This window comes from Kogia breviceps, chromosome 9, assembly GCF_026419965.1.
Source record: "Kogia breviceps isolate mKogBre1 chromosome 9, mKogBre1 haplotype 1, whole genome shotgun sequence".
In the NCBI taxonomy this organism is placed as follows: domain Eukaryota; kingdom Metazoa; phylum Chordata; class Mammalia; order Artiodactyla; family Physeteridae; genus Kogia; species Kogia breviceps.
In genome coordinates this window covers 23705294-23846330 of record NC_081318.1, presented here as the reverse complement: position 1 = coordinate 23846330, position 141037 = coordinate 23705294, and the positions used below count along the sequence as shown (strand labels likewise).

At 49.5% G+C, this 141037-nt stretch overlaps 4 protein-coding genes and 2 pseudogenes across 13 annotated transcripts; 2 read left to right on the top strand and 4 right to left on the bottom strand.

Moving 5' to 3' along the window:
* Window positions 1-6865: 6865 nt before the first annotated feature.
* LEP (leptin) lies at window positions 6866-8857 on the top strand. The gene is made up of 2 exons (XM_059074226.2): window positions 6866-7009; window positions 8498-8857. Exons 1-2 carry the CDS (start codon window positions 6866-6868, stop codon window positions 8855-8857), a joined length of 504 nt encoding a protein of 167 aa, XP_058930209.1.
* Window positions 8858-42333: 33476 nt separating this feature from the next.
* Window positions 42334-44259, bottom strand: LOC131762579 (ADP-ribosylation factor 1 pseudogene; annotated as a pseudogene).
* A 1329-nt stretch (window positions 44260-45588) lies between these two features.
* On the bottom strand, window positions 45589-79781 carry RBM28 (RNA binding motif protein 28). 4 transcript variants are annotated; one of them, XM_067042250.1, is made up of 20 exons: window positions 79556-79768; window positions 76058-76216; window positions 75662-75756; window positions 75153-75228; window positions 74630-74722; window positions 73481-73552; window positions 72654-72840; window positions 72342-72481; window positions 69001-69067; window positions 66358-66467; window positions 63665-63738; window positions 62509-62644; window positions 61476-61540; window positions 59542-59700; window positions 57294-57443; window positions 56912-56986; window positions 53797-54056; window positions 53121-53220; window positions 50877-51028; window positions 47156-47233 (listed from the first exon to the last, which is right to left on the bottom strand). In XM_067042250.1, the coding sequence occupies exons 1-19, from the start codon at window positions 79671-79673 to the stop codon at window positions 50894-50896; spliced, it is 2271 nt and encodes a 756-aa protein (XP_066898351.1). In that variant the 5' UTR covers window positions 79674-79768; the 3' UTR covers window positions 47156-47233; window positions 50877-50893. The 4 variants fall into 4 exon arrangements, with proteins under 4 accessions (XP_066898352.1, XP_066898351.1, XP_066898350.1 ...); XM_067042249.1 differs by lacking the exon at window positions 47156-47233 and adding an exon at window positions 48841-50200; XM_067042251.1 differs by lacking the exon at window positions 50877-51028 and having other exon boundaries at window positions 45589-47233; window positions 79556-79780.
* A 773-nt stretch (window positions 79782-80554) lies between these two features.
* On the top strand, window positions 80555-81162 carry LOC131762575 (chromobox protein homolog 1 pseudogene; annotated as a pseudogene).
* Window positions 81163-87434: 6272 nt separating this feature from the next.
* PRRT4 (proline rich transmembrane protein 4) lies at window positions 87435-97384 on the bottom strand. 3 transcript variants are annotated; one of them, XM_067041656.1, is made up of 6 exons: window positions 97163-97384; window positions 95188-95911; window positions 94998-95102; window positions 94553-94672; window positions 89535-89761; window positions 87435-89012 (listed from the first exon to the last, which is right to left on the bottom strand). In XM_067041656.1, exons 2-6 carry the CDS (start codon window positions 95837-95839, stop codon window positions 87936-87938), a joined length of 2181 nt encoding a protein of 726 aa, XP_066897757.1. In that variant the 5' UTR covers window positions 95840-95911; window positions 97163-97384; the 3' UTR covers window positions 87435-87935. The 3 variants fall into 3 exon arrangements, with proteins under 3 accessions (XP_066897757.1, XP_058930187.1, XP_066897758.1); XM_067041657.1 differs by having other exon boundaries at window positions 88019-88500; XM_059074204.2 differs by having other exon boundaries at window positions 87435-89761.
* An 18353-nt stretch (window positions 97385-115737) lies between these two features.
* On the bottom strand, window positions 115738-133143 carry IMPDH1 (inosine monophosphate dehydrogenase 1). Of its 5 annotated transcripts, none has more exons than XM_059074213.2 (17): window positions 132850-133086; window positions 128427-128525; window positions 126274-126322; window positions 123267-123368; window positions 123049-123123; window positions 122529-122735; window positions 122290-122377; window positions 121238-121437; window positions 120129-120219; window positions 119807-119902; window positions 118686-118829; window positions 118449-118593; window positions 117989-118132; window positions 117752-117835; window positions 117165-117181; window positions 116685-116786; window positions 115738-116484 (listed from the first exon to the last, which is right to left on the bottom strand). In XM_059074213.2, the coding sequence occupies exons 1-17, from the start codon at window positions 133017-133019 to the stop codon at window positions 116384-116386; spliced, it is 1914 nt and encodes a 637-aa protein (XP_058930196.1). In that variant the 5' UTR covers window positions 133020-133086; the 3' UTR covers window positions 115738-116383. The 5 variants fall into 5 exon arrangements, with proteins under 5 accessions (XP_058930196.1, XP_058930197.2, XP_058930198.1 ...); XM_059074214.2 differs by having other exon boundaries at window positions 123064-123123; window positions 132850-132997; XM_059074215.2 differs by lacking the exon at window positions 117165-117181.
* Between the last annotated feature and the right edge of the window lie 7894 nt (window positions 133144-141037).

Here is a 141037-nt window from a genome sequence, read left to right as displayed (position 1 = left end):
CTCAGGAAGCTGAAGGAAATAGGGGCCTATGTGGTGCTAGAGGACATCTATGGGATGCAGGAAGCCGACCAAAGTCCCCATGAAAAGGAGACCAGGACGCTGAAGCATTTTCCATCTTCATTAAGAAAGTTTCTTAGGAATTCCTGCTGGGCAAAAGTGAATTCTAGATCGTGACTTTAAAATGGGAGCAGGTAAACCATTGTAGAGGTAGGTTAACCTTGTTAGACAATGAAGATCAAGGATGGGAAATATTTCATTCATTCATTCAACAAAAACTTAATGAGCACCTGCTCTGTGCCAGGCCCTTGGGAGATGCCGAACAAGTGGCATATCCACCACTCCTGCACCCGGCAGACATCACTAATTGATCTCGGCACCTTCTCCCTCTGAGACTGGATGGAGCTTCAGATTCGTCTCCACTCAGCACTCCAAGGAACCGCTAAAAATTGATCAGAGTTGACACGGGAATTGAAACCTATTTGTTATCCCTGATGAGATCAAATCTAAGGGTAGTTTCTGATGAACGGGAAGAATATAACCCCTCGCACCCACATTGTGGCTACCAGTTAAGGATGTTAACGTGATTTCTCAACCAGGCTTCCGGTTGCAAATAAGAGAACACCACTCATGTTAGCTCAGTGTTTTCAACTGTATATTGCAGCCAACATTTAAAAAACAGAATGGAGACTCTCAAGAATGCATCCCCCATAGTAAAGGTGAATTTTTTTTCCTGACACTTGTTTCTCTTACATGTGTGTATCTATATGTCTCCTGGATGAAAAAATGTATTCAGAAAGTTGAAAGCTACTCAAGTGAGTAGTATGTGTGGAAGAGTATCTCACACTGGAGGCTAAGGACAGGGAGAGCCTAGAACCAGCAAGGTCAGGAGCCAGGAAGAAGGTCAAGAAAGAGTCCAGGCATTGACCATAATCCACCTCTCAGCAGCTGGATGGACCCTGGTCTCTCGTAGCTATTCCATGCATGTGATGCCAACCATGGTTACCCTTGATCTTCTGAGTCCTCATCAGAGACAAACTGGACTCCTCGGAGCACTACTTTAAATTACCAGGAGAGACGCTAATTGACCCAATCAGGAGCTGGAGGAGGAAGGGACACGGAAAGGGAAGAGAAGAGTATCCTGGTTCTCTTGCCCACTATTGCTCATGCAAACATGGCCTCCAGGATTCATGTGTGTGTGTGTTTGTGTGTGTGTGTGTGCTCTGAGCAGGGCAGATTCCCCGAAAGGTCCTGACTACACATAGAATCAAGCCCAGGACATTCTAGCTCTCCAGCCTCACATAGTCTACCCTTTTACCATATTGAATTCTCCCAAACCCACCATGGTTTCCCCCAACTCCACACTGTCCCCTTGGCCTGGAAGGCCCTGCTTGCTCTCTTCCCCCTGGGGAACTCCTGTCCTTCAGTTCTCAGTGCAAAGCTCTCCTCACCTCCCCAGAGTCACCCCCTTTCCCCATGACCCCCCACTTCCACGTTCCTTCTCTTATAATCTTCACCACATTGCGTTAAAATGAGTTGTTTAAGTTTCTGTCTGTTCCACTGGATTCTGAGTAACTCGAAGGATCAGGATCCAGCCTCCTCAGTCTCTGTTCATCCTTTGTCCTTTCCCCATCCTCAAGTCCCTTCCAACTTGGAGTTAGGGAGAAAGGAAGGAAGGAAGGCTGAGAGGGAAGAATGCGAGGGAGCCCACAGGAAGGATTTCTACAGGGAGAGAGAGGGTGTAGACTGTCCAAAGCTTTTTCCTTAAAATTAACAGTAAATACCACATCACCTGAATTTAATTCACACTAGCATACCAAAGATTACAGGAGAGAGAGGTATAAAAACCTGATGGCTGGAGAAGAGAAGAAGGAAGAGAGAAGGGTGTGCCCTTACTAACCTCTGATACTTTCTATTGGGAGAAGACAGGAGTTTGGATAGCTCAAAGCTGGCAGCCTCCACCAGCAAATGCCTCTGTGACCCAGAGCTCTCCCCACCTCCCCTCTGACTGCTGGAATCCAAAGGCAGTGGCAGGCCTGCCCTGGGGCCAGCCAACCTTCTAGCCTGAATCTAGAGAAGTGCCCCCCAACCTTGACACAGAGGCCCCCACTTCATCGGCTGCATCCCCCAGGACGAGAGGGGAGGTGAGGGAGCCCACGTCTGGAGGCGGTCAGCTTCTTGGGGAAGGCGGAGGCAAGCTGGTCTGTGGAGAAGTGGGTGGGTGGCCTTTCCCAATTTCCATCTCCGTCCTTTTTGTCACCTGTGCTGAAAGCATTAGCCTGGGCGTGATCAGAGTTCCTCACTTCCACAGAAATAGCTTGGCCTCCCTGCACAGCCAAGGTGGCACAGCCCCACCCCTCCCTGTCCCCCCATCGCACCTCCTGTGCCAGCTGAGAGCCACCATCTTCTGAGAGCTCTGCTGGGGGTCCCCCTCTCTTCCACCTTCACAAACCCATTCCCCCGCATTCTCAGGGCCCTTATTAAATGCCACCTCCTCCAAGATGCTTCCTGGATTCCCTAGCTGGAAATAATGGTGACAACAGCTAACATGTATTGGGATTGGCCATGTGCCAGGCACAGAGCAAGCATTTTACATACATTATCTCGTTTCAGCCACGTAACAGCCACAGATGGGAATTATGATTTGTTTCATCCCCATTTTACAGCTAAGAAAACTGAGTCTGCCAGAGGTTGGCAAACTTTCCCAAGGTCCTATGCTCCAGCTGAAACATAGCTCGGCTTTAGAGCTCATAAGTTTACACACGACTTCCTCCCCTGAGTTATCCAAGGCATTTTATCTCTTTAAACATTATTCCTTGCATTGTAGTTAATTAGGTAAATTCTTAAACCAGTTGTTTAAGAGCACAGTTTGGTTCTTTACTTTTATTTTTAACAAATAATCTATGTAAGTAGTTGACAACGCCAAATACTGTGGTGTACTTACTACCTGGGCTTCCTGGGAAAACCACCAGTCTTCAGCCCCGACTGTCCCCACTCCTGATCCCACTTATCTGCGATTGTATGTCTCTTTATCTCTGTCCCTGGCCCCCAGTGGGCGGTCAATAAATGTTAGCTGTCAATCATCAAACAGATATTGAGTAACTAGTATGTGTCAGGTGCTATGCTCAGTGAAGCTGTAGTTGCTGTCTTGGATTATCCCTCCCCTCCCCAGTCCCCAAACCCTGCTCTTACCAGCTCTTCCCCCCAAACCCAAAATCTCGGGCCACAGCCAGGCCCCACCCAGGTACTGACGTTCAGGTGAACCAAGAAAAACTTGATGTCTGCCCGTGTCTGGGTGTATAAATTAATTAGCATTAAGTTTGGCTGCACTTAGCAGAGACCCAGAATAACAGTGTCTTAACCAAGACAGAGATTATGTCTCTCACACACCCAGTACAAGTTCAGAGGTAGGTGGTCCATGCATGTCATCTCGCCTCCAGCAAGTCCTCAGGGACCTGGCCCCCTCCAGCTCCCCACTCCAGTGTGCATACGGTAAGGCCCTCGTCCTCATGACCCAAGAAGCACCAGAACGCCAGCTACCACATCCACAATTCAGGCATCAGGATGGAGGAGGGGATGGAGAAGGGAGGGCCCAAAGCACACAGCACAAGAACTGCCACATCGCATTTCTGCTTATACTCAGTTGGCCAGAATTTAGTCGCATCGCCACAGCAGCTGGGAAATATAGTATTTATCCTGAATGGCCACATCTCTATCTCAACCTGGATGTTCTACTAATTGCGAAGAGGCAATAGGTACTGGAGACAGTCACCAGCCTTTACTAAAAGGGTTAATGTGTTGATATGTGTGTGTATGCATATGATGTGTTATATGTGTGAGCATGTGTGTTTCACGCTGTGTGTGCTTGTTGACCAGGCTCTCCCCATCACTTTGATCTCAGATGGGCCTGTTACGAGTTCTCTCTGCAGCTCCCCCAGGGAGCTCCCCTAACCCTGGCCTCTCCTCTTAGGCAGACTTACTCAGCAGCAGTTCCTCAACTCCACGTTTCAAGGAACTATGATTTATTTTCAGCGCCCGCTGAAGCATATTATCCATGGTGATAGAGGGGGCTAGTAAAACTGTTTTTCCACTCAGGTATTAAAGAGTGGCCGTTATGGGAGAGTGACTATGACTAGAGTTAATCTGGTAATAAATTCTCTTGGGAAGGAGGGTGTCATTAACACATGAATCCTAGAAAAGTTTACCACTCTATCTTGTGCTCCAGAGGGACGACCCAGAAATACCAGGCACCCTCTTTTTCTTTTTTTTTTTGCGGTACACGGGCCTCTCACTGTTGCGGCCTCTCCCGTTGCGGAGCACAGGCTCCGGACGCGCAGGCTCAGCGGCCATGGCTCACGGGCCCAGCCGCTCCGCGGCATGTGGGATCTTCCCGGACCGGGGCACGAACCCGTGTCTCCTGCATCGGCAGGCGGATTCCCAACCACTGCGCCACCAGGGAAGCCCCAGGCACCCTCTTGAGATGGCCCAGGCGAGGCACACACACACAATGGGCAGGGGCTTTACAGATTCATTTCAATTAACCTTTGAGCCAGGTGGTGTGATTCATTCCATTTTACTGATGGGAACCGATGCTTTAGGGAATTAAATATCTTGCCCAGATACACATAGCTAATAAGCTTCACTGATGAAGCTTTGGGGCCTAACCACTGTGCTTCCACCTTTGCTAGGGTTTCATGGAATCACACTGAGGGGTTAGCACTATTTAACTCCATTCCTCAAACATTTGGTGGACATGTTTACTCAGGGAATAAGGAGTTAATAGAAGCGGTATTAACTTTTTAGGAGAGAGAACAAGCACAAAAACATTTGACGTGCCCCCTCCCAAATTACTTAGTATTTTTCATACATGAGGTTTATACGGGGGTACAATCTCATAGCTTCATCCTAGAATAGAGCAGGGTATTTTTTTCCAAATGCCATGGTCCCAGGAGCTGCCCTTGGTGGGTCATTGGTGTGTCTTGTAATTTGGGCTTTCCCTTAAAGCCTGGAGAAACCGGTGGGGTAGGGTAGAAAGCGCCCCAGCCTTTCTGAGTGAAGCAGCTTTGGCTGTGAATCCTGGCTTTGCCGCTTACTTGTTTGACTTTGGACAAGTTAGCGCGTCTTCTTGAGTCTCATTTTTCCCCTTTGGTAAAATTCAGATTAAAAAAACAGGGCTTCTCTCGTGGCACAGTGGTTGAGAATCTGCCTGCCAATGCAGGAGACACGGGTTCGATCCCTGCTCTGGGAAGATTCCACATGCCGTGGAGCAACTAAGCCTGTGCGCCACAACTACTGAAGCCTGCGCACCTAGAGCCCAAGCTCCACGACAAAAGAAAGCCCGCGCACAGCAACGAAGACCCAACGCAGCCAAAAAACAAATTAATTAATTTTAAAAAATACCTTTGATCAAGCATTATAATATAGAAACAGACTTTTTTTTTTTTTTTTTTTGCCTCACTGTGCAGCCTGTGGGATCTTTGTTCCCCAACCAGGGATTGAACCTGGGCCACCACAGTGAAAGCACCAAGTCCTAACCACTGGACCACCAGGGAATTCCCAAGACTGCTTATTTCTATTATATTGCCAGAATATGAATTATACTAAGATTGCCACCAATGGACAGAAAATGTGTTACCTGTTTTTATCAAGACCCAGATGAGGCAGAACACAAATAGCAAAGATGAACTTCTTTGCCATCTCCAGGACGTTCATGCTAACATTTACTTACTCTTGATCATTATTTCAGGCTCATCCACACATACTTAGCACGGATCATTGGCTACAGACTCACATACCTTTAACTTAATTAGCTTTTGCCTCATGTATCTCATTAAAACTTTGCTGCTTAATCAAGGATCTGCATGCATATTATTAATGTTAGAATTCATGGTTCCGTGACTTTGAAAGTTTCAGACATTCTGGGTGAACGTGTTGTATACTTTCTCCTGCCTTCTTGCCTTTGCACCGGCTGTTTTCTTGGCCACTTATGGCAACCAGTTTATACTCTTCCTGATCCCTCCTTGGCCTTCAATACCCAGCTCAGGTGACACCTCTTCCAGGGAGCCCCCCTTTGTATTCTCACAATATCTTGTCCTTCTTGCAGAGCTCTTTCTTCCTGTATTGGAATGGCCTGTTTACCTGTTTATCTCTCCTGTTCAACTGTACTCACATTGAGAGTAGAGAACATCGTTGTCCACTGTGGCATCCTGGGTACCCAGTACTGCATCTGACGTATTATCAGACCTTCCATAAGTGTCGGTTGGATTCAGGCTCCCAGTGGGAGAGAAAGGTGGTAATAAAGCCAGTGATAAATGCCATCATGGAAATATCAGTGGGCTTCTGTGAGAGAGTTAATGGAGAGGACAGTAACACAATCTCTAATAATAGGGTAGTAATAGAGTACACTTCACAACACCTTTAAAGCTCTTTCACACATGTTATCTAATTTGATCCTCATAAAAGCCTGGAGATAGGTATATTGCAGGGGATGCAGGCAGGAGTTTTTCGAGGTTATAGGATATGCCTGAAGTCATGAAGCTAGTAAATGGCTGGATTCAAACCATACCTTAAAAGCCCGTCCATTTACTCATGCCCTGTCTTCCTGCTCTGTGGTCTACAGCACACCTCACCGTGGTTTTCTGGATGTGGCCATGCCTTTCCCCAAGGGAATGTATTTCATTCCTGTATTTCTAGATAATGAATTGTCTTTGAGGAAATGATAACCACAGCAGAAAGCAAATCTCGTTTTTATCCTCATCGGAGAATGTGGTTGGTAACGTGACATGTGGGTGTTCTCTGAGATCCCAGCGACATGCCACGTGTGGTTCCTTCTGTTTTCAGGCCCCAGAAGCACATCCCAGGAAGAAAAATGCGTTGTGGACCCCTGTGCCAATTCCTGTGGCTTTGGCCCTATCTGTCCTACGTTGAAGCTGTGCCCATCCGAAAAGTCCAGGATGACACCAAAACCCTCATCAAGACGATTGTCACCAGGATCAATGACATATCACACACGGTAGGGAGGACCTGGGAGATGAGGTAGAACTGTGGCTGGCCCGTGGGGAAACCGGACCTCAGAGGTTGGCCGAGGCTGTGTAGCCTCGCGCAAGGGGCCTGGCGGCCTGGCCGCCTCCCTACCGCGTGGACAGCTGCCTCTGCTTTCCTGCTCTCCTTGCCTCCCACCTCCTCACTCCCCTTCCTCCCAGACTGGGATCCTAGTGCCCAGGACCAGAGCATAACGGTCCAGTGTCCCCTTGGCAGGTGACCAGAGCCCCAGCAGCACCCTCTCTGGGCCTCCAAGACATCTCTAGAACGTTCTAATCATTAGGCATTCTTCCTGGCTGGTAGCTGAACTCTGACCCTGTGAAACTTCTCCTCATTACCGCTGGTCCTGCCTGTCAAGCCCTCTTTCACATACAACCCTCTACGTATTTGCAAACAGCTCTCAATGTCCCCTGGGTCTTTTCTCTGCGGTCCACAAGCCTATGCCTTCAGCCACTTTCCAGATGAGGTCGGTATTTAGAATCAGGAAGGCTACCTGTGAACCCTTCTGTTCTCTATCTGTGAAATCTTAAGCTAGTTAAGCTCCTCAATGTCTTTAAACCCTGGTTTCCTCATCTAGATAATAGGAGTATCTTAATAGTCTTCACAAGGTCCTTTCAACACACACACACACACACACCTGCAGAACCAGAACAGAGCATGCCCTCTTCAAAGGTTTTCAGTGGCTTTTGATGGCCCCCTGCCTTAAAAGCCAACTTGCTCACCTTCATGGAGCAATCTGGAGACTTCCACATCTCCTGGCCACTCTGGATTTCTAACAGTAGCCTTGGGCAGCCAGGGAGCCGTTAGGTGGCCGGAAGCAGGGACAGCTCAGAACTAGATAGCGTCTTGAGCATTTCATAGGGAAAAACGCTTAAGTCTCCTTGCTTTCAAAATAGTCATTCAACAAGCTGCACGTGATAGACCCAGAGTATCCCAACCGGTGTGGTGCAGGAAGTGAGCGCTGTGGGCAGCGGGGAACGGGGAGAGCCCTTCCTGGTAACCAGAGTTATTGGAGTGGAGGAGTGAGACGGGGCCTTGATCCCTAAGGGGGTGAGGCTTTGTGGAGAACCTGTCTGGGAGGAAGGCATCCGCTGGGGGTGGAAGGGTTGGGGAGGGCCATGTAGGGAAGACCTCAATGCCTGGGGAAGAGACTTAAGTCGGTAAGTAAGAAATAGGGAGTCATGGCTGGTTCTATAGCAGAGGCATCTGGAAGAGGAAACAGCCTGCTAAAGCTGGTCTGGAAGTGGAGGGCAGGGTGGTTTGGGAAGGGCAGGAAGACAGAAGCCCAGGAGACCAGCTTGGAGGCTTGGCAGCCATGTGGGCACAAGAAATAAGGGCCTAGGCAGGATGGTTTGGAAGGGGGAAAGGAGGCACCTCCACGCTCGCGGGAAGGGCCAGGGGCTTTGCGCAACTGACTTCTCTCCCCCTGAGCTCTTGCTCTCCCCTTCCTCCTGCATAGCAGTCTGTCTCCTCCAAACAGAGGGTCACTGGTTTGGACTTCATCCCTGGGCTCCTCCCTGTCCTGAGTTTGTCCAAGATGGACCAGACATTGGCAATCTACCAACAGATCCTCACCAGTCTGCCTTCCAGAAATGTGATCCAAATATCTAATGACCTGGAGAACCTCCGGGACCTTCTCCACCTGCTGGCCTCCTCCAAGAGCTGCCCCTTGCCCCAGGCCAGAGCCCCGGAGACCTTGGAGAGCCTGGGCGGCGTCCTGGAAGCCTCCCTCTACTCCACGGAGGTGGTGGCCCTGAGCAGGCTGCAGGGGTCTCTGCAGGACATGCTGCGGCAGCTGGACCTCAGCCCTGGGTGCTGAAGCCTTGAAAGCCTCTCTTCCCAAAGCTAAGGGAAGAAACCTGAGCTTCCAGGTGTCTGCAGGAGAAGAGAGCCTGTGTGAACATCCTTTATGCAGGCCTGCGGGTCATTTCTCTGTCATTCCTCTAAGCCGCTCTTCTTCCAAAGGCAGAAAACTCCAAGGCAGGAAACCAGAGATATAAATACATGGTTCCATGCCCACCGGGAAGGAGGGCCCATCCAGCAAACAGTGGACTAGATCTGGGATTTTCACAGAAGTCTTCCTGTTCCATCTCCCTCTCACTGCTTGCTTCACCGTGACCCAGGGTGATTTCAGACCCTTTGGACAATCAAGCAAGATTCCCTCTGAAAATCCGGGGAGCATCGTAAAGGCTACAGGCACACACAGCTGGATACTCCCACGCAACACAAGTTGGAAGCATTTATTTATTTATTATGCATTTTATTCTGGATGGATTTGAAGCAAAACGCCAGCTTTTCCAGGCTCTTTGGGGTCAGCCAGGGCTTGGGATGCTGCTGGGGTGCTGTTTCTAATCCCATCAATGGGCCTGACCAAGGCAAACCCATTTTGACTGACTTGAGGGCCCTCAAGTTGGTTTTTCTAGAGACTGGCTTTGTTTCTACTGTGATTGACTTTATTTTTTATTTTTTATTTTTTTTAGGCTGCATTGGGTCTTCGTTGCTGCACGGGGGCTTTCTCTAGTTGTGGTGAGAGAGGGCTACTCTTCATTGCGGTGCACAGGCTTCTCATTGCGGTGGCTTCTCGTGTTGCGGAGCACGGGCTCTAGAGCGCAGGCTCAGTAGTTGTGGCGCACAGGCTTAGTTGCTCCACGGCAAGTGGGATCTTCCCAGACCAGGGCTTGAACCCGTGTACCCCACATTGGCAGGTGGATTCTTAACCACTGTACCACCAGGGAAGTCCTACTGTGACTGACTTTAAATTACAGTGTTTGCAATGGCATTGCCCTGAATGGATCTCGAAGTGCCAGGTTAGTTTTGAAAAGAAGAAGATGAATTTTGTCAAGTGTAACATATAGCCGTGTGCAGCGGGAGGTAGGGAAGGTGTTGGTGGGAGGGGGAAGAATCCAGAATGTATTTTCTGAATAACATTTGAGTGATGGGCTCTCTGGGTGGGGTGAGGTCTCTCATCTTCGTGGTTTTCATGAAGAGGAGATGACTCCTTCAGGAAGGTTGTGGTGTTTTGCCAGACACCCATGGTCGGAGTGGTGAGGGGGCTGAAGCTGGAGATTGTTGGGGCAGTGGTGGGCTCTGGCCTTCTCTGACTGCTAGAGAGTGGTCTTGCTCATCAGGGAGTGAGGACCCCACATTGGAGACAGTGATCCCCAGAGCACGGGTTCTTGGTGTGGCCCTTTGAATGGTCTGGGTTGATCCCACACTGGGTTTATAACATGGTAGTGTCCCTCTTTGGGTTTTGCATGCTCACTCAAAGCAAGACCATGTTTCCCATCCATTTGGGAAAGATTTGGGAGGGTGAAATCTATAGGGGGTCTGTGGGCTTTAGCAGATGGTCCCAAGACCTGGGTCAACACTGGGTCAGTGAGTCCCAGGACCCCAGGACCAGCCTCCAGCAGAGCCCTTCTCCCTAGAGGTCATGTCCAGTAGACCAAACGAGGAGGCTTGGGTCTCCCACCATCCTGTCCTGTGATGCAGTCATCACATCTGTCCAAGGAAATTGGAATCTAAGCAACCAATTTTAAGACTGTGCACCTGCTGTACTCAGCCCCAACTGGTGCCATGGGCTGAGAACCTCACCAAATAAATATTAAAATCCAGTCCTACCCTCAGGGACCTTGCATTCCAGATGGTAAAATCCCACTCAACAGCATGCAAAGGCTGTCGTTTCACCATGGCAACTGAGCAGCTGAGACACAGCGCGGTCCTCAGCAGGTGGGAAATGCTGAGCTGAGGGGGCCAGTGCCCGGGACCCACAGGCTAATTCTGCTTGCACTTGTTAGGTAGCCTTTTTACTTTTCAGGGCACATCAGCATCTATTACTGTGATGCCACATCCCTTTGAAGCGGGATAGCTGAGAATTTAAAAGTAAGAAAATACCTAAGACCATAACAGCAGACAGGTGGCAGGACCAGGACTAGAACCCAAGTCCTCTGACCCCCCCCCCCCCAGAGTGTCCCTTGAGCCAGGTAATGGTCTCTGGAGATACGAACAGGGTTGGTCAGAGAGAACTGGAGTGCTTGCTCTGGAAGAGAGGAATTCTGAGGCCGATTTTGCAGGAGGTGAGAGAAGTGAATTGCCTGGAGGGAGGAGGCTGTTTTATTGAAGCTTTGGTGCTGAGACACCAAGGTAACGGGGTAAGTAGTCAGTTACAAAGGAAGGCAGAAAATGGAAAGATGAGAGGGAAAGGGTCATGTTGAAAAGGACTTCAGGGGCAAAGATGTTTGCTATTGAAAGAGTCAAAAGTTCTAGAGTGAGACTCATGTGATGGACAGAGTCTGACCTGCTCTGGAAAGCAAGTCCAGATAATCCCAGCCATCCAAGTCAGGCTGGGATGTTTTAAGTCTTTTGCTCACAAAACCTGGCACTAGGGCTCATTCCCAGAGTGTGAAGCTTCCAAAATGTAAATGATTGTGTTTTTCTGTAACATAAAACAATTTTTTGTTCCAAAATGTCCAAATAAATTTCCTTTGCCCCTCGATCTTTGTTTGCTGTCGCCTGTCTTGGAGGGGCTTCGGAAGGGCTTCTTGTGTGTGACAGGGCACCGCCTGGCTGGCCCCCGTCCATCCCTGGGGTCAGCTCTGCCCCGGCTTGGCCATAGCCGGCCGCCAGTTATTCAGGCTAAAGGATTCCCCAAAAGCTCAGAGTGCACTCTGCACCAGTCTACAAATCAGCCTTGAGAAAAACCAAGCACCACATTATTTTAAAAACTAGAACTAAAAAAGACCAACCACAACAAAACCACAAACAAAAAATATGCAACCCAATAACAGACCAGGTGCACAGACTCAAAAAGACAGGACTTTTCTGGTCGAGGGCACAGAGCGCAGCCCCTCACCTCTGTGGTGCAGTTTGGACCTGAGAGTTTCAACCCAAGCCCCAGAGAAGACCCAGGGGGCTGGCCCATCGAAGGCAGTCACTTCCATGGGTGATTTCAAGGGCCCTCTTCCCCACCCCCCGCAAAAAATTGCTCATGGATCTGGAGAGTTTAATGAAATAATGACCTAGCAGTGTCTGGCTTAGAGTAGATTTAAGTGAATCTCCTTCTTGTCACATCACAATTAGCAACAGGCTTTAAATGTCAGTGATCTGGGACCAGAGAGCGAACGGGTGCAAATTCACCTCCAGTGAAGAGGACAGCTGCCCATCCTTTCCTGGGTGGGGAGGGTCAGGGAGATCAAGCTCCTGACAGAGGGGAGACTGCAGAAGGGGGGCAGTCAGATGTGGCCAGAGCAGCCTAAGTGGGTCACTTGGCAGCTTTGGGGGGAAGTGTCTGGCCTCTTCAGGCCAGAAACCCAAGGCCAACCAACTTAAATGGAAAAGAGAGAATTTTTTGGCCCATGTTTCTGAGAAGTCCAGGCCACGGTCCATCTCTTACAACACTTTCCTCTCAGTCGTCCCCAGGGACCTGGAAGGTGCTGGTGCCATGATCCACCCCAATCTCTGCCCGCCTGAGGTGCAGAACTGGGCTGGGATTGTCTGAGCCCTCTCATTTCTGAGTAGACACAGCCCGAGAAGCCCCCGCCCACCTCCACCTGCCGGCTCGGGAAAGCAGTCCCCAGTAGCAAGGTCTCGGGCAGAGATGCCATTTGCTCCTCTGTGAGGTGACTCCCAGGGTCAGAGTGGAACGGTGTGTTTTTCAAGCTGTACTTCCAGATCCTTTTCCCTCCTCAGGCATTCTGTCGTGCTCCCCTGAGGCAGCAGCTCACATCTGCCGAGCAACTGGAAGAGTCTTGGGGCAGCATCTGGTCACGTTCAACCTCCAAAGGCAAGCCTTCGGCTGAGTCTAGTGAGAAAAACCTCAGATCAACCCAGGAGGACGTTTCTGAAGACCCCATCCCAGCAGCTTTCTGCACAACAGCACACAACCAAAATATTACACCCTATTTTTCCAAAAGGAATTTAGAGCGATTTATTGCAGGCTTTTAACAGCAGGATCTGAGTCTGGTGATGCCTGACCACACAAATCCACCTGGGTTAAGTTCACCAGTGGGGTGCTTAACTATTAAGGTTAAGGTTAAGCAACTTAACCTCTCTTAGCCTCAGTTAATTATCTGTACAATAAGAGTATAATAGCACTGTCCGGATAGGTTTTTTTAGAAGATTAGCTGGTAAAACGGTTGGGAAGCTATAAACCAGTGACTGATACACAAAAAGCACTCAATAAATTATGTTGTCATTGTTAGTATTAACGAGTCAGAGAAGCAAAAGGAATGAGGATTGATGTAGCAGACGTGTTTGATGCCCTCGGCCCACCTCTGAGTTCAGTGCAGCTGAGCCCTACACGACACTCCTGCATCACTCCACGTTGAAGCCTGAGGGAGCGCTCTCAGCCCATACGTGTCAGCCCCAAAGTGAGGGAGAGTGAAGACCCCAGAGAAGCAAGTCCCAACCAGTGGAGGTGGGGGCCAGCCTCCCACCCTCCACAGAGGCAATTCTGAGGTGCCTTCTACCCCGACTGAGCCCCAGGTACCCACACCAGTCACCCCATCACTAAAGTGCTCTCGGTGGCTTTTCCTCCTTCCGTGTCTCTCTCTCCCCGCTCCTCACTCTTGCCTCCCCAGGTCACCTCCCAAATCTACCTCCTGCACCAGAACCCTTGTCTCAGGTCCTGCTTTTGGAGGAACTCCAAGGAAGACAACTGCAGAGCAAATAGAGTGGATTTGGATGCTGGGAGAACTGTGAAGCAAGGTTCCAGAGAGGCGCAGGAACCACACATCCACACTCAGGGAACGCTGGGCCATCCCGGGGGACGAGGCTAAGAGAGGGGTCCTCAGGAAGAAAGGAATCCACTTCAGGAAAGCTTGACTTGGGAAAGAGGTCAAGGACAGGAAGGGGATTCGACTAATATGGAAGAATTACAAGATAGGAAAGAAGGAAGAGGGGAGGGAGGGAAGAAGGAAGGAAAGATGGAAGGAAGGAAGGAAAAGAATGAGGGAGGGAGGCAGGGAGGGGGAAAGGGGGCAGGAGGAAAAAGGAGATGAATGAAAAGAGGAGAAATAAAGAATTCCCTGGTGGTCCAGTGGTTAGGGCTCTGTGCTTCCACCAGAGGAGGCACGGGTTCAATCCCTAGCTGGGGAAATAAGACTCCACATGCCGAGCTGGGTGACCAAAAAAAAAAAAAGAAGAGAAATATATATAAGGTTAAACATCACCTGTCTTAGTGAGTCTGGGATACTATAACTAAATACCATAGTCTGGGTGGCTTAAAAATAACAGAAATTTATTTCTCACAGTTCTGGAGGCTGGAAGTCCAAGATCAAAGTGCCAACAGATTTTGTTGTTGTGGACAAAATTTGTTTATTTGGTGAGGACCCACTTTCTGGTTCATAGACCGTATCTTTCACTGTGTCCTCACATGGCGGAAGGGGCTAGGGGGTTCTCTGGGCTCTCTCTTTTTTTTTTTTTTTTTTTTTCGGTATGCGGGCCTCTCACTGTTACGGCCCCTCCCATTGCGGAGCACAGGCTCCGGACACGCAGGCCCAGTGGCCCTGGCTCACGGGCCCAGCCGCTCCGCGGCATGTGGGATCTTCCCGGACCGGGCCACGAACCCATGTCCCCTGCATCGGCAGGTGGGCTCTCAACCACTGTGCCACCAGGGAAGCCCTGGGGTCTCTTTTATAAGGGCACTGATCCCATTTATGAGGGCTCCACCGTCATGACCTAATCACCCGCCAAACGCCCCAGCTTTTAACACCATCACATTGGTTGTTAGGATTTAACCTATGAATTTGGGGGGAACACAAACATTCAATCTGTGGCGTCACCTTACGATAAATGACTGGAGGAAAGATCAGGCCAAATCAAAGGAGTCTGAATTACTGAATATTTTCTGCATGAAAAGTCTTTTTACAAAAATGGGACCTAATGTTGGCATTTCTTCCTTTCACTGAACTCCCACAGCCTCTCTTTGCTCCTGTGCACTAGCTCACAGGGAATCATTCTCGCACAGGTTTCACCTCCACATCCCTCCTGCTCTGGGCTGTGAGCCTCTGTGGGCGGGTCACCTCGCTCGTTGCCTGGCTATAGTGTCTGTCACGATGCAGACCCTCCATTCTTACTTGGTGACCAAAGGAATTGAGACTCTTGTACAACAAGTCTACTATTTACATGTAAACCAATTCTGCAAAACACTTGAAAACAGTCCTGGCCCTTAAAGGTTAAACTTCTTATTAGAATCCTGCTCACTCTTAATTTGCTCAGCAAACTTTTTTTTGAGTTCAAAGATATAGATCCAAACCAACTGTGAAAGACAGCTTTGAGGCAATGACAGAAATTTGAATACGGCTTCTGTTGTAGATTACGACAAGGAATTATTGTTCATTTTCTTAGCTTTGATTATGGCATGGTGATTATTTTTAAAAGCTTTCTTATTCATTAGAGAGTCAAACTGAAGTAGTTTAGGGTGAAATACAATGATATCTGGGATTTAGTTTAAAATACTTCAGGAAGAAATATATTCTTTTATATATTATGTGTATGTATATATATATATACGTGTGCATATATATATATATGAAGTTAAATTTAAAAGATCAGCAAAATGTTGATCATTGTTAAAGCTGGGCGGTGAGTACCTAAGTGTTCTTTATACCAGGACCTCTACTTTGGGATAAAATTTCCAGAATAAATATTTGGGGGGAAGGGTCACTCAGCTCAGCCCCTCCACTGCCTGGGCATCTGCATTCTTGGAAGGAAGGAGGTGGTGGAGGGAGGACAAAGAGTCAGGATGCGATGTGGAGCCGAGCTGCCTTTAACTTCACGTTTGATGTCACTGCCTGGCAGATGTCCTAGGGTCTGGGGGGGGGACGGTAGACTGTCAGCGCGGGTGTGAAGCACCGAACTAAAACAGACATTTAGCAAATCAAACAAGGAGAAAGTGATAAGAGCCAACTGAAGATGCTGGGAAGGCAAGTCCTGATGCTGGTTAAAAAAAAAAAAAGCAAAAGAGCGGAAATCAGGGCCGAGAGCTCTGCCTCATCCCTGCTGGGCCCCAGGGTGACCTGTGGAAGCCATGGACCTTCCCTTCCCCTTCCCAAGGGAAATCGAGGTGCTCCCTCCATGCAGTTTCTCCTCCATATTAAACATACTGCTATATAGAGAGAAGTCCTCAACCTGTTTGTGAAGGAAAATGGGATTCTTGTCTCTTTTTCCCACTTAAGTTATCATTAAAAAAAAAAGATAATTCATGCCTACCTTCAAAACCTTGTCCCTGGGACTCCAGATCAGGCCACAGCCAGGGGCAGGCTCATCCCTTTGCCCTCAGACCCCTCCCTGTGCAGGGACACTATTCACCCCACCACATCCCACATAGCCACACCCTCCATATGAGCTTCAGGAGGTTCAAGGAGTGCAGAACTGGGCAGGCTGAGAGCCCTGTTTGGAAGGTGCGTGAGGCTGAGTGGGCACTGAGTGCTGCTGAACCTCGGACAGGGCCTTCCTGTCTCAGGCCAGCATTTCATCCCGGGCAGATGTCCCCCAGAAATATCACAGGTCAGAAAACCAAGCCTGAAGTTGCCCTGACTTCCCCACCCTTTCTTGGCCATGAGTCCTGAGGAAATGCCAACCCTCACAGCTTCACCTTTTCTGTTCATAAAATGTGTGTGTTTGTGTGCGGGAGACCCAGCAGGTGCAGCACCAGTCACAGGAAGCAGAGCCTTCCCACCCCTAGTCGGGAGAGAGTCACGGAAAGGGAAGCCCCCTCCCTTCCTCACATGGGCTCGGACCTTGCGTCTCACACAAAATCTGGAATTGGTCTTCACAACATGGTCATTATTTGGAGATCATGGACACAGCCCAGGAAACGCGCTCCATACTTGAGGAAGGAGGAATAGATGGACCTCCTACCCTAGGGAGAACGTGGCAGGGTGTTCATTATTTATTCCATGTATTGAATGATGCAACCAAGGCTCAGAGGTCTCACAAGACTTGCCCAAAGGCTCCCATCTGAAGATTAGAACCTGAACCTTCAGACTTGCAACACCCAGGCTGGATATACATACAGCATTCCCCGCTTAGCCACAGTTTCCCGAGGTTTCAGTTACTTTCAGTCAACTGGGGTCTGAAAATACTACATGGAAAATTCCAGAAATAAACAATTCATGAGTTTCAAATTGCTCATCATTCTGAGTAGTGGGATGAAATCTCTCGCCCAGGATGTGAATCCCCTTTGTCCAGTGTATCCCACCAATTACCTAGTAGCCATCGCAGTTATCAGATCCACTGTCTCAGTATCTCTGTGATTGTGTTCAAGTAACCCTTGTTTTACTTAATAAAGGCCCCAAATCACAAGAGTAGTGATGCTGGTAATTCAGTTATGCCAAAGAGAAGCCATACGGTGCCTTTAGGTGCAAAGGTGAAAGTTCTCGACTTAATAAGGAAAAGAAAAAAATCGTACGCTGAGGTTGCTAAGATCCACAGGAAGAACGAACCTTCTGCCCATGAAATTGAGAAGAAGGAAAAAGAAACTTGTTATAGGTTTGCTGGCGTACCTAAAACTGCAAAAGTTACGGCCACAGTGAGTGGCCACTGCTGAGATAACATGGAAAAGGCATTAAATTTGTACAATAAGATATTTTGATGGTGGGAGAGACCACATTCACATAACTTTTATTACACTATATTGTTAAGATTGTTTTATTTTATTATAATCATTGTTGTTAATCTCTTACTATGCCTAATTTATAAATTAAATTTTGCCATAGGTATGTATGTATAGCAAAAAGCATAGTGTATACAGGGTCCTGTACTGTCTGTGGTTCCTGTGGGCTGTGGAACGTATTTCCCCCGACCCTGCCTTGCCTTGCCTTTCCTGTGCGGCTAAACCAGTGCTCACACCATGTCAACAGGAATCATTCTCTACCTCTCAGCTCTACTTTCTTCAACACTGGCACCATTCTTAGATGGTAGCAAAGGTGACCACAACAACTCCAGGCTTCTACCTTCCAGCCTGGCAACTACTCAGGAAAGAGAACATCTCCTTCCTAATTGTTCTAACAAAAGTCCCAGGACTGACTCTCCTGGGACCTGGCTTGGATCACATGCCTGTTGCTGAACTAATTACTGTGGCCAGGGGGATGCAGTATTCTGATTGGTCAAATTTGAGTCTTTCCAGAAACTGGGGAAGAAAGCAATCCTACTTGGAATGAGAATGGAGAAGGGGTAGTCTCCCCCCCGAAACAGAGGGTTCTAGTACCAAAAAGAGAGACAGGAATGGACTTTAGGAAGACAGAAAGAATAGCTGATCCCCTCCAAGAATGCTCTGAGCATCTCTGTCCTGGCTCCTCTGATTCCTGACAGCCTTCCGGAGCATTATTCCAGTTCGGGTTTCTTTCTCAGAAAGGGAAGAGAAGAAACTCACTTTGACCCCTTACTTTTTTGTACAAAGATCTAAAACCAGCTCTGACTGGCTCTTAACTTCAACTACACAGCATCAAATTTAAAAATAGCCTTTGACCCTAAGGGGAAAAAAATGTCATGAAGAGATTAGTGGTAGGATGAGAATAAAACACAGACTTACTAGAGCATGGACTTGAGGATATGGGGAGGGGGAAGGGTAAGCTGTGACGAAGTGAGAAAGTGGCATGGACATATATACACTATCAAATGTAAGTTAGATAGCTAGTGGGAAAAAAAAAACCTTACAGTCTTATCCTGTAGATAACATATACAATCAGCAGATTATGCATTAATTATTTTCTAATAATTAATTAGAAACTGCAGCTTAAAAATAAATAAATTAATTAATTAAAAAAATAAAAATAGCCTTTGACCCTGGACTTAGAAAAGGGTGGAATGATTGTCCTGGGTGCTAAGAACTTCTCCTGATGAGAATGGGGAGCATTTTGTTATTGGTTATCCTGGGCCTTGAGATGAAGTCATCCAAGTTGTCATTGCTCTTATTTGGGTTATATTATTGGTCTCTCTGCTTTGTCTGGGGTCACGCTTTTTTCCACTGGGAAAATTGCTTCCTTTTTTCCTCCCTTATAATGGAATACCTGCTGCTGACTCTTTATATTGTAAGGCACGGTGGTTCTGGGCACATTACCATAAGCACGATGATCTTAATGACCCCTTACGGGAGAATAGCACCTTGACATCTAGAAAAGACCTTCATTTTTTTTTTTTTTCTTTTTTTTTTAACATCTTTATTTGAGTATAACTGTTTTACAATAGTGTGTTAGTTTCTCTTTTACAACAAAGTGAATCAGTTATACATATACATATGTTCCCATAACTCTTCCCTCTTTTGTCACCCTCCCTCCCACCCTCCCTATCCCACCCCTCTAGGTGGTCACTAAGTACAGAGGTGAACTCCCTGTGCTATGCTGTAGCTTCCCACTAGCTATCTAATTTACATTTGGTAGTGTGTATATGTCCCTGCCACTCTCTCACATCGTCACAGCTTACCCTTCCCCCTCCCCATATCCTCAAGTCCATGCTCTAGTAGGTCTGTGTTTTATTCCCATCCTACCACTAATCTCTTCATGACATTTTTTTTTTTTTTTTTAGATTCCATATATATGTGTTAGCATACGGTATTTGTTTTTGTCCTTCTGACTTACTTCACTCTGTATGACAGATTCCAGGTCTATCCACCTCATTACAAATAACTCAGTTTCATTTCTTTTTATGGCTGAGTAATATACCTTCACACACATTATTACATTTGATCCCCACAATAACCAGGGCAAAGGGGTCTAGTCTTACACTCATTTTGTTTAGATACAGAAATAGACTCAGAGAGGTTAAGTGACTGGCTGAAGGTCACAGAGCTACTGTTGCCTTGAGCAGCAGGAAAATATGGGCAGGAATAAGCAGGCCTTTATTCAAGGGTTCATTTATTTAACAAGATTAGACTTTATTGCTGCAGAGTTAATCAGAGCTAACTCCCCAGTGGAATTAGTTTGCGGTATGCAAACTGCAGGAGCTCAGAAGGACCAAAGTACAAACACTGGGCCATGGTGCCCCCAGCAGCAACGACTAGAGTCCTGCCCAGCCTGTCGGCACTTGGGGGTCACCCACAAGCAGGTTCAGCCCTGCTATGGAACTCCTCCCCGCCTATCCAGCTCCTTCTCTCCTCACGGGGGACAGTAGCTGGTCCAGGGATGGGACTGGGGCTTTGGTCACAGAGAGGTAGGGGACAATTCTAGCTAGGCCCGGAGTGCTGGGGAAGTCTCAGGTTGAGTGGAAACTCCAGCCTGATATGCTGGGGGCTTCCAGTCCAAGGCCTCTCTTCTCGCGCACCCACCTCTCTGCCTTCTCCCCAGTGCTCGTCCTCCTCGCTGACAAGCCCCGTCAGAGACACAGCTGGCGGCCCTCCTTGGCCTCCTCACAACTCACAGATTCTGCTTATCACCAAAGAAAGGAAGGGGGCAGGGCGGCCAGAGGAGAGAGTGCCTCCTGTCATGGGAGGAGGAGCCTCTGGGGAACTGGTGACACCCCCCCCCATTCTTTTCTCCTACCCCTAGAAACCTCCAGGGATCCTCTCACCCAGACCCTCTGCCTGCATCCTGAGCAAAGCATAGGTGGCTGAGGTAAATGGCGCCCCCTGCAGAAGTGGGCCCTGACCCCACCCTTCCAGCCCTGTCACTGGGACTCATTGTCAAAGTCCTGGGCTGGCTGGCAGGAGAGGAAGTGACCTGGCCTCAGAAGCATCCAGAAAACCCACTCTGTGTTGGCCCCAGACCTCACAGTGGGGCTCAGTAGATCAGAGAGCTTTCCCAGCGCTGTTTGAGGTGAACGGGACAGGGCTTTTCAAAGTCTGTGCGGGCCAGAAGAGAAAGGATCCAGTCAGCTCACCCTGCCCTCCCTGGCTTGAGCGAAGGTTTCCCTGGGCCATCAGGCTGCATGCTGCTGGGAGGCTTCTATTCTAGAAGGTTCGCCAAGCGTCAGAGAAAAACAGCGGATGCCAGAAAATTATCCATGTGAAAAGATTTGTTTTCCCCCATAGGAGAAAAATCCAATCACACCTTCTCCCAGCTGGAATATCTGCAATTACCTCCCCCCTGACAATAAGTGGGAAAAGAGTGTCAGGATTAATCAAATGACATCACTCGGGGAACCCAGTGTATCCCAGCACCAATCTTTTTGAAAGGCCCCATATGGGAAGACAAATTCAATTTGTCTTGTCTAGGGGGAAAATGAGTTTTAAATATGTTGAATCAAAAGTGATATCTTATATACCAGACATTAGTGATCGAGAACAACATTACCTGGGGGAAACATTACCCTGAAAATTGCAAGTAGTCAGGTTGCTGAAGAACTGGGAATTTATGCTGCAGTCCAAGCATGGAAAGTCCACTCGGGACACCCTCATGTCCTGGGCTGGGCCCTGGAGGACTGGGTGCCTCAGACAGAGCCCTGGTTCCCAAGGGCCGGCCTGGGCAGCTTCCCTCAGGGACACCTCCCGCTCACATCCCAGAGACCTGCAGCCTCAATGTCTTCCAGCTGGGCTGCGATGCCATGGTCTGAAGAACCCTAGAGAGCCAGCCTGGCCAGAGCAAGGTGGTGAGGGAAGGCTGGGGAGAGAGAGAAAATGTCCGGTTTCCACTGTTTTCCCAAGCCTAGTGGACACTGATGCTATTAAAAATCTTGTTTACAAACCCTGGAGGCTACTGGTTGTTCTCTTCCAAGACAAGCTGGTGGAGTAGAAAGCTCCAGTCAGGAGATCTGGGTTCTAATCCTGGCTCTGCCAATAGCTGGTTAGTGCAAGTCTCTTCTGCTTTGTAATCCTTAACTGATAAAACAAAGAGCTTGGTTTAAATGATATCCAGAATCTCTTTCAATTCCCTAAGATATTTTTCTTTCTTTTTGCTCTCCTTTTAAGAGTGTAGAGCATGGTGAGTATGAGCAGTCTTTCAAATCAGTCTGCTTGGCTCTGAATCCCAACTCTGCTGCTTTTTAACTGTGTGACCTTGAGCAAGTAACTCAACCTCTCTGTGCTTCCATCTTCTCTTCTGTAAAATGAGGATTACAGTAGCCATCTCATGACCTTGTGAAAGGATAAGGTGAATTTACATGTGCAAAAGACTTTGTGTAGCTCCTAGCACACAGCTATTATTTACTGAGCAACTACTGTATGCCAGGCTCTGTACTAGGCATTGTAGATGCAGAAGTGAGCCAGAGAGACATGGTCCCTGCCCTCCAGGATGTTACTGGCTCCTATCAAATGCTGCCCAGGAAGCCCCTCTGTCACAGGCACCTGTGTGTATCCCTAAGGGTGGGGTGACTCCTGGCATTCTGCTTTTGGCGTGGGGTTGGGCATGGAGCAAGCCCCCCTATTGGTCCCCAAAGCACACATCAGCTATCTGACCTCTCAACTTTTCCCTTCCCTGCTTCTTTCTTGCTTTTGCACTCCTGATTCCATTTGAAGTCTAACTTCAAAGATAATAGAAATAAATAAAATCTGCAAGAGGGGACTTCCCTGGTGGCACAGTGGTGAAGAATCCGCCTGCCAATGCAGGAGACACGGGTTTGAGCCCTGGTCCGGGAAGATCCCACACGCCGCATAGCAACCAAGCTTGCGTGCCACAACTACTGAACCTGCGCTCCAGAGCCCGCGAGCCACAACTACTGAGCCTGTGTGCCACAACTACTGAAGCCTGCATGCCTAGAGCCCATGCTCTGCAGCAAGAGAAGCCAGCGCAATGAGACGTCCACGCACCGCAACGAAGAGTAGCCCCTGCTCGCCCCAACTAGAGAAAGCCTGCGCGCAGCAACGAAGACCCAACGCAGCCAAAAATAAACAAATAAAAAATAAATTTATTTTAAAAAAAATCTACAAGAGACTTTCCTCCTCCTCCCCACCCCTTTCTCTCTCTAATTTTCCTCTTGTTCATGTTGTATCACTTGGTCTCACAGCCTCGCTCCACTTGCCCCATTTGGGGAGCTTCGAGATTCCTTGGTGACTTCCTGCCCTCCTAAGAACGCACTCTGGCCTCGCTCTTCCTAGAAGCGGACACGGCCATAATCTCCCTGGTTAGTGAGGACACTGGCTGCGGGAACATCCAGCTCTGTTTTCCCAGGGGACAGGGGTGGAGGCTGGAGAAAATGCTCTGCTCCTGCCCAGTCAGCAGGGCGGGTAATGGGGATCAATCTGGCCACTGTCAGCTGCAGATGTGTCCCCAGCCCAGCAGGGAGGACGAGCCGCTGCTGTCTCAGGGCCCAGCTGTGGCCTACAGGAGGGCCCAGGGAGAGGGCGGCGCTGGCCCAGAACGGGCAGCCCCAAGGGGTTCTGTACAGCAGCCTGGAGGTCTGGAGCTCCCTGCCCAGCCCGGCCAGGAGGACTGCTTGATGGATGCCTTTAATAGACATGTTGGGGAGCTGGCAGGCCAAGCGTTTATGCCCAAATGCACACTGGCTGTTGAAGGAATTCCCAAATCCCTCGCTGGAGCCTAGCTTATGAAAAACATTTCTAGAGGAATCCTGTGGCCTCTCTTGCCACTATGCTCATCCTTGGGCTGCCAGGGGGTGGGAGGGTTGGGGGAGAAGTGTGAAGGGCAGCCCTTTGGCCAATGCTGGCAGGTTCTGTGTCAGGCCAATTAAATTATGGCGAGTGAGGAGCTGGGGTACAGAAAGTTGTCTGGCAAACATTTCCTGAGTGCCTACTATGTGCCATGCACTGTACAGGCTCAGGAGAAACAAGAGCAAATAATAGGAAATAGAGGCGCTCGTACTCCAGCTGGGCAGACAGCTGCACAGAGGGCAGAAGAGGCTGCCAAAGTTGTGAGAAACACATGAAGGTGATCTTTGGGGTCCCAGTGTCCCTGCCATACCTCCCCCACTCCCTCACTTCTGCAGGTGCCAGAATCCTTTTACAAGTAATAGTGACCAATGAAGTGTTCTTTCCAGCGTGATTTGTTTAGAGAGGAAATTCTCAAAACCCCCAAACCCTCCAGCAGTAAAGAGTTAGGGGCCTATAACAACAAGGTTTTAGGAATCTTGACACATCTGGGGAGGGGAGGAATTTGGGGATGGCCCTCAATAAACCACATGCTGGCCTGAGTCGGGAGATCTGGGGTCTGGTTCTTGGCGTCCTGTCACTTTAGCTGGGTGAGCTGGGACAAGTCACAGCAGCTCTCCAGCCTGCCTCTCTGGTTGTCTGTGCTGTTTAGATGAAAGAAAGAGGAAGAAAGCACAGGACCTGGGGCACCACTGGTGAGTCCCACCTGTGGGAGCCTTCCTGTCCTCACCCCATAGCGGTGATGCACCCCGTCCTCACATAGCCAGGTGTGTGTGTTCTGCTGAGTTTTATGCAGATTACTGTTCATGTTTCTTTATATGTAAATAGGTGTTGAAATAATCCAATATTTAATGAGGATAAACAGCAGAGAAAGGGCCTTTATGCAGAAGTGTGTGTGGAGGGGATGGATGTCTGTGACAACCACATTTTGTAATCCTGTGTCAAGCGTCTGAAAAGGCAGCTTCAGGGCCGTCTAACACTGGCTAGACGGCAACCAGGTTGCCCTGGGACCTGGGCTGGGGACGCGGTGGTTGCCAATCCTTTAAGCTGATTTAACCCTGATTTTTGCTTAGCGCCTAGTGGCTGCCCAACAAGCGCTGGCCCACCCTCCCCTCCCAGACATGCCACGCTGGGTCCCCGCAAGGCCTCGCGCCCTCTCCCGGCTTCCACCGCCAGGCGGCGTTTGGCCCGGGAGGCCCAGTCTGGTCCTGCACGCCCAGGGCTTGGGATCGCGAACTTCTCCACCGCCTCCGCCGCCTGCCTGTGCCCCGCCCAGAAACCGCTCCGCCTCGGGACAGAGGCCGTGGGTTCCAGCTCTGCCTGTGGACTCCCAAACGCCTCTGAAAGGGGCAGGCCGGACGCGAGGTCTGCGCTCCCAGGAGAGCAGTGCAGCCATGGGGAGGGTTAACAAGCGCCCCCCCCCACTCCCCACTGGGATGCCAGATGCCGGATTCTACCCTGATGCTGGGTGGCCCTGGGCAAGCGTGTTCACTTCTCTGGACCTCAGCTTCCTCATCTGAAAAACCCACATGCTGGACTCCATTTTTAAGGTCTGTTCTAGATTAATTATTCTATGATTCCACACATAAACGTATCAGGTGGGAGGTGAGGCCCTTCTACAGCCCCAGCCAAATCATCCAGCAGCCGCAATCGTTTGCATCTGAGCCAACACACCAATATAACACGTTTGGAAAACAGTTTTATTCCTTGTGCCAACTTAGGTCTGTGGGTGGTGTCCATCCCCAGTTCTGTGTTGAGAAGGAATCTAAGCCTTATCTGGGTCCAGCAGGAAACAGGATGGTTCAGGGTTAAAAGCTGGGCTCAGAGGCAACCACCTTTACCAGCTGTGTGATTTGGGCGAGTTACTCAATCTCTCCCAGCCCAGGGGATGGTAATGTGCCTGCCTCCCGGGTTGGTTGTGATGATGAATGAGATAATGCACGTAAAACTGCTCACACGGGGTCTGGTGCGTAATCAACGCTCCACTAGGAAGAGCCAGGGCTGCCTGTGGTGGGCGTGGAAGGGTCGGGGGAGCATGACAGCACAGGGGTGCTTTACCGGCCACATTATCTTTTCCCCCTCTTCCCAGGGCTCATTTCTGGCTGATCAGGGGCGCTGTTTCTCTTAGAGGGCGATTAGGCCTCCCACAGTGTGAGAGTGGAGTCGGAGGAGACAGCCCACCCCCAAATCCTCATGAAACCTCTGAGTTGCTCCTTTCCTTTCCCTTTTGTCCTGGACGAGATTTATTTCCAGAAACGCCTTTGCGACCCCGCACCCTGCTCTTCAGGGAGCCCACCCTGTGCCACTTTCTCGGGCCGAAGGAGCGGGGGAGCCGGGTCGCAGTCGCCCCTCCTGCGACCCGGTCCCGGAGGGTCTCAGGCTTGCCTCCGGTAGGAGTCTTCCTCCTAGATTCCTGCCGCCGGCCTCGGGAGGCCCGGGAACGGCCAGGTTTACCGCGCATCCCGGGCAGGGGCGCAAAACGCGCTGCCGCTGGCCCCGCTGGAGCCCAGTCGCGTGCGCAACTTGCTGGGTCTCCGGAGAGAATTCCACTCGATCAGCAAAGTTCCTTTTATTGTTGGTTTTGCCTGCTGGCTTTTCCCCAGTTTCTCTTTTTCCTTCTTCCCTTGAGTCAGCAATGCTTAGCCCAGCGACGCAGATGGGGCAAAGAGGAAGCGACAGGCCCGGGGTGCCCCCAGGTCCCTTTGCAGCGTCCCCCAGGCCAGCCTGGCGCTGCGGCGACCTGCACTTCTGGCCCGTTTTTCCGCTCGCACAACTGAACTCTGCCCCACCGCCCGGGGCTGGTGCAAGGGCACTGGCCGGGGAGGGCAGCGCCGGTCACCTGTGGTCTCGTGGGTGCCCCGCCTGCCGGCCTGCCTGCTCTGCAGCTCCCTTCTCTGAAGCTCTTTCCCAGTTCTTTGGACTCGGCTGACTTCGGACCCTTTAACACAATGCTTTATATTTAATGCGCTTGTTCTCAGTGAAACTCTAAGTGTCAGCAGCCAAACTGAGCAATAGCAATATAATCATCGTGGGAGTATAGCAAATCAGTAATTTTCCATCTGAGCTTTAAGATCTGAAGGGACATTTGAAAGGATCCCTCCCAAAAATATTGGGTTGGCCAAAAAAGTTCGTTCGGGTTTTCCCTGTAACGGCTTACAAAAACCCGAACGAACTTTTTGGCCAACCCAATATTACCCTACATTCAGGGCTAAAAGTCTATCAGTAAATATATTTAGTATAAGTATGCCCCATGCAATATATGGGACACATTCATACTAAAAATGTATCTGTTGTTTATCTGGGGTACACTTATACTAAAAAATGATCCACTGGGTTTTTTTAAAAAATAAATTTATTTATTTAATTTATTTATTTTTGGCTGCGTTGGGTCTTCGTTGCGGTGTGCGGGCTTCTCATTGCGGTGGCCTCTCTTGCTGCAGAGCAAAGGCTCTAGGCACGCGGGCTTCAGTAGTTGTGGTTCATGGGCTCAGTAGTTGTGACTCGTGGCTCCAGAGTGCAGGCTCAGCGGCCATGGCCCACGGACCCAGCCGCTCCGCGGCATGTGGGATCTTCCCGGACCATGGCTTGAAACCATGTCCCTTGCATTGGCAGGTGGACTCTTAACCAGTGCGCCACCAGGGAAGCCCTGATCCACTGTTTATCTGAAATTCACATTTAACTGGGTGCCCTGGTTTTTTATTTGCTATATTTGGTATATAATCCTAGCCCCATGGGCCCTGAACTGATGCTGTAGAAAGACCTCACCTACCAAGAAATCCCCACTCCAGGCACAACCAGAAAACCCCTAGCTGTGGGGGACCTGACCTCCCCCCACCACCAGGTGGCCTTTGTTTCTCCCCCATTTTACTGAGTGTGATCACCCAAGATCGCTCCTTCCTCCTCCTCCAATGCTGCAGCCTCTTCCTAGGCTCACCAAACCCCAGCCCACCCGTGCCCAGGTGAGCAACTTGCCCCCCAGCAGGCAATCCAGGATGCTGCAAAGGCCAGGAGTAGGAGGCTCTGCTGAGTGAGGCAATCCCGCCTGCTGGGACTTACGCAGCTCGGGCTTCTTCCCAAGGCCCCCACCAGAGACAAGGGGGTCCCCCCCTCATAGCAACATTGGGTTGGGGGTGCTAGAGAGCAGTGAAAAGGACTTGGAGTCTAGAGACTTTGATTCCACCCCAGCTGAATACTGCTCCCAGCGTTCTCAAACAATTCCAGACATTTGGAGCCTCCATTGCCTCATCTGCAACAGGGCTAATAATACCTAGCTCACCCCACCGGAGTGAGAGTGAGAGGATGTAAAAGCCTCAAGAATGAATAATGGACCAAACGTGCAGATCTTCAACATTCCTGCTCCCTCACTCCCACCCTCCAATTCAGGCACTGCTTGGGCAGCATTTAAACTTTTTTCTTTTTTTAAAATTTATTTTTGGGTCTTCATTGCTGCGCGTGGCCTTCCTCTAGTTGCGGAGACCAGGGGCTACTCTTTGTTGCAGTGCATGGGCTTCTCTTGTTGCAGAGCACGGGCTCTAGCTGTGCAGGCTTCAGTAGTTGTGGCTCGTGGGCTCTAGAGCACAGGCTCAGTAGTTGTGGCACAAGGGGTTAGTTGCTCTGCAGCGTGTGGGATCTTCCCGGACTAGGGCTTGAAGCTGTGTGCCCTGCATTGGCAGGCGGATTCTTAACCTCTGTGCCACCAGGGAAGTCCCAGCATTTGCACCTTTTTAAGAAATATCCCCCAGTGATTATTTGACAGAGCCCTAAATGACAATGATCAAGGTCCAAATGGGCCACAGAACTGAACCTTCTGGAAACAAGGCCCCCAGCACTTTTTTTTTTGGCTGCGTTTGGTCTTCTTTGCTGCATGCAGGCTTTCTCTAGTTGGCACGAGCACAGGCTACTCTTTGTTGCGGTGCACGGGCTTCTCATTGCGGTGGCTTCTCTTGTTGTAGAGCACAGGCTCTATGCACGCGGGTCTTCAGTAGTTGTGGCTCGCGTGCTCTAGAGCACAGGATCAGTAGTTGTGGCGCACGGTCTTAGTTGCTCGGCAACATGTGGGATATTCCCGGACCAGGGCTCGAACCCGTGTCCCATACATTGGCATGCGATTCTTAACCACTGCACCACCAGGGATGCCCCCGGGTCCCCAGCTTTGCTTTCTGACCTACTGCTGACTCGGATGACAGATGCCCAGCCTGTAGGGGAGCTCTTGGCGTTGACGCATCCTGCAAACCTCCCCAAGGTGACAGCTGCCTTTTTGGCAGAGGACCGGGGAGTCCCTAGCCTCTAGGATTCCATGCTCTCCTCCTTGGGCCCCAGCACGACTCTCGGGGCACAGCTCCCTCATGGGGCACAGTCCCCTCCCACAGCCATGAGGCCCCACGGTGCCAGCATGGACAGGAAGGGCAGAAACTGTGCAATATGCCAGGCTCAGGGGAGAACCTCATCCTGGCTCTGCAGAAACACAGCAGGCGTCGGGGTGCTCTGAGCTGCAAACTCCAAAGCTGAGACCTGTCTGTCTCCATTAACTCCTTCAGCAGACACATTTGGGGCACATCCTTCTCCCCCAGCACTGCGGATGGGGAGGCAAAGACAAACACAGGAGCTTAGAGCCTGGTCCCTCATGCTTTGTCTCTCCTGAACATCTCTCCACAAAACCTCCACCACAGCTCTGGGCTGGCAGCTCTCCCTCCTAATGTGTCAGTTTCTCTGAGATACAGGGTCTTGTCCAAAGCCCTTCCCTGCACACCTCTAATTCCATCCAGCTGTCAGAGAGGAGAAAGACAGGGAAAGAATAAGTGGCTGCACAGTGAAGCTGACTTACCTGTGGACTCTGACAAAGGCCCAAGAGACCTGGATTGACTTTTTACGTGTAGCATATGTCTATTGAGGGCTTTTAGGCGCCAAACCCTAGGGATACAGGCATGAACAGGACAACGGGTCCCTGCCCTGATGGAGCTTATGGTCCAGCAGGAGAACAAATTAGATAAGTCCTAACAATCTGATAATAAATTAGTAATAATAACAATATAGGTCATAACAATGAGATAAATAATAACAGCGTGATGAGGGTTAGGCTGAGAGAAGTGAAAGTGCTGTGGCATGAAGCAAGGGTCTCAGCCAAACCTAGGGGTCAGGAGTCTGGATCAGAAAAGGGCTCCCCAAAGAAGAGGAGAGTGAGAACTGAAGCCTGAGCAGGGGATCTCCCGGTAGAGAAGGAGACAGAGTAACAGTGTTTTTGAAATTCCCAGGGCGAGAGAGAGGCTCTGGAACCTTGGAAATGTTATGCTTGTATGATTCCATTTATATAAAATGTTCAGAATTGACAAATCCATGGAGAAAGAAGGTATATTCATGGTTGAGGGTGAGGGGGTTATAAAGAGACTGCCAACGGATTCAGGTTTCTTTCCGGGGCGATAAAAATGTTGCAAAATTGGGGGACTTCCCTGGTAGCGCAGTGGTTAAGAATCCGCCTGCCAATGCAGGGGACATGGGTTCGAGTCCTGGTCCAGGAAGTTCCCACATGCCGCGGAGCAACTAAGCCCGTGTGCCACAACTACTGAACCTGCGCTCCAGAGCTCGCGAGCCACAACTACTGAGCCCGTGTGCCACAGCTACGGAAGCCCGCATGCCTAGAGCCTGTGCTCTGCAGCAAGAGAAGCCACCACAATGAGAGACCTGAGCCCCGCAACAAAGAGTAGCCCCCGCTCACTGCAACTAGAGAAAGCCCGTGTGCAGCAGCGAAGACCCAATGCAGCCAAAAATTAAATAAATGAATAAATAAATAAATTTATTTTTTAAAAAAAGAGTAGGGGGAGTATCTTACAAACCACCCAGTAATTGCACTCTTGGGCATTTATCCCAAAGAAAATAAACTAATGTTCAAAAACCTGTACAGGAATGTTCATAGCAGCTTTATTCCTAACAGTCAAAAACTTGAAACAACCCAGACGTCCTTTGATGGGTGAATGGATGAACAAACCACTGTACATGCACACTATAGAATGCTACTGAGCAATACAAAGGAACAAACTATTGACACAGGCAGAGACTCGCATAAATCTCCAGGGCATTATGCTGAGTGACAAAAATTCAATCCCAAGAGATCACCTACTGTATGATTCCATTTATATAATATTCTCAATATGACAAAACTCATAGAAACGGAGAACAGATTAGTGGTTGCCAGGTGTTGGGGATGGAAAGAGGGAAGAAAGTGGGTGTGGCTTTGAAAGGGCAGCAGGAGTGATCCTTGCGGTGACGGAAATGTTTCATATCTTGACTGTATCATCAGCAGCATCCTGGTTGTGATACCGACTATGGTTTGTAAGATGTTACCATTGGGGGAAACTGGGTAAAGGTACAGAAAACTTTCTGTATCATCTCTTACAACTCCATGTGAATCTACAATCATCTAAGAACAAAAAGTTTACTTTAAAACATACATTTTTAAAAGGTGACATACTGTATGATTCCATTTATATAGCACAGCTGAAATGACAAAATTATAAAGATGAACAGATTGCCAGGTGCCAGGCGTTGGAGGGTGGGTGGAGGAAGGGCTATAGCTTTTAAAGTTTAGCAGAAAGGATCCTTGTGATGGAGCTGTTCTCTATTTTGAGTGTGGTGATCCCACGAATCTACACATGTAATAAAACTACTTAGAATTAATATACACACACATGCACAAATTAGTACGTGTAAAACTGGTGAAATCTGAGCAGGACCAATGGATTGCATGAATGTCAATTTCCCTGTGATCTGGTACCATAAGATGTTATCATTGGGTATAAGGGGTCTCTCTGTATTATTTCCTACAGCTGTATGTGAATGTACAGTTATCGCAAAATAAAATTATATTATATAAATTACAATCAAATAAATTATATTTTAAAAGACAAACATGGACTTCCCTGGTGGCACAGCAGTTAAGAATCTGCCTGCCAATGCAGGGGACATGGGTTTGATCCCTGGTCCGGGAAGATCCCACATGCCGCGGAGCAACTAAGCCCGTGAGCCACAACTACTGAGCCTGCGCTCTAGAGCACGCGAGCCACAACTACTGAGCCCACGTGCTGCAACTACTGAAGCCCGTGCGCCTAGAGCCCATGTTCTGCGATGAAGAGTAGTCCCCGCTCACCGCAACTAGAGAAAGCCCGTGCAGCAACGAAGACTCAACGCAGCAAACAAATTAATTAATTAATTAATTAATTAATTAAGATAAACACTAAAACCCCATCACTTCCTAATGATTTCACTCCATCTCACTACGACTCTGATCTTAAGGATATTACATCTGTGGTATCTATGTGGTGGCTAACTGATGTCTTGGTAGCTTGAAATGGGCCACAATGGGAGTATTTGTACCATGAGGATCAGCAAACACTACAAATCGGGGCTTTCCCCATCCCCTGTTGGAGCCTGTTGTAAAACATCTCCCAGCACACCGCTGGGCTGGCCGGCTTGTCAGAGTCTGAGGGCGTGGAGTCGTTTTTGTGGAGGACAGAAGCAGGGGCTGACTGGAGACACAGGCTAGTGAGACTTGTGGGCGCCGTTGTGGGTCCAGCTGCAGGTAGAGAGCGGGACTTCACGGGGCCCCAGCCTGCCCAGCATTATGGAAAGTCGTTGGGTGCGCTTGTTGGGGGTTGGATTTTTGCCGGTTGCTTTCAAGGGAAGGGCAAGGGAGAGAAGGATTTTAAGATATAGACAGTTAGTGCTTGGAGCTGGAGCATGGAATCTGAGCTGGGAAGGGAGGCCTGTGAAGGCAGCGGGGACTGGGGGATGGGGACAGTGTGGAGGCATCCTGGGCCGGCGGTCCCGAAGGCCCTGAGGGGCAGGGTGTTACGGGTGACCAAGCAGGTGAGCCGAAAGGGTGGGGCTGAAGTCAGGGGGCGCGATGACTGCAGGCGTTATCTCAGGGGGCAGGGTCCTGGGCACAACAAAAGTCCACAGCATGGGCTGCAACGGAGGAGAGGGCCCTGAGGATGAGGCGCCGAGGGTGTGAGAGGCCGGCTGGACAGGTCATTTCCATGGAGGCTGGTGTCTCCAGGGATTATGGCAGGACTTGGCGCAGAGGAAACAGCAGAAGGGGAAAAGTGAAAATGCAGAGGGAGGGAGGGAGAAAAAGACCCAAGAGAAAAAAAAACCTATTCTTCAGGGAGGCAAGAAAGGGAGACTAATGCGTAAAGCTGGGGGATGTTTTGAGGCATCAGTTAATGATATTAAATGTCTCTATTTTAATCAAAAAGGCTAAAAGGCTTGATTGAGAATCTAAATTACCCCAGGGACCAAACTAAATTCCTGTCTTTGCACTTCTTAAATTGTCATAAAAGTCTGAAATTATCAGATGCTTCAGAGTGCATCCCAAATTACAGGACAAAGGGTAACCAAGAAAATGGAGAGTGGCAGGGACTGTTCTCCTATTGACCAGCCCTGCCAGCGGCTGACCACAGCTCCCAGACATGAGTGTCTGCTCGCTGGGCTAGTCTGAGGGAGAGGCTTCAAAGGGGGCATCAACCAGAAGGCGGGAGCTGGGGCCAGATCTCAACTAGACAAGTCTGACTTCTCCAAGGACCCAAATGGGGACCCAGGAAGAGCTCCGCTCAAGCTCCGGGAGAGAAAGCAGGGTGGGAAGTTCTGTCAAGTTGCAGAAACCATATCTTTCTTACTCATGCTTATAGTGCCCGGCCCAGTGTCTTGCATATAGTATGTCAGCAGGTGCTCAGTCAGTGTTTATAGAATTAAGCAAATGTTATTGAAAAAGAGAGAGAGAGAGTTTCAGTCAACGGATTGGGGATGTGATGTGTTTCCCTTCCAGCCAGACTTTAAACTTAAGATGGGTAAAGGAAGGAGATAGTAGCATAACTAACTCTTCACTAGTGGACTTCCAGCTCTCCGTGAAAGGTTTTCTTGTTGGTGGAGAAAAGGTGGGAAGAGCCTTTCCTTTCTTCTCGAATTACCCCAGGGGGCACCGATCGAGCCCTGCTTGTGTCCACTCTCAGTTAGCCCCGCAGCTAGGTGTGCAGGGCACTGAACTGAGCACTTTCCGAGGACCCAAGCCCGTTTCAACCTCAGCACAGCCCTTGGAGGGAGGGATGCTGTTACGTCCACTGTATCAATCAGGACCTTCAGGTTCAGAGAGGCCCCTGGATGATGCCACTGGCCAGGGGTGGGCCTGGGACACCAACCCACCTTCTGCCCTCAAAGCCTGAACCCATCACCCCACACCTGCGCCCCCCCACCACACACACACACCTGCCCCCCCCCATGGACCCTGAGACTGAAGTCACAGCAAGTGGCCCTCTTCTCACTGACTCAGAGCTCGCTCCCTGTGACCCCTTTGGACAAACACCTGCCCCATCTTGTCCCAAAACGTGTGCCAAATCACGTTCTTGTTCTACAGGTAGAGGCAGGAGATGGAAAAATCTGGATTCCACCGCCAAAAGAACTTCAATCTGGGGGCAAGGGAGGGGTGGAAGGAGGAGAGAAGTAGAGGAAATGACTCAAAAAGAGCTGAACTTGGAAAAGTGGCAGAAATATCTCTCGGGTGCCGCAGAGAAGTAGATTTTTTAAAGAAGCTGTGCTAAAGGACTGAAAAATTGCTTATGAGTAGAGGGCAGCGGCCCAGGGAGCAGTTTGACCTGACAGGGCAGACAGAAGGACTGCCGGGAAGGCAGTGAGAGCGCAGCGTGGACATATACACACTCCCAAACGTAAAACAGACAGCTAGTGGGGAGCAGCCCCACCGCACAGGGAGGGCAGCTCGGTGCTTGGCGACCACCTGGAGTGCTGGGATAGGGAGGGAGGGAGGGAGACGCAAGAGGGAGGGGATATGGGGATATATGTATACGTATAGCTGAGTCACTTTGTTATACAGCAGAAACTAACACACCATTGTAAAGCAATTATACTCCAATAAAGATGTTAAAAAAAAAAAAAAAGAATAACAGTCTTGGGGCTCCTGAATTCACCTGTTGGCCCCATTGTCTGGGGAGCCAGAGTAGAATGACAACAGCCTGATGGCAGTTCGGGACGGAGGGAGGGGAAGGGGGGGAAGGCATTCATTCATTTGTATATGAGTCCAGAAGCCTCCCTCTCTTTCCTGGGAGGAAGTGATCCTTCTTTCCCATTTGGCTGTCCCTTTGGCACACAAAGCCATCTCTACACTTACTCACTCGTCTGGGACTGGGGACCAGGTAACTCCATGCATTCGTTTTGTCGAGGTGGATGTTTGTCGCCGAGAAGTGTTTGCTTTTTAATTGAGTTTGGGGATTTAGAAAGGAGTGGGTATGGGGTTCTATTTCATTTGGGTTTTACCTGTGGCCTTGCTCCTGGGCAGCCAGGGAGTCCTGCGGCCTGTGGTTTTCCCCGGCCATCAGAGGGGCTGCAGGAGGCAGAGGAAGCCTGGCCTTGACGTGGCGGCCACAGGAACCCACCACAGGCAAGGGCCTCCCCTGCTGCACGGGCTCCCCTGCGGAGTCAGCCTCCTCCACGCACCCCAGCCTCCATGCCTCTCTCTGCTTCTCCCTCAGCTTGCACAGGAGCACAGGATGGGGCCGTGTCCCCAGGTGCGCTCACAGAAGGGCCCCGGCAGCTCCTGGCATCCGCCTCGGCTGTGCGGAGAGACGGAGGGTCAAGGGGCGGTGACACAGAGGGAGCCCAGGCCCCGTTCTCATGTGCCTGTCCTTTCCCCCCCTGCTGCCTCCTTTTTGTCTCGCCCAGGGCCCTACGGTGGGGGACGCACCCCGACTGGCCCCGCAGCAGTTTGACTCTCCCGTTTGCAGGGCCTGCTCCACACTGAGGAGGAGAAGGCGGCCGCTTGCCCAGCTGAGGGTCAAGCAGGTGATTGCGGCTCGAGCTTGAGGCGCCCTACACTGACTTTTCTGGGAGCCAGGAGATTCCAGTACTGTCTGAGCCCTCATGGTTTGCTTTCTCAAGTCTTTCCCTTATCACAATGACACATGCTCATTGTAGAAAATATGAAAAATGCAGAAAACTATAAAGATGTTGCAAAACGATTACTAAGCGTCCATTACCTTGGAAGCAACCACTAGTAAAACGTCAGCGTATCGTCTTCCAATCTTGTCTGCTGTTTCTTTTCCTGCACGTGGTGGAGCTCATACTGTACTCTTAATTTTGTGCTGTGCTTGTTTCTCTTAACAGTAGGTGATAAGCCATTCTCGATGACATTAACATTTCATAATGTTATTTTAAAGGCCAGCTGTGATGGTTCATTTACTTTCATGTGTCAGCTTGACCGGCCGTGGGCGCCCAGGTTAGACGTTATGTCTGTGTGTGTCTGTGAAGGTGTTTCGGGATGAGGTTAGCGTTCGAATCAGCGGACTCAGTAAAGGACATGAACAGAACAAAAAGTGGAAGAAAGAGGAATTTGACCCTTTTTTCTGCCTTACTACTTGAGCTGGAGCGTCTCATTTCATCTTCTCCTGCCCTCAGACTGGGATTTACACCAATGGCTTCCCTGGGTCTCAGGCCTTCGGACTCGGACTAAATTACACCACTAGCTTTCCTGGGTCTCCACCTTGCAGACTACAGATTGTGGGGCTTCTCAGGCTTCATAATCACATGAGCCAATTCTCCAAAATATATCTTGATGACAGATAGATAGATAGATCCATCTCTCCTCTGAAGAACCCTGACTAATACAAAAGCTGTCACTGAGCCACCTCATATATAAGAAAGGAGAAATACTTTCCACCTCTCAATGGATGGATTAGCAAAGAATTTGCAGCCACCTTTAATCCACCACCACACATATATGAATGCTATGGTGCGCCACTGGGGTTCACCAGAGAAACAGAACCAATAGGAGATACAGATACAGATACAGTTATATTATCTCATTTACAATTACTATAAGGAATTGACTCATACAATTATGGGAGTGAGAAGTCCATATCTGAAGTTAGCAAGCTGGAGACCCAGTGGTGTAAGTTCCAGTCCTGGTCTGAGTCCGAAGGCAGGAGAAGTCTGATGCCCCAGCTCAAAGACAGTCAGGCAGAGAGAAAGAATCCTTTACTACTCAACCTTTTGTTTTATTCCCACTTTCAACAGATTGCATGAGGTCCACCCGCACTGGGGAGGGCAATCTGCTTTACTCAGCCTACTTGGATTGAAATGTTAATCTCATCCAGAAACACCACCCTCACAGACACACCCAGAATAATAGATAAACGAATAAATATCCGGGCACCCGCGACTGAGTCAAGTTGACACGTGACATGAAGCATCACAGTCATCCAGCGCCTCCTTCCAGATGAAGGCGTTTGTTTCCCTGCTGGCAGTGTTGGCTGCTCTCAGCTGGGTGTCTCCCCAGAAACTGTCCTCTCCCAAAGTTCCACCCTCCTCAAAGCACAGCTCCCTCCCAGTGACTGGTCATGTGAGGGATTCCAGAGCCCAGCCCCCTTACCTCTATTTGGGACAGCTCTGAAGGGCCATGCCAGCTTTAGATGTCCTCATGGGATCAGCTGGTGACCCTGTTGTGACTATATCACAGTTCAACTCTCCTGCTGCCCAATCTTCTTCCCTGACTCCCTGACAGATGCTGCTCCCGAAGTCCTCCCTAATAACCAGATGCAGATCTCTGCCTCAGAGTGTTTCCCACCAACCTGACCTAGTCAGAGGAAGAGGAGGCTGAGCTCTGACTGGGGCAAGTAGCCATACAGGCAGACTCTAAAATAAAATCAGAGCCCTCTGCAGCAGTGGGATTTGTGAGGCTGCAGTCTGAGGGAGAAGTCGAGGCCTGGGGTGGAGTGGGTAGAATGAGAGGATCAGGAGACAGGTGAAAACAGAGTAAACATTGCCCTAACCAATCCGCTAATGTGAATCATTTAGGCTGTCTCCAATGTTCACTGTTATAAATAAAAAGCATTGCAATACATGTCTTGATTCCTAAGTTCTTTTGTTCACAGTTCTGATCACTTTTTTAGGACAGATTCTGAGCAATGAAATTATGAATGAAAGACTCTAAGTTTTTTTGGAGGCTACCAGAACTTTCCAAGACCCCTATTCACACTGCATTTACACAGCATTCTCCTTCAGCCAAACTCCTAAATTTATAAAAGACCTGATTTAGGGAAGGTCATTGACTCAGCTGGAGAATTAATTATTCATCTGAACTGCTCTGTGCAAAAGGCTCCAGAGAGCCTACAGGAATAAATTGAAATGCTATTAGAACTAACAGGCGAATTTAATAAAGTGACTGCATGCAAAATTCAATAGCTTCCTCATCAACTACCAATAACCAATTAGAAAATACATCGAGGGTGGGTGGATGGGAGGGTGGAGAACATAGTCAAAAAACAATTAACCATAACACAAATACCCAGGATTGATTTTACCAACAAGTGTGGGAAACAGGAAAACTAGATCTTAAAAATGTACAGACTTTTCTAACACACATGAAATAATTAATTAGACGGAAAGGCATGGCATATTCCTGAGAGGGAAAAGTGAATATACTGTAGGGTTAAACTATAGATTAAACACAGTCCAGTCAAAAGTCCAAAGAGGTTCGTCATTTTCTTGTTAAACATGCCACAGTGGTACTAAAGTTTACTCAGAAGAAATACATACGCAAGAGTAGCTAAGAAAAAACTTGAAGAGGAATGAAAAGGAATTTTGCTCCAAAATAATCAAATGCTATGCAGCCATGAAAAAGAATGGAATATCTCCAAGAGATGTCATAAAAAGGAAAACCCCTGGTGCAAAACACCTAGTGCAATATTCTCCACTGTACATACCTAGGTGCCTGTAAGTGCAGCGTCTCTCTAGAAGGACCCACGAGAAACCCTAACATGGAACATCCCTGGTGGTCCAGTGGTTAGGACACGGCTTTCACTGCCAAGGGCCCAGGTTCAATTCCTGGTTGGAGTGCAAGCCAAGCGGTGTGGCCAAAAAAGAAAAAAAAAAAGAAACCCTAACATGGTGCCTCCAGGGAAGGGAACTCGGTGTCTGAGGACCTAGGTTAGGAGGGACAGAGGAACAGTATCTTTTATTTTATTTTTTGGTAAAATTGCCTTTTTTAAAAAAAATTATTTTAAAAATATATTTATTGGAGTATAATTGCTTTACAATGGTGTGTTAGTTTCTGCTTTATAACAAAGTGAATCAGCTGTACATACACATACATCCCCATATCTCCTCCCTCTTGCGTCTCCCTCCCACCCCCCCCATCCCACCCCTCTAGGTGGTCTCCAAGCACGAACAGTATCTTTTAAACTGGGGCTTGGTCGATAGAATGTGAGCTCCAAGGTGGCAGGAACTCAATTCAGTTCAGTGCCCTCTGCCACGCCTAGAGATGATCAATTAATACTTGCGGAATGAATGAAGGTGCGACCTCCCTCATGCCTCATTAGATCATTAAATAAGCACGCTAACAGCATCTGCCTCCTGACCTTGTGAGGACTGAAGATTCTCATGCTCATGAAACACGACATGATGCCTGGAGTGAAACAAGAGCCCAATAAGAGACAGTTATTAATATTGGGTTACTTTCTGGCAAAGAAGGATGCTCCCTTAGAGCAAAATTGTCAAGTAGGTTTCACCTCACATGCCAACTCCAATTGTCTGTATGGTTGCCGGTACTTTTTTGTTGAAAAAGATGCTGAGGTCAAGGCTGGGCTGGATGATAGGAGTGAAGTGATGAGTTAGCAATGATTGCCACAGGCAGAGGAGGAAGTAGGGTGGCCTGGGTGTCCCTTCTTTGCTGTCTCCTCACAGCACTCAACCCCAAGGACCTCCTCAGATGGCATTAGCCAGATCCTTACAGAGGTAAAACGTCAAGATGAGACAGACTTGTTCTCCCTGCAGTTTGCGGGGGAGGACAGTCTCCGAGGAGGGCAGGTTGCCCTGGGAGCAGAGCCTCGCCCACGTGTCTGGATCTCCCTGCAGAGGCCGAGGTGGGGTCACTGCTCTCTTGAGGACAGGATGGGCTCCCTAAACCCAGGCAGGAGAGAGGTGGAAATTAGCCAGTCATCTGGAGGTGGGCAAAACCCTTCTAGGACAACCATCCTTTCTCCTGTTTCCTGTGAATTCATTCAGGTCATTGAGGGCAAAAGGCATCCCAGAGACACTTCTCCCCCCATGTCCCAGAAGCTGTGAGCCTCACCATCAATTTCCACACTCCCCTCCAACAGTTCTTTCATTTAGTGCTAATAACTCTACAAAGTTGCTTTATCGCCTCTACTTTACAGATGAGAAAAGAGAAGACTGGAGGGTCTGAGTGATTTGTCCAAGGTCACCCCCTTGTCTCTTTGCCTTTATCCTGGGGAACTGGGCTGTGAAGGTGGACAGAGGGTGAGTTTCCTCATGCTTCCTGTCCTCCAGAACTTGGAATCTCTTGGGAGGAGCCCTGGCCTTTTGCTTTTCCCCCTTTGTCACTCACTCGCCCACCTGAAGCAGCTCAGATCCTTCACTGCTTCCCTGGGAAAGAAGAACGTGGGTCCCTTGTTAAGACCCTAAATTGCCTAAAATCTCACCAAGGAGCTCAAAACCCAGAGGCCCAGCAGCAGGTCCCTGGGAGCTATGTGGACCCTCCCCGGAACCCTCACCCCAGCCCCAGAACATTCATGCTTCCTGGAAAGACTGGGGTACTGCTGGGGCCTGCCTCTGGAGATCACCCTCAATGCATTCTCTTAAGCACCTGCTGGCTACCAAGCATGGCTGGGGGCTGGGCAGACGGAAGGAAAGACAGCCCGTCCCACTCACCCTCCTGCAGCTCACACCCTAGCAAGGAGGGCACACCCAGTAATAGACTTTCAAGGGCACCACTGAAGGATAGGTGCTCTGGGTGCTCAGATAATTAGCCAAGTGTGGACATGTGTTTCAAGCTGTGTGAAAATGTATAGCGTGCTTGGGGCAGGTGGTGAGCTTCCTGTCCCAGAAGGTATGCAAGCAGAGGGAAAGGAACCTCTAGCCTTCTTACAGAGAGAGACTTAAGTCCCTTCTGTCCTCTTCATCTGGCCTCTGGCCGTGGGGATAAGGATGGGATATGCATTTTACTCAGTGGCATAATCCTTAGCACATGCCTGCCACACAGAGTAAGTGCTCAGCAATTGTCAGCTGCTGTTAGGAACTATTCTATTTGAGTTTAGGGCACCCATCCTCTTGCAGAGAGAAAGGGAGGCAAAGGGTTCTTCTCCTTCGCCAGCTGCACCCGTGCACAGCTGGCTGTGGACAGGAGAGCCCGGCTGGCAGCTGTCCCCACAGATAGGAGCAAGGATATGTGATTTCCTGAGCAGTCACTTCAATCTTGATGTCCCTTCAATAGTCCTTGTCAAATTGCCATGGCTCTCCCCAGAGGTTTTCATGACTATGGAAAATAAATAGCCGTTATCTGACCTCCAGGGGAATAGAGATGTCTGCAGAAATCCAGGAAAGACAGTTATAAAACCGAGTAGAGCCAATCCACACTTTCGATATTTGCAAACTCCAATGCAAAACTAAGGTATGGAGTCCTGGCTACTGCCAAAGAAATCACAAAATAAATGTAGTCACCACTCAAAGTCTTTCTTCACCTATTTTGATGTGCATGAGTACATCTGGCTTCTGGTAGCCAAGGAAACAGAGAGAGAGAGAGAGAGAGAGAGAGAGAGGGAGGGAGGGAGGAAAACAACTACAAAAATATGTGAAGACTGGTGTCTTTTGCCCTGGGGTAGGGGAGAAAGGAGCTGGTCAAGCAAAGGACTTAATTTTTAAGTTAACACTTTATCATAAAAACTTGGCATTATTGATTACAAGAAGTTTTTTTTAATAGTTGAGATTTCATTCTAATAGCTGTAAGTACAGTGCTTGTTTGTCAAAATGAAAACTGAAAACAAGTATACAAACCAGTTGCTTACTAATTGTGTATTGAAAGCAGTAAGAGGTTCCACGACACCAAATAAACCAGTTCTGAGGTTTTCCCCAAGATAAAGTTTAACAGCTCCAGCTTCTTCAGTGTTTATCAAAATACAAAAGAAAACAGTAGAGCTTATCATTTTTCGATGGCAAATGTGACCCTTGTAGGCTGAGGGAGTGAAAGCACATGTAGACAGGGGCTCCTAGGGGCTGGGGCTCAAGGATGACCACCGGCGCTCCTGCTGGTGAGAACCCAGAGAGCCCGGAGCAGGCAAGCAAGGGGACTGCAGGGCTCCCGCTCAAACCAGAGTATCCCAACCAAAGTGCCCATGCTGACCCCAGAAAAGGCTGGGGTTCCTCCAAGGGGTCTGAGAACAGTGGCTGCAGCCTCCAACCCATCTCCTGGGCAGCCATGTAAGCACAGAAACAAACACTGTCGCTATGGGGTGTGGGATGACTCAAGACAGAGCAAATCACAGGGACCCTACTGTGACCATGCAGAATGGATCATGGCTGGTTCTATCCTGTTTCACGTTCCCAACAGGAAACAAACCACTGGTGGACCGGACTCAGGCCATTATTGCAGAACCTACACTAGGCACATTTCTCCCTTCTGTGTGTTCAGGTGTTCTCCTTATTTTGTATTTGTAACTATTTTTTTAAAATGCACTGAGTTTGGGTTAAAAAACAACCACCAAAATGGATTTCAACACAGATCTAAAGCCCAGGGGAGAAGCATCGGGCTTGTCTGACACAGTGACTCCTGGATGACCCGTGTGCCTAAAATCCCTTCCCAGTACTAAACAGTGGGTCGATTTTCTTTTTCTTTTTTTTTTTTTTTTGCGGTACGCGGGCCTCTCACTGTTGTGGCCTCTCTCGCTGCGGAGCACAGGCTCCGGACACGCAAGTCCAGCGGCCATGGCTCACGGGCCCGGCCGCTCCGCGGCATGTGGGATCTTCCCGGACCGGGGCACGAACCCACGTCCCCTGCATCGGCAGGCGGATTCCCAACCACTGCGCCACCAGGGAAGCCCTCGATTTTCTTTTGACAATAAAAAACGCTGAATAATATTGCATAGGAGTACCAGAAACTGCCTCATTGGAAACAAAAACTATTTACATCAGATAAAAACCCAGTTGCAGGCTGCGTCTGCACATTTACAGCATGGTGATGCACACTGTGACCGGCCACGGAGACAGCTTCTGGCACTCACACCCCAGGGGCACGTTCGCCACATGAGAGTAAAGAGGTGGTAGAAGGAGGGAGTGAGAGGGGAGGAGAGAAGAGTATCACTCACTTCTGGTTCCGGAGCTGATCGGACAGACAGTCCAGTCCCTCGTAGAGCCCGTCCCTGCTGGTGGCACAAGTGGCCTGAATGTACCAGTTCCTGGGGTGCAGAGAGTTGCAGACCCAGCTTGCCCGTGATCTAGGCTACATTCATGGCATCGGGGAGGTCCTGTTTGTTAGCAAACACGAGCGGAACGGCGCCCCTGAGCTCGTCTTCCGCCAGCATCCTCATAAGCCCCTCTCGGGCCTCATTCACACGCTCTCTGTCATTGCTGTCAACCACGAAGATGAGAGCTTGTGTGTTCTGGAAGTAATGGGGCCACAGAGGCCGGATCTTGTCCTGGCCGCCCACACAGTGAAGCTGATGTTCTTATATTCCACAGTCTCCACATGGGAGCCTGTAGTGGGGATGGTGGTCACGATTTCACCCAGCTTCAGTTTGTACGGGATGGTGGTCTTTCCCGCAGCATCTAGGCCCACCGTGAGAACGCTCATTTCTTTTTTGCTAAACAGGCCCTTGAAGAGGTTTGCAAAGATATGCCCCACGCTGTAGACCCGTGGGAGCAACACTGGCCAGAGAAACCCTGGGCGGCCGCAGCACAGCTGCTGCTCAGAGGCAGGTGCTGATTTCTCTCTACGAGAAGTTTTAAAATGTTTCACCGCCATCCAAATGAGGATGAAAATGTCCTTCCTTTTCTTTCGTAATGTGAAAAAGAGAAAGCTTTCTTTACCCTAAAAACAGTTGGTGTACCTGGCAAAAAGCGTTTTCAAATAAAAGTTCCATAAAAGACCCCAGAGATAGAGCCCTGGGCCAGGTCGGAGCCCTGCCCTGGTCCTAGCTCAGCGGCCAAGGGATCCTAGGAGTGCCATCCTGTTTCCATCAGCTGTGAGACTAGGGTGGGAACAACTGCCCCTCAATGTTCTAAGCCAGGATTGTTGTGAAGATCACCTGAGATGATAGGAAAGCCCTGCCCAGCCAGTCTTCATGAGAAAGGAGCAATGTCCAAACCCAGCGGCCCCCAAGGGGGCACCATGATCACAAAACTGGATTGAAAACCTGTCACAGCCAGACCACCTTCCCTCAGGTAAGCTTCATTCTCTACTCAAATGACCAGGCTGTCGTCACCCTGCCTGGGAAGGATCAGGAAGGGAAATGAGAAGGGGAGAGATGTTTTTCTTCATTCTGTCTCTCCCATCCTGAGAAAAGCTTCAAGCCAGGAGGGGATGGAGGAGCCCACCATCCCTCCCCCTACTCACCCCCATGGGCCTTGGCTCCCGTTTCCCATGGGGTGGACGACCCCAGGAATCCCAGGCTGAAGTTGATTGGCAGCCCCTCAGCCCTGCCTTTGCCCACACTCCGCTATTTTGATCCAGAGGCCATGGCTGTGGCTCTGCCTCTCTCGACAGCCATGGGTTCTTCTAGGCCACAACATCACGGAGCTGGTGACAGGCAGGGCAAAGGAAGCCCACACTCCTTCAGGGAACTGTCTTTTGTGCAAAGGGGGAAACAGAGGCCCTGAGGGGGGCAGGCCAGGTGGCAGCGGAGATCAGGTGAGGACAGAGCACTGGCCCAGGTGTCAAAAGACCTGGGCTTGGGGCTTCCCTGGTGGTGCAGCGGTTGAGAGTCCGCCTGCCGATGCGGGGGACGGCGGTTCGTGCCCCGGTCCGGGAGGATCCCACGTGCCGCGGAGCGGCTGGGCCCGTGAGCCATGGCCGCTGAGCCTGCGCATCCGGAGCCTGTGCTCCGCAACGGGAGAGGCCACAACAGTGAGAGGCCCGCGTACCGCAAAAAAAATAAAAAATAAAAAAATAAAAGACCTGGGCTTGTATCCCAGCCTCATCCCGTGCCATCTTCCTTGTCTGGGCCTCAATTTGCCACGTCTCTGAAAGAGATCGTGGTCTCTGACCTGCGTAACACATAAGGTGGGTCTGGGGTCTGATCTGACGAGCGAGGTTGCTTTCGGACTTCCGGCGGACCCCACTGGCTTGGAAGGAGCCAGAGCACTCTGCCTCTAAGTTGCTGTTCCTTTCATTCGAGGAGTTACCCACCTCTGAAGTAACACAGGCCTACTTTGCTCCCTAGGGCCCTGCGGTGGAGCTGGTGGCAGCGCCATGAGGGCTGGACAAATTCACATACTCTGGCAACTGATGGCCAACACACTACTGGAGGAAGGATGTTTGTTGGGGTGCTTTTAAAAGAATATTATCTATAATTCTGACACCAATTACAATGTTGTATCCAACCCCAATGTGTGTGGTTTTTCCCCACACTAGGCAATTCTCCAACTGGGTGTCCTACATTCCAACTCAATGCTGACACTATCTACTTGGAGATAGTGTCAGATTCCACAGGTTAAGGGCTGGGTCCCCCATGACTGACCCCCACCCCCCAAATTCAGAAGCCAACCACAAGTTCAGGTTGTTACCTGACCAATCAGAGGTTCCAGTGACCCCCTCCTAATTTGCTAGAGCAGCTCACAGAACCCAGAGGAACATTTTACTTACTAGACTACCAGTTAACTATAAAAGGATATAACTCAGGAACAGCCAGATGGAAGAGATGTACAGGGCAAAGTATGGAGAAACGGCAGGGAGCTTCCATGTTCTCTCCAAGTGAGCTACTCTCCCCAGATCTCCTTCCACGTGCTCACCAACCCGGAAGCTCTCGGAACCCTGTTCTTTCGGGGTTTTGTGGAGGTTTCCTCAAATAGGTGTGATTGATTAAATCATTGGCCACTGATGACTGAACTCAATCTCTAGCCCCTTTCCCTGCATGGGAGATGAGGTGGGGGGCTGGGAGAGCCATAAGTTCCAACCCTCTAATCACTGGGTTGGCTCCAATGGCATCCTTAGGGGCTTTCCAAAAGTCACCTTATTTAACATAACAAAAGAGACCTCTATTACTCTCTGCACAGAAAATTCCAAGGGCTTTAGGAGCTCTGTTCCAGGAACAGGGACAAAGACCATATATATATATTTCTTATTGTAAATCACAATATTACATTAGCTTACAAGAAGGGTGCATCTAAATCCCATCCTTTCATTGCAAGTAGAATAGGAACAATGTTCTGGACTTCCCGCTCCATCTGAGGTGCCAACTGCCATGATAGGGTCTTCCCCAGTGCGGGCTAGAATACAAAGCATCTTTCCTGCAGTAGCTTCCAAAGGGAAAACCTCACCAAAAGCCCAGTATCTGAGTATCTTTGGGTTGAAAAGTGCATGCAGACAATGGAGTGTCAGACCCAGGAGAGAGGAGAGGGAAAAATGGAGAGAAGTTGAGAGTGAGAAGGCAACACTTGAGAATCAGCTCCTTACTAGGGTTTTTGCACATACAGCCCTTAATATCCAGCCCTGTGCATAAGGGCTGGGAGTCCCTCGGGCAGAGGGGGACAGGAATGCGATGGGTTCTGGCCAAAGGCAGATTAAGCAATATATGAGGGGAGTTGCTGATAGACTGAGGCCCAGACAGTAGTGCAGGGAAGATGAAAAGAAAAGGAGTAACAGGAACTGACGTTAACTGAGCACCTACTATGAGGAACAAGGCTGAATTAGAAAGAAAAAAGAAAATACATTAAATGATAGGCTGGGGAGAGTTCACTGCAGCAGGTGACTGTCTGCTACACCCCTCATCTTCATCATCCTCAACAGCCAATCACTAAGGACACCATTGGCCACACCCTGGGGCTGGGATTGCCATCACGGGGCTCCATCTACTTGGGGAAGTAAGATCTAAAGAAACGACAAGTGAGCCACAGTCGCATATGCTGTCAAGTGAGTATCCGTCAACCAGAAAGTGTCAGGGACCAAGGGAGGGAGCACAATGCCCTGGGTTGGATGAAGTTCCCAGGGAGAAATGCTGGATAGCACGTGAGTGGAGAAGGACAAATTGGTGTGGACAAGGCACAGCAAAAAGAACACAGGTGGCGTGCTCAAGGGACTGTTACCGGCAGTTCGTTATTCTTTTTCTATCACTTTGTATCATGGGGCCCTTTCACGTACATCACCTCAGAAAATGACTCTGTTGTCCTTCACAAACGCAGCTCCCTGGACCAGATGGCCCTCTGTTCCAGTGAGTTCAGTGGAATTAAACGAATTCCTACTATGTGTAAATCATTGTTAGGTATTGCAGGGTACATAGAAAAGTGTAAAATATAGTCCCTGCCCTCAAGGACAGAAAGGATTTTCCTTCCATCAGATGGCCAGGGGAGGAGACTCTGGGATGACTCTGCAGCAGTGAAGTATTCGTCTGACCAAAGGCAGCAGGCTCTGGGCAGCGTGGACGAGCCTAAGGAAAACTGGATTTGCCATCGATCAAGATGCTCCATTTGGGGGTTGTCCAAAAGGTATTCTGGTGACTCTGCAGTTTCCTTCTCAGAATTGGTTACCAGGCTCAATCAGTCTGTGTCCTTCACATTCTTCCCACTATATTACTTCATAAGCACAGAAGCCTGTCTGCAGCCAAACACCAGTTCAGAATCAAAAGCTAAAGTAACTGCAGATGTACCTATAACTCATCCACGTCTAGACCACTGAATAACACCCCAATCAATGAGCAGTCTCAGACTCTGCAATTAATCCTGGAAAGGACGAGACATCAGGACAAGAGAGAAAGAACCAAAATAAGACAATGCATGCATGTAACTTCTAAATCAGTCAACCTTGGGCAAAGGGAGGTCTGGAAATTTTCACTCTGCCTGAGAGAAACAAAGCAACCTCATCCTGGCCCTTTAAGCGCCAGTTAGGACTGAGTGAGAAAGCACAGTTGAGCAACATCTGAGACAAACTGAAATACAAACTTATCTTGGGCATCCTCAGTCTGATGACGTGGCTACCATCATGATGGAGCAGTCCATGGAGAAGTTTCAGGAACTTTCCAAGTTGGGTGGGCAGAGTTGCCACTTATATGACAGGATTGGCAGATGCCTGTCAGTCACTTCTCAAAGAGTGAGTGGGAGGGATATTAGGCAAAGAACTAGCTACGTGGATCAGCCAGAGGGCCTGTGACTGATGGTTCTGGGTGGCCAGCACTCACAGAGGCATACTTGACCTCCTGCTTCCTCAGATGACTGAAGATTAAATACATGGTGAGAAGGGGATCTCTGGAACCTTGAGGTTCTGCACTCTGAATTTTTAGCTGGAGAACCTCTTTTCAAGGCAAAAACATAGCAAAGGGCATTTGGAAGTATTTCGAAGAACGAATTCACATGCACTAACTTTGTAACAGAGGAAGCTGCAGATCTCACTTCAAGACAGCTGAAGCAGAATCCTCGCTTCAGACGAAGTCTAGAGCAAGGGACTATACACCCTGGATCAAAGCAGAGTCTTCAAAACTGCCAAGTCTCCCATCTACCCCACTCCACACACCCCCACCAAAAAAGCAAAGAAACAGCCAGCACACAATCTTAAGACTCTTTATTTACAATAAGTATCTCTGAGGCTGCTGTATAACCAAGGAGGAAAATCTACTGAAACTTGACAGTTTTGATCAATGGCCTTCAGTCTTGGATGTTAATGAAATGTTTGTTATTGTTGTTGTTTTTTAACCAAGTGGTCTGTAACTCCACTTTCATGTTTAATTCAGAGAACTCCATTTCATGAAACATCAGGCTCTGAAGTGAAGAATGAGCATGATTCTCCTTGCAATAATACTCCCGAGACAAGTGTTAAGAAGCTGCCCAGATAACCCATGGTGAGGTGTCCCAGAGGAGGACACCATACAAGCAATCTGGTTGTTGAGAAAGTGGATGAGTCATCTTATTACTTTTTTAAAGAACTGTGCAGTGTGTGTACTTTTAAACTGTATTGTAAATCACACGTTAGTTTGTTCCACATAGGAGCGTCTACACTGAGAATCATTACTTTTTCAGATCAACACTCCTTAAACATTATTTTAGCTTATTTTATGTTATTAACTAGTTAATTATTATTATTGCAAATGACCTTATATTCTCTTCCTTAAAGGTATGAAGTGAGCGGATACTGGCCAAATAATTTATACACATAGGTATTTTTGGCTATGTTTGTATCAATTAATATAAAAACCATAAAATATACCCATTTTAAAATCATATCTTGTAAACCTTTAGAAATAAATGTTACATAAAAAATAATTTTCTCCTGTGCCTACCTTCTTTATAGGTAAGAAGACAGACCAAATTTATATTTTCTTTGTCCTTTTTCTTTAAAAGTATATATTTATTTATTACATTGCCTGCAGAATTACATTTTCTCTTGTCTCTTTTCACTGACAAAACTGATAGGGGTTCTGGCACACTATCCAGCTCAGAAATATTCTTGAGTAATAAAGTGAAGACAATATTGAATACGAATTCACCAAAACTGCCTCTGTGATTTAGTTCAATGCAAATCCTTTATGTATGCAGATTACATAATCCGATTTGCTATTTTTCTTTTGCATCTTTAAGCTTTCTAAATAGTTTCAAAAGTAAACTATCAGAAGACATAAGATAATTTTTTGCAAAATTATATTCACAAATAACCATATGCTGAAAGTTATATATTAAAGAGCGACTTTTTAAATGAAAATGATACTAGTATGTGGATTTTTAAATATGCATTAAAAAAAGGAGTTTTAATGGGCAAAAATTAGCAGCTTAAATAGTAATGGGATGAACAATAATTTTGAGGTTTAAGTTTTGTTTTCCTTGGGATTCTTATTATATAGTTGTATCTTAAATACAGATTTAAGAAATTTAGAAAACATATGACATCATTATATGATAAAGTATATGGAGAAATGCAAAATTGTCATTGTAAACATTCAGCAATATATTTTTTTTAATTTAGTGATTCAAACATCAGTTAATAAAATAAAATAAAGGCAAAAAAAAGGAAAAGAACTGTGCAGTAACTTTTCGAGCAGTTGAATGATGTTTTAAATATACTGGGCTGCTATAACTGTCAGAAGAAAAATCTGGATCTAAGAAAATCTGGCAAAGCTATCTGAAATGAACCCCAATTTTTATCTATCCTAAATGTTAAGATTATTTTTAAATGTTAATTTATAGATATTTGTACACTATGGGAAAAACTGTCTGGTGAGCAGACAGCTGGCCAAGGGAAAACAGATCAGAGGCCAGGCAGGCTGCGGATCTTCTATTTACACCTTTAATAAAGTGTCTGACTCCCTCACAGAGTAAAGGCCATCCTAGGGATGATGGGTTGCCAAACTGCTGCCAGAACATTTCAAACTCCCCAAGTCGCACCGTCTCAAGGTAACTCTGGAGATACAGCCTCTGTCCTTTAGTTCTCTCCAAAAGCTTTCAGTATTTTCATGGTCTCTCTTTTACCCATCTTTAAACCAATTAAGGGCATTTCTGAGCATTCACTGGTTTCCCAAGATACTGCAATGAAATAGCCATATCCCTAGGTCAGCAATGGTTCTGAAGAAAGCATCACTTATGATGGCACCAGACTGGACTGGGGAATTAAGAGCTTTGTGCTGTATTTCCAACTCTTTCTCTGGCCATGCTCACTGCTCTCTCCACCACCCACCACCTCTCTTGAGTCCTCAGGAGGAGGTGCTGGAAGAGAGGAAATGCAGGTTAGCACCACCCAGGCTACTGTCTGTGGGCCACTGCCAACTGATTTCTAGTTAACTACCAACAATTACCCACTCATTTGGCAAACTATTATCAGATGTTGCTCCTGGCCAGGCCCCATGTCCTCAATTACTTTCCAAGTCTCTCCCACCCTCAAAGATTAGGTTGGAAATCATGTTTCTCTGCTCTTTCTTAATCGATTCCTGGAGTATGTAGGACTACATGCCTGAATTAGAGTTAGGAATATCAAAAACGTTTATAAATAATAAAGGATTCCCATATATTAGAAAAGAGAGTCTGTTATTCAAAAAGCCACAAAATATCTCATTTAGAGAAGACACTTAACAAAATATACATCTTAAAAATTCAGCAGTCAAGAATGCTTTTTATAATTGTTTCCATTTGAGCAACAAAGAATTAAAATGGATAAGAATTATAAACACAACTTCACACAAAATATGCAAGAAGCAACACCATGTTTTTCTGAGATTCCTCTCTGTGGTTGTCTAACCACACACCAGGGAGGGACCAAAGTTCAGATGTGCCCCAGCCACAGTGCCCCAAAGTGGCAGTGCACTCAAGGAGTTTCCTTCCCTCAGTAAATGACATGGAGGAGGCGGGGAGGCTTTACCAAGAAGCACACAATCCAGCTTCTTACCCAGTCTGCTACCATCATCAACTGTCAAACCATTTGCTCCTCTTTGCAAGAGGAGCTCCTTTAGAAGGTCCTAATAACTTCTGCTTATATTGTTCAACCAGCTGGTTGAAGCGAATTTCTGTCTTGTTTCCCTTAGCTTTCTTCCTAGGTACCTACAAATGAAAGGTAAGGAAACATAAGATAATCAGTTTCAAGCATTAAGTATTACCTTACCCTTAGGCCAGCCAAGGGAGAAAGTAGGTTCAGAGATCTTGTCCACCACAGGAGGGACTTCCAGACAGTGACCCCGCAAGAATCATCCACTGGTAAGAAATCAGACCAGGAGTGCCTAAGAGAAGGGCCCCACTAAAATGCCGTGTTTCAAAGGCCTCTCCCCCTTCGATTCCCAAATGTTCACACGAATCTCCTCCAAGATGAGTCAGCCTCAAGTCTGGATGGTCTTGCTTGTTGCCCTTTCGCTCACCAAGAATTACAGGGTTTCAAAGAGAGCTCTATAAGATAGTCTGATGGGTCAGAGGCTTCCCAGAGACACAGATTTCTTGAGTAGGATAAGAAGCTAATGCTCTTGTTCCCTTTAAAGAAAGGAACTAGGCAAGGAAAAAAAGAAAATTTGACTTCAAATGATCAAGAATGCAGGACCACCACTTTCTATTAAGAACTAGGACTCCTTGGAAGCTAATGCCAGGGTTGATGAAGAAATAGATAAGTTGGGACATCCGGTTGTACTAGAAAGTAAGGACACTATCAAAGATAGTGTCATGTCAGAAGGACTCAGGCAGGAGTCAACCTGAAGGGGCTTCTCCTGGCCTCAGATGGGACAAGGATAATGACTGCATCTGACTGAAACATATCAAGTACATAAAACCTCAGGAATTCACAATTCTAAAAAAAAATCTTACTGGTCATCAGGGGAGGTTGGTAGGGCAACAACTCATTACTCTGGAAACTGATAAAAGGAAAAAAACAAAATCAAGCATTTACCCTGCCTTTCCTACACAAATGATATTTCATGGGAACCAAACAGTTGACGAGGGAAGATTCTTTTTTTCTAGAATTTTTCTTAAAAAACACAAAAGCGTTGATAAAATTAGAAAATTACCATTCTGCAACTCGTATTGAAATACGGATCTAGATAGCAATCATCAGTGGGTGCTAAGACCCTTAAGTGGGAGGCTGATGGGGGACTTTACAAATGGAGGGATAAGGTAGACAATTCCTAAACTTACTGACGAATCACAGCATCACTAAAAATGGGGCAACCAGACACTATGCACCTTATGGTGCAATGCAACAGAAAGCACACAGCACCACCTATGAAATACTCTCGCCAAGAAAACTGAACCTGAATCTAATCTAGCCTCTGGATCTAACAACTAGTTTGTAGGCAACATGGGGTGTTAGAGGAACAAGTTAAATGACAGCACAAGGAAGAAAGCAACTAAATTCAAAATGTAATACATTCTAAGGCTAAGGACCTGGCTTATCCAACAGATTAACTGCATGGAAAAAAGCCGGGGTGGATGTAAGGAAGACTGGATATTATAGCGGAAAAAAAAAGATTTAAAAGATCTAAAAACGAAGTATAAGGAATTTCCTGACAGTCCAGTGGTTAGGACTCTACGCTTTCATTGCCGTGGCCCAGGTTCAATACCTGGTTGGGGAACTAAGATCCCACAAGCTGCAAGGCATGGCCAAAAAAAAATTCCGAGTATAACATGTGGACTTTGTTTGGAACCTGATTCATACTAACCAACTTAAAAAATGTATTTTTGAGGGAGCTGGGAACGTTTTAATATGGGTTACATATTAGCTATTAAGAGCTTATTAATTTCATTAGATGTGATGATGGCATAACATGTGTTTGTGTATATGTGTGTTTAAGGCCTGATCAGCTCGAGATGAATTCTGAGATATTTTTCTGAGCAATATACCTCATTTCCACATGAGCCACATTTACAAGTGAAGTAGAATTCGCTTTAATATATTCACAGGGTGGGGTGGGGTGGGGTGGGGGGTAGGTAAAACAAGATAATTGTTGAAGCAGAGTAACCAATACATGGGGTTCGTTTTATTATTCTCCCCACTTTTAGGACCGTGTACCGCCACATCCTCTAAAAAGCTGCAATCCTGTACATAAGTGCAATCTAGAAGCCCTTTCCTTTTGCACAACTAATCACGGCACAAGCAGCCACCGACCCCGGCAGAGCTGTGCCATGCCAAAGCCTCAGGGCCTACAGAACTTACCTGATTGGAAGATAATTTCTGCTTCTCTTGCTTCCGGTGGTTTATCTGGGGGTTTGGCTTCTTGGGAGGGAGAGGCTTCATTTTGCCCTTGTCCCGTAACCTGAAACAATATGGTCAAGTGTCACCCTGAGTTCCTCCTCTAATTGGGACCCCTGAGATTTTCCTCAACCCAAAAGATAAAATGCCTTTTCTTACACTGGCTCTTTCTAAGCCCATGAGAAATATGCTAAAAAGGGATACTGCAACAGAATGTCCTATGGTTCAACATCTGTATACTTGTCTTTTTGTTTTAGCTTAAAACCTCAAGGGTATCTCAAAAACCTTCGTATACTTAACAAAAATTTTGTCAAGATCGACTTCTGTTGACAGCACTAATCTGTTGCCCCAAACAGAAACCTCAAGTAGATGGGCCTCAGCTGACAGAGACCACCATCAGGACAGGAGGAAGCTCTTCAGAAGAGAAGAATCGCATGAAAGCCCGCACTGGAAGGCTCCTCTGAGGCCCCTCTACCAGTCCTGTTCCGGCCTCCATTTGGTCCAAGAGTGACTCTGCTGGTGTAGAGACACTTCAGGCGGGACTGGCGCACGCTAATCACCCCTTTCATCCAAACAAAGCCATAAAGAGGAAAAAGGGCGAAGCAAAACAAACCCTCTGAGCCGCCATCCTGCATCTCACCTGATTTTGGGGCCTCGGTGTGAGGGGAGCACCAGGACCTGTCTTCTCTTCTTCCCATTAGACAGCTCCACGTGCCCCACTTCGGCCTTGGTCTGGAACCCTGTCCACGGGACAGGTCCTGCCTTCTCCTTCTGCACCATGGGGGCCCTGCTTTGTTGATGCATGTGGTTCTGAGCTGTCTTCTGTTGCTGTTTTTTTCCAAGCTCTGGTTGTTCTTGCTGGGGCTGCTCACCAGTTGCCGACCTGGATTTCACTTTTTGCTGTATAAGACAAGAGAATGCCATTTAGTTACTGGGTGAGGTTTATTTGCTGGAAATACTCAGAAGAGGAATGAGCTGGTGAGAGATGGGGAATTCTTCCCCCAAATAGTTAGAGACTATAGGAAAGTGAATGCAAGTAGTTCACAGGCCCTGAAATAGTAATAGATGGTTACTGGGTGGGGGACACAAAACAACCATTTCCCTTTCCACATGCAGAAATAGGGGAAAGTACAGGTATGTCCAAAACGCAAAAGCCAGTAGAAAATAGGCCAGTAGCATGGGACAATTACCAAAGGTGTAACAAATGTATAATGGGAATGAGAAGAAAGAAGAGAAATATATGAAGTAATAAGAGCTAAGGATTTCCAAACTTAAGGACAGACACTAAACCACAGATCCAGGAAGCTCAGCCAAAACCCAAACAGGATATTTTTAAAAAAGAAAAAGAAAAAAGCATACCTAGGCATATCATATCAAACAGCAGAAAATCAAAGAGAAAAATCTTGAAAGAAGCCAGAGGTAGGGAAAATACATTACCTACAGAGGAACAAAGTTAAGATTACATTGGATTTCCCTTCAGAAACCATATAAGCAAGAAGAGAATAGAATGAAATATTTAAAGTTTGGGGGCAAAAAATCACCAACTTAGAATTCTCTATCCGTGTAATTATCCTTCAAAAGTGAAGGAAAAACAAAAACTTTCTCAGACAAACAAAAATTAAAGGAATCTGGGAATTCCCTGGCAGTCCATGGTTAGGCCTCAGTGCTCTCACTGCCAGGGGCCCGGGTTCGAGTCTTCATTGGGGAACTAGGATCCCACAATACACACAGTGAGGCCAAAAAAAAAAAAAAAACTTTAAAGAAATTTATCACTGGTAGACCTGTCTTGCAAGAAATACTAAATGAATTAAGGGAGGGGAAATGACAGGTCAGAAACTCGAATCCATATAGAGAAAGGAAAAACATTAGAGAAAAGATAAATGAAATGAAGATAAGGAAAAGATGACATGAGAAGGAAGACATAAAGTATGTTACAGATTATTTTGCACTGAATTGGGGGAAGAAAAAGAAGATTCATGTGAAATTAATGTAGTAATAATAATGTTATTTTGTCCTTTTCACCTCAGAAATCTAGATAGGCACGCTGACACAACAAAGGTCTATTATATGCCTCTTATGTGCCAGTCTCTAAGTGGTAAGGGTACAGATGGACAGAATCAAGTGTCTACCTTTTAGCACTCACAGCCCAGTGGAGAAAACAGACACCCACAAAGTAAAAAACTAAAAAAATCTTTAAGGAACTTCATGAAATACAAGTAATAAAGTCTTATCTCTTTTGAGAGAGGTGGGGAAATGCTACTTGTGGAATATGAGTATGGAAACTGAGTAGAAGTATCCTTGAGTCAGGGGAGAGGAACACTTTTACACAGAAAGATCAGTATGTCCATAAGTGGAGGCAACAAATAAGGCCACCTGAATTTTTTAAGCCAGTAGCTACAGAATCACCTCTGACTTAGGCGGTAAATAATTCTATAACTACAATAATAAAGCTGCCTTGAATAATAACCAGAACTCAGGTTTTTCCAACCCAGGGCCATTGTATTAACCACTGATACTGCTCCTCTGAAAGTCAGGCTCAGGGTTTCCCTGGTGGCGCAGTGGTTAGGAATCTGCCTGCCAATGCAGGGGACACGGGTTCGGGCCCTGGTCTGGGAAGATCCCACATGCCGTGGACCAACTAAGCCCGTGCGCCACAACTACTGAGCCTGCACTCTAGAGCCCGCGAGCCACAACCACTGAGACCACGTGCCACAACTACTGAAGCCCACGCACCTAGAGCCTGTACTCCGCAACATAAGAAGCCACTGCAATGAGAAGCCCACGCACTGCAACGAAGAGTAGCCCCTGCTCGGCACAATTAGAGAAAGCCCGTGTGCAGCAACGAAGACCCAATGTGGCAAAATTAAATAAATAAATAAATTTATAAAAGTCATGCTCATGATATACACCATAAAGACACCAAAGCACTGCAAATGTTTGGTATATACACAAGTTAAGGTATAATATCAGTGAGATCTGTAAGAGTTATGGTGTCAAAAATAACCTGGCCTTCTACGTCCTGCGGCAAAATGGGTTAAGAGAATGAGTACTGACTGTGTGCTGACTGTGTAGTAACTGAGACAATTTACACGCGTTACCTCATTTAATCCTCATCAACCATGTAACATAGATGATGTTAATCCTATTTTTACAAACTAGAAACTGAAGCTGAGAGAGGTAATAACTTGCCGAGGAACTCAGAAAGGGGCAGAGCCTGAGTTTGAACATGAATATTCTTGTTCCCAAAGTCCCTGTTCTTTCCTCTATACTACACTAGATTAAAAACAGTACTAAAACTATCAGGCATCACACTTCTGGAGCCATCTAAGAAGAAAAGAGAATTATGGAAGAGATAGCTGAAATCTACAGGTAATGTAAAACTTAACCTTGGCTATTAATTTTGACATGTACCATCACCAAACACTGCAGTACAAGCGCTACTGATTGGTAATAACATCAGTCTGATTCTCCTCTCTCCTTCCTCCCCGTTCTGTGGAGCTATCACAAGCCAGGCCAGCAGAGGAGAGGTGGCCTGCAGAGTTCTAGGGAACTAAGAGTAAAGGGTAACAAAGAACCTAACGAGGAAGAGACCTACTTTAAGGGAGCAGAACCAGAAACTGAACAAAACAGGAGTTTAAATATGGCCCGAAAAAAAAACTGTTTTAACTGAACTGTACACTTAAAAATAGTAAAGTTTATGTGTATACTACTGCAATTGAAAAAACAAAGACAGAAAAAACATTTCAGTTCTGTACCAGGCTGCACTGGATCCTCATTTCCTTTATTTTAAGTTTCCTTCGATCTTCCAAAGAGAACTCCACTATTGGTCTCTGTGGCAGAAGGGGACAGAAAGTCATTCATTAGATTTCTTAATCTCTGCATGCAATGAGCTATCGTCCCACCACTACCCTCTTTCTTGCAAGTCAGAGGATGCTGCTCGCTTCACTCTACTTAAATGCAAGGGGCCAGTTCTGCAAGCAGTCCGTCCAGTCAAGTGTTCCTTCTAATCACCTTATCACCTGAATCACTGATCACTCCTCCAACGCCTTGCCACTCTTACCCAGCATACAAACGTCAGAGGGTTTTCCACAAATGGCCCTCAGAGGAACACGTTCCCCCCCACAGGACGAGGCTCACCTTCTGAGGCCCGAAGATTTCTGGATTGTTGTTGATGTGGCGTAGGGCTGCCAGGGCGTGCTCGTGCTCCTGGAACTCTGCAAAGGCATAGCCCAAGGACTGGCCGTTAATTTTCCCATGAGCTCCTTTAAGGTCTCGCATTACCCGACACTGCAAGTAGAACAAGAAAAGGAATGAGTAATTAGAGGATAAAGATCCTTAACAGCTTCAACAAGAAATCAGGTTATTGGAACAGTTTTCATATATATCACCATCACAAGAGTTTTACTGGAATAGCACTTATGAATGTCTGTTTTATTAGAATACACCTACGGAGAGCACAAAACGAGTTAAACAGATGTTTTCTTGCTTTCTAAGAGCTTACAGACATCAACACAGACCTACAAATAAACATGTAAATAAAATAAACTTCCCAAGGAAAAATTATAATAGCTAACTGTTGACACGACAATACACACAAGCTGAGAGGTACATGGTACTTGAGGTTGTGTAAGTTAGCACTGAGGCTAAAAAGCCATCTGTGGATCTCCTCACTGAAGAAACCACTCAGAAAGGAAACTACTGAAGAAGGGAAGGATAAGCGCCTGATGGCTTTAGATAAGAAAGACAATTCAGGTATGGGGAAGATCCTGCCCAACATAGAGCCTCAGAAATACAGGAAGGAGCTTCAGCTGTCTTTGCTCAGAGCTCAGATCCTCTCTGGCATGATTTTTCCCTAAATCCTTAAGCTATAATGGGCATCCTGGGGCACCAAGGAACAGTAGGATATTTTGGGAAAACTGATTGCTTACATGCTTTTACTCCTGGAAGCTGTAGTTGTCATGTAACAGAGAAGTCTAGGTATTGGGTACACATGGATGCTGCATTTGGTGTGTGTCCAGTATCTACTCTGTGCCTAGAACTCTGCCATGTACTGTAGGATAATCAATAAAAGCATAAACTGAGGCTCCTATCCTCAAGAGGCTTACTATCTTACTGAGACAAAATATTTACACATACGAAAGAATTAAAGACAAAATTCAATATAATGCAAATATTATAAAACACACATACATTTCTCTAAATGATGGCAGGTGTTAAATGTACAGACTCTTACTAAGTATTGTGGATGTTAATGAGAAATTACACAACTCACCCCTATGCCAGTAACAGTTGAACAGTTACCAAGTTTTAGCAAGTGCAGTGGTGGCTACGTGCTGACATGTTCATATTCTCTCCTGGAATTCCCTGAATTCCAATACCTTACATTTTGAAGAGGATTTCCAAGAGTAGGAAAGTAGTTTATGGTGATGAATTGGAGCAAAGCAGATTCATAATATTGGCTAGGTTACTTATTCAATAAACACTAATCAAGAGATGACTATGTGCCAGGTATTATGCCAAGAACTGGGCACAATGAGATAACGCCTGCTCTCTAAGAGCTCAGCCTGGTGGGGAAGAATGACTGGCAGACCATCACAGGACATGCAGAAGTCAGTACTATGACAGAGGCACCCAGGGGTGTTGTGGGAGCAGAGGAGAGGTTTCTGTATGCACACAGAGCCTAACCAAGTCTTGGTGTGACTCCAGAGTTTGTCTAACACAACTGTCGAAGACCCGGGTGGCTCTCTATGCTCTCCACAGGGCACTGAGGACTCTTAGCACAGGGTAAGAGCCTAAATGGTAGTGAAATGCCCTTCTAAAGAGCAAAGCACACAGATTATTTTCTCTGCAAGAGAATTAACCTTACAGCACCTGGTGTAATGCTGAGAACACAGCAGGTATTCAATAAATGCTTGCTAAATTAATTCATGAGGGCAGAGACTGCCTCACACTCTGCTGCAATTTGGTCAGATGTGAAAGGTAGTTCTTAGAAGAGGTAAAAAAAAAAAATTTCAACCCCCCAAAACCATAAAAATCACCAGACTAGGGCTTCCCTGGTGGCGCAGTGGTTAAGAATCCGCCTGCCAATGCAGGGAACATGGGTTCGTGCCCCGGTCCAGGAAGATCCCACATGCCGCGGAGCAGCTGGTCCATGAGCCATGGCAGCTGAGCCTGCGCTTCCGGAGCCTGTGCTCCGCAATGGGAGAGGCCACAACAATGAGAGGCCCACATAGAAAAAAAAAAAAATCACCAGACTCAGCCTTGTCTGCTGACAGTGTGTCCAAAAGAAAATGTGTCAATCTGCCAGCACAACAGCCTGAACGAAATACTCGATCTGACCCAAGGATGAGTACCTAAGTTCTGAGTGGGCAGAGCCAACTCTCACCTCCTTGATGCGCACCCCCTTCTCCCCTCTAGTGGCATTCAGCAGCAGCTTTCTGAGCTGTTTGTCATCCACGGCCTTTGGGAGATTGTGCAGGCACAGCCTGGTCCGGGAGACAAAGATATTCTGGTCCTTGAGCTTCTGATGCTTCAGCAGCTCAAACTGAAAGAACAATAAATTGTTAACAACACAATCCACCGTTTAAAAATACAGGCTCATAATTCTCAAACAGGAAAGAATCATGATGCCTATCCAAAAACCACACATCTAGAAAAAAGGAGGGAAACCACCCACCCTGCAGCCTTATGATACTCAACACAGGGAAAGAAAGGGTCAAGGAAGCAAGATGATGGTGGAGAGGTGATAAGGTCATGGGCTCTGGGGTCAGACTGAATTAGAAATCCATCTCTAACTGGAGAAGCTACATAAAATTGTTTAAGCCTCAATAATTTCACCTACAGAGTAGAACTGTAGATCAAAATATAAGACCAATCTTTCAGTACTGATGTGAGGCTGCAATGAGGTAATACACATAAAAACCCAAGCTCAAATCAGGCCCAGAGCAAATAAAAAATAATGCTGTAGTTAATATCTATGCCAAGCCCTTACCTACCCATCAACTCAAACTAATTACTTAGTCCTTCCAAAAGGAAATGGAATTTATTTAAGAATTCTTGATAGAATATTGTCTCGTCTCAACTCTGCCACCTTGAGGCAAAGAAATGTCAATGGCCATAGAAACAAACTGCGTCTAGAGCCTCAACTATGCTACACAAAGAAAGCACTGGTCCCAGGGCAACCTGTCTCTAAAGTGAAAGGATGACATTCTTCTCCTGATTTATTTGTTAAAGTTAGCTCAGTAGAAAAAAGTTTTAAATTAAATTTTTTCTTTTATCAAGTCTCATTCCTGCTGCTTCTTGCTGGTAAAGGTACTAACAAATCACAAAATAAACAAATACCCTGGAAATGAATATTAAAAGGGCTATTTGAAGAGGTTATCATGCTTAAATTGAAGTCTAATTTTTCTCCTAGGAAAAACTGTGCCTGCTGTGAATTACAATGTGTATAATCTAGTGAGCTTTTTGCTAGAAAAATTCACTCTAAGGGAGAATTAAATGTGTCACTATCACATTGTGATCAGAAAAGGGCATACAATGCCCCCCAAATAATCATGATTTCCAGATGTTCACTACCCAAAAAAGTTGAGAACACTAGTCTAGAATCTGTACAGAGAAGAGACATGCTGCCTCTTGCTGTCACTATATTCTCATCTCTGTCCATCATCTTCTGCACTTTCAGGTTCCATAGTTCATTCTGTTAATGATCATGCATCTTTACCATTCTAGGCTGGCGTAGCTTTTTGAAAGTCAGCTATATGGGCAAAAGTAAAAATTACCGGAACAAATATCGCTGAGCAGCAAAGGAACTCAATAGCATCAGTTATCAGTGGAAATCCCATAACATAGAGTTTTCCTACTGGAGACACCACCCTCCCCCCATCAAAACAGACATCTTAACTCTCCCTTCCAAGACCCACATCTACACCTCCTTCCCTACTAACTCTAGCCACCCTGACCTCCCTTTCTTATGTTATTCTGCATTTATACTGACACCTAATTATATACAGCCTGAGCCTCTAGGTATCTACTCCATGATACAGAAGCATACTATGTGGCAAACGTTTACTGCTGAGCATTAGGAAAATAAAGAATAAGACCCAGTTCTTATAATGGCATATAATACTGACATGATATTATGTATAATGCTGGGTTAGTTGCTGTTTCACCTGTGTGCTTGTTTTCTAACAACAGTGTAAGCACCACCTGTGACCGATACTTGCTTGGCTCCTTGATGAGCATCTCTAGCATTCAATTATTATTATTTATGGATTTTATTAAGTCATGCAGAACATGAAGACTGGCACCTAATCTACTCACTCGTTCTCTTTTGGCCATATCAGCAGCACTCACACCCTCTGCAGCCTTCGTCCCAGCACGAATCACTGCAGAAAGAGGGAAAAAGGCCAAGACATCAGCAAGGGAATTTTCCCTGAGCAGTAAGAGGAATGTGATTTGAATGATGCAAGCTCTCTGTACAGGGCCCAGAGGACTATGCTGGCCAGGACATAGTGGCATCTGGGTAGGTCCAGAAATAGGCTACAGGGCTAAGTTCTTGTCTATGAGCTGCTCTCAAGGACTAAAACTCTGAATATTTTGTGATTTTGTTCCTCTTCTTCCTTTCCCTCAAACAGTTTCATGTACATGCCCAAAGTCAGATGGAAAGGCCTAGAGGAAGTTCTGGAAATAAGTACATTTTAGGCATCTAGAATGCAAAAATGCTCTACCTATAACCTGTCCTTGGAATTTCAATGTGCATGTATTTGGGAGCCATTACTAAGCAGTGAGATAAGCCAACCTAGAAAACAGATACATCGTAACACAGGGCCTAGTCTCAAAGGCTAATGGTCTCCCATTTGCTACTCCAGGCTGTGCAGCTGTGCAGCAGGTGGCAATACTGTGTGACCTAGAGGAAAGGATTCTCTTTTGTCTTAATTAAAGCTAATTCCTGATTATCTTTCTGACATTAGGGAAAGGTACTCAGTACATATTTAAAATCCATGAGTAATTTTCATCATAATTTTCAACTTCTTCAGAAAAGCTATCAGGAATGATGACAAAAGGCAAAGGTAATTTGAGTTTTTCCTCCTTCTTTGCCCTGCTAATCCTCTGATGAAAAGGTCTAAAGGCAAGCGGGCAGAAAGGAGAACGGGACTCTTTAATCCATGAACTGGGTGAAGCCTTCCTAACAGAAAGCCACATCTACTAAAGTGGATTAACAATATATCACTGTTAAAGAGGACATAGAGTTTTTAATTTGAAACATGCCCCAAACATACTATTGCCAGGTCACTGTCACAGCAAGGGGCCAGCTACTCAGAAGCCTGGTTCCCATCTCCCTGCCACCACTCACAGCCTTCTCGGGCCAGATAGAGGTTCCGGGTCCCAGTCGGCTTCTTCACCTTCTTTGTCCGGAGCTTTGCAGCCTCATCACGGGTCACCGCCAAGTCAACCTTAAGCTGCCGGCCATCCAGTTTAAGCCCACCACTCTGTAACAGATTGCAACCTCTCTTAAAATTCATGATGAGTAGAAACTAAGCACCTGACAAGGAACACCAAGGAAAGGGAAAACAGCAAACACCAATTATACTGTGAAACCCAACCCCCAGGATGTTTTAGCCCAGCTGATTGCAAGTAGATCACTGAGCTTAAGAGTATTTATTTATTTATTTATTTATCTATTTTGCGTTAACGCGGGCGTCTCACTGTTGTGGCCTCTCCCGTTGCGGAGCACAGGCTCCGGACGCGCAGGCTCAGCGGCCATGGCTCACGGGCCCAGCCGCTCCACGGCATGTGGGATCTTCCTGGACCGGGGCACGAACCCGTGTGCCCTACATCAGCAGGCGGACTCTCAACCACTGCGCCACCAGGGAAGCTCCAGCCTAACAGTATTTAGCACAGCTGTGCAAAGGCCACATGTTCCTTTGTTTTAAGGGAGCTGATTAGTCCCAAAGTAGGCCCAAATTGAGGAAAATGATCTGTAAACTGGCAAATCTTTAGTATTCTAAAGAAAGCTAATGAAATGGTAGTATTAACTTTACTCAGGAGAATTTAAGAGACAATGGCAATACAGAGTAACTTATCTCAAAGCAATTTATACTTGGTTATAGAAATCACAGAAAAATTCTCCGTCACCTACACTTTCTCTCTCAAACATTTACTCCACTTCACAGATGGCCTTAATCCCTTCTTGTCCCAGTGTTTCATGTCATCAGTCTAGGATAGAGACTGACACACAGAGAGTGAACCATAAATAGATTATTATACCTGTAAAGTAAGAATAATGATTGTACTTACCTTATATACACCTACAGGGCTGATGTGAGGATTAAATAAAGTAATGCATATAAAGCTCAGTGCCTAACACACACTACGTGCTCAACAAGTGTTAGCTTTATTATTATTATATCATTGACAATAATAATAATAAGGCTTTGTGTAAACATCAGATGTTGCCCCTGGGAGCCACTACTGCCTAAGTTACAGAGTAAAGGAAATGTCTTCCTTACCTCGGTCTCTGGAGAGGCAGCTTCGAGGCATTTCTGAGCCGCTTCCTGAGTCACGAACTGGGCAAATGCACAACCTGCAAAGAGAGACAAAACTAAGTAGATCCCAGACACCCATGGCCCACCAGGAATCCAAAGACAACACTACCAATGGTGGCAGCCTGACACAAAGCGGAGGGGTGGTAGCATCCTTTTGTTTAGTACTATGAGACTTAACTAAGAAGCACTGTGTCAGGCACTGGAGGTTCAAAGACAGGTAAGATAGCACCCCTGCTCACAATGAAATTTTATTATTACTTCCTTCATCTTTTCTAAGGCTTCTTAGAAACTTTAGTCTCACCATCCCACTCCTTAATAAGAAATATACACAAGAAATCTAGAGAAATTCCAGCCTAACATTTAATTCAGCATCACTCTCTGCGTGCCTATTAGAGGACCAAAAAACTGAGGCAGCAACCACTTAAGCCTGAAATTAAATTACAGATCTCACTGTCATCACAGTCACTGGGAGGCATTATATAAGGACAGATCTAGCTCTTGGAGTAAAAGTCCCTGGCCTCTATCCCATGAATATAGTGGTGAACCAGAAAGCCGCGAGCTCAACTCTTTTCTGTTTTGTTTTGTTTTCATGAATTCAACTCGACTCATGCTGTAGAATTTCCACACCTTTCACTGGTTAGAGGCAGGGCCAATCAACCCATCCTAACTTTCTGCTCTTGATAAAAAGCAGCTTATGTAAGAAAAAAAAGTTCACCTTACAGTAAACTCAAAAAAAAAATTAAGTTCCATAATATTTTGTTAGTATTCCTTTAAACTTTAATTATTCCCTCATATATGAAAATAATGCCATATTTCCTGGAGCTACTGGAGCCCTGCTCTTTTGCCCCTCTAAGAATGAATGGCAGCAAACTAACTGAAAGGACACCTGTGGCAGGCCAACCCAAGGGCCGCCATCTAGTGAGGTCTTCCCTGCTTCCTCCAGGCAGAGCCAAGTGCCCCCCCCCAACCCCCACCGGTCCTCCACTCTCATCTCTATTACAGCACTGGTCAGGTGGCATCTTCCCCCAAAAGACTTGAATGTCTCTGGAAGAGGGGCCATGTTTCTTGGCTATTTCTACATTTGTAGCACCTACCATAATGTTCAGCATTAGTAGATACTCAACAGGAAGAAACAAGTAATATAGAAAGAAATATGGGGGGAAAAATGTTTCTAACAGACAGATTAGCCTGTTTGTCCATAAAGAAAATAGGATGAGTTCTTCTCTCTGAATGGGTTAAGAATTTTACCATTGGAATTTCCAGGGTAACTACTGGGTTAAATCCTACCACCTTCCTAAAAGTCTTCAGACAATACTTAGCCCTTCCAGGCAGTGAAATAGCATGATGACAGGGATGCGGTATAGGAGAAGGTTGTGTGAGGAGGCAGAAAAAGTGCCAGAAAATTTTAATATGAGCTCAGGAAAGACAATGCATTATGAAAGAATAATAATGGAAACTATGCCTATTAAGAGCATTAACTCTCAGCTAACATTAACAGACCAAGAAAGAGACTGAGCTAGTCAACTACAGACTCCATTCTGAAAATGTCAACCCAATACACTACTGCACCCAGAAAGAGACAAAAGACATCATCCAAGTCAAGCAATATCCTACAGTACTTGTAACATTTTATGTAATCCTAGTTGCCCATTTTCAGAAAAATATACTAGAAATGGAGAAGGTCCAAGAAGCATAATTGAATATCAGAGCTGAACTCACGTTAAGTGATTAGTTGAACCCACTCGTTTTACAGATAAGAAACTTAAGCCCACAGTGGTTAAATGATTGCCAAAAACCACCCAGCTGGTCTGTGGTTTAGCTGGGATTAGATCCCTAATCTCCAGGAAGCAGTTCAGTTTTCTTTCCATTATACTACCTCATTTACATCTTTCATAGCTGAGTAAAAACCAAAAATGATCAAGTTTCATCAAATTGGAAAATAAGAATGGAGGCAATTAATCCCTAGATAGGCTCCAGAGAGCCCCAAAACACTCAGAAATGGCATTTTTCTGAGGACAGCGTTCAGAGTTTTTGCTAGATCTCAAAGCAATCAAGAACCAGAATGAATTAAGAATTCACTGCTTTAGGAGAACGACTGCAGTTGATAAAATCAAAGATTATGAACGGGCTGAAAAGGTGCTTACCTAACAACAGTATATTAGAATGAGGAGTGGTCAACCTTTAAGCTCAAAAGAAATAGCTTTAGGGGGAGAAAAAAAAAAAACTAAGGCAGCACTCCTGCTACATAGTTTTCCTTCTGACTGTTGCCACTGCAACAAGTTTCTGTCAGCTTCCATCTCTAACAAAAGCAACTGAAAAATATCCCAGCAATTTCAAGCAATGTGAAATGATTAGTACCCATGAGATGCTATCACATCTGAAATTCAGAGAACAACAAATGAAATTCATTACCCTGAAGTAAATAAGCAAGAGCTTAAAAAGCTGAGACAAAATTATGGCTGGCAGCATCATTACAGATGCTGAGTTTGACAACACGGAAGACAACCTCAGAATGTCCTTGGTGCTTCTACGGACCACAGAAACCTGGATAATGGTGGACCCCTCAGAATGGCACACATTATGCTCTCATGTAACCTAGTCAGTGCCCATGGCAGTGGTCTCAACCCTTTTGGGCCTGACCAGCTGACAGCAAATACCTTTAGAATGCTCTGTGTCTGGATGCAAGACAATGCGGACATATTTAAGATCTCCAAACTGCTGGAGGAGCTCTCCAAGGTCTTCTTCCTCTGAGTCGAAGGACAGGTTTCTATGGAGCACAATCAGGTCACAAGAAAGGTCAATTACAAAAGTGAGATCCTACGTTCCAGTACAAGGTGAGTGAGTTAGACATCAACTGGAGTGGTTCCCTTGCTCATAACCACCCTTCCCAGGGACACCACCAGGGGGTGGCTCCCACTAGCCCGGCCTCCAGTGTATAACTCTGCCTGTCGGCCGTAACCGACTGACCTTCCTCTGTTAATCAAATTCTCCTTCCCAGGAATATAAAACTTGAACAGACATATACAAAGACCAGACGTTGTAGATACAGATTCGCTTCAAAACAGCAGTGTCCCACTTGAGGGAAACTTATGGGGAGCTGAAAATGTTCTATATCTTGATCAGAGTGATGGTTACACGGATATACATATAACCATGTATAAAGGTATATGTATATAGATGGTTATATAAATGAAAAATGTCACTGATTGTACACTTACATTAACACACTTTACAGAATACATGTTATACCTTAACGAGGAATAGAAAAAAGGATGGTTGTCTTCAGAGAAAAGAACACATAGCCTTCTGCAGCCAGGGTCCCAGAACCACCCAGATCTTCATCCCCTTCTTGAAGTCTGCTCTTTGACAATTTTTATTCTGTGAGCCACCTAATGTTCATCCATATACCAGCCTTTTCACTTAAACTGGCCACACTAAGTTTCCCTTACTACAACCAAAAGACTCACAGACAGCTAATGAAAAGTCAAATGTCTCTCAATGTCTCCTCTGTACTCCTATGAAATCCAGGTTTCAGTTAAAATTTTACAGAAGTCAGAAAATCCTTCAAAATAATAACTCAAAACCAAACATGGTAAAGTTTACTAGCTAAGTGCAAAAAAAAAAAAAAACCTACTATATCTCTCGATGGGATTAAAAAATGTTGGAAGGAGATTTTGTTCTACTAAATTTCAACACAGTGTAAAGATTCCTCTTTTCCCAGCTACGCACAGCCTTCCAGGGGTAAGAAAAACAGTCCCAAATAAATATCTACAATTTTACTTCTCTTATGCTAGTTAACAACCCCATAAACAGTTCTATCTTATGGAATAACCAAGATAAAAAAGATTTTCTGGAATAAGACATATCCTAGCTACATTATTTCTTCTAATTTGCCTCATCATGGACATAGTTTTCTCTCTTCCATCCTTTACTTTCCTAATTTCTTTTTTAATTAAAAGATGTATATGGAATGGTATCCTTGGTATTGAGGTCACGGGTTTCTACGTGTGACATTCCTTCTTTCCTGTTACACAGAATCCTCTACAAATACGAAATTATATGGAAATTACAAATAACACAGTAAAAAAAACATGGAAAGACATACTATAAAGAAAGAAAATGGGACATATATACAGTAATATGTATAAAATGGATAATAAGAACCTACTGTATAAAAAAATAAATTATATTCAAAAATTAAAAAGAAAGAAAGAAAGAAAATGGCCTACAGCACAGCATGCATAGGCTAAAATCATCTTTGTAAATGTTTATGATATTATGAACATGTGTGTGGGTGTTCCCCAAGCAGTGATTAAGTTTAACCTTTTGCTTATTCATTTCCTATATTTCCCACAATAAACATAAATTACTTGTATAATGAAAACAATCTTAAAAGACTATACAAGAGAATAAAATAGACATCTCTAAAATAAGACCCAGGGCTTCCCTGGTGGCACAGTGGTTGAGCGTCCGCCTGCCGATGCAGGGGACACGGGTTCGTGCCCCGGTCCGGGAGGATCCCACATGCCGTGGAGCAGCTGGGCCCGTGAGCCATGGCCGCTGAGACTGCGCGTCCGGAGCCTGTGCTCCGCAACGGGAGAGGCCGCAACAGTGAGAGGCCCGTGTACCGCAAAAAAATTAATTAATTAATTAATTAATTAAAAATATAAGACCCAAATGGCCCTAGAACAATGGTACTTAAGAAGGGATGAGAAGGCATGCTTGAGGTATGCCAAAGATATCCCAACCTCCTGAAAACAACCTACTGCAGTCAGTAGGACTAAAACAGCAATGGCAACGTGACACAACACCTATCTCCCTCCCTCAGTTTTCCAGGAAACAGATGGGATGCCTCACTATACTCTGGACATGACTGTAGAAGATAAGTTAGGCATGAAGAGAGAATTCGTTTGGGATAAGTGGTATCACCCCTCCCCAGCACTCACCCTAAAACAAAGGCCAGAAGCAAGATTCTGGTTCTAACAGTTGAAAAACTGATTTGTTCCAAATGATCCCACCCCAATTACAAAGACTGAAATCTAAATGAGGACAAGTTATAAAGACCCCTGCTATTTATCTTCTGTGTATAGTTCTGATTCACCTACACATTTCTCATTGTGTGCTATGTTCCTAGGCAGATGTGCTAATGGTCTTAGATGCATCTAACTTTTTGGCCTAGCTAACAGAATTAGTGCAAAAAGAAGAAGACAAAGAAAGGAAAGAAGGGAGGGAGGAAGAAAGGAAGAAAAGAAACCTATGTAAGCAACATAAACAGCAGTTCTAAAGATAGAAAGTCATACCTGATAAAGACAGTTTTCCCTTCATTCACATCAGAGGGTAATTTCCTCTTCTTCTTCTTTTTCGAGACTTGTATATCCGAAGTAAAAAGAAAAACAACAAACTGAAAAGGACTAGTACAAGCCTTACAACAAAGGCTTTTAAATATATAAAGATCTTACATAAATTAAGAACTCCAATTAAAAATGAACAAAGGATATACTAAATGTACGAAGATGCTCAAACACACTCATAATTAAGGAAAAACACAGCACAAGAAATGAGGTAATATTTATCACCAACAGATTGGCAAACAACAAAAAAGACAGATGAAATCCATTGTGGTAAGGGTGTGGGGAACAAAAGAGATTCCCATATACTGTTGTGACACTGTAAACTTTCTGGAAATATAAAATGTAAACATTTGAGGAGAAAATAATATATATCTACATTTGCATACACAAATATATATTATATTCTACATAAGTGCATATACATTCATGTTTTTGCTTATAAAAGCATTAACTATCCTTAGATACACAAGAAACACTGGTTGTCTCTGGGGAGGGGCCCTAAGTGGCTGTGGATTTGGGTTTAAGGGAGACTCATTGATTTTAAGAATAGACATATATGCTTATATATACACAGAAAATTTCTGGAAGGATACAAAAGAAATAACAGAGATTACTTTGGGGGACTACTGGGAGGACTGGTGAGGAACTTTTAAAGATCTTACATAAATTTCTATATTACACCCTTCTGCACTATTTATATTTTTTGTACTGCAGTTTTAATTAATTTTCTCTCATTATTATCCATCAGTCTTATAATTTTTTCAAGTGAAAGAATGGTAAGAGACAGCTGAATCTGGTTGTAGAATGCAAGGTCTCTCAGTTCCTTCAGAATAAAAGCTTCTTTGCTTCTAAGGTGTCTAATATTCTCTCCTCACAGAAAAAGCTTATTTCCTCAGATTTCTCATATGGTCAAATCAACATGTCAGACTTACAGAGAAGGGAGAAGGGAGACCTGATAAGTGAATAAAAACCTCCACCCAGACAAACTAAAGGACCACTTACTGACCCTCCTCATTCTGTAATGACCTGCCTCTCCCAACAAACTAGTTGAGTTTAAACCCAACATTCTTGATAAAAGTAGCAATATGGTTTGGTTACAGTTTTACAAAATGCCCCAGGAGGTCCTTTATCCCCATTTCAGTTCAAAATTGTTGTTTATACTCCACCACTGCCACAGAACAGTAACAATGATAATACCAGTAGTACAAGGCATTAGTCACACAAATAATTGAATCTTCACAACAACCCTATGTGGTTATTATCTCCATTTTATAGATGAAGAAACTGAGGTATAAAGAGGTTAAGTAACTTGCCCCAAAGTCAAACCTTAAGAAAGGAGCAGAGACAGGATTTGGAAACCCTCTGCCAAACAAGCTATTCTTGTGATCTCAAGGAAATGTGGCGTTTTATTTTCTTTTAACTCCTGTTCACCCAGTGTCTAGCACTGCAGGCATTCTGAATATTTGTTGTCTGAATAAACAAAGGTGTAGTAATAGTAAAAAAAAAAAAAAAAAAAAGTACATTTTTCTCTCATGACAGGTTTAAAGATCACTGTCACATGAAGCATCTATTCTAAGCTTTCCAAAGAGCAAACACATGGGCATTTACATACAACATGGGAAGGGTGTGCACAGAAGTGTTCATTCCTCAGTTCCAAATTGGTTCATCTACATTTTTTAAAAACTCTGATGAAAGTGCAGAAGTGTTTTTGTTGGTCTTTGCTTGTTCTCTTGCCAATCCTTTGTGACTGAAAGTAGTGGAGCCAGATCAAAAGCTCTTAGAGAACAAGGATTTTTTTTTCTGTTCAGCCCAAAGTTTAACATTAGTAGGTGTTCAATAAATGTTTCTTTTTAAGCAAATGATGAGGAAAGGAGACTTGATTTGCTCACTGAATGGAGTAGTGGAATGCTCAGACTGCCTCCGCCTCCCTCCCAGCGACCACTAAAGGCAGAAGATTTTATCAGCAGCCATCTTACATCTAACTTAATGAGACTCACACAATTTTTAGAAGATTGTTGGTGGCGGGGGCAGGGGAAGCGCATAAAAATAAAATTAGTAGCAACAAAGGCAACTAATACTGTTGGAAAGGTACTCTCTGCAATGTCAGGAGATGGGGACCTCTAACATCCAATCACAGATGAAGTAATATGGAAACTAGAGGCAAGGACTTGACCAGAACCAGACAACTAGAAAAGGAAAAGCCAGGACTTGAACCCACATGATTTGACTCCTAAGCCCATGATAAAAGGCAGAAAAGATTGCTTAAAAGAACTGAGCTTTTCCAGATAAGAAATTCTGAGTTCAGTAGTTTGTTACTATCATAATGGATTATTTTATTGTTGTTGTCAGTCTTCATCCTGGAAGGTACCAGTGATTCAAGTACCTCTGATTCTGAGTAGAATATATTAAGCTGATGTTCTGGGGTTTGCTAACACTGCAGACACACTTAAAATAATACCTCTAATCACTGAGGGGAAAAAACACCATCTTTGGGCTTTCAAATCTACTCCGTATTATCTGTTGTTTACAGACATCAGCATGGATGGAAAAATACAAGTGTTTGCCTCCCTGAGTTTGTTACATTTAATAAAATGTAACTTTAGTATAGAAGTAAATAAATTAAATTAAATTAATTAAATAGAACCCATTTTGATGGTAGGATGCAATATCCTGTTTATCCAGTTATTCATTCAATTTGGGTAATTGAGAGAGACAGAGGCAGTGCCTTAGCATTAAGCTAGGTTTTAAATTCCCTAAGAATCTTAATCCTCAAACACTATTCCAAACTCATTTAAAAAAAAAAAAAAAAAAAACCTTTAAAAGAAAGGAATATAGGGGCTTCCCTGGTGGCGCAGTGGTTAAGAATCTGCCTGCCAATGCAGGGGACACGGGTTCGAGCCCTGACCCGGGAAGATCCCACCTGCCACGGAGCAACTAAGCCCGTGCACCACAACTACTGAGCCTGTGCTCTAGAGCCCGCGAGCCACAACTCGAGCCCACGTGTCACAATTACTGAAGCCTGTGCGCCTAGAGCCCATGCTCCACAACAAGAGAAGTCACCGCAATGAGAAGCCTGCTCATGGCAACTAGAGAAAGCCCACCCGCAGCAACAAAGACCCAACGCAGCCAAAAATAAATAAATTTCTTTAAAAAAAAAGAAAGGAATATAAAGGTTTCATTTTCAGCATTTAAACATAAATTTGACAGGACACCTTAGGGGCTATGCAAAAAGAGGACTGAGCTGAACTGATGCACATTTCTCAGTAACTTATTTTAAATTTAAGGCAAACCTTCCTGCTCTTGCTCTTCAGTGTTGGTGTCACTCTGAGCCAGGTCCTCTCCACCAGCACTACTGTCTCTTTCCTCCAAGTCGCTGTTGTCATCAGAATGCTCGTCGCTGCTTTCTGCAGGTGCTGCCCTCTTGACGGCTCTGCAGTGGCACAGATCAGAACTAAGGTTCTGGGATGAGAGAGGGGCCTGCCTATCCAACTTCACCGCACATGTCAATTCTGCAATGATGGGGGTAGGGAAAGGTACCATTTTCCTCTCAGGGACAACCCTGAATCTTCCTCTGTTGTCTCAGAACACACTGAGCCACCTACCTCTTCTGAATTTGCACAGGCCTGGTCAGCTTTGATTCTTTATTCTCCTCCTCCCCCTCATCTTCTTCTTCATCATCTTCCTCATCATCACAATCACCATCATTCTCCTCCTCCTCCATATCCTCTTCTTCCCTGACATTCTCTTGACCTAATTCCTGACATTTAGGTTCAGGCCTCTTCTCCTCACCTACATACATAGTTGGTAAAGAAAGTTAGGAATTCATTTAGCATCCAAAACAAAGTTATTTAAACAAGAGTAACTAATACCCCAAGTTCCCGGTTCCTTTGGTTTTACAGAAGCTCATATATTTTTCTTACTGTACATAATAGGAAAAAGTATGGGGAAAAAAAAAAAAGCAAAAACACAAACAACAAAAACCCCTCATCACTGAGATTCCCTCAGAGGCTGTCCCATTCATCAGAAGCCTTAAGGTTAACCTGGCTCAGCAACTGAGCTTCTGCAAACAGCCTATCATCATGCACCATGGCCAGCACAATGCATGCTCTGGAGCCCAGCCATGAAATTTAATCTCTGTGAGTTCTGTTCTCTGAGCTCCTGGTGGCTTAAAAGCCAGTTGTTTTCTAAATAAAAATCAAGTTTTAAGTTTCCCTATTTTTAGTGTTCCATCACTCCCTATTATGAAAGCTGGGAAAGTACAGCAAGCAGTAGGGACAATGAACTTGGGCCCCACTCTTCACATCCACATCAAGGAGTGGGGTTAGATTCACAAGATCCTGTTTTGGGACCAGATCACCAGATGGTACAATACAGACTGACAAACAGTTAGGACGCAAAACCCCTCCTACCCAACACCACTGCATCTTACCTGCAACAGAGATGGACTGTGTATTTTTATATTTATCCTTTGCCACAGCCCAATCCACAGCCACTGTCCGCCCTGTCAGACAGAAAAGTAGCATCAGAAAGGCCTTCTCTTTAACATTCCTATTTCCTATAAATGACTTCCTATTCATCAAAGACAGTAATGGAACCAAAGGAGAAAAGAAACTGCAGATTCAGAGACTGCTGGTCCTAAAATAAAACTGCTGGTAGGTGTCTATTCTTTTAAACCTTAACCTTTTCAACAATGAACAGAAGTTTTGCCTTTCTACACAGCCACTACACCTGGAACAAGACAGAGTAAGAATCAGAACAGTGTTTCCAGTTAGACCAAGTTTCCACTTATACTAGCAAGAAGGAAAACAGACATTCTGGAATAATTGCACGTTACTCAGAAGTTAGGAAGTCTCTAAGCCAATCCCTTCTTTAGGCACTGTACCTGGTAAATCAATACCCAGAGTAACGTCAAGGTCAGTTTAAAAGCCCACAGGTGGACTTCCCTGGTGGTGCAGTGGTTAAGAATCCGCCTGCTTAATGCAGGGGACACAGGTTTGATCCCTGGTCCGGGAATATCCCACATGCCACGGAGCAACTAAGCCCGTTTGCCACAAGCACTGAGCCTGTGCTCTAGAGCCCGTGAGCCACAACTACTGAGCCCACATGCCACAACTACTGAAGCTTGAGCACCTAGAGCCCACACATAACAACAAAGAGTAGCCCCCACTCACTGCAACGAAGACCCAATGCAGCCAAATAAATAAATAATAAATAAATTTATAATTAAAAAAAAATAAGCCCACAGATGCTGAATAGTGATCATAACCAAGAGGGAAGAACCTGCTAATCCCACATCCTCTAGACAGCAACCTGCCTCTATCAGTCAGGGACAGTTTTCCATTAGGGATTTAAAAGGACACTCATCACCAAAAAAAGAAAAGAGAAGGACAGCATGGGTCCTTTCAAGTTTAACCCGAAGATCAAGTACTAGGAATATTTCACCAAAACAGCTCCTACATTAGCAATGAGACTCTCAACAAGGCAAACACCTTTTGAAAATGTAGGAAGTGGGTTACTGTGCTAATTTGCCTAAACACCAGAAATATCTGAGTCAATGGTATGGGCATAGAAAACTTACCTTTTATCTCTTTCATGTTCATGCTTTTGAGAGCCTTTCCTGCTTCTAGAAGGTTTTTGAACTGAACAAAAGCAAAACCACGCATCTTTCCATCTGTGTGCAAACACAACAAAGAAGTTAGAGGTAACAGGTAGGGAGCCAACGGACACTAAGAAGGATGTTACAGCAACCTGGACTGGCAAGAAGACCCAAATCCTATCAACCAGTCAGCGTCTTGCCCAAAGTAAAAGCCTATATCTTGCTGAGGTTACCCTGACACAGGCTTGGGGAGAGCAATGCATTTTCTCAAACTGTAACTTGTATTCTAAAAGTAGTTCTGATCTAACTAACAATACCGTAAGGGGACTAAACACTGTTATCTGTCAAGCACTGTGCCTGATACTTTACATATATCATATCATCTGGGCCTCACAGAGTATGACCCGAACCTTGTATTTCTGCTTAGTTCAAAGGTGATACAGAAAAAGACCATTATGTAAAATAACCTTAATCTAATCCACACAAAATAAAGGTTTGCCAGTACCTGGTTTTCTAGGGATGTTTACTTCCAAGACAGCTCCAAACTGAGCAAATACTGTCTTCAAGTCAGCTTCTGAACACTGAAGCCAAAAGTGAAGAAAGAAAAAGAGATATTATCCAGGCAAATAAACACAAAACATCAACTATTCAATGAGTTCACTAGGAAGAGCTTGAATATTTGTACTCCTTTTTAAATTTTGAGACTAGGACACCATACATTTCAAAATAGATGACATCTTGCTTTGTACATATACAGGCAAAAAGGACAGATATCAGAGAGCTTTTTCTTCCCTCCCTTTCTCAGCAGTAGTTTCCCCAAGGCATCTTCACAGTCTCTGTCCTTAATAAGTTCTTGTTTATACAGGCCCATTTTCTGAATTCAACAAGGCTAAAGTTCGTTCCCAGAAGGAATTAAGCCCAATTATGCCATCCTGGTGAGGAGTTCGACCAATGAGAATGCCTTGGCTCCAACAGGCTTCAGAACACTCACTGTTAGTTTTCTCTGTCTCTTACCTTAAAGCTCAGGTTCCGAATAATTAATCTGGCTTTCTTATCTGCCACTTTGGCTTTTTTAGGCTGCACCTCCTTCTTTGGGGGCTTTGAATTTTCTAAAAAATAAATGGCAATGAAGTAAATCTGTGATCCCCCTCGGCCCAGAGCATCACAGGAAAGAAGCTACTAGCAACAGATGGCATTTAACACAGGGTTAAGTATGGCAATGCCCAGGAACACCAGGTTTTCCAGACTCAGAAGTAAACAAAAGACTAAAACTAGTAACAAAATACATTGGATGATTTTGGACATCAAGAGGAAATTCAGGAAGCTTTTAGGCCTAGACACTATTCCTAGAGCCAATCCACTGCCCCCTCAATCCTGGGGGAAAACTCCCTTCGGCTACTAGAAACTCACCAGTTTTCCCCTTTTCCTTGGACTTATTTCTCAGTTTTTTCTTGGCAACAGTCACGGTGATCTTGCAGCCTTCGAAGGTGGTAACCTCCTTGAGGGCCCTCTGAACATCTTCCAGCATAGAAAAAGTGACATAGCCGAAGCCTCGACATGCCTTACTCCCTGGAACAGTATGGGGATGGGGGGAGGGGGGGTTAACAGTAAGCCAAGATCCCTAAACCAGTAAATTCTCACAGCCCTAAACTAGCAAATATACAGCCAGGCCAGCCAGTCTGCCAAAATTCTCAAAAGAGAAAGAGACAGGTTAGCATGAGTGGCCTCTGTCCCCTCTTTGCTCAGAAATTGTTAGGTTTCCTCTTCTAATGTGGTGTCTTTGCTGTTAGCTCCCTTTCTTCCTTCTTTCCTGATAATTTCAAGAATATGGAGGACCCATGAGATGCATTACACCCCCGAAGAAGAAATCAACATCAAACAGAACAAAACATCACCAGAGAAGGTAGGAAAGGTAAGTATAGTAGCTTCAAAAATTACAAAGAAATAATTCAGCCACCGCTCCAAAGAACAGATCAGCAATGAATGCCAGGGGCCCTGAAAAAAGAACCTCAAACAATAAACACTGCTTCAGAAGCCTGCAGAAACTATTACTATTACTACCAAGCCCTAGAAATCAATATCAAATTAAACCTTTCTAAAGCAGCTGTAAACCTCTTATCTTATTTTGTCAGAACACACCAAGAAGGGAAAAGCCAATATCATCATTGCTTTTTTCCAAACGCATCATTTAAGACAAACAGTTGCAATTATCAACTGTAACCCACCTTTGCCCTTTTTGGTATTTTTTTTTTCAGTTTAATATTTTTGTGTAGTAAAATTTTAAGTAATTTACTGCATCAAAAAAAGAAAAGGACAGACCAAGTTAGTCTGCTTACTACCCAAAGAAGAAACAGAGCTCACACGCTCTTTTACAACTACACCCCAGTCTGCTTCAGGATACAAGCCCTCTAACACAGAACGCTGATCCACATAAACTGCTTAAAGCTGACACTTGGCACTAGGAAAGCATACTATGATCTGGTGATCTCTTTTTCTCTTGAAACTCCTTCTCACAAAAGCCTGCCCACTCACCTTTCAGAAAACAAGAACAAGAAAAATCAGGGCCCTTCCTGATCAGTACAACCAAAAAAGAAGCAGCTGAAAGGTGAAGGAGTTCAGTGACAAGATAGAAGCATGTTGCTCACAAAAACACCATGCATTGTTTATGTCTGCACAAAGCACTCTCACACGTTTACTTGAATCTTTACGACAATCCTGTGAAATTATTCCCATCTTAAAGAGGTTAAGTGGCATGTCCAGGTCACCACTACTGGTAAGACCTCACCCCACACCCCCTCCCTCCCATCCCACTAAGTACAGCGTTCAGTACATCTGGCTGCCTGGACAGAAAAGCACTTTTTTTTCTTAAAAAGGGAATAGCAGCTTCTGGTAAAGATGTAGACTACATACACAAGCTACAGGTAAGGTTACATGTAGCCTATGTTCTGAGGACCCAAAAGAAGAATTCCCATTCAAAGGCCTGTTCTTCCCCAGAACACAACCAACCACTGTTGAGCAGCGTTTCTCAATTGTTTTGATAACCCACAGTAACAAACGTAACTTATAGTGGATCCAGGATGCAGTTTTTTACAAAACTGAAAAAAAAAATTTATGACAACTTCTCCTTTCCCATGTATAGATATACTCCTATTTCATTTTTTAAAAATCTCTAATCATGACCCACTCAAGACCCACTGATGGACAATGATCTGCAGTTTAAGAGACACTGCTAGACAGCACTCATTCTCATTCTCTCATTCGCCCATATCTATACTTAAAATGACAAAGAACCAGGCAGCTGCTATGGTTTGTATAGCAATCAGAGCCATGTCGACAATCCTAATTCTAATTTCTGTTACTAACAAAATAGAAGATAAGGACAGAGTGATTATTAGCATACTATTAGCCTGCCCACTCATCACATACTTGGATACCGTGGGGGGGGAAGAGAGGTACACAGAATGTTACTTCCCTCCAGTTGCTCTCCTGAAAGACTAGGAGGTAGCCACCTACAGAGACACACTGACGACTTGGAAGGAAGCTAAATTTATGCTCTGGGCAACATCAGGTGCCCCTTGACACAGTCTAGGTAAGAGTAAGAAATGCTTCTACATTTAAAACCCTTACAATTCTTCCTCAGTCTAATACATGCTAACTCTCCTTCATAGTGATGCCATGAACATCAAACAGAATGAAAAGCATATGGCAGTATTCCACAAGTCAGTAAATATCTCCTGCGGCTCAAGCCAAAACCCTTGGAGTCAGACTTGACTCTTCGACACTCTTTTTTTTTCTCATACCCCACATCTGAGCCATCAGCAAATTCTTTCAGCTCTACTCTCAAAAATATCCATATTGCAATCACTTTTTACCACCTTCACTGCTACAACAGCTGGTCCAACACCATGACCTCTCTCTCACCTGGATTACCACAAGAGCCTAATAACTTGGTCTCCCCACTTCTGTCCTATTCTTAGCAGCCTATTCTCAACACGGCAGCCTCAGAGAATCTTCCAAAATGCAAGCTATATCATATTTACTGCTCCCTGCTCAAAACCAGTGGCTTCATATCTCAGAGTAAAAGCCAAAGTCCTTGCAACGGCCTATAAGGTCCTACATGATCTGGTAGCACCAGATCTCATCGGCTAATTCTCTTCCCTTCACTCACTGCATTCCACTCACCCTGGTTTCCTCGCTATTCCTCCAATATACTACACACACTCCTCTTCAGTATCCTTTATCACTACATATTTTGCTTATTTGCTTATTGGCTGACTTCTCCATCTTTTTGGTTTGGTTCTGTGCACTGCTGTATCCCCAGGACCTACAATAGTTGCCTGGCACAAAATAGGCATTCAATTAATATTTACGGAATAAATAACTGGGTAAATGAATAACATAGTGGTTAAGAGCTCCGGGTCTGGTGATCAAATTCTGAATCCACTACTTACTAGCTGTATGAACTTAAGCTGAAATTACTAAATTTCCCTAAGCCCTAGCTAGATTCCTCGTCTGTAAAATGGAGTTAACTCTCCACCCAACAAGACTGATGGGGAAATTAAATGAGGTAACACATGGAATTCAAGCACCGCACCTGGCAATCAGCTGATTCTCAATAAGCCTTACTGGTGTTTTATTAAAAGTTATCTACTACCAAATAAGATCTTATAAGTGAGCGCGCATAATAAACGGAAAGCGCTACATAAACTTAAGGGACTGGTTTGACTTTCAGAAACGGCCCGTATGGATTCATCTAAAGCAGAGTCCGTTTAGAAAAGAAATTCAACTTCCAAGTCCTTTCACTCTGGGGCAGGTAAAGGATTATACGGGTCGATTAAATTTGGGTGTCCTCGCCCCCATCCGGCTCCCAGGAACCCCAACTTTGTCCTCGACCGCCCCGCCCCCTACCTTTCTCAGTCACCACGAAGCACTGCTTCACCGGCCCCACCTGACTGAACAGCTCCTCCAGCTGCTCGCTGCGGGCCGAGGGCGGGAGGCGGCCCACAAACAGGGTCAGCCCGGCCATAAGGCCGAGAAACAGAAGCGCGCGGCTTCGCGCACACGAGTCTAGTAACAGGCTTTAGCAAGGCGACCACGCCAAGTTGCCGGGAAACTCCGGAAGTGTTCTTCACTCAAAGGAGTCCGGAGGAAAACGTGGTAGAAGGGAAAAAAACATTCCGGAAGGAAAAAATCGTGACGCCCGGGGGCGGAGCTTCTTGAGCGGGGTTCCACCCCTAATCCAAGTGCCCGCCCGCCCCCCCCCCCGCCCCCCCCGCCGCCGCTGTAGAGAAATTTGGCTTCGCTATTTCCTGCACTGCTTACAATCTAACCTCCTGGAGATCGATACCAAACTCAGCAGGGCAGGCCAGAAAAGTTGGTTTTACTCTGGCCCTAGCCCAGGATCTAACATATAATGGATGTTTAATAAATATTTTCTGAAGTGCCACCACAGACTCCCAGATTACGTGCATAAAACCCAGCCAGAATGCACATCAACACAAGTACGTCACATACATCATTCGGACAATTCTCATGTTCTCAGAGACTATGAGACATCTGTTACACTATAACAGATAACTACAACTGTGCCTTTAACACTTCGCAGACAAATTATAGCTACTAAAGTACAAATAGGCACAGATCATACACATTCTTTCAAAAAAATATTTACTGAGCTCCTACTATGTTTCAGGCACTAAGGATAAAATTGGTGAGCTAAAAAAAGACGGGGCCCCTACCCTCATGGTATACAGTCTCGTGGGGGTAGACAGACATTAATAATAAAAAAAAAAAAAAAAAAAAGGAGGGTCAACCGTCTTGTTGCTTTACTGGTCGTCACTCCCGCGGCCGGCCCGACAGGACGCGTTTGGAGCGCAGCACCGATTCCTCTCGGGCTCGTGAGCGCTGCTCTAAGCAGCGTCACCCTTTATACCAGAAAGCTGGTGGGCACTATGGGGAAAAAACAAAACAAGAAGAAAGTGGAGGAGGTGCTAGAAGAAGAGGAAGAAGAATATGTGGTGGGAAAAGTTCTCGACCGTCGAGTGGTAAAGGGCCAAGTGGAGTACCTCCTAAAGTGGAAGGGGTTCTCAGATGAGGACAACACATGGGAGACAGAAGAAAACCTGGATTGCCCTGACCTCATTGCTGAGTTCCTGCAGTCACAGAAAACAGCACACCAGACAGATAAATCAGAGGGAGGCAAGCGCAAAGCTGATTCTGATTCGGAAGATAAGGGGGAGGAGAGCAAACCAAAGAAGAAAGAAGAGTCAGAAAAGCCATGAGGCTTTGCCCGAGGTTTGAAACCGCAGCGGATTATTGGAGCTACAGACTCTAGTGGAGAACTCATGTTTCTGATGAAACATGTTTCATCAGAGTTCTGGAAAAACTCTGATGAGGATGACCTGGTCCCTGCCAAGGAAGCCAATGTCAAGTGCCCACAGGTTGTCATATCCTTCTATAAGGAAAGGCTGACGTGGCATTCCTACCCCTCAGAGGATGATGACAAAAAAAGATGACAAGAATTAACTCTCCTGAGTACCAGCCCCTGTCACATCTGACTGTAGGTTTCAAGTGGGGAAAGAAGGAGTTCTACTTGTCTTGACACCATAGAGGTGGCTTGAGAAGATGTCCTTTGAAGAGCCAGTATAGTTTCTGTGCCCTACAGCAGCCCAAGTGGTTTAAAGTCACTCCATGCTGTATAGTTTGCACACCCATCCCAGTGGAGGGGAAGGAGGGTAAATGTTTCAAGGCAACCCATTCTGAACTTTGCTGAGAAAAGCAAAGGGCCTTCTATGAAGGACAAAACTTGCAGAATGGGATGTGGGAGAGCAAAAGATACTGTAGATCTTCAAAAGAGCATCTCCACAACCCACAGCCTTCTTCCCAATAGTGTTAACTCTGCATTTTTACAGCGTAGCATATATGTAGTTTTTGCCTATTACTGGTGTATTATTCGGTGTGGGAGGGATGGGGTGGGAAAGAAGGGAGATGGGTTAGGATTATTTTTGTTAAAATTTGGGGCCTGATGGGGGAAATGGTGAAACAAAGGAAAGAACAACTAATGATGATTTGGTTCTGTGTCCAGAATATTTCATCCTTTCAAAACATGTCATTGGCAACCTAAATGAGGACTGAGAGAGACTGTTTAAAAGCTGTGAATTGGGCTTCCCAGGTGGCAGCAGTGGTTGAGAGTCCGCCTGCCGATGCAGGGGACACGGGTTCGTGCCCCGGTCCGGGAAGATCCTACATGCCGCGGAGTGGCTGGTCCCATGATCCATGGCTGCTGAGCCTGCACGTCCGGAGCCTGTGCTCCGCAACGGGAGAGGCCACAACAGTGAGAGGTCTGCGTACTGCAAAGAAAGAAAAAAAAAACTACAATGAGGTTATCACCTCACACCAGTCAGAATGGCCATCATCAAAAACTCTACAAACAACAAATGCTGGAGAGGGTGTGGAGAAAAGGGAACCCTCTTTTTTTTTTTTTTTTTTTTTTTTTTGTGGTATGCGGGCCTCACTTTGTGGCCTCTCCCGTTGCGGAGCACAGGCTCCGGATGCCCAGGCTCAGCGGCCATGGCTCACGGGCCCAGCCGCTCCGCGGCATGTGGGATCTTCCCAGACCGGGGCACGAACCCGTGTCCCCTGCATCGGCAGGCGGATTCTCAACCACTGCGCCACCAGGGAAGCCCAAAAGGGAACCCTCTTGCACTGTTGGTGGGAATGTAAATTGACACAGCTACTATGGAGAACAGTATGGAGGTTCCTTAAAAAACTAAAAATAGAACTACCATATGACCCAGAAATCCCACTACTGGGCATATACCCTGAGAAAACCATAATTCAAAAATAGTCATGTACCACAATGTTCATTGCAGCTCTATTTACAATAGCCAGGACATGGAAGCAACCTAAGTGTCCGTCGACAGATCAATGGATAAAGAAGATGTGGCACATATATACAATGGAATATTACTCAGCCATAAAAATAAATGAAATTGAGTTATTTGTAGTGAGGTGGATGGACCTAGAGTCTGTCATACAGTCAAGTAAGCCGGAAAGAGGAAAACAAATACCGTATGCTAACACATATATATGGAATATATTTTTTAAAAAAAGGTTCTGAAGAACCTAGGGGCAGGACAGGAATAAAGATGCAGACATAGAGAATGGACTTGAGGACACAGGGAAGGGGAAGGGTGAGCTGAGATGAAGTGAGAGAGTGGCATGGACATATATACACTACCAAATGTAAAATCGATAGCTAGTGGGAAGCAGCCACATAGCATAGGGAGGTCAGCTCAGTGCTTTGTAACCACCTAGAGGAGCAGGATAGGGAGGGTGGGAGGGAGACGCAAGAGGGAGGAGATAGGGGGATATATGTATATGTATAGCTGACTCACTTTGTTATAAAGCAGAAACTAACACACCATTGTAAAGCAATTATGCTCCAATAAAGATGTTAAAAAAAAATAGAAAGAAAAAAATAGCTGTGAATGCCTGAAACTTAGAAGCCAAGGTGTTCCCTGCCTGAGCTTAATGCTATTCCCAAGAAAGGACTAAGCCAGTTAAGAAGTTACCAAAGCTGCCATTTGAGGGATGGAAACTGGTTGAGGAGGAAAAGTCTTATGGGAGTGTATATACAGGCAGATCATTCTGTCTTAGAGGTGTTAATTCTTGAAATTGATAAGAAGACCCTTTTTTTTTCCAATTATGAAGTTATAAATATCAGCTTCTCCATCCAAGCCACTGGCTGAAGTATTTGGGGAAGGGCAGAGGGTGGTATAGGAGGTGGGAGGGTAGGCAAAGACAAGGGCTCGGTGCTCTTAGGGTGGAAAACTCTTGGAGCCTCTGTTTTTTGAACTTTGAAACCATTGGTGGCAGGGTTCAGTCACTGACAGCACAAGTTCACTGAATCACTTCAAGAACTGAATGATTTCAGAAGCCCTGGTCTCAGGAGAAGATTCAATTTTCATATGGGGGCAGTGGTTCACTTTAAAACAAGACAAAGTTTTTTAATCCTAAGAATTAACTAAAACCCAGAATGCTATCTTGAATCATGAGATCCATCAGTTCTTGACATCGTCTAGACCTGCATCTAGAACTCCCTTGTAAAATCTTTTTAGGCACATGTTATGTTTCTGTGAAAACTTTTGTTTAAATGTTAAACTCCATACCAACACTGTCAGTTTTTGTCTTAATAAAACTATAGATTTATTTTTAAAATTACAAATAAATCATAGCCTGCACCATGCAAGATCACGTGAGAACACGCCAAGAACAAACATGACATGCAGCTTGCACACACAGACCTAGTACCCAGGTCCTCCCAGAGACGGGAGATCTTTTCTCAGGACAGCTTATCAGACAGAGCCAAGGCTAAGGAATCTCACTGGCCCGGAGATCTGGGTGGTCCTGGATCCTGGACCACAGTGTGCCATCCCATTGGGCCCAGGAACTGACCTGCGTGCAGGACTGAAGCACCCTGATACAGAACAAAAGTACCCAATGCAGGTCTTAAATAATTACTTTTAAATGGCATAACCTGAACACAGGGTAGCTAGAAAATTCAAAAGGTACAAAAGGTACAATGAAAAGTGTTTCCCTTTCTCCTCAAACCACATCTACTTTCAGCACATTTTGGTTGGATGGATGACTGGCTGATAGTGATAGGGGGAAAGGGAGAACGTTTAACATCAGATTTATGAAACCCTAGCTTTTAAGCATTTGTTATATGCTTAAAAGAAAATGTCACAGTTAGTTTTAAACACACAACTCAGCAGAGGAAGTATTGAAATAAAAAACAGATTTTTAAGGCCATGGGTTAATTCCATCCAGGATAAAGAGAGACAAATAGACAAAGGAAATGGGATGGATCATTTGAATACAGTTGGTTTGGAATTCCACACTCCTCTCTCTTTTTTTCTCCTCCTCTCTTGCCCCCTCATCACCTTAGAAATCAAAATTTCATACCCAAAGTCTAAATTGCAAGCTTCAGGGCCCTAGCTATATGGAGGCTTTCCCGGTCCTGGCTGCAGTGTTCACTGGGGAAAGAATCCTGAGAAGGCTGCTCCAACATCCCTTTGGGACACACCCTACAATGCTCAGTTGGAAATACTTTGGACCCAAACCTTCCCTAAAGAACAAAAGGAAACTGTGTCCCTGTGCCCATGAGAGGGCAGCAGCCACCCACAGTACGGAGGAGATCTGTGCCCCTAGGGGAGTAAAACAATGCAGCTGATCCTTTGTACTCGTCCCAACTTTCAGACCTGGCTCCCCAGCTCAGTCTCCCAGCCCCAGCCCCAGCCCCTCCTATCCATCTGTAACAGGGAAGCCATGTGGTTCTTCAATCAGGAATATTTGCTCATCCATCTCACCAGGACACATGCAGGGTTCTTTATTAAATAGCAGGAGTCGTGGTAACCTGCACCACATCAGCAACGTGGCTTCCAGGGGAAATAAACTGCTGGCCTCTTCTCATCCATCACTTGCAGGAGCCTGGAAAGGAAGTAAGAGAGGCCTGGGCTGTGCTCAGCCAGCCTCTCCCAAGCCCCATCCCTCTGGCTGCATTCCCGCTTGCAAGCCAAGCCTTCTTATAATACCGCATATTTCTTGTTCTTAGAACTTCTCGCAAATGTAATTAATTACTTGTGTAATTGTAATTATTTATCTAATTAACTCTTTAATGTCTGCCTTCCCCAAAAGACCTTCAACTTCATAAGTTCAGGGCTGTTGTCCACCTAGCTTGCCTTCTACCCCCATCACCTAGCACACTGTAAGCATCCAAAAAAATGTCTTAAAGAGATTGAATGAATGAAGGTGAGTTTGTTTCTCAGTCTCCTACAGTACTAAGAATTGGAACTGAGGGTGTATGTATTACACCCTGGTCTACTCGGGCTCTTCTGGGGAAACTGCTTTGGGTAAGGAAGGGCTGAGGCATGAGACAAAAGGGAAGGGTTGTCTCACCAAAGTCTCAGCCTCTTGATCAAGTCAAAGGGCTTAGGTGATTCTTGCTGAGGAAAATCGAAGAAGTGCTGGAGCTGGTGAGTAACAAGCTGTATTCCCCTGCCCCCTCCCATCTCACCAGCCCCATTCAGAGCTTCCAAACAGAAAAGGAGTGTGTGTGTAGGCGTGTGTGTGTCTGTGCGTGTGTGTATGCGCGCGAGCGAGTGCCCGCTTCTGTGAGAGAGAGCAAGGCGGACAGACAAACATACAGAGAGACTGACTGGGGGTATGTGGGGCTTGGACTGCTTTGCTGAGAGCTGTGTGCCTGAACCCAAGGACTCTCGATGGGGAGAGTGAGTGAGTGAGAGGAGCTGGCAAGGATTAGGCCGAGGAAGAGATGGCAGAGAGGAGTCGAGTGTGAGTAGGGCAGATGGAAGGGTAAGTGGGGAAGAAAGGGGACAATTTCTCGGAGCAGCTCTGGTGCTGGGGCTGCTACAGCCACTACGACACCAGTGAGAAATGCCTGTAATTAGGAGGATGGCAGCTCTCTGGGCCTCAGCCCAGACTGACGATGCAGCAAGAATTTCTGAGCCGAGCTGAGCCAGGTGATGGAGGAGACACGGTCAGAACCACTCCAGTCCCAGTCCTCAGCTGGGCCTGCCCCACCCTCCTCTCATTTTCTTCTCTACGTTGACCCTCACTTGCCCCGAGCATCATGGGCTTGCCTCCTCCTTCTGAGATTCCAGGCCCTGGATGCTCCTTTCAGCCAAGACAGAGCTTCATGGGTGAGGAGAGCCGTGCTTTAATTCTTCCACTAGTGCATTGGACCTGGTCTGGTGAGGGTCCCCTCCCCTCCCGGCCTCCCTGCTTCCCTCTTGGCTCCCTTGCTTCCCTTCTCAAATCCCCACACGCTGATGGGCAGAGTTGGAAGAAAAACCATTCCTTTTCCTGTTTTTCCACTTCAAGCCTAGTATGTGTGCCCCTGTAGCCTTCCCTGTGATGTGCAGGACGTCTACCAAAACACTGCCAGAATTTAGTTTTCAAATCTATGACTCTGTTTTAGTGCCACTCTGAACTTACTGCATTTTAGCCAAATGACAAATGCACACACTACGGAGCTCACAGCCAAATGCTCTGGACAAGGGAGGGATTACAGACTGCCTGGTGGCCGGATGCATTCACGGGTCTCTGCACTGTGAATTCTGCTTTGGTGGGTAGGATGGGGCTGGGGTTTGGGGAAGACAGGCTTTCTCCAGGGAGGATCTGCACCTGTGGGAGATGAATGTTCTCCAGGGGAAGGGGGTTGTTAGTCCAAACGTGAAGAGGTCCTGCTGGTAGCAAGTAGCTTTCTCTGTGAATTCCTCTGGGTACGTGACAGGGAGATTGCTGCAAAACCCAGCTCAAAGTGATCAAGCCCTTGAGATGTGTATCAACATTTCCATGAAGGACTTTGACAGTAACTAGTCCCTAACCACTTGTCCATTAGGACCTGAAGCCAGTTTCTTAGGAATGCAGGCGTTTCCACCTCATTTCTCAGGGCAGTGATCCAACTCTGAAAAGCCACTTCCCAGGGAGTCAGAAGGGTCTTCAAGAGGCCACTCCCGGACCCTCACTCAGCCCAGATGAGCCATGGACCCGTCTATGGGGAAAGGTCATGCGGAGGACAAGACCCCTTGCAGTCAGGAGTGAAGGTCACTGGGGTCTGAGATGGACCCACCCCACCCAAACACTGCTTCTCTTCCAGTTCTGGCAGAACCATTGCTGCTATTGCCTCATCTAAGCTTTTCCAAGAAGGTGAGACCTTTCTCCTCTGAAAATATTTTATTGATAAATTAACTCTGAAAGTGCTCACCTCCCACCCAACTGCTGTAGAGTCTCCTAGATGGGCCATGGACCCTTATATGGGGAAGGATCATGTGGAGGACAGGGAGTCTCACTCACGCGGGGGTGGGATTCCCGGGCATGGCAGAGGCGGGTATGGGGACTGAGGCCATTCCTGAGGTCGGCTGAGCACAGCCCCTCTCACTCAGCACCAGAGTGGGAAGTGCTGGTCTGGAGTGGAGCACCTTGGAGCTTTATTGCTGGTGAATGCCAAGGAAAGTGGGACCCCCGCCAGCCTAGAATTGCAGCTGAGGGCATCAGTGCCCAGGGCTCCAGAGAAGGTGGCACTAGTTCCCAATCAACAGAACCTGGCTGCTGACTCACCCATTCAGGAGTCCCTGGATGGGAAAGGAAGCGGGGAGAGGTATCTGAGCCAGGTGGGATTGGGGAAGGGTTACAGTGTGCAGGTCTCGGGCAGAACAGGCCCCAGAAGGGGGCGTATTGTCGGGGCGGCGAGGGGCCCACATCTTCACAGGTCTATGGTGTCGCTGCCCACGCTCAGCTCGTCAATTTGTCGGCAGGCGTCCAGGAATTGTTCCTGCAGCAAGGCCTCTTCGGCCTGCAGCTCAGGAGTAGGCTCTGGGGAGTCGCGGGAGGGTGGGGACAGGGCCTGGTAGGATCCTGAGGCCGGGAGGCTAGGGCTGCTTCCTGAGGGCCGCGGGGGACTGAGGACGCAGACCAGCGGACAGCGAGGAGGCCTGTCCGGGCTGGAGCACAGCAGCATGGACGAGCTGTCCCGCGACAGTCCGCACAGCGAGACGGATGAGGCGCTGCTGCCCGCGGGCCAGGCCCCGGGATAGGGGAGCTCGTGGGGCGCGGGGTAACCAGGGGCCTCCGCAGACCTCCCGGTGGGCCCGGCCCCGGTCTGTGCCCCCAGCGAGGCGGTGCGGTAGAGGCCGAGCCCCGGCAGGGCTTCCCCGAACGCCGGGCCCTGGAAGAGGCCGGGCTTCAGCAGGGCTTCGCTGCAGAGGGCCTCCTCGATGCTGCGCCGCAGGTTGATGGGGGAGGGCGGGCGGAAGTCCACGGTGTAATCGCTGCAGGGGGAGGAGGCCGGGGAAGGGGCCGGGTTGGCGGCCGCGCCGTCGAAGCCCCGGCAGCCTCCTCCCTGGAGTAGGAGGTCGGGACCCGGCCCTGCCAGGGCGCACAGCTGCAGCAGCTCCGCGTCGCCACACGCGATGGCGCTCCCCAGGGGCTTCTTGTCCGGGGGCCCGGCGACCCAGCCTCCGGGCAGCAAAGGAGCGGCGTGGCCGGGGGACAAGCGGAAGAGCTTGGCCCAGCAGCGCGGCGGCACGCGGGGGCTGCACAGCGCCGGGTAGAGGCCCAGCAGTGCCAACGGGAGCGCGACGCCCACCTCGCCCAGGCGCAGGCCGAGCTGGAAGGCCCACCAGGGCCAGGGCCCCTCCAGGCCAGGTTGCCCGCCGTAGCCCAGCGCGTGCAGCACCTCGTAGCCCTGCAGGGCTCCGCTCAGCAGCCCGAAGGTGCCCGCCACTGGGGCCGTGCGCGCCGCGCGCCGCCAGGACTCGAGCGGGCCGAAGGGGCTGCGCGCCTGCGGGAAAGCAGTGGTGCCCTTGAAGCCGGACGCTCCCAGGGGCGCTCCGGCCCGCCGCCGCCGACCCCCCCAGCAGGACAGCGCCAGCAGGAGCCCGGAAAGGAGGGCGGCGAGGAAGGCGTGCAGCCCGCGGGAGGCGAGCCGCAGGGCCCGCAGCGGGCGATGGGCGGCGCTCCCGAGGGCGGCGGCGGCCGCCAGCCCCAGCCCCAGGAGCAGCAGCGCGGCCAGGGCGGCTGGACAGCGCGGCGGGCGCGGCCGGGCCAGAAGCAGGCAGGCCAGGCCCAGGCCGGCGGCCAGGCAGGGCAGCGGGAGGTCCTGCAGCAGCAGCCAGGCCAGCGCCGGCAACCGGTCGCGGTGCCCGTAGGCGTCGTAGAAGAGCGGGAAGGCCCGGGTGGTCCCGGCGGAGAGCAGGAGCAGGTCCAGCAGCGCCAGGCAGGGGGCGCCGGGCGGGCAGCGCCAGGGCAAGAGGGCCAGAGCCAGCAGCGCCAGCAGGGCCACCAAGCCGAAGAGTGCGCCTACCCCGTACACATGGGCCTCCCAGGCCAAACCCCAGCGAGCCTTGGCCTCTGTCCAGTCGGCCTCCAGGGTCAGGAAGAAGAGGGGCAGTGGGGCCGCAGGAGGCTGCGCTTCGCGTTCAGGCAGTTCTCTGATACTGCAGGACCCTGGCCCACATTCTGGCTGCACCGAAAGGTTCCCAAGGCTGGCGGGAGAGGGGTCATCCAGGCCAGAGGTGGAGGTGGTGGAGTCTGTGGGCAAAGAACGTTTGTCTGAGGCATTCCGTGCAGCCCTCCCCTTGCCCACACCCTACAGCCAGTAGCCTGTGTGCCAATCAGAGAGTCCTCATAGCTTCCAGGAAGGACTTGTCTTAAATTTGAGACTCACTGACCTCGAAGCCCCTCACCTTCCCCTCCCACATCAAACTCCTCTGGCAGCAGTTTCAGCCCTCATGCCCTCCCCCCGACCCCATCCACCCCCAGCTCCCTGCTCTGTTCATTACCCTGTGATCCCACTGAAAAGGGTTTTTCTTAAGAAGTCACAGAATTTTACAAGTGGAAGGAGCTGTAGAAGCCCCCTCTAGTTCAATCCTCCCGCCAGGAAGGAGGCTTCATGAGAACAAGGCTTGCTTTGCTCACATCTGACCACCCATGCCTAAAACAGTGCCTGGCACAGAGTGGGCACTGAGCAGATATTCGTTGAAGAAATGAATCCTCTTATTTGCCAGATGAAGATATTGAGGCTCTGCCGAGAGGCCAAGTGATTTGTCCAACATTACAAATTGGCAGAGCTGCAACTAGAATCCAGATCTGAGCACCAGTTTGAGCCCCTCTCCTTGATTTCAGAGGCGCTTCATAATACTAGTTTGCTTATCTCTTGTTCTGCACCCCTGACTCCCGACTCCCACCTTGGTGCTAGAAGAAGCTTGCCCTGCCTCTTTTCAGCTGCTCCCCCCTTCTCCCTGTCTCGTCAGGAAAAGCCACCCCGCACTGCCCCCCACCACACACACAGCAGGGGGAGTGATATGACCCTCCCATCCCCAGCACCCTGAGAAAACACAACCTTCCCTATTCACTGGCCTTCCTGCCTGCTACACCTCCAACCTCGACCTACCCATGGCTATGGTCCCCATCGTAACTCAACTACGAAGCCACTGGTCTGAGGCTCTTAATACAATGCCCCTTTGGTTCTCACCCCCTTTTACAGAAGGTGACATTGAGATGGATTCCCCTGGGTCTCAAGACTACCCTTGAACTCTGAGGAAGGAACATTTGGGGGGATCACAGCTTAGCGAGTGAGCCCCTCAGGTGCTCTGGGGTTTGCTAACTTAGGCTCCCAGCCTCATCCTGTGCTCTAACATCTTCCCCACATCCCTTGAGGAAAGGGAAGTCAAGTAAGAGAGTGTGAGGACGAAGATCCCTAATTCTACTCTCCTGGAGCTAGAGAGGGGTGAAAAAGAGTTAGACCCAAGGACTTTCCACGGCCAGGCAGCAAGGGAAGATGCTTCACGCTGAACCTCCCTCCCCCCATCTAGCAGGCTTAGCAGAACCGCAGCTGCAGGCAAGGATGGAGGGAGAAAGATGGTGGTGAAGGATGATGGGAGGAGCCATCTGGCCGTGGGGAAATGCACGGGACACAGATGTAGAATGAGGCCGGAAGGATCTCCTGACAAGCAGACTCCTGCCCCAACTGCCTGGCCATACCCAGCCATGCCTCAGCAGGACAAAACAGGAAGACTCCAGGCGCACCCCCATCCCTACCTCAGGCAGTGCCAGCTTGTGCTGGGGACATGGAAAACCGAGCAATCCTAAGAACAAGGAAAAGGAGTGACCGGGCCAGAAAGCAGCCCTGGAGAGAGGGGAGGGGAAGGTAGAACTGGGCAACTGCGAGGGCAGAGAGGGAGCTGCCAAAAAATTACATATATACAGCTGGCTGCCTACTTCAAGTGGCAGCATGTTCCCTGGTTCCTGTCCCATCGTAGGCTTCAAGTCTAAACTGGGTAAGAGCACCTACTGCACAGGGCTGTTATGAGGATACATGGCCAGTGTGTGCAAAGCTCTTTGGAGAGACTGGTGCATCATAAGCATTTGATATACAACTGTTGTTGGTCTGATCATTATGGGCTAATGTTTATCACCTGTCAGTGATCAGTGTGTGTCTGTGTGACCATTTCTGGCCTCAAACTAATTCTCGATTTCACTAACAAAAGGCTGTTTTCCCTTAGAAAGTCAACAGTCAAATGAGTGAACATCAACGCATTGTCTCACTCTGTGAACCCTGTTTAAAGAACACCATTTGGATGGACTGACCATCCCCAAACACCTACTGAAGACACAGCTGTGAGTTAAATGAGGAATCATTCAGCTGGGAACTGACGGCTTGCTGATTCGGTGGGCGGGGTGGGGGGCCAGGGTCAGTCTAACACCAGTGGGATCAAATACACAAACATTCTCCCTCAGCCCTCATTTATTGGTCCCCTCAGATACCCTTGCCCAACCCACTTCTGCAAAGTGGATGAGTTTCCTTGGTCTTTCCGGTCTTGGTGGGCTCTGCAGAGAGGCAGGGAGACCCCAGCCAGGAGCCCACAGCCTGCGCCAACCTGTCGCCGCCCCTCATGCCTCCTCCTCGCTCACTGTACAGACAAGTGCAGCTCTCAGAGAGCTGTCCCACCTCACCCTCTTCCAGCTCCACTTCTCACTCGATGGCCACAGAAGACCCCATCTTTCACCTCTGGCCCAAAGCATTATGGCAACTAGAGCAAACTGCAACATTCCTAAGAAGCCAGAGAAAGAATGAAAACCAGGAAATAGAGTACAGGCCCAGGTCAAGTGTCAGAGGAGAGAGCTCTGACCTAGGAGCACTGTTCCCAGGGGGCAGGGCAGGCCAGGTATGGGTGGGGACAGGTGAAGAAGGCCCAGCCTCTGCCTTTGACGGGTCTGCTTGACCTCATCCTCTGTCTCCCCATTTGAGGCTTCCGCAGAAGGGGCCCTCGGTTTCCCCGAGAAGGTAGTGACTTCCTAGGATCCCTCTCCTGAGCAGGCCTCCCTTACAAGGTGGTCCCACCCTGGCCCTGTGGCTCCTCTTGACCTCAGGGGCAAGAGAGGAGATGGGATGTCAATGTGAGTAACTGGTGAAGCCAGAGCTGACTGGGGAGGAGTTGGGAAGAGGGCCCGGCTCAATTTATGGAAAAGTCCACTAGCTGCCCAGATCAAAGGGCTGGGGAATCACTCTCTACTCTGGATGCCGGAAGCTGCAGCCAGATCAGTGGCCTGGCCCCATCCCTCCCCCCAACCCCACCTCCAGGATCACAGAGGATTGGTACTCCTTGTAAGGGTGACATTCGAAATATTTAACCACTGTTTCAGGTGAATCAGAAGAGCTGCCAGCCAGGTGGTCAGGGAGGGGAGTGGTGCTCAGGAGGCTAAGGAGAGCGGGTACTTATCAACTGGTATGGAAGTCTTTTACTATGTTAACGACCTGCACAACTGTTCAGCGCTTACTGGCTGAATGCAAGCTCTGTCCGAGGTGAAGCAGACCTAATGCAAGAGAAGAGAAGCTCTAGGCCCAAAGGTTAACTGTACCGAGGTTAGGAAGTTCCTAGAGAAGACACAGAGAGACTCCCTTTATCCCCTAACTGCTTGGACTACTCCCCGCAGAAGGTGCTGTCAGGAACAAGGCTCTTTGCTCTTCCCTCCAGGAGGCCTGCAGCCCTCGGGGTTTATCCAAGAGGGACAGCCAGGAAGAGGCTGGGTTCCTGCAGCCGTGGAGAGGAGGGGGAAGGAGGGCGGGGCCACCAGCCGGCTGGGCTGCCTCTGATATTGTCCAGACTCATTAAACCTGCCTGGCCAGCGCTGTCACCAAGGCTGGCAGACCGCCACCCAGCATCCTTCCCCTGAGGCCACAGAGCCTGCCCCCAACTCCACAGCAGATCCTGCACTGCTGCACACTGGGCTGGATGGGGAGGAGACGGCAGGCTCCCCACCCACACGCCCAGGAGTGCCTAGTCCACTCGGGAGGAAGCGACAGGCAGGTGCTGCGTTAAGTCTGGAGCTGGAAGCAGCTCGGGGACCAGAGGTTTCCACTGCTGCACCAGTTCCTAGTGTGGAGTGGCTGAGGATTCCCCAGCCACGGTTAACCCTTTGCATGTCCCCCTTGGCCTCACCTACCAGAACCTCTCCCCAAGCAGCGTGCCCTCTGCCTTTTGTGGTATGTGTTGTCCCATCACATTTAGGGGCCACGGTTGCCGTGTCTGAGAGGTGGATCTGGAACGTACTTGGGACACACCGGGGAAAGAAGCAAGGTTAACAGACACTATTTAATGAGCTAATACTTTGTGCCCATTACATTATGTGGAAGCTTTACAATAACAAAGTAGGCACTATTATTAAACCCCAGATATAGGAGAACATTTAGGTTCAGAGAAGCTAAATAGCCTGTCCAAGGTCACCAGCCAGTTAGGAAGGGGAATGGGATTCAAGTCTCAAAGCCAAGTCTCAGGATTCCAGAGCTCCTGGTCTTTCCTCTGCACCACCAGCTTGTCTATGTGCGTGTTCTGAAAGGCTCCCTTGAACGAGGATGGCGTCTGTCTGCGCAAGGTCTTCTCTTCAACGTCTTCCCAATGAGGGGCCCAGCTCTGCCTGTATCTGACAGCATGTCATGTCAGATCAGATGGCAAAGGAGAGAGCCCCAAGGCCGGAGTGGGAGGGTGGGGAGGCAGGCCAGGCAGACTGGAGTAGAGGGTGGGGTTAGTGCTGAGGCTGTGGAAATCATGAAGGAGTTCCTGTGTCCGTTTGCCCCTGATACATGTGTCTACATCCTGCTCTGCCTATGATTGCAAAACTCCCAGAGGACCATTACTTAACTCTGTGTGGGACCATCCTCAGCAACACTTGTTCTCAGACCATTAATCTATATCTCCATAGTGGTGATGAAGAGAATGGTGATGACAGTGAAATAAAAGGATCCCAGAATGCCGATGAGTGGCTAGCATGTAGTAAATGCTCAATAAATAATTGTCAAGTTTAAATGAACTGGGTACTTACCTAGTGATGCTGTTGCAATCAAGGCAGAGCTTAGGGAAGCAGCTGGGTCCAGTGGCCTTGGACTTGGGAGCTTTTTCTCCTGGGGGGATGGGGGCGGGGACAGAGTGGTGCCAAAGAACCCTGCAAAGGGAGCACATAGGGCTAGACTGCCATCCTACCAGCTGGCGTAGGCCTCTGGGGCTTTGGAGAAAATCCTGTCCTTTCTCAGAGCTTGAGCTATGGCAGCCCCTGTCCCAGGAATTGTAGCCACATGTATACCAGAAGCTAAGCTACAAGGACCAAACCAGACTTAGTATGGCAAAGAGGGCATTTCCCCATAGAGCAGTGGCTGGTATCCCAGGTCCTGGGAGAAGGAATGCAAGCTGCCCTTGAGTCAAGGGAAAAAGGAGGTGCTGGCATTTAGAGGTGTTCCATAAATGCTTGTTGCAGTGAAATAAACACTCACCTGGAGAATCCGAAATTCCAGAGGCAGAGGCTGGGGATGTAACTGGGCCCAGGGGGCTCGGGCCTGATAAGTTCCGGAGTGGGGACACAGTAGTGCCAAAGAACCCTGCAAAAGGAGCCCAGGCTGAAGCTTCCTCCTACCTGCCAGACTGCCCAGCAGGGGCTCTCCTTGGGTTGGGGTGGGTACTCACCAAAGGGTCCCAGGCGCCCAGCAATCTCTGCCAGGCTGGCCCGCAGGCTGGGCAGCAGGGGAAGTGTTCGATGTCCAAGCGTTGGGGCTACGCCTGCTCTCAGCGCCATGTCAAACTTCAGCTCCAGCTCGCTCTGGTGGAGCCTGGGGTCACTGGATGGAGGTGCTGTAGCCGTCAGAGCAGTATCCCAGGTCACGGTGCCCATCCTGGGCTGGTAGGGAGCAGTGGGCCGGTCAGTGGGCCCAGTGAGGAGGGATGTGGGCTCTAGAGGCCAGGAGGAGGCCCAGGGAGTAGAGTTGCCTTCAGCAGAGCCCTGCTCAGGCGGGGAGTTCCCGAGAGAGCCCACCAGTAGTTCCCAAAGGGGGTCAGTCCTCAGCCCACCGGCCACCTCTTCCTCTGGCTCCCGGCTCGGCCCAGGAGAAAGTGCCTGGGTCTCTGTGACTGAGCTCCCCCAAGCAGCAGCAGGTCCCCGAAGGTGGAATTTGAAGTTAAGCCCCAGGTTGAGAGACAGCATAGAGGCCTCACTCTGAGGTGGCGGGGCCAAAGTGGTGACACGGGCACCTGGGACAGAGGAGGCAGGCTGGGAGCCCACAGGGACAGCAAGCAGGACCCAGCAGAACAGCCCCAGCCCCAGACAGCCATACCCTGCCATGGCCCCTCCTGGCCTCAGGCGGCCTGGGTAGGCAGGGGACTCAGGTCTTCAGCACCTTTGAGCACGAAGGTCCTGGAGAGAGGAGAGGTGCTGTGAGCTCTGGCTGCCTGGGATCTGATGCCCCAGAGAGGTTTCTGATCCCAGAGAAGCAGGTGGTGGGGATAGGACACAAAGCCTTCTGCCCAAGGAGAGTTGCCAGCTTCTTTCTGAACATTCAGACCCCAGCACAAATCTCTTCCCTGCAGTTTCCCTTCTCTCCCAGCCCAGGTTCCTTCTCCCTAAGCCCCTGCCTCCCCCACCTGCTCAGTCTGGGGACGGGTCTGACTGCATCCAGCTGCCCTCATCCTTGACTGACAGCAGAGCGAGTGGACGTGGCTCCCAGACTCAGATCCCTTCCCTCCCTCTCTTCTCTCTTTCCTCCCTCAAATATCTGTTGAGGCCTACTATGTCCTGAGCACCCTTCTGGTAATACAACTGTGAACAAGCTAGCCCTCACAGATGAGCCTCAACACATTCCCACCCCAGCTCCGGCCCCCTCTAAGATGTTTGTCCCCTCACTCAGACCCTGGGAGCACTGGTCCCTGGAGGCATGAAACACAAGGTGAGTGATCTGGCAGAGATGGAGAAGGCAGCTCTGGCCAGGGAAGCAGGGTACCCTGGTCTGGCAGAAGCTCTGTCCCTTCAGCCTTTTCCCTCTTTCCTGTGGCTTGGCCGGCTCCCCATCCCTTAACCCTAGAAGTATTGGGGGGAGGGTCAGCTTGGCCATCTCTGGCTTCCGGGGGAAGGGAAGATGGCCAGGCAGGCAAACTGGACAAGGGGCCGCTGCAGTAGACTCCTAAGTCCCCGGCCCCCACCCCAGGCGCCTACATCTGGTAAGGGAAGGGGAGGGTGAGCCAGGGACGGAGGTGCACCCAGCACCCTTACACCACACACACGGCCACACCTAGCACCCATGACACACTCACCTATTCACCCTTCACACACCCCTGCACGTAAATGCGCACACGCGCGCACACACACACACACACACACACACACACTTGGTCCTGCCGAGCCCCCTCCCTCCTACATGGGTTCAGACCCAAGCTCTGTGAGCTCCCAGCCTGCTCTGTGTCACAGGCACACACACACACACCCCCACCTCACAGACACACACAGTATATACCGACACAGAGGCAAACACACCCCTACACACACATTCGCACGCTCCTTACAGACACACAGCACAAGCCGTCATCCCCCGACATGCACATTCCTACACACACACACACACACCCCTACAGGCAGGCGCGCGCGCGCACACACATACACACACACACACACCTCCCTCTCCCGCTGCCCTGACGGCAGACGTGCTCCTCTTGCTCCCTCCCGCAGGCGGCTCTCCTCTGACAAGTCCCCCGAGAAGGGGCGGTCGCGGCGGCCCAGGCGCCCCGCTGAGCGATGCTCCGCCGACTCTGGTCGGTTCTCTCTGCGCCCGACGCCCCCTTGGCCCGTCCCGGCCACCGCGGCTTCGCCGACACGCTGCCCCGGGTCTGGCGCGGCCCGTCCCCGGCCCGCAGCGCTGGCCCCAGGCAGGCGGCCCGGCCCGGCTCCGGCTCCGCGCTCCCTCCCGCTGCGCCTCTTCCTGGCTGCGAGCCTCGCTCCCCGGCAGAGCCGCGCGCCGGGCTCCGCGGCAGCCGCGCTCTGACCGCCCGCCCTCCCCGCCTCCTGCGCTCCCGCCCCGCGCGCCCGCCCTCTCCCCTCCTCCTCCCCCGGCCCGCGGCCCGCGGTCCGCCTCCAACCCGGCGGGCAGGCAGGCGAGCGCGCACCGCCGCGCTGGGCCGCCACCGCCTCTGTGCCCGCGTCCCCACGCGCGCTCATTCACCCGGCGCTGCCGCCCAGCCGCGGCGGGCGCGGGCACCGCGTTCTCAGCCTGGCGCCGCAGCCGCACGCTCCCAGGGCGGCCCAGCACACACATCCACTCGTACGCCCTCCCCAGGAAACACCGCGGGCCAGAGCACCACGCGCGCGCACACACGGCAGCCTGCCCAGGATGGCACCCCCGGCAAGAAGAACCACTATGTTTATTAAGCCGTGAGTGGAAAGTGTAATAAGCGCGTCTGCAGCCCTTACTTCATTAGTCCTCAGCACAACCCTGTGGGTGTCCCCATTTCACAGACAGGTAAATTAAGGCCCGGGGTGGCTGGGGAAACTCACGAACTTGCCCAAGATTACAAAGCTGGGCAACCTGAACCCAGTCCCTCTGCTGTTTTCTCCATCACCTGGTGGCTTTCAACAGTTGGAAGTGCCTCCAACACTTCACAGGTGAACCACCAAGTGTCAATCTGTGTCTAACATTTCTTTTTTCTTTTCTTTTCTTTTTTTTTTTGTAACATTTCTTTTTGCTAAAACTGATCCCTCAAAAATACTGAAGAGTTTCAGAAATGTCTCTCACCTTGTGAGAGGTGGCTTACAACTTGTTTCCAATAAGGGGCAAGAGGAGAACAGTGAAGTCAGAGTGTGCAGTCCAGGAATACAAGAGCACACAGGCCAGTGTTGAAGATAACTAAAGAGCAGGGCTGCCGCTGTGGATATCTCACGGACCCTACCATGTTATCACAGTGACTGATTTAAGTAGTACTGGCTCGTTTATGCTGACTTGAATCTCTAAATCCCTCCCAAGGGCTTCCCTGGTGGCACAGTGGTTAGGAATCCGCCTGCCAATGCAGGGGACACGGGTTCAAAGCCCTGGTCCGGAAGACCCCACATGCCGTGGAGCAACTAAGCCCAGTGCGCCACAACTACTGAGCCTGCATGCCACAACTACTGAAGCCCACGCGCCTAGAGCCCGTGCTCCGCAAAAAGGGAAGCCACCACAATGAGCAGCCTGCGCACCGCAAGGAAGAGTAGTCCCCGCTCGTGACAACTAGAGAAAGCCCGTGCACAGCAACAAAGACCCAATGCAGCCAAAAATAAATAACTAAATTTCTAATAAATAAATAAATCCCTCCCAAAATGTTAGTTTTGAAAGTATCAGGCGAACATAAAACACAGGAGGTTCCTTGCACCATACAAAGCTGTCCCCAAAAATCCAGGCATCCTACTGTGTGTCGAGCACCATGCTGTATGCTTAGGTGTCTCCTCACTTAGTCCTCATCATAGGCCACACAGAGAGAAAAATGAGTGTCACCAGGTAACAGCCTTGGATGTTACCCTGATCCCCCTACCTTGCTGTTCTGCAAGGTTGGGGAGAGGGTGCTTAAATAGTTACCCAGGGACTTCCCTGGTGGCACAGTGGTTAAGAATCCGCCTGCCGATGCAGGGGACACGAGTTCGAGCCCTGGTCGGGGAAGATCCCACATGCCGCGGAGCAAGTAAGCCCGAGCGCCACAACTACTGAGGCTGCGCTCTAGAGCCCACATTAAAAAAAAAAAAAAGAGTTACCTAGGGCAGATCTGTCTCAAGAATGGCTAGCATAGCACTTGGCCCAGACACATGCTCAATGAATATTAACAAAGTGAAGAACGAACGAATGAATGATTCTAGGGTCCAAATGGGCAATGGGTTGCGTTTCAGAAAGGCATCCAGAACTCACTTTCTTATCACAGAATTCCCCCAATTGATGTAAGATAAACTCAGGCCACTAACTGAGCCCCTCTCCAGGGAACATCAGCGATGAAGTCTGGGATTTATTCTGGGTCTCTAAACAAAATATTGCCAAGGGCATTCCCTGGATGCACCCTCAGGGATCACTATAGGGTCCCTCCTCTAGTAGGAAACCACCCTAGTCATTTAGGGGCTGCCTGGAGGCTGCATACTGGGATCCAGCCTCTGGGTTTCTCTCATATACTTAATAAAAGTTATCCCACTAGAGACGTTTTCCTTGAATCCTCCTCATAGAAAGGCTCATTTCCTGCTAATCATGTTCAGTTCAAGACTTCTAAATGAAAAGACAGAAATAAACATGCCCCAGTACATTCAAATAACAATCCTCCATGACCAATAACAATCCTCCCAGTAATTATATATTTTTAAATATATTAAAAAGGGAAGTTAGGGTTCTGGGTTAAGATGGTAATTGAATGTGTACATCTAATTTCACTGCCTCCTAAAACCCCACTAAAACTTCCATAAAGAGATTTTTAAATCAAGAGATAAACCTACGAGGATAGACAGAACAGGGAAAAAGACAACAGTCACACGATTTTTGAAGCAGGATGGCAGACCAGCCATCTGGTTATTTACTGACTTACCAGCGCCAAGGAAAAAGACATCTCAGCTGGCAGTGGTGAAAATTGAGAGCCAACTTGATCTACATGGCAAGGTTCTCAGAGGCACAGAAATTGGGAGTCCAAGGTACCTCTGGTTTCCCAGAGGTGAAAGGTGGAAGAAGTTGCTAAGATAAGGACCAGGATGAGGAGTTAGATTCCCTCCATCTCTCCCCCAGCTCCAAGCCCCTGGGCAACAGTCCCTCCCCTATGCCAGCCGGAGTCTGGGGGATTTTCCTCTGAAGAATATAAGATAGAAGGTGTCTGGGTTGGAGCACAGTTGTAAATGCAGATACCATACTGAAAAATACTGAAAACAAAGGGATTAAGTGACCGTGTCATATGGAATGCTGAATGCTGAGCTTTCTGCCACCAACAGGGTCCCCAAGTGCTGGGAGCAGGACCTAGGCAGGAAACTGGAAGACACTACTCTGGGGTATTTCACCAGTCCACGAGGAAAGACCTAAAGATACTGAAACAGCCCAGCCAGCCCACCCTACGGTGGCAAACCCAATCTCTGAGCTCAGAGTTTCTGACTAGCCTCCCTCCCACCTACACAACCTTAATCACGGCCAAGTGTTACCAGACATCCAGGATATTTTCTGATGCAGAAGAGAGCCACAAAACAATCAGAAAAAAGTAACTTGGAGGAAACAGGTTACACAGGGAGAAGAAAGTGTCAAAAAGACCACAGTTAGTATCCTTAGAGAGAAAAGATACTGCATCCATGAAACAGGAAGAAGATGCTATACAAAGGAACATCCAAAGATGTTTGTAGCAAAAGCAACAATTATGTCTAAAATCATGACAGCAGAAACAAAAACATCAACACAGAGATAGGCAGATAAAGTTGATTCAATCTCCCTGGAAAGTAAAGCAAATATACAAAGAGATAGAAAATATAGGAGGGGAAGGTCTTCCCTGGTGGCGTAGTCGTTAAGAATCTGCCTGCCAATGCAGACGACACCGGTTCAAAGCCCTGGTCTGCGGAGATCCCACATGCCGCGGAGCAACTAAGCCCAAGCGCCACAACTACTGAGCCTGTGTGCTGCAACTACTGAAGCCCGCGAGCCCGTGCTCCATGACAAGAGAAGCCACCGCAGTGAGAAGCCCGCGCATTGCAATGAAGAGTAGCCCCTGCTCGCCGCAACCAGAGAAAGCCCGTGCGCAGCAACGAAGACGCAATGCAGCCATAAATAAATAAATAAATGTATTTTTTAAAAAGTAAAGGAGAAGCCAAAATATCATTATATTGTGAAACATTTGGAAAGCCATTAGAAAAAAAATGTGATTAGGTTAAAGCTAAATATCCCCATCAATAGTTTTTCTATACAAGAATGGGGAGAAATATCCCATTCGATATAGGCAAAATGCATTAAAGAAAGAAATAAACTTATTAAGAAATGAAAGGAACCTATGTGAAGCAAACTACAGAACTTTACTGAGAGATATAAGAGACTTTGATAAATCCTTCCACAATGTATACATGTGTCTAATCATCACATTGCACACATTACATATCTTATAGTTTTGTCAATTTGTACCTTAATGAAGCTGAAAAAATAGAAGAGGCCTTGATCAATGGAGAAACAAACCTTGTTTCTGAAGAGAACCTCTCAATATTTTATAAGGTCATTAATTCTTTCCAACTTGATTCGTATGTTGAGCACTATTCCAATTAAAATACCAATGAGATTTTTTAAAATTTGAAATAATTATTCCATAGCTCATCTGTAAGAATAATAGGCACAAGAAGAGAAAGAAGGGTGGCAAACGGGATGTATGGCAAAAACTTGCTCCTTGGGTAGTGTGTATTGATTTACATAAATATTAAAATATAGTACAAAGCTACAATGATTTCTTTTTTATTTTTATAAATTTATTTATTTATTTATTTTTGGCTGCGTTGGGTCCTCATCGCTGCACGTGGGCTTTCTCTGGTTGTGGCAAGCGGGGGCTACTCTTTGTTGCGGTGCACGGGCTCTAGGTGCGCGGGCTTCAGTAGTTGTGGCACACAGGCTTAGTTGCTCCGCGGCATGTGAGATCTTCTTGGACCAGGGATCGAACCTGTGCCCCCTGTATTGGCAGGTGAATTCCTAACCACTGCGCCACAAGGGAGGTCCCTATTGTTATGCAATTTTTAAAGGTTACTTTCCATTTACAGTTACAAAACATTGGCTGTATTCCCGGTGTTGTACAATACAACCTTGAGCCTGTTACACCCAACAGTTTGTACCTCCCCCTCCCGCCACTGGTAACCACTATTTTGTTCTCTATATCTGAGAGTCTGCTTCTTTTATGTTATATTCCCTAGTTTGTTGTACTTTTTAGATTCCACATATAAGTGATACACAATGATTTTTTAAAACTGTGATTCTGGCACAAGAATCAACCGAGAGGGGAAAGCAGTGGGAAGAAGCATTAGCCAAGCAACTGGCCTATTTCTTTACTCCTCACGGCAGAACTCCAGTTGCATGCACCATCGTCTCCACTTCTTTACCTCCTATTCCAGCCCGACTTTCCATCCCCTTGCTCTACTGAAACAGTTCCTGTGAAGCCATGTGTCAAGTCACGATGACTTTAGGTTGCCAACTGCAGTAGACCTGAATCTTCTTCCTTGACTTTCCTGAAGCAGTAGATACCCTCCATCTATCACTCACTCCTCTTGGCTCTGGAGACACTGCACCTGCCTTGCTCCCCTCCTTTGCCACTTGGCCTCCTCCACTTACGGTCTTGCCTAGGCAATTTCACCCGGTGATACAGTTTCAAACACCAACTCTGACCTCTAAGCTTCAGTCTCATATTATCTAACCACCTACCTGACTTCTCTGCTTAGCTAAGAGATGCTTCAAACTTGTCATGTCCAAAAAAGAACACTTTCCCCCAATCATTTCCCACGAAAAACCAGTTCACCTCTCCACCAAAAGAACTTTTCCTCCAGTCTCCCTCATTCTTTCCTATTTTATGTAATACTACTACTTTTCCCTACTCAGTTGACTAACCAAATATCTAGCTCTTGTTTCTGATTCCTCTCTTGCTCTCACCCTTACATCTAATTCATCAGCAAATCTAGGCAGCTTTATCTCCAAAAGACTTCTCACATCCATGCGCTTCACTGCTCTCTGTCGCCATCACTGTCTCACCTAGATTACTGCTTTCTGTTCCCAAACCCTGGCAGCAACTGATCCTTTCACTGTCTCCACAGTTTTGCCTTTTCAAGAGTGTCAGCGTATAGTTTGTAGCCTTTTCAAATTGGCTTCTTTCATTTAGTAATATGTGTCTAAGCTTCTTCCATGTCTTTTCACAGCTTGATAAGCTCATTTCTTTATAGTGCTGAATAATATTCCATTGTCTGGATGAACCACAGTTTATTTATCCATTCACCTACTAAAGAACATCTTGGTTGCTTCCCAAGTTTTGGCAATTATGATAGAGATGCTATAAACATTCACATGCAGGGACTTCCCTGGCAGTCCAGTGGTTAGGACTCTGTACTTTTGATGCACAAGGCGTGGGTTCCATCCCTGGTCGGGGAACTAAGATCCTGCATGCTGGCTGGCGTGGCCAAAACAAACCAACCAACCAATGGACAACAAAAAAAATTCATGTGCAGGTTATTGTATGGACATATGTTTTCAATTCTTTTGGGTAAAAACCAAGGAACAGGGCTTCCCTGGTGGTGCAACGGTTGAGAATCTGCCTGCCAATGCAGGGGACACGGGTTTGAGCCCTGGTCTGGGAAGATCCCACATGCCGCGGAGCAACTGGGCCCGTGAGCCACAACTACTGAGCCTGTGCATCTGGAGTCTGTGTTCCACAACAAGAGAGGTCGCGACAGTGAGAGGCCTGCGCACCGCGATGAAGAGTGGGCCCCCGCTCGCCACAACTAGAGAAAGCCCTCGCACAGAAACGAAGACCCAACACAGCCAAAAATAAATAAATTTATAAAAACAAAAACAAGGAACACAATTGCTAGGTCATATGGTAAGAGTATGTTTAGTTTGATAAGAAACCACCAAACTATCTTCCCGTTTTGCATTCCCACCAGCAGTGAATGAGAGTTCCTGTTGCTCCACATCCTCACCAGCATTTGGTGGTATCAGTGTTTCAGATTTTAGCCATTCTAATAAATGCATAACAGTATCTCATTGTTGTTTTAATTTGGAATTCCCTGATAACATATGATGTTGAGCATCTTTTCCTCTGCTTATTTACCATCTTCTTTGGTGAGATGTCTTTCAGATTTTTTGCCCATTTTAAAATTGAGTTGTTCATTTTCTTCTTGTTGAGTTTTAAAGGTTCTTTGTATATTTTGGATTACAGTCCTTTATCAGATATGTCTTTTGCAAATATTTTCTCTCTGTCTGTGGTTTGTCCAAATACTACTGTTTAATCAGAAAAAAAGAGCTCTTCAGATTCAACCCAACACACGTCACCCAGGCGAGTGCCTCAACGCCTTAAACGCCTCCATCACCCAAGAAACCTATGATCTCCCTGAGTCCCACACTAGGATCCCCCTCACCTGCTCCCAGTGGCCTGGCTAACATCCTCCCTCAGCCACTGCCCTGTCTAGCCTTCCTGAGCTCAGCTGTTCTCTCACTTCCTCTCCACCATGCTCTGAGGCTTCTTGCCCCTTCTCCCAGGTCTGAGAATGAGGCCACATTCCAGTGATACTCCTAGCAGCCAAGAACCAGCCACCTGAGAGTGGAGTTTGGCTTGGTCCTGAGAGACAGAGGGAGGGGAATGGCAGCGTGGAAAGGCCACGGCAAGAACCAGCGAGAAGAGTCAGGCGTCAGGTCTGGGATGAGGGCTCCTCAGCCCATCTGCGTGGGGCTGCCTTCTCCCAGGAGGTCAGAACACCTCCCCAGCACCCAGAAGGCCAGTGCCTACCGGTGACTGCCTGCTCTCTCCAAGAGAGATGGAGAAAAATGGGGGTAAATGAGAAGCCGAGTGGTGAGAGGAAGGCATCTCGAGGAACGGATATGGGGACCCTCTTGCTGATGGCTCCTGGGGTGGGGGAACTGGGGCAGGCTGGCAGAGGGTCCCTCCAGGGAGTCCCTGTGTTTCATCTCTTTGTGTCTTTAGCTCAAAGACACAAAGCTTTAGCTCAAAGATTAGTAGTGAATAGGGCAAGGGTCAGGGAGGTCTGCTGCACACATTGCTGTGTAATTTTTTTTAAAAAGAAGAACGGTGCTTTAATCTTTTGACAGGGGCAGCTGTTCCCAAATGTCTGCTTTGTGGACCTCTATCTCCTTGTTTTCTGCAGTCCTTAGACTTAACTCTACCTTACTGTTTTCCAGTGTATCAGATTCCTCATTTGCAAAATGGGATAATAACAATCCTTCCTCGAAAGAGTTCCTGGGACCACTAGATGAGCCCATATATACAAAATGCTTTGAATATGTAAATGGCACATTGAAATACTTATGGAAGTGTTTGCTACCATATTACTATGGTATTATGGTTCCAGGAGTGACAAATAAAGCCTCTGGGGTGAGTGGAAGAGGTGAAGTTTGGGGGCAGTGTACAGAAGAGGCTGGTAGGGGATGCAGGACCAGGAGGGGGTGGGGATAAGTAAGAGACGGAAGTGGCTAGGAGAGGAGGATTCCTACCCGGGGGTGGGCTACAAGGTGCACTCTAGCCAGCAGGTAGAGGTAAAGAGCTTGCGGCTGGTAGGAGCTGTGATACCATCTGCAAGGCTGATCTGTTTAAGTTTTATAGGACAGAGTCGGCCCCAGGGAAAAGTGTCCTGGTTCTCACATCCCGGTGAAAAAGCACATGCCCTGCTTAGAGCAGAGGCTCCTGCTCTGTCCCTCCCATCCTGCCCAGACCCTTGGACCACCCAGGCTCAGGATAAGAGGGGAATGGGGCCAAAGGTTGAGGGCTGCACTGGGGACCCTGTCCCTCCTCCCACACAAAGCTCAGCTGGGCTTTGGCTTTTGACAACCTGATGTCTTCCCACAAGTGCCCAGAGAACCCAGCTGTTTCCCGCAGCAGCCGAGCGGAGACCCGCGGTCCCGGGTGCTTCTGTCCACAACCCTCCCCTTCCTGATGATGCCCCCAGCCCTCAGGTGCTCACAGGACAGACTGGAGCAGCTGAGGGAACTGCGGGGCCGAGGGAGGATGACAGGAGCCACCGCAGCAGCACGCCTGGTCAGGGGGTAGGTGGGGGTAGGCACCCCCTTCTCCGTCTACCGCCAGAGGAGAAGCCAGCAGCCCGAACGAGGGGCCGGCTCCCCCAGCTACCCGTGCAGGCCTCCCTCCTCCTGTGGCTGTGGAGGAACCTCACAGCAATCTCCGGTCCTCATCTCAGCCCTCTTCCCAGTTTCCTGAGACCTGATGCCTTCGTTATGTAAATGGCAAAGTTGATGCTGGGGACACGCATCTACCTCACCTACCACAGCACCTGGGCTGGGCGGGGAATGAGGGAGGGGACGGGTTGGGCTGCCTGGGCTGCCCTTCTGGATGCCCTCAGGTCCTTTCCCTCGCCCTCACATCCCCTCCCCCTGGAGCGCAGGCCGTGGGTACCAGTGGCTTGTGTTCTACCCTTTTCTGCGCTCTGGGCCCTACTCCCACCCGATCTGGTTGCCTGTAGGAGGGGGGTTGGCGGAGCCCCTTGTAAAACTTTTCTAGGAAGAAGGGCACGGGTGCGGGAGTGAACCAGGAACACTATTGCCTCAGGCGGTTGGAGCAGATTGCTTATAACACGTGAAATAGGCCATTCATCAAACTCTACCAATAACAGTGATAGTAATAATAATAATGTGTCTGAAGCAGCCTCACTTGGGAACCGGGAGACCTGCGTTCGAGTCCTGCCTGGGGCAGAGATGAGAAGAACGTTCACCCTTCTTCTTTCAGGGCCTGACTGCTGCCGATAGGAGGGTGAAGTCACGTCTGCAGGGAGAGAACAGGAAAAGCTTGGAGGGCGGAGACCCCCGGGAGAGGAGGGCAGAGAGTGACCTACTGTGAAAGCTCAAAAAATACTGAATCACTGACTGAATGCAAGGGGGAAGGGTGCCATTCGCAGCGGGCACCATGGACCAGCCCCTGGTCCCAGCGACGCCTCACAGCCTTCTTGGCCTTGACCCCTCGTGCCCAGTGTGCCAGCAACAGGCCGGTTCAGAGAAGGGAGCCCCGGAGAGGGGGGTGAGGGCTAGCCCCAGAGTAGGGTTTCTTGATCCTTGGAGGTCGAACTCCTTCTGAGGATCTGGTGGAAATTCTGCTACCGCTGCCCAGAAAAACAGACACACAACCTGACACGCATGGCAGGGGGTCCGCCAGAGCCCATCCATGAACCCCAGCCCACAAAATCCTCTCTCTCCTTCCCAACCCAATATCGCCCGCCTACCTACTCCTCCATGCCCCATGCCAGGGCCCCAGGAGCTAAGACACAAGCCCTGCCTCTGGGAGCTTGCAGGTCAGACCAAGATGCACCCCCAAGGGACTCAAAGCAAAAGCAGAGGGGCCCATGTGGGAGTTCCCAGGAGGGAGGGGCTCATTTCCAATCTGAGGAGGCAGCCTTGGGATCACAGCAAGCCCACAGGCTCTGGAGTTGGCCAGTCTCTTCATTTATACAGCGGAGATCAATGACCGCTTCCCAGGGACGGCGTGGGATAGTCAACGGTATTTAGCATGGAGCGAGGCTCACGTAAACGTGCCATAAACACTCCCTCTAGCATTGGCCCAGCTGGGCATGGTAAGTTGAATAATGGCCCTCCAAAACTGCCCATATCCTAAGCACTGGAACCTGTGACTCTCTTACCTTAGATGGCAAAAGGGACTTTGCTGATGAGACCACATTAAGGGTTTCGAGGTGGGGTCGTTATTATGGATTATCCAGGTGGACTCGATGATTACAAGAGTCCTTACTAGACAGAGGCAGGAGTGTCAGAGTCAGAGCAGATGTGACAATGGAAGCAGAGGTCAGAAAGGCAGGGAGATTTGAAGATGATGCACTGCTGGATTTGAAGATGCAGGAAGGGGTCCAGGGTCAAAGAATTCAGGTGGTCTCTAGAAGCTGGAAAAAGCAAGAGAAAAGATCCTCCTCTAGGGCCTCCAGAAGGAACACAGCCTGGAGGATCCATTTTCATCTTCTTTTTTTGTTTTGGTTTTTTGTTTGTTTTTGTTTGGTGGTTTGTTGTTTTTTGTGGGGTTTTTTTGCCACGCTGCGCAGCATGCGGGATCTTAGTTCCCCAACCAGGTCTCTAACCCGCACCCCGCCCCCAGTGGAAGCACCATTCTTAACCACCAGACCACCAGGGAAGTCCCCATTTTCATCTTCTGACTTCCAGACTATAAGATAATAAATTCGTGTTGTTTTAAGAGGCTAAATTTGTGGTAATTTTTTACAGCATCCACAGTAAACTAATACACCAGGCCTTGCCAGGGGAGGCCAGAGCCTGCTGGGGCGAGGCCGTGGTGCAGGAGGGAGGCCGGAGGGGGGAGTTTTGCAGCCGGCAGGGCAAGGAGTGAGACTGCGTTGGGAGGGAGGAGGGGCTGGACATGGAGTGCTCAGCCCGTGACCTCACCCTTGGCCAGCCAGGCTGCCCTGGCATCCGGACGCCTGTCAACCCGAGGTTATATGCCTCACTGGGCCAGAAAGGGATCCCCGTGTAGCCAGGCCCCAGGCAAGGGTGGGGTTGTGGCAAAGAAGGCTGGTGCCAGGGGAGGGAGCCCAGTCAGCCCCTGGGGCTGCAGAGGCCACATGAGTGGAGGGGGAGGCCAGCAGGGGATGGCAAGGTGCCCTGTCACCCAGGGCCCCCTGCCAGCTCGTCCTGGTCTACCTCTCTCTCTCCTGTGGGGCACGAAGAACTCCCTTCCTCCCTTCTTTTTCCCTTTCCACCCCTGGGCTCCCCTAGGAAAGTGGGAGGAGGAGGGACTTGGGGGTAGAGAGCAAGTGATGGGGTCACAATCTCAGCTCAGTGGCTGAGTAGCTGGATGACCTTGGGCGAATCACGTTGTCTCTCTGACCCTGTTATCTCCCCTGGAATTGAGGAAAGAGTCTCCACTTCACGGGGCTATATTAAATGACACAATACAGCGCCCAGCATAGAGTAAACCCTCCAAGTGCAGCTGGTCGTTGTGTTATCACATGTATACACGCCACTGCCCACAGATGGAACATCAAGTCTATCTGCCCTGCTAGGTGCCCAGTTCTTCCAGGGAACATGGTGTCCTGCCTATCTTTGCATCTCAGCATTGCTACAATTACTGGTGTGTATTAGGTGATGAATATGTATTTTACCTATTCATTCACTCATTCAACAAGTAGTTATGTGTAACACTGCTTTGGATGATGAAGACATCTGAGGGAAAACAGACCGTATGCATGTAAACAGAGAGTATGTTTGTGATGTGCTATGAAAAACAACAAAGCAGGAAGAGAGAGTGCCAGCGGAGGAGGAAGGGGAGCGGTTTGCTCTTTTGTACAGGGTGTCAGGGAAGGTCTGTCTCACAAGATGCTGCTGGAGCAGAGACCCAAGGGAAGTGAAGGAGTGGGCCCTGTGGATTTCTGGGCAAGTGGGGGGTTCAGGCCTGGTGGAAGCATTCGAGGACAGCAAGCCTGGTGTGGTGGGATCAGAACGGGTGAGGGCTAGAAAACAAGGTCTGACATAGTTGGGGCCAGATCACACAGGGCCTTGCAGGCCATAGTAAAGCCTGGATCTTACCAGGCTTTACTATGGAAATTGACTATAGAATGGAACTGCTATTCTCCAGACAGGGTGGATTTAAGGAGGAAAGGTCTGGGAGGATAGTGAGGGAGTGTGATGGTTAATTTTATGTGTCAACCTGACTGGGCCATGGGGTGCCCAGATATTTGGTCAAACATTCTGGGTATTCGTGCTGGTGTTTTTGGATGAGATGAACATCTGAATCTGTAAGACTGAGTAAAGTGGATTGCCCTCCCAAATGTGGGCAATCGGCTGAAGGCCTGAATAGAACAAAAAAAGGCTAAGAGAGACTTTGCTCTCTTTGCCTAAGTCTTTGATCTGGGACATGGATCCTCTGCTTTCAGACTTGGACTCAGACTGGATGGCTCTCCTGTTCTCGGGCATAAATAAATATTGTGTGCCTACCTCCTACTGGTTCTGTTTCTCTGGAGGACGAACACAGGGAGTCCGAAGTCGGGTCTATGTTCAGCCCGAGATCCTGCTCAGTATCCTGGTGGAGACGTGGAATAGGCCGAGATATGAGATCACAAGGGACTGAGAGCAGATTCGATCATTGAACTGAGTTTGAATCCTCCCGATCTCTGTCCCTTGACCCAGCTGAGGCCGGTTTTCTCCTCTGCACAACTGCGGAAGTGGAATCCTTTCCTGCCTCTTCTCCCCAGAACAGCCCTGGGCTCCAGCTTTGCGTCCTGCTTGGAGAGCTCTCCTGTCCTTGGCTTCTCCAGAGGGTTCACATAACCTCCAGAAGCCCTAAGTCCCTTCCCCCTCCCCAACTCTGTGGTCTTCTGACAGAGGGGAGCCCCCACAAGGTGAGGGGAGCCCTAAGCAGAGGGGTTCCCCACCCAGGCCAGGAAAGGACAGCTGGGCTAGCAGGGGTGGATCTGTCTTCACTGCTGCTCTCCCGGTCTCCCAACAAGTTCTGGCCCCCAGCACCCCCCCATGCCAGCTTCCCTTGGTGGCTTGGACACTTCATACCCCCCAGGAGGTGCAGTGGAATGGAGGGGGACATCCAGGCAGGCCCAGCTTCCCAACTGGGTGTAGCTCTTATCAGCTGGTGACCTGGGCAGGACACTTTGTCTCTCTGAGCCTCATTTTCCCCATCCGTAACAAAGGGATATGGGTGACTGCCTTATAGGGTTGCTGAGGGTAAGATGCACCTACCACAGTGGCTGTTGCTTAGTAATAATGACAGCAGATGGCAGGTCTTTCAGACTCCTTTCCCCACCCCAGCCAGCCACTCTCCTTTCTGAGAGATTAGATTATTTTACCCCCATCCTGTCCTTCAGAAGCCAAATTTTCCTGTGGACGTGGGCAGCCAGGGAATGGTTGACAAGGACAGGGCTTTCAGAAAGGCTGCCGGTCGCCCAGGAAACTACCCCACTCGGAGTTCCCTGGGGTCCCACAGGTCGTTGGGTTCTTGCGCCACCTGCTGGATGCAGTGCCGCACTGCTCCTAAAGCACCCAGACCCGGGAGTCCTGCATCTCCAAGCAGAGGACACTCTCTGCCCCACCCCTCTTCTCCTCACAGCATCTCCACCATAAAAGGTCCTTCTTTCTGTTTGTCCCTACATTTTCCCAGAGACCAGAAGCATGGAAAGGAGTTGGAAGCACTGTGAACCACAGGGAGGAGTGGGAGCAACGCCCTTCCCGGAGAACGACGAGGACGGCCGAGGGCTCTGGTGGTGTGGGGTCCGAAGGAAGTCCCTCCCCTTAATTGATTTCCTGAAGCTCGGACTCCGCAGTGCAGACACACGTTTTGTTTCTCATTAGTCCACTTTCCACCAAGAGGGAGCAGTGGGGAGGAAGAGGTTAAAATTGGGGGTGGGAGAGTGACGTGCAGGGTCACAGCCAGGTCCTTACGCAACATCCCCTCCAGGCTCCCTCCTCCTTTCCAGCGGCTCAGCCCCTGATGCCCTAGTCCTGACTTCTCTTTTCTTCTCTGGGGAGAACCTCCCTACCTACCTTGACAGCAAGTCAGACAAACCCCTTGGAGCCCCAGATCATCCTGCCTCAAAGGGAACTCCCGGGGGCGAGGGGCAGAGGAGGGAGAAGCAAAAAGCCCTCTGCTATGAGAGACAAGGTCTCCTGGGTTGGATTCCTGCCTGAGGCAGCCCCCGTGCTTGGCCATCCTGAGGTCATCCTGCCCTGAAAGGTGAAGGGTGAGGTGGAGCAGCTGACATGTGGGGTCAAAGGACAGGAAGCTTAAGGGCTTCCCTGGTGGCGCAGTGGTTGAGAGTCCACCTGCCGGTGCAAGGGACACGGGTTCGTGCCCCGGTCCGGGAAGATCCCACATCCCGTGAGCCATGGCTGCTGGGCCTGCGCGTCCGGAGCCTGTGCTCCGCAACGCGAGAGGCCACAACAGTGAGATGCCCGTGTACCGCAAAAAAAAAAAAAAAAAAAAAAGACAGGAAGCTGTTGGCGTGCCTGGGGGGTGGGGTGCTCCTCTTTCCCCGGTTAGGATCACAAGTAGAGAGGCACACGGAGAGGGAAAGGCTGGTGTCTACCCGTCCCAGGGTAATACTGCACCTTGCAGCCCACATGCCTCCTCCCTGACTTCAACTGCGCTGGGGATGTGGATGCCTTGGGAGCCAGACACCCTGGCTCCCAGCCCAGAAGCTGAGGTCGCCAATGGGCTTAAGAGGGCGTGGAGCAGAAGGCCGGGGACCAAGGTCTCCCTGACCCCGCCCATCTTCCCTACTGAGCTGAGCTGCAAGGGAGGTAAAGGAGGAGGCTGATGGAGGGGAGTCCGAACCCTGCAGGTGAGGGGCGTTGCCCTGAGGACAACAGGTACGGCGAGCGGGGGTGGTAGGGCAGGGGCCCGGGAGAAGTTGCATCCTTTGACCCTGGCACTACCCTCTGACCAAATGCAGGCAGAGGGGCTGCTGGGGGTGCACTGGGGTGGATAGAACTAGCCCCTCAACATCCAGATGGGGGGCAGCCTGTGGGTAAAGCAGAGGGGGGACCAGAGATGACGGAGTTGGGGCGTGTGTGGCCCTACAAGCCTGGAGGGATCCTGAAAGAGCAAAAAGCTCTTCGTAAGAGTGGAGGGGGGCGCTGCCTCCCCACCAGCCCCCGGGGCTGGTCCCGCCTCCTCTCCAGACTGCACTTCCGGGTGTGAGGAGAGCCGGTGGAGGGAAAGGTTGAGCGCAGCTGAGTCGCACGCAGCTGGGGTACTAACCCCTCCTCTCTGGGCTGGCTGCCCAGGTCCTGATTGGCATTAGAACCACAGAAGCTTAAAGGGCCCTCAGAGGGCTAATCCGAACCTCTCCAGAGCTACCCAGTCGTGCCATCTGAGATCGGATGTGTGGGGAAAGGTGGAGCCAGAGTTGAGGGCCACCCACCACTCTTCATCTGTCCTCCAGGGTGCACCAGCCACGGCCCCCGCTGCTACCCACCGATGTGACGGCGACCCAACTCTCCTGCTCCATCCACCTGTACTGCGAGCCGGGCCCCCTAGGGTCCCCGGGGCCCCTGTTCCTGCTATGGCTGGGGGCGCAGCCAGCTGCCCAGGCTGAGTACCTGCAGCTCTACCTGGCCTGCGGCTTGGAGCATGCTGAGCTGCCTCCTGTGCCCGCGCCGGGGCCTGGGGCAAGCTGCCCAAGTGCTGGCGCTGCTGTGAGGGCCTGGGGCCCTGGCCAGCCGCCCACTGGCGATGCACCTTTGTACAGGTGCTCCTGCTCATGGGCCGGGGCCGGGGGCGCCACAGCAGCGTGGCCCGGTGCCTGAGGTGCCCTATTTTCCACAGCCTGGTGGTGGGCAGCCTGGACCGCATGGTGCTGGGTGAATGTGCGGGGCAAGGGTGAGGGGGCACCTGGGCCACAGGAACCAGGCTGGACTCCAGGCAGACAGGCAGTTCTGCCGACCAAGGGGTCTGTGATCTGCATCTGTCCCAAATGCGGCTCTGGGTTTCCTCTGACCGTCCGTCCACCTGATGTGGCCTTCCTACCCGGAGCATCTGTTGTTTTGTCCCATCTGGGCCTCCCCCACTGTGGCTGAATTTACAACCCAGAGTGACCGTGTTGCCTGGGTCCAGCCTGGCATGCCTTTATCTGCAGCGTCTATTAAGGCTAATTTACTAAGCGCCTATAACTTTCCATACTCACTCACATAATCCCCACAGTGAGGCCATGAAGTAGGTGCTGTGCCTTCTGAAATTCTTTTCTTAGGACACATGCTTTGCAGAGTCTCAGAAATCATGTACAGTTGACTCTTGAACAACACGGGTTTGAACTGTTGCGCGGGTCCACTTATATGGGGCTTTTTTCAGTAAATACGTACTATAGCACTACAGGATCTGAGGCTGATTGAATCTGCAGATGTGGAACAGATATGCAGATATGGAGAGCCAACTATAAAGTTATATGCGATTTTCGACTGCGTGGAAGGTCAACATCCCTAACCCCCACATTGTTCAAGGGCCAACTGTAATTGGATGCACAGGTTTCCCCTAAAACAGTGATTTTCGAACTTTGGTAAATATCAGAATCACCTGGTGCTGAATGATGATTCAGAGGCCCACACCCTATCCTATTTCAGTGAGTCTGGGCCTCTGGGTTTTTAAGCTCTCTTGGTGATTCTGATACCCACCACAATTTGAGGGCCACTGTGTTCTAACTTCCTCTAGAAGGACCAAACTAATGCTAACATACCAAGTAACAGGAAGGTCATTGCTACAAAGTAACCCATTCCATTCCTCAGCTCTAACTGACCAACTAGTCTAGTTCAAAAGGAAAACTCAAGCAGAGTGACTGGGAATTTCTCTAAAAATCCTTAGATCTTTTCCATCTCAATTGCTGGTCAAATTGCTTCCTGTATGGTTTTTGTAAAGCAGAGTGCAAGACAAACCATGAAACATGGCCTCGCTCTGGTCCATCCCCTCTCATCTTTTACAATCCCCTGGCCTCCAAACATCCTTCTCCCACCCAGCTGGGTCACCTCAGACTCCTAGGTGCTCACCAAGGCCACAGAGTCCAGGGCACAAGGCCTCTGGGGACTCTCGATGACCCAGTCACTTTGCAACAACTCCTGGAGCCATTGTTGAACCAGTTCTGAACCCACCCAACAGTCCAGCACTTTCCTTCTTGTTCCTGAAGATGCCACAAAGCTGGAAAAGGCCACAGAGAGAGGCTGACTCCAGACCACGTGGCTCTTTTAGGAAGGGCCTTGGGAGAGGGCAGTCACCGGCCCAGGGTGCCAAGAATGGGCTGAGGGAGCCCCTCCCTGGCAGTCCTGGGGATGTTTCCAGCTCTTCACTACCCACAACTAGGGCCTTCTGCCCCCTCTGCTTCCTGCCACCAGAACATTCCCAGGCCATCTTCCTTGCTTCTGCCCCGAATGGTGTCTGTACCTGGTGGGACAGCTGGGTGCCCGCTGCCCAACTACAACAGAGGCAGAGAAGGCAATGTGAACATCCCAAGACCCCCAACTCTAGGGATACTCAGCAGCCCATGTGTCAGTGCTGTCCCCACCAGGAGGCGGGTCCTGAGCCACATATGACAATGGGCGCTAGCCCCCTCTCCCTGGTACCCACAGGTGTGTCTCAGCGGATGAGACCGCAGGCCCTGGGCCCGGTGGTCAGGGCCACAGCCATGCTCTACTTCCACCTGTGCACGGGCTGCACCGTTCGGCATTACGAGGCCGCGGCGAGCGCTTTCTGGCAGCCGCCCGCGAGGCCCCCGACGCTAGTCTTCCACAGCCACGATGACCCCCTCTGCGACAGAGCCTGCCTGCAGGAGCTGCTGGCCAGCTGGCAGCAGCTGGGCAAGCCGATGTGGGCGCAGGCCTGGGAGACCTCACGCCACGCGGCCCACCTGCGCCAGCACCCCCCTGGAGCAACGCAGCACTCTCACCACCTTCCCAGGGAGGCTCGGCCTGGTGCCCCCTGCGGCCCGGCTCTGATGGGGCTCTGGGCTCCAGCTTACCGCCAGGAGAGGGGCTACCTGTCCAGTGGACAAGGGACAGAGACAGGATGGCGGAGGCGTTGAAACCTCTTGATTTATTCAGATTATTTAACATACAACGACGCAACTGTGACCCCAAAGTGTGCAAAGTTAAAGCCTTCAACTGCAGCTGAGAGGGGAGGGCAGGAACGGTACACCCGGGGATGGGGGTGAGTCAGGAATGACGAGCAGCCTCCTCCCCAGGTCCAGGGGTGGGGCGGCCTGAGGAGCAGGGCCTGGATAGTCCAGGGCCAGGGGTAGGGGGCAGAGACCTCCCTCTGGCTTAGGTCAGGAGCCCAGAAGTGCCACATGGCTGAGGGGGCAGCAGCCCGGGAAGGGGCCAGAGGCAGGGCCAGGAGAGCACCAATTCTGGGATGGGGGTTAGGGAGGGAGGTGCCCTACAGGAGAAGCCAGGAGGGGCCACGTGTCCCAGGGGCGGGAGCCGGGCCGGAGCAGGCTGCAGCAAGAAAGACCTGAGGCAGGCGCAGGGCCTGAGAGCCCAGGCTGGCTGGGCTCAGGGGGACTGAAGAAGGGGGAACCCGGGGGGCTCCCAGGGCAGCCCGGCCTGGGAGCAGTCCTGACTCTGCGGGGGAAGCCCAGGGAGGGGCCGCAGACCCTCAGGGCCTCCCCTCCTCTCTCCCTGGAAAGGAGCTGGGGAACCAGTAGTGCAAATCTGTGGACCACTCAGTTATGGAGGGAGGCTGTACCCAAAGGGGGACCCTGGGGTATGACCCCTCCGCCGCCTGGGCCTCCACCACCATCCTCAGTACAGCCGCTTCTCATAACTGTGGGCACAAGGCAAGAGGGAAACTGAGAGTGGGTATGAGGGAAGGTGGCCTCACCGCCCGCCCCCCCCCCCAGACCCCTTGCCCAGGCCAGCCCTGGGCCACTGGGCGGCCCCCAGACTCAGGAGAGGCAGCGAGCTGCAGAAGCCTCTGCCTCTCAGCCACAGGGGGCGGGAGGGAATGAGAAGCAGGCCACGTGCCTCTGTCCGCCTCAGGCCAAGGCTCCCGGAAGAACCATGCCAGGCCCAGGGACAGCCATGCTCCTTCTGGCCACAGCCGCAGCTGGTGGACTGTCCTCAGTGCTGGGGTGGAGAGACAGCTCAGGAAGGCACGTCCATCCTCACAGAGCAAGGTCAGGCCAACCTGAGCCTCTGCTTCCCACGTCTCCACCCCACCCCTGAAGGCACTGTGGCCTGGGTCCCTTGTGGTCACTGGGTCCAGTCCAAGACAGGACAGCCTCAGGCCTGTGGTCAGGGACATCTCTCTGCACCCCGGGAGGGGATGGTTCCTCTGGAGGAGGGGCCACCGCCAGCTGCCCCCAGCATGATGCTAGTACTAGGGCCCGTGTCCCACGATAACACCCCAGCAGGCCCCCAACCCAACGCCCGGCCCCAGCCCAGGACCCACCCAGACTGCCCCTGCTCTACTCTACGCCTGGCCCGGGCAGCGCGGTTACTTACACGGCAGAAAGGTATAGCTACGGGAGGATGGGGCAGAAAGAGACACAGGTTAGATGCCCGCCTATGCCTCAGGGGACAGGCCCTCTCGACCAGGGCGAGGCCGCATGCCTGCAACTACTGCTGCCAACTAGCACTGCCCCCGCCCACGGTCGCCCCAGCACCGGCCCTGACATCTGTCTTTCTGCCCTTCTCCCCGCCAAGGGCTCATGCCCCCAGCCTCCACCTGCCTGCCTGGTGCCGCCACCAGCCAGAGCTCAGCACCGCCAGCCCCTGCCACCAGCCACCAAGCTTCTGAGCAAGCAAGGGCTGGGGAGCCCAGGAGGGGCTAGAGGCCACATCTCCCATGCCCGGCTCGGGGGAGATGCCCGAGGGAATGGGAGGGCCTGCCTGCATGGGGACTAAAGGACAGGGTTCAAGGGTGGGCTGGGCCCTGTAGGAGAGGGTGATGGGGGTCATCCTGCAGCAGCCTCCATCCCTGGTGCAGATGGTCCTTGGGGTCCCTGAGACCTTGGCTCAGCCTCTGAACCATGGCCCCACCTGCCTGACCCAGTGCCAGCCAGCTGGGGCAAGGAGGCTGCCACACTTACGAGTGCAGGCCGTGGACACCACCCTCGATCTGAGCTGACATGGTCCGCTTCTCAAACTTGAGCTCTCCTGAGTACATCATGGACCTGCAGGCAGGGAAGTGGTGCAGGTCAGGGGAACCAAGGGTGGAGGAGAGAGAGAGAGAGAGAGAGAGAGAAAAGAAATGGGAAATACGGGGGCACCAGGAGCCTCCCTGATGCCCCCCACCTGCTTGCTGCCCCTCTAGTCACAGCACTCACCGCAGGACAGACAGGCTACGGGCACCGATATCCTGGCAGCCATGCTGGATCCCCGCTATGAGGTAGGGCACGAACTTCTGAATGGAGCCTTTGTCCTGGATGGAGCCCGAGACACCCTGCGCGATCTTCACCTTATCTCCCTCGCTGCACAGAAGGCGGGAAGACTGAGCCCCACCACCCATGGCTCAGGGGACGCCACCCCACCTCCCAAGGGTACCAGCAGAGGGGCTACCACCCAGAAGGACCCCCAAAGCCGCCACTCCCCGGGCTACAGCATAAATAAGCACGGATTCCGAGTCAGGTGGCCCCGGCACCATGCCAGGTCGGCAACTTGGGCCCTGTGCCTTGAGTCCCAGAACTGTCATATGGAGACTGGGTGCCACCTTGGGCAGTCAAAGGCTCAGGTGGGCCTGAAGGGTTGGGAGCTGATCTGCCTGGGGCCAGGGCTGGGGGCAGGCACCTGAAGTAGCGCTTCTGGCTGCTGCTGCTCTTCTCCATGGCGTCCAGCGAGCCCATGCCCCGGTACTTCTTGAGCCTCACACCGTCCGAGAAGAAGTACTCGCCGGGGGCCTCCGTGGTGGCAGCGAGCAGGGAGCCCATCATCACTGCAGTGGTGGGGGGTCAGCGCCTCTAGCCCCATGGCCCGCCCACCGCCCCCCACCGGCCTGCCCGATCCCCGGCAGACCCACCCCCTCACCTGTGGAGGCACCAAGGGCCAGGGCCTTGACCACGTGCCCCACGGTCTGGATGCCACCATCGGCTATGACCGGCACCCCGAAGCGCCGGGCGTACTCAGCCACCTTGTACACAGCAGTACCCTGCGGCCGACCACAGGCCATCACTGGGGACAGTACACAAGATAAAGGCGTCAACAGCAAGGGGAGCCAGGTGCATTACAGGCCCCTTTTTCCTTGTGCCCTACCTCCACGTGGGAAAAGGGACAGGGCTGGATGTTAATGTGGCCAAAAAATAAGTGGCAGCAAATAACACTAGGCGAACGCACTCCAGAACCTGGACCACCCCACCTACAAGAGCACTACGGGAGCAGCGTCAGTAGTGGCCTCAGCCTCACCTCTCTCCAGGCACTAGCTCCCTTACAGAGTTACTAGAGTTAGTTACTCACAGCCTCCTTTGGGATATTGGCTTGCATTTCTTTAAGTTTAATTGTCCAAGGTCCTTAAGTGTTACATTTCTAAGTGAGAATTCTAAGGAACTAGCACTTATCTAAGGATGGATGCAAGGCTGGTTAAAGGAGAAAAGAAGACTAATCTGGTGGTACCTTTGTTTGTTTTGTTCTTATCGCACCCCAAGGTTTAGAACAACGCCTGACACACAGTAGGTCCTCAATTAACATTTGTTAATTTGTGGAGAAGGCCCACATCTCACCTCAAGGGTCAGCTAATGCGAAGGTAGACGGTTAAAAGCAGAGGCTTAGAGACCAAACTGGGAAGATGTTTTGGGCAGCGAAGACCAAATGGGTCATTCAGCGTTCGGGAGACATGACCAGACATGACCAAGGGGCCAGATACACCAGTCTTGGGCCTGCAGATTGGACTTCCTTGACCAGAATCTGAGAAGCAGACTGGCACACACCCCAAACTCACGGTAACCTCATCTTACACCTGCCTCCCCACAAGTCAGTGGGCTAGACAGGCAGAGTCTGAGCCTGGGTCACCCCTGAACCCACCATCCCAGAAAGGGGCCTGGCTGCGTGAGCACTCTGCATGCATCTGTGGAGCGAGACTGAGGCCCCAGGGCCTGTGGAGGGCGACTGGGGTGTTCTTAGTGGCAGTCACTCACTCTCCTACTGACACCCACCTTCTTGGGTGATGCAGATGGAGCCGCAGCCCATGCCCACACGTAGCCCGTCCACACCAGCATCAATCAGGTTCTTGGCCTGAGCTGCTGTCACCACTGGGGGGCAGGGGGAGTGGGAGGGGAGGAACAGTGTGACGATAAGTTGCCCCTGCCCTGCCCGGGGGCTTCCCGGGACCCCAGTCTACACCTCCCGTTCACCTACTGTGACCAAAGCCCATTTATTCGGCTCCCTGCCCCTCCATGCCAAGAGCGATGCCATCACCAGGGAATGCCAAAGGACAGAGAAAGGTTACACAGTGAGGGGGCCAGGGCCAGCACTCACCATTCCCCCCAATCACCTGGAGGCGGGGGTACTTCTGCTTGATGTAGTGTACCATGGCGATCTGATACACAGAGTTCCCTTGGGAGGAGTCCTGTGAGAAGGGGGACAGGAAAGCTTAGGCTTGGAGGCTGAGAATCCTCACTGAGGGAGGGGGTCTTAAGTGGACAAATCCTGAAATGGTATCAAAGATATATGAGAGGGGCTTCCCTGGTGGCGCAGTGGTTAAGAACCTGCCGGCAGATGCAGGGGACACGGGTTCCAGCCCTGGTCCGGGAAGATCCCACATGCTGCGGAGCAACTAAGCCCGTGTGCCACAACTACTGAGCCTGTGCTCTAGAGCCTACGATCCACAACTACTGAGCCCACGTGCTGCAAATACGGAAGCCTGCATGGCCTAGAGCCCGTGCTCCACAACAAGAGAAGTCACTGCAAGGAGAAGCCTATGTACCGCAACGAAGAGTAGCCCCCGCTCACCACAACTAGAGAAAGCCCACGCACAGCAACGAAGACCCAATGCAACCAAATATAACTAATAAATTAATTAATTAAAAAAAAAAAAAAGATATATGAGAATACACCTTTGTCTTTTTCTGGGAAGACAATGGACAGCTCTCGGCAGAGTCTCAAAGGGGCCAGCCTTCCCCCAAAGTTAAGTTAAGCACCACTAACATAGAGTCTCACAGCAGACAAAGCCCTTTCATACCCACAAATAGGGACTGGTTCTCACAGCAAAGAGATCTTGCCTGTGGTCGTATCCACTTCCCACCAACTCACGAACCAAACAGAATTACTTAACCTCTTGAGCCTCGGCTTCCCCGGGGCACGGTGACTGTAGCTCGGGGGGGGGGCTGCTGTGAGGACTGAGTTCATCTGCATAAACGCCTTAGGGCAGCACCTGGCAAGTGGGAGGTGCTCACTGAATGTGAATGGCAACTATTAGGGTCAAGTTATGAGTGTGAAGGGCCCCCAGAGGGGTCCACAGTTTGTTCTGAGCTGTCAGAGTACCAGTGACCCTCCCAGTTCTGACTCCGGGCTTAATTAGAGGTGAACCTGGTCTTCATAAGCCTCAGCGCTACTGAACCGGCCCTGCTCCAGGGCGGCGTCCGCACCAGCACTATGACGTCGGCGCCCGCCTGGGTGAGCAGGTCCAGGCGGTATTTGTCATCCTCACGGGTGCCCACGGCCGCTCCGCACAGCAGCTGCTTGTGGGAATCCTTGGAGGCCAGGGGGTAGTCCCGGTTCTTCTTCAGGTCAGTGCGGGCAATGATGGCCACTAACTCATCTCGATCATTGACAATGGGCAGCTTCCCTGACAAGGAACGCAGGGGTGAATTGAAGGAGCAGGCTTCTGAGGGTGGGGTGGGGTGGGGTGGGGTGGGGTGGGGGGTAGTGAGAATGAAAATGGACCAGGCCACAGAGCCCACTGCAGTACCCAAACCAACCACTAGGTGACAGCACCCACCCAGGAAGCGCTCCTAGGGACCTGGCTCTCTGCCCAAGGAACAGGAAGCAAAGAAACCCAGTTCCTGGAGCTCTTCCTGCCCTGTGGCCTGGCCAGGCTCGGTGGGCAGCCCCTGAGCACTGGCAGCCTTTCCCCTGAAGGGCCACAGGCCACAGTGGTCAAAAAACTCCTAGCTAGGGCACAAACATGAGGTTATCTTGCAGGGAGGAACATGTGTCCTGCCCAACACCACCCCAGAAAACAATCCAGTAAGGGCCAGGGGAGCATTTCCCAGTGGGTCCCACAGGGACCTAATGAATATTATGTCAACAGCCTCAATGTCAAATAAATTTAACCGCAAGACTTCTCAGAGCCTTTGATAAAGTAACGTACAATTCTTTATGCAAGATGGGGAACACATAAAGCAGCATTTTTCAGACTTGTAAGAACACGGAGCCCTTTTTTCATGATGAGTGTTTCACAGGGCTAGTCGCTTTGGGAAATATACTGTGAAGATACCAAATAAGGGATGGGCTTTCCTGAGCCAGGAAAAAGACCTCAGAAGTCACGCTCCAGCCTGACGTTATTCAAACCTTCCCTGAGGCCCAGCCTAGTTGCAGGGACAACCTGCAAGGCTGTGAAGGAACAGGGGGCTCTGCGGTACAGGGAGCCGGGCTGGGGGAGGGGGGGTTCTTGCATTTTCCGCCTCCTCCCTGGTACCTTTCTTGCTGCGCTGCAGGATCTCGTTTGCCTCTTTCAGTGTCACACCCGCTGGAGCCACCACCAGCTCATTCCGCGGTGTCATCACCTGTGGGGCCAGGAACATTTGCCTGCAGGTTGGCAGGTGAGAGAGAAGGGAGCCAGGCCTCCCTCTGGTCCCTGGTCACAGGCACTGGCCTGAGGCCCCGGGACGTGCAGTCCTCTCTGCCCCAGCCACGCTCTCCCTGTCCCGCAGGTACCTCACTGAGGAGGGTGGTGTGGTCCTTCTCAGCGAGAAAGTCGATGTCTCGGGAGGTGACGATGCCCACCAGCTTGCTGCCCATGGCGCCTGTCTCAGTGATGGGGATGCCAGAGAAGCCATGCCGGATCTTGGCCTCTAGCACGTCACCCACGGTGTGCGAGGGGCTCAGCACCACAGGGTCCGTGATGAAGCCCTGTTCAAACTTCTGCGGGCAGAGACAGGGGAAGGAAAAGGCTGGAAGAAAGCTGGAGATGTGTACAGTCTGGCCACAGGGGGGCCAAGGGTCTCCTGGCTGTGCCACAAGGGAGCCAGGGCCCGCCATGGGGCAAGCAAGAGGCCAGCGGGGAAACGAGGGCGGAGCCCTGCGTTCCCACTGTGGAGAACGGCAGACAAGACCCCACAGCCACCAGCCAGGGAGTGCACCGGCCCCGCAGAGCTGGCAATGGGAGGTTGGGAGGGCCTGTGAGACGGAGGCTGCCAGAGGGCATCTTCTTTCTCAGAACGGGCCGGGTACTCGCCTTGACCTTTCGCACCTCGTTGGCCTGGAACTCTGGAGTGCAGTTGTGGTGAATGAAACCGATACCGCCCATCAGCTGGGGTTGAAGGGAAGAATGGTCAGAGCCAGGGGGCCAACCCTTCTCGCTCTGCAAACCCCGCCTCTGATTCCAATTCCTCCGGACGTCCACCCCACTCGGCCCTCTTGGCCCTGGGGTCCCCACACAGGCGCTCAACTCACAGCCATTGCGATGGCCATGTCAGCCTCTGTCACAGTGTCCATGGGGGAGGAGATGAGTGGCGTCTTCAGCGTGATCTTCCGAGTCAGGGCTGAAGTCAGGTCCTGAAGATGGAGACACAGGCTATGTGAAAAGTTTTATCATTCATTCGACAGACATTTACTGAGCGGCTATATGTACCTAGCACCAGGACAGGCCCTGGGGATACAGCAGTGAGCAAGGTGGATGAGGTCTCTGCCACCTCTTCCAGAGCTTATACTCGGAAGGGAAAACGACACACACGAAACGTGCACAAGGTGATTCCAAGTTGGGATGATGGCTCCAAAGGAAACCAACAAGGCAAAGTGACCATTGGAGAAAGAATATGGGGATTAGGGAAATCTCTTTCTTGGGAGGCGACAAATGAAAACTAATCAAGTGAAAGTCCCCAAAGAGGGACTGTTGTTCCAGGCGAGGGAACTGTCTGTGAAACCCCCGCCTCTGATTCCAATTCTCCCTGAGGTGCCTTTAAGAAACGAAAAGCTAGTAGAGTGGAGTGAAGGGAAAGAGGCAGGAGCTGAGGGCTGAGAGGTGGTGGGGGGGGGGGTCAAGGATATGCAGCCTTGAAAGGAGCTTGCATTCAATTTTGAGATGAGAATCCACTGGAGGACCTCAGGCGGACGAGAGACATGATCTGATTTAAAGAGGTCACTCGGGTTCTGATGTGGACATGGGATTCTAGGTGACCAGGCCTGAAACACAGAGACCACCAGGGAGGCTGCTGACAGGTCCAGGTGGGAGATCCTGGCACTGGGAACGTGGAGGCGTGGGAAGCAGTCTATTAGACGTCCAATCCAGGAGAGTAGGTGACTAAGGGTCTGCAGCTCAAGGGAGAGCTCAGGACTGCAAGGATATTCAGGAAGCATTTGCCTGTGAGTGGCAGCCAAGGCCAAATCACAGATTCTTCTGAGATTCAGGCCACCAGCTGTGGATCCTTAGCCCTTAAAACCCTCAAACACAGACTTTGCTATATAATTTTTTGGAGACACAAGGCCCCTGCAGTCCATTCCCAGACCCTGGCTGAGAACCCTGGCCCTGCAGTCTAGAAAACTCCCCCTTCTCTCTGATCCTAGCACAGGAGAAGAGCCACAGCCTCCTGACACAGGCCATAGGACAGGGAGACCGTTGACGGCCAGGGGGGCTTCTCCCATCCCTCTCTTCCTTGCACCCTGCCCAGGATCTGGCACAAAGCCAGGGTGCTCAGAAACTGAACAGCCAAACCAAGAAGGCTTCCCGGTTGCTGTCACAAGGGGAATATCCAGAAGAGTCCTTATTTCCCCCTGAAAAATCTGTCTGGGTCAGCACTGGCTACACAGGCTGGACATGAGCTTCCCCAACCTATAAGTGTCCAGGGACACTCGGGCCCTCTGGCATTTCATGAGAATCAGACCTGAATACATATCAATGATAACAGCAACAGAAAAACTTTTTTTTTTTAATGTGTATTAATTCATGATAGAATAGTCTACCTTTGCCATGAAATGACTTACACCCATCAGCATTAGCCCCTGGGCTCCTGTAGGTTTGTCATATGTTAATTGTGTAAAGGACATTGGTCATTCACCTGGTTTACTGCTGAGCCCCTCCAGTTAAGGGAGGCACTGTTTCCTTGTATTTGTCCACAGTCTAACTTCTTCTTTTTTTTTTTAACCTCATCTCTTTTTCTTTTTTTAAATGTTTTTTATTTTATTTATTTATTTTTGGCTGTGTTGAGTCTTCGTTGCTATGTACAGGCTTTCTCTAGTTGTGGTGAGCAGGGGCTGCTCTTTGTTACAGTGTGCGGGCTTCTCATTGCTGTGGCTTCTCTTGTTGCGGAGCACAGGCTCTAGGCACATAGGCCTCAACAGTTGTGGCGCACAGGCTCAGTAGTTGTGGCGCATGGGCTTAGTTGCTCCGCGGCATGTGGGATCCTCCTGGACCAGGGCTCGAATCTGTGTCCCCCGCATTGGCAGGCAGATTCTTAACCACTGTGCCACAAGGGAAGCCCCACAATCTAACTTCTTCAAACCCTCTTGCCAGTTCTTGTATATCACTGATCTACAAACAAGTCTGTTCACCTCTTCCAAAGTCTCCATAATCTTACTGGCTTCTATAATGTCTTTGCTTAGCACTTCAGACAAAATCCAGTAAGTAATAAAGCAGCCACACCCAAGTGCATGCCCAACCCTTCCCTGGGCCTTTTTGAACCTCACCTCAGGCTCTGTCAGTGAGCCCTCTGGCCTCAGGCCAGGCCCACCTCTCAGGATACCCCCAAATCCCCATAGCTGCCTCTAACCCATTAGGCATAATCCACTGACTGTGCCAGTTTCTCTGACAGCACTGAAGGTTACATCCACCACATTCCCAAGAAAAGTCTCTCCCAGGAATTCCCTGGTGTCCAGTGGTTAGGACTCTGTGCTCTCACTGCTGAGGGTCTGGGTTCAATCCCTGGTTGGGGAACTAAGATCCCACAAGCCACGAAAGAGGCAAGGTGTAGCTTTAAAAGAAAAGGAAAGTCGGGCTTCCCTGGTGGCGCAGTGGTTAAGAATCTGCCTGCCAGTGCAGGAGACACGGGTTCAAGCCCTGGTCTGGGAAGATCCCACATGCCACGAAGCAACTAAGCCCGTGTGCCACAACTACTGAGCCTGCGCTCTAGAGCCCACAACTACTGAAGCCCGCGTGCCACAACTACTGAAGACTGCGCGCCTAGAGCCTGTGCTCTGCAACAAGAGAAGCCACCGCAATGAGAAGCCCGCGCACCACAACGAAGAGTAGCCCCTGCTCACCGCAACTAGAGAAAGCCTGCGCGCACAGCAATGAAGATGCGCGCACAGCAATGAAGACACAACACAGAAAGGAAAAAAGAAAGGAAGAAGGGAAGAAAGGAAGGAAGGAAGAAAGAAAGAAAGAAAAAGTCTCTCCCACACCCTGCCCTTGAGCAAGAGGCCACATACACAGCCCCTCTACCCCATCAGTGGAAGAGGTACTCACCACCTCATCAGCTGTGAAGTCTATGAATCCTGGGAGAATCAGGAAATCGCTGTGAAGAGAGGAAAGTGACTGTTCTGGGTGAGGAGGGGTCCCTGGAAAGGGCAGGGCCTGCCACGCCAGGGGAAGCAGCACAGGGGTGGGGAGACGGGCAGAGCCTCTGAGCCCTGTGCCATGTCAGGACTGAACCACCCTCATGCCCCTCGCTAGCATCTTGTTGACTTTAGCCCAGACAGCTAGAGCCAAAGGCGGTGTAAGCTCTGTGGTCCTAGGGCGCCACGAAGGCAGTTGGCCCCAAATGTCCATTGCCTTCAGGGCTCAGAGTTCATCTAGGAACCTAGACGTTCCCATAATGCTGCACACAGCAGATAAGGTGCCTGCCATTGAAAACTTCTCGATCTTGAGAGGGGGAGACAATAAATAAACACAGAATACACCTGAGAACAGTTTAGTAGGACAGCATGGCATGAACACCACACAGCACAGGACAAGCTGCACAGCCCAGTGCCAGGGCTGCTGAGTCACACAGGGTTCAGAACAGCATAGAGGGACCCCAGGGGGCTGAGTGCAGGGCATGTTCTGACAGAGCAGGCATTGGTAAAGGTTTGCCCAGTTGGACGGGAGCAGCCAACAGACATGGCCTGGGATGGGGAAGTGGAGGAAGGGGCCTTATAGTTAGGACCAGGACACTGGGGGCCCAGCCAAAGCACGGCAGTGGCCAACACTAGCGCGGAAAGGGAATGCAGGTCTGCATGGGTAGGGCAAAGCACAGTGTCACTGCCCAGGAGCCCCGATGGGCTCAATTTCCCTGAAATCACAGGGCCTAGACAGATACAACCAAAAGCAAATGCCCCATGGTGTTCAGGAACACCCCCAACCAGACTAAGCAAAGCCATCGGGCAGCCCAGGGCAGGAAGGAAAAGCTATGGGGTGGATGGGAGGGGTGGGGTCTTTAATTTGCCCCAAGGCCTAGAACAATTTCCCTAGAAAGTTTCCCTGGGAGACTCCACGGAAACTGTATCATAGATACTCTATCCCCCCACCCCCATCAAAGACCACCAAAGAAATAAAGAATCTTCACTGCCCCTGTCCCTTGGCAGCCCTTCTTCTGTACAGTGAAGAGGCCTCTGTGGCTCGGAAGAAATGCTGGAGTCTGGGCCCCTTGGCATTTTCTAGGTATTATATACACCCCTCACCTGGCCCACACCCCAGCTACTCTGACAAGGAAGAGGAGACACACTCCTCAGGAGTGACCGGGTATCCTGGTGTCCAGGGAAACCGCCTGCCAAGCAGGAGTGCTTACAGGCAAAGGCAGGAACCAGCAGGAGACAGGGCAGGGATGCTCTTGGCTCACCAGCATCCTCACTCCACCCCAGTCCCAGGTCCTGATGCTCTTTCCTGGCATGGACACAGTCCTGCAGCCAACAGAAGAGCTAGTGCCAGGCCTGCAGCCAACAGGATAATGGGCCCAGGGCCCACGGAAAAGCACATTAAGCCAGAGGCAAATGGATAGGTCTTGTCCTCCTCAAAAATCCTGGGTGAGGTGGGCTTGGGTGGGTGATAGTCAAAGAATACTCATGCCCAGGGAGCACCAGTACTAACTTGCAGGCAGCCAGGGGCACAAGTGGAAAGAAGGCTGGACTGGACGGTGGAAAAAAAGAACCATCCCAACTGCCCAGCTGGGCATCTCCTGGGGGCAACACCCAAGCAGCTGCCTTAACTGGGCTCCAGGGCCCCCTCTGCCCTCGTGGTGACTTTGGGAGTTGAGAGGGTGTCGTGGACCAAGGTCTGGTAAAAGTCTCCATTACTCCCACATCTCGCGTTCCCACACGCCCCAAGGCCCCTCCATGCGGCCAAGATGCCCGTGAGAGGAGGAAGGGGGCAGGCCGGACCCGGATCTAGCCAGAAACGGGGCATGGCATCGAGGGCCGCGATGTCGCTATGCCACGTCCGTCTGCTCTCGGCGCGGGCCGCCTTCCTTCCCTTGCCCAGCCCTTCCCCCCGCCCCGCGCCCAAGTCGCTCGAATCGGGCCGGGGACGCGGGCGTCACCAAGGGGGGAGCTGTGCACGTGCAGGACCGGGGCCGGGAAGGGGGGGTGGGGATCGCGGCGCGTTAGTGCGCGCACCCAGGTAGGGCCGAGGCCCCCAGCGCTTACTTGTAGGTGAGGCCGTCGGCGTTGGCGAACAGCTGCTGCGCAGTGAGCCCATCCTCGGGCACGTAACCGGTGCCGCCGCTGATCAGGTAGTCCGCCATGCTGCCAGGAGACACCGCGACCCGACATAAACACCCGCGCGGGCCGCCCCGCTACCGCTGCTGCCGCTGCTGCTACTGCTGACGCCGCGCCACGGCCACGCTGCCGCCGCGGGCTGGGAGGGCCGGGGGCAGGGGCTGCGGCAGCGGCGGGGCGGGCCCAGGGCGCCGCCCTCCCCTCCCGCCCCTCCTCCGGGAGCCCGCCGCCTCCGCCCGGAACAGCACAAAGAGCCCCGCGGAGCCCGGCCCAGCCGCCGCCGCCGCGCGCACGCCCAGGGCCGCCTGCAGTGGCACAGCGGCCACTCGGGACCGGGGCGGGGGAGGATGTGTGGATCCAACGAGAGGAGGGGGCTGAGCCAGGCCGGACACGCCCCCTCCACCGCCCCACGTTCCGCCTCCTAGGCTCCCCGTAGCGCCTCCCCCAGGCCCGCCAGCATCCTGGGCTACCCCAAGCCATCCGACCTCGCCGGCCTGAGTCTCCCCTGGCCCTACTCCCCAGCCCCAGGGTTACCTCTCACATGGTTTACCTTTCCCAAGACTAAGGCTCAGACTTTAACCAGGCCCTGGAGCCCTGAGGAACTGGTTTGGGCTGACAGCTCCCCAACACAGCAGTTTGAGGTTGTACCCTCCGGGCAGTGCACCCGCCCGAGCTCCCCACAACCAGGCATCAGTCCTAGGGTCGGGCATCCTTAACAATGACAATCCCTGACCTTTGGGTGGCCTTGGAGCCATCTGCAGTTTACAGGCGTTTTTCATAAATGATCACATTTACTCTACAATCTATTAATTGCCAATTATTAGGTCTCCCATCCCACCCCTGCTTTACAGATGCAAAACCTACAGTTCAGCAGGCGATGGAGACAGGTACTAGCCCTGACTCCTGATCCAATGCTTCAGTCTTACATCCTGTCTCATCCCCAGCTCAAAAAGTAGTGTGGATACCGTGGGTTTTAACGCCAGAGGGGAAAGTTTGCTTTTATTGGGAGGGTAGTATGGTGGGAAGGTGAGGGAGGATCACAGGCCTGGCATAGGCAAGTATGTATACATATAAATTAGGGCAGAGGCTAAGGATGTTTTGAGAATTTCCCAAAGCAGACATTTGGTGGCCCTGGATGCCCAGCAAGACCCAGATTTCTACATGAAGGTAGTACGATTAGGTAGTAAGTTGATTCACATGGGAGGAGGTGGGGTGTCAGGGGGCAGACCCTCCCGCTTTGTGTGACCAGAACTACTAACGCTACTGCCTGACCAGAAGCCAGAAAGTGGATTTCCACCCCTCCCCCACACCCTCTATCTCAGGGCCAAATACCACGCTCTCCTCCCTCTGTCCTCCTATGGTCCCTATGGCTCATTTCTTGGTGAAGTGAGGGAAAGCTGGGCCAGGGACACAGTCCTCTCCCCGGCAAGGTGGCTGTCTGTGGTACTTCTTCCATCCCCAGCCCTCAAGGCCGGGTTTGTTTACCTCTCACCAGTGTGGTGGCAGCCAGGCCCAAGGGAAATTCCCTGGGATGCCCAGCCCCCCCAGTGACGCCCGGGACCCTGCCAGGAAAACACAGCCTGTTCCATCTGTGTGCAGAGGGGAGGGGAGGCTTCCCACAGAGCTGGGGTGATGAGGCCAATGAGGCTGAGAGTGCTGCAGGGGGCTCACAGATGTCCACAGTGCCCTCTTTCTTACCGTGGGGGACCAGAAAAATCACAGGCGCCCAAGCTTCCCTCTCCACCCAGGGAGCCCCAAGGAGGCTCCTGATGGGGGCCTCTGGAGGCCCACTGGTGTTGAGAAGAGGGGGAGAGGCCCTGCTGGGGTTCTTTGCTGAGTGGGGATTGGGGCCAACTCGCTAGGGATGCCTGGGACGTACTTGATCCCTCAGCACTCACAGACTCATCCAGAGGGCCTGAGCTATTGGGGAGGAGGGTTATCCTGAGGGGACCAGCACTAGGACCTCCTACTGGCCACCTGGAGGCAGAGCAGTGAGACCAGCCACAGAAAGCACCTGGCCCCTCAGGGCTGTCCTGGGCACCTTTCTAGCCATAGAAGGATGGGGCTAGAATAGCATTGCAGGCACAGCACATGGGCTGCCCCTGTGGTCTCCCTGGGTCTCTGAGGGACCTGCTCTGGGTCACTATCTCCTACAACTAGGGTACTATTCAGGGTTCCACCAGGGCTAGGTCCCAGGACAGCAGCTGGGTTCTGCTATCTCAGTTGACCTTCGCATGACACCTGCCCCAGCGTAGAACTCAGAACCAGAGGAGGAGGCTGCCAGGCTGAGTTGTGGGGAGAGTCCTCTTCCTGGTGGCCACAGACCTCACAGCCCCACTCCCATCTCCTGCAGCTCCACACCTCCTCCTGCTTTGACCTGTGTCAGGGCTCCTCATTACTCTAAGCTGCTGAGCTCAGCCCTGGGTTAGGCTGTCCTCTTCCAGAAACTGTTAATCCCCCCCCCCCCGCTTTCCTCCTCCCTCTTCCTGATCTTCCCCCCGCTGCTTCCTCCATGGGGAGGAGACACCAGGCAACCAGTGGCCTCCTCAGCTCGAGGAAGGGCTGTTGGTCCCCTGAGGCTCCACACTTAGCAGCTGCGAGGGCAATGGAACAGAACAGACCCAAGCCCCTTCAAGCCCCTTCCTTAGTACAGGGGGCGCACCCATATCCAGGCAGGGAGCCCAGAGGTCTCTTTCTAGTCTGAGGCTATTTGGTTTTTTTGGTACTCAAAAAAGGGAGAGGCCACTGTTGTGGCCTCTCTCGCTGCAGAGCACACGTTCCAGATGCGCAGACTCCAGAAGTGCAGGCTCAGCGGCCATGGCTCATGGGCCCGATCTTCCCAGACCAGGGCACGAACCCATGTCCCCTGCATCGGCAAGCGGACTCTCAACCACTGCACCACCAGGGAAGCCCTTTGTCTGGGGCTATTTGAAGGGACAAGATTTCAAAACACTTCCGAGGGGAGAGGTGGGGTGGGGGAGTGCTAATAACATTGTTGACCTGGGTTAGGGGACATAGCTTGCCCAAGTTCAAGCCAGAGAGCAATAACTCTGGCCTCAGACCTAGACTTCTCACGGAACCCTGTCCTCTTCCCACAGCTTTAAGCTAGTGATGGCAGATGGAGGTCTAGCCAGCAGGTTTTGAATCTCATTACACCACCTGGCTGGGTCTCAGGTTTTACACAGGCTCTTCAGAGTCTGGTGGGGGTGTGGGGATAGTACAGGTGCAGAAGTACAATCTGGAGAAGGGATGCTCCTGGTGTTCTGAAATGATACTTTTGCAATACCTTCTCCAACCAAGGCACTGCTTCCATAAAGGCCCTGTGTGCCCCAGCACACTCCCTCTCCTCCTGTAGCTTCTCTCTATTGCCCTGGACCCTGAGCCCCAGTAGCTGGATTTCTAGGATGAGAGGAAGGATACAGTTGCCAGAAACACAGTCAATTCTAGAGAGCCAGCCTTCGGGGGCAGGAGGGGCCAGCCTTCACCCAGCAGCCCCTTAAGCCGTTAAAAGTTCTTACATAAGAGGCCAACCCCTGGGCAGAGCTGCAGGGTTAATTCCCCCAGACCACCGCCCACCCCCACCCCCCCAAACCCAGCTTCCAGGTCACCTCCCCAAGCTGCTGAGCACCAACAGATGGGACAGGGAAAGAAGTCCAAATCCTCTGGACCGGAAGGACAATGGGATTGCATTTCAAGCTGCGATACAATCCAGAGATTAGCCACTGTCTCCTTTTCAGTCAGTCCCCTGGGGCCCAGATCAACACCTCCACTCTTCCTCCAGTGACCCTGACAGACCCCATCAGGGTAAGGGCAGAGGAGGTTTTGAATCTTAGGAGAGACCGTGGGGTAAACTGCACTGGCCGCCTCATCAGAACTCAGTGAATGGTGAGGAGGGGACGGTGTCCTCACTCGACTCTGAGGAGGCCCTCCATCTGGACACCTACACCTGCCAGGAAGACTCTGAAGATAGTTCTAGGAGGAAACGGCTAAGGAGGAGTAAGCAAAGTTGGACATGGACTCCAATAGGCTCGGTTTGAACCCCAGGAGTTGGAGCCACTTGGCTCGGGTGTGTAGTTGAGGTCTGATCCAGGACTAAAATTTTAGGGATCGTTCTTCCGACCTGCTCCCCGGTGCAACACAGCACTGAACCTTTTCCACAATGCCCGCCTGCATCCCCCAACCAAAGCTGGGTGCGGGGCGTCTGAGCCCGGTTTCAGGAAGTTAGAGCTTGAGGCGGTAAGAAGGCATGGGTGATGGGACCTACACTTCCCCTCCCCCGCAGCTCTGCCTGGTTCCCAGAGCCGCCGCGCCCGCCCCGGATGCGCCCCGCGCGCTCTGCCCTGGGCGTCACCTCTCAGGCTCGTAGCCGGCCTGCTGCAGGCGGGCGCTGTACCGCTGCGCCGCCGTCTCGTGTCCCGGGTACTGCCGGGCTCCGGGCTCCGGAACATCGGCGGCTCCGCCTCCCTGCAGCGGCGGTGGGAGCGGCCCCGACCCAGCTGGCGGAGCGCGCGGCTCCTCCATGCGGACGCCGCGACTCAGGGCGGGTGGGCGGGAGCCTCTCCGCCTAGAGGCTCCCCGGCCGGGGCTAGGGAGTGAACGCAGCCCAGTCTGGTCCGGGGAAGGGGCGGGGCCGCCGAGGCGGGGTCTGTGTGCCGGGGGCGGGACTCGAGTGCCGGGGACTGGGTCGCTCGGGGGAGGGAGTCCGCTGGGCTTTCCGCGCTGGCAACGCTCTCCCACCGGCCACTCTACGCGGCTGCCCAGATTCAGCCCGTCTCTCCCATCCCCGGATCAGCCACAGGATACTGGGAGACGGAAGTGGAACTGCAGAGGACCTCCACCCTTTCCCGCCGTCCGGACCTTCCAGTTTCTCCTGGACCCTTCTAAGGAAGACCAGAAAAGAGCGCAGAGTATTATCAGCGGCCGGAGTTTTCTTCGCATCTTGTGTGGGCGCCTCTGCCTCTTGGCGAACGTAGGCACGGTCCTTTGAATCGCCTCCTACCGGCCAGCCGCAGACCTACCTTGCTAGGGCAAGACAGGCGGTGAGATTATCCATCTTTCTTTGCCTACTGCCCCCTTTGCCTGCTCAACACACTCCTTTAGACAGGAGGAAAACAGATTTCCCTTAGCCCTTACCTGCCACTATCTGAGGAAGGAACAAATAAGACTGCAGCCTCCTTAAGGAAAAGGGCCTTGTCTTCCCTTGCCTGGGGTACCCCATAACCAGGGAGTGGGGTTGAGCACACAGGTGCTCAAACTTCTTCATCTACTGACTAGCAAGCATACTTTTTCCTCTTTCATAATTGTTATGACTAGCAACAGTGATTGAGCACCTAGCAGAGTTGGCAAGTAAGAGTCCTTGCCCTCAGGCAATTTCTTTAAGGAGACAGAATAGATAGAAAATAAACAGTTGACAATTCTCATACTATATATATTTTTTTTTCACAAAAATCTGACAATCTGAGGGAGCAAATGGTAAACACTAAACGACTGTGGACTAAGATGCATTTTAAGGAGGCAGAGTTAAGGGTCAGACTTTTCAGCAACTATTTCACAAAGGAAATTGAATTTACGCCAATGGTAAGATCTTGGATTTTATCCTGCCTGGTACCTTTTCCTATACATGTACACATCCACTCCCCAGATTCGAGATCAAAACAATTTCTCTGACAGCTCAGCCACACGTGAATGCCATTATAGACAATTATTTTTGCTACACACTGAATGTGTTTCCTCAAAAGTCATATATTCAGGCCACTGTCACCTTCTGAGATGGCCCACACTCTGTCTGTGGAGTGTGTTTCTCTCTAAATAAATCCACTTCTAAAAAAAAAAGTCATATATTGAAACCTAATCCCTAATGTGATGGTATTTGGAGGTGGAACCTTTGGGAGGTGATTAGGTCATGAGGGTGGAGCCCTCATGAATGGGATCAGTGTCCTTATTAAAGAGACCCCAGAGAGTTCCCTCACTCCTTCCACCATGAAAGGACACAGTGCCTATGAACCAGGAAGTGAGCTCTCACTAGACATCAAATCTGCCAGTGCCTTGATCTTGGACTTAGCTGCCAGACTGTGAGGAAAAAATGCCTGTTGTTTCAGCCACCCAGTCTAAGGTATTTTTATTATAGCAGCCTGAATGGACTAAGAAAATTTTGTATAGCAAGATTATTACCATGTTCCTGCAGGTATCGCAAAGAGGCAAGGGCAGACTAATCTGAATTGTATGCAGTGATGAAGTCATTTTTCTGGTCCCTATTTGTGAACTGATCATTCTAGACACAGAAAGAGCCAAAACACAGGTTTATGACTGTAAACAGGAGAGGAAGTATATCAAAGAGGACTGGGACTGGCAGTTAGGTGGGCCTTGGTCCAAATCTGTGCTTCTTACATATATTATATATAATTCTTATATATATGACATTATATATAATTCTTATATAATTACCCAAGTCACAATCTCTCTCTGAGCCTCAGTTTCCTCATCTTTCAAATGGAGTTACAATATGTATCTCATAAGGTTGCTTTGCCATTAGTGAGATAACACAGGTAAACTTCCTGGCTCACGGTAGGCTCTTTTTTTTTTTTTTTTTTTTTGCGATACGCGGGCCTCTCACTGTTGTGGCCTCTCCCGTTGCGGAGCACAGGCTCCAGACGCGCAGGCTCAGCGGCCATGGCTCACGGGCCCAGCCGCTCCACGGCATGTGGGATCTTCCCGGACCGGGGCACGAACCCGTGTCCCCTGCATCAGCAGGCGGATTCTCAACCACTGCGCCACCAGGGAAGCCCACAGTAGGCTCTTAATAAACAGAAGTAATGATTATTTTAAGCTAAGTAAGCTGTGGCTAAGTTCTGCGCTTTTGACCCACAACTAAATGCAATATATTATAATTTCTATTACATATTCATTCAATAAATGCTTATTGGGCACCTCCTATGTGCCAACTGGGAGTGCATGGTGAACAAGATGGTCATTGTCTCTGCTGCCATGGGCCTTAACGTCCCCTGGGGCAGACAGACAAACAGGCAGTGAGAGTACAATGTGAAAAGGACTCTGACAGGGGAGGACCCCTCTCCACACAGCCCAGACTCCTGGGCAACACACAGAACATAGCCAGTTGTTCTGGGAAAGAAATGAGTCAGGGTCCACTTCAAAGGTCCCTGGAGGTAGGCAGAATATGAGAAATAAATGACACACACATACATGGTGAGTGGGTCCCAGCAGTGACTGAGACCTGGTCTCACTTACAGAGTGGCTCTGTCTTTTCTCCAGAGTTTGTTGGCTACAAATGAGATTTACCAGCAAACTATTCATTAAAACAATCACATAACCTGAGGGCCTCAGTGTGTCATATGAAGGGATTTTACCTGTAGTAATTTCTAGACCGTGGTTCTCAGGACATTTGTGATGTCTGGGGACATTTCTGAATGTCATAACTAAGGGGGGGAGGGAGTATATTACTGGTGTCTGGTGAGTAGAGGCCAGAGATGCTGCTAAACTCCTACAGTGCATGGGACGGCCGTTCACAACAAAGAATTATCCAGTCCCAATGTCAGTAGTTGATATTGAGAGACTGTGGTCCAGAGGAACTATTTGAAGAAATGGGAACTAAAGAAAAACTACTTAATTTTCCTAAAGCCACAGGACAATGGACTGTTTTGGTTTTTTGTACGTGAAAGAGTTATGTATCCTCATGGGGCCTCCTCATCTGAGAAATGAGAGTATTGGATTTGATCTTGTAGAAAGTCCTTTCCAGTTTGAAAGTTTATGAATCAACTACATTTATAGGATTAGGATGCAATTAACATGGGACTATAAGATTGAGGGATGGTGGTCAGTCCAAGTGCTAGTGTGTCTGCATTTCTTTACCTTCCAGACTTCCTGAAGTCAGGTGCATAGTCCATTCATCAAAAACATATGGAATGAGGGCTTCCCTGGTGGAGCAGTGGTTAAGAATCCTCCTGCCCTTCCCTTGTGGTGCAGTGGTTAAGAATCCGCCTGCCAATACAGGAGACACAGGTTCGAGCCCTGGTCCGGGAAGATCCCACATGCCGCGGAGCAACTAAGCCCGTGCGCCACAACTACTGAGCCTGCGCTCTAGAGCCCGCGAGCCCCAACTACTGAGCCTCTGTGCCACAACTACTGAAGCCCACACGCCTAGAGCCCGTGCTCCCAACAAGAGAAGCCACCATAATGAGAAGCCTGAGCACAGCGACGAAGTGTAGCCCCCGCTCACCGCAACTAGATGAAGCCCACGCACAGCAATGAAGACCCAACGCAGCCAAAAATAAATAAAATTAATTTTTTAAAGTTACATTTTAAAAAATGTATGGAACGAGGGATTTCCCTGGCGGTCCAGTGGTTAAGACTTTGCCTTCCAATGCAGGGGGTGCGGGTTCAATCCCTGGTCGATCCCACATACCTCACAGTCAAAAAACGAAAACATAAACAGAAGCAATATTGTAACAAGTTCAATAAAGACTTTAAAAAATGGTCCACATAAAAAAAAATATTTTAAAAAAATGTATGGAATGTGACTTCCCTGGCGGTTCTGTGGTAAGACTCTGTGCTTCCACTACAAGGGGCATGAGTTCAATCCCTGGTCAGGGAACTAAGATCCCACATGGCAGTGCGGTGCGGCCAAAAAATGAAAAATAAAAAATGTATGGAACACCTTTGGGCAAGGTGCTGTGTTTGGGTGTTAGAGGGGTGCAAAGAGGAATTAGATACAGCTCTTGCTCTAGAGTTACCTACAATGTAGGAGGGGGGAAAAAGCAAGGATAACTCTAAGACCAAATCAAAGACCAAAGTTAATTGAGAATATATGCATCAGACACTAGGATAGACACTTGGCATACTTTTCTCATTAATCCTACTTCCCATTATTTATTATTTTTCAGGCAGGGAAACTGAGGCTCAGGCAGGGTAAACAGCTTGTCCACAGGCAGAGAGCAATGATTGGTGGGGCCCAGGAAAGGCCCTGGGCCTGTTTCCTCCAACACCTGAGCCTTTAAATATCTTCCTAGTAACTCTCATCTTCTCTTCTCTAGTACAGAACCTGACACCATCAGCAGAGAATCTAATACAAGGTAGATAGCCCATCGCGGGGGACTTCCAAAGATAGTTCAGATTATTTTGTGATTCAGATTTTGATCTAAGTATCACTTGAAATAAGTGGAGTTTAGCTCGGAAATATTTTTATTGTGCATTCCAGTTATTATAACAAAGTTTCTGCAGTTGATAGAGCAAAGTTCCTTGCCAACAATTGTTCCTCAAGATCTGATGGTGGTGGGCTTCCCTGGTGGCGCAGTGGTTGAGAGTCCGCCTGCCGATGCAGGGGACACGGGTTCGTGCTCCGGTCTGGGAGGATCCCACATGCCATGGAGCGACTGGGCCCGTGAGCCATGGCTGCTGCGCGTCCGGAGCCTGTGCTCCGCAACGGGAGAGGCCACAACAGTGAGAGGCCCGCGTACCACAAAAAGATCTGATGGTGGGAAGAAAGTGGACTGACCTTTTAGAAGCAAATATGAATATCTCCAACCCATAAAAGGATAACTTAGGCCAAAAGGTAGCTATCATAATAACTTCTACTTGCACTTTTAACATTTGTAAAGTGTGCATTGATTTGTTCAACGGATAATTATGGAGCACTTGACGTGTATAATAGTGTGCTAGGCACATTAGGGCACACAAAGGAATCTAGCCTCTGGAAAATGAAATATTAAAAGCTAAATAACAGGGCTTCCCTGGTGGCGCAGTGGTTGAGAATCCGCCTGCCGATGCAGGGGACACGGGTTCGTGCCCTGGTCCGGGAAGATCCCACATGCCGCGGAGCAACTAAGCCCGTGAGCCATGGCCGCTGGGCCTGCGTGTCCGGAGCCTGTGCTCCGCAACGGGAGAGGCCACAACAGTGAGAGGCCCGTGTACCGCAAAAAAAAAAAAAATAAAATAAAAAAAAATAAAAAATAAAAAATAAAAAAAATAAAAAAAAATAAAAGCTAAATAACAATATAAAGTAATGGTTCCCAGCTGGGGGACAATTTTGCCCCCAGGGTTCATTTTGAGATGTCTGAAGACATTTTTTGGTTAGGGATGCTCCTGCATGTTCTGAAACGATACTTTTGCAATTGGTTTTTTCGGATGTCACAACCAGAGGGGTACTGCGGGCATCTAGAGGGTAGGGACCAGGGATGCTGCTGAAATCCTAAAATGCACAGGCTAACCCCTTACAACAAAGAATTATCCAGCTCAAAATGTCAATTTGCACTGAGGTTGAGAATTCCCAATATAAAGCAATTACGTTCTCGTTGGTAATGCCAACTATGTTTATAGAAGTTGCAAGAAGAGACCCAATGCTATAGCTGGAGTAATCAGGGACAATTTCACAGAGGAAAAAGGACCTGCCTGGGTCTCTGAAGGAGTTAGGATTTAGGAAGGGAGGGGGCCTAGAGGGGACATTCCTAGGAGGGAATATTGCATGGGCGAACGTGCTGAGGTGAGGTGAACTAGGAGGTTTCTAGAACAGTGAACAGGCCATCCTGGATGGAGCATTATCTCCACTCCACAGTCTGTGGGTTGGGTCAGGCTGGTGGTGTCACATCTCCAGGTGACAGATGAGGAAACCAAAGCACAGAAGGCTTGAGAGCAGATCCTGTGATGGTCTCTGAGCTGGAGAAGAAGCCAGTCCTCCTGTTGCCCAGGCCCTGGGCTTTCTCCAGCATAGTCCCCCTCATCTGAGCCACGGTCCCACCCTGGACCGGTAACTGCCATGAGACACATCACCCAAACAAAAGCTTCCTTCTGTCCTGAACCCAGCTGTCCTACTCTGGAAGATCACTATTTCTTTATTTGAAAGGACACCCTATAGAAATCTAAACACACACACACACTCACACACTTCTAAAGCCAGAAATGGAGAGAAAGGCTGGTAGGAAATGGAATCAAGTCCTAAAGAACACAAATTCAAAATTAATAGTCAATCAACAGACTAGCTGGGGGAAGAGCAGCCAGTTGCTCAATAAGAAACAGAGCAGCTTCTGGCTGGCTGTGGTGCTGTCACATGGTCACCGTGCCCAGGAGAGGGGGGGCAGGGGAGCGGGGACAGGTAGGTCTTAGGTAGGCCTTCAGAGCAGATGAAATGGGGAGAAAAATCTCACCTGGTGGAGGGAAAGGGAGAACCAGGAGTTTCCCACTCAAGACATTCTGAGGAGTCTAGACCAAGGTGCTGTGAGGACAAAGGCTGATGCTGATCTAAGGAGGGAGGGTCCAGGGTCCTGGGGAACCATCCCAAACCCCCATTCCCGAGTCTGTTCTGACCACCTGGAGTCTTTCCTCTCCAGTGTACATTTAGGGAAGAAAAGACCCGGAGGCAAATCATCTGGGAACGGGGTCAGAAAAGGGTGAAAAGGAGAACAAAGGGCAGGTGTTCTAGGCTAGTTGAGAGGATGCGGGGCCTGGGACTTGGGGAAAGCACCAAGTGGATTTCCAGGGGCAGCTGCAGGCTTCACAGAGTTAAGGAATCATTCACCTGTGCCCTAAACATTGAGGAGGAGGGGGGTGAGGTCAGGGGAGAAGGGCCACCCTGGACATTAGATGAGACGTCCTGCGGGAGGCAGAGCCCGAAACCTGCGTCTCACTCTCACACCTGCCGGCCATCCACATCCAAGGATGGGGTCCATGGGAGGAAGCGGGACCCCGGTGCCGGCCTCATGACTCTTCTCCCTCACCCGTCTTTATCCCAGCCTTGGCCTCCAGGGCTTAAATAGATTGATAGCTTTGCCATGTGTCACCCAGTTATTGATTGCTTTTGCATCTCCAGTGAGGACGAGGTTCTGGTCATGCAGGGTTGGTGCATGGGTGAGCGTGGAGCATGGATTGGGGTGGTGGGTGGAGATCACTGGTCCAGGAAACATCTATGCCAAGACCACAGCAACTCCCTGTGCCCACGCCCACAGCATCCTCTGCACTGGATCCCCACGGAGATGCCCTTCCCCTCACCCCCAGGGGCACAGGTGGCACCAAAATCCTGTCTTTGAGAACAGTCTGTCCACCCTCCCACGCTTTTAGTTCCAACCATTTCCCAGCCTGGCTGCATAAGAAAAATGTAAGCAATGTGCAGACTGCACTCTTCTCTTGCTGGGAGGCCCTGACATTATCACAGCCACAACAAACCCCGGCCTTCACCCCAACCCACTCCTGCCTCTCGCCCGGGGCTTGAGCAAAGGGACGCAGGGCACTGGTGGGGCCAGCTGGGGCCCAAGGTATCAGGACAGGCCCCCCACCCTGGTCACTGCATGGTGTGGCCTAGGGAGTGGCTACTGTGGGTGCTCCTTGGTCCCCAGGGTGCCCCGAGGGAACTGAAGGCGGGAAGGGGATGATGTGCCCATCCAGGGAGGGGGGGTCATTGGGGATCAACTTTCCCAAGTTTGGAAAGAGCTCCCCTCCCTGCCTGCCAGCCAGCCCCTGCCTCTTGCCTCCTGCCAGGTCACAGAGGGCAGTGGAGGGAAATGAACGGGGCCTCCACCTCCTCCTTGGACTGAAGG

Bases quoted from the DNA above. Each gene is read 5' to 3' on its own strand.
- LEP (XM_059074226.2), top strand. From the start codon at position 6,866: ATGCGTTGTGGACCCCTGTGCCAATTCCTGTGGCTTTGGCCCTATCTG. The intron at 7,010-8,497 runs GTAGGGAGGACC...CCTCCTGCATAG, and splicing joins TCAATGACATATCACACACG to CAGTCTGTCTCCTCCAAACA.
- RBM28 (XM_059074207.2), bottom strand. From the start codon at position 79,673: ATGGCCGGGCTGACCCTGTTTGTGGGCCGCCTCCCGCCCTCGGCCCGC. The intron at 63,739-66,357 runs GTATTTGCTGTC...CTCTCTTTGCAG, and splicing joins AGACACAGAGCATTCTAAAG to GTTGTGCATTTGCCCAGTTC. The intron at 62,645-63,664 runs GTAAGGAAGACA...AATCTGTTACAG, and splicing joins CTGCCTCTCCAGAGACCGAG to AGTGGTGGGCTTAAACTGGA.
- PRRT4 (XM_059074204.2), bottom strand. From the start codon at position 95,839: ATGGCAGGGTATGGCTGTCTGGGGCTGGGGCTGTTCTGCTGGGTCCTG. The intron at 95,103-95,187 runs GTGAGTACCCAC...CTCCTTTTGCAG, and splicing joins TGGGCGCCTGGGACCCTTTG to GGTTCTTTGGCACTACTGTG. The intron at 94,673-94,997 runs GTGAGTGTTTAT...CTCCCTTTGCAG, and splicing joins TGGAATTTCGGATTCTCCAG to GGTTCTTTGGCACCACTCTG.
- IMPDH1 (XM_059074213.2), bottom strand. From the start codon at position 133,019: ATGGAGGAGCCGCGCGCTCCGCCAGCTGGGTCGGGGCCGCTCCCACCG. The intron at 117,836-117,988 runs GTGAGTGCTGTG...CCCTGCCTGCAG, and splicing joins CGTAGCCTGTCTGTCCTGCG to GTCCATGATGTACTCAGGAG. The intron at 116,485-116,684 runs GCACGTGGCCTG...TTGTGCCCACAG, and splicing joins TTGGCCTGAGGCGGACAGAG to TTATGAGAAGCGGCTGTACT.